Below are 125,104 nucleotides of genomic sequence, written 5' to 3' on the forward strand. Positions count from 1 at the left end.
TATCCAACTCTTGGCTGCCGCTCAGGGTCATGGGATCGAGCCCCAGGTCAGCCTGTGCGCTCAGCAGGGAGTCTGCTAAAGGTTCCCTCTCCATCTCCCTCTGCCCTTTTCTACCCTTTCACTGCTCTTTCTCTCTCTCTCTGTAAAATAAATAAATATTTTTAAAACACAAATAAAATGTTCATTATATATTATCTATTTCAATTGTTCATATGTATACCCATGCATCCAGCAATTATGGTGTGCCTCATAGATCCTGTTTCCTTCAGTCACAGCAGCCATCCAAACCTCTTGTTTATCATAATTTATATTTTAATTTGCATACTGCACTCCTCCTCTTCTAAGAAAACCAAATCTCTCATTCTCCTTACCCTCCCAAATTCTTCTACTGTGTCCTCTAGAACTCAATTATTACCAACATGAAACTTTGCTAAACCTCAGCCTCTTCCCTAAATGTTTCCTTCCCCTTGTTCTCACTGAAACCTCACACTTCCCTAAGCACGATGCTTTCCCCAAAGCCCTGTCAAGCGGAAGTTGTTTCCCTTCCACAGAAGTTACACGACTAGACATGGAGGTAAAGTGCTCTCCTTGTTGCCCATTGTCCTAGTGGCCATCTCCACTTCCTTCCTCGTTCAAAATCACCGGTTCCACGCATTGTGACTGTCTTCTAGCCCTCAGTCACGATGACTCTGCCATCAGTCTGACATCTTGGTCTCTAAAACCATTGCATCATTCTTGGTGACTTTGATATTCCCATGGATGACCACTGAATCCCTCTAGTTGATCAGTTCCTTGACCTGGTCACATCCAGTGATGTTTTTCTCCAGGCTACCTCAGCTGCCCACTTCTACCGCCATAACCTAAACCTTGTAATGACTTTAACTGAACCACCTGTCAGTGTTAACACTGGAAACTGAAACACAATAGAGCAATGCTGGGGCACTGCCTGGGTGGCTCAGTTGGTTAGGCATCTGCCTTCGGCTCAGGTCACCATCCCAGGGCCCTGGGATCAAGCCCCGAATTGGGCTCCCTGCTCAGTGGGGAGCCTGCTTCTCTCTCTTCCACTCCTGCTGCTTGTGTTCCCTCTCTCCCTATGTTTCTCTATCAAATAAATAAAATCCTAAAAAAAAAAAAAAAAGACAAAACAATAGAGCAATGCCTTCAAAATTTGAAGGAAGACTACTTCCAAACCAAAATTCTGTACATGGCCAAACCATTAATCAAGTGACAGGGTAGAGTAAAAACATTTTATTTATTTTTTTAAGATTTTTATTTATTTATTTGACAGACTGATCACAAGTAGGCAGAGAGAGAGAGGAGGAAGTAGGCTCCCCGCTGAGCAGAGAGCCCAATGCGGGGCTTGATCCCAGGACCCTGGGATCATGATCTGAGCCAAAGGTAAAGGCTTTAACCCACTGAGCCACCCAGGCGCCCTGAGTAAAAACATTTTAAACAGGCAAGATCTAAAGTAACCTCTGATGACCCGAGCAGATAAAGATTCTCATTCCCCTTCTCCCAAGGCACACACACAGAAGTGTTACCTTAGTTTTCCTTTGTTTTGTCTGCTTTTAAAGATTTTATCTCTCCATTCGACAGAGAAAGAGAGTGTGAGGGTGCACGCAAAAGCAGGATGAGGAGCGGCAGGCAGAGGGAGAGGGAGAAGCAGACTCCCCACTGAGCAGGGAGCCCAATGTGGGGCTAAATCCCAGGACCCTGGGATCATGACCTGAGCCAAAGGCAGACGCTTACCTGACTGAGCCACCCAGGTACCCTGAAGTATTACGTTTTGATCTGAAGAGCTGGAGGGTTGACCATGGTGAGCTTAAAAAAATACAGGGCAGCCTGGATGCCTGGGTGGCTCAGTCCATTAAGCATCTACCTTTGGCTCAGGTAGATAAGCCTGGGGGTCCTGGGATTTGGCCCCCTATCCTGCTCCCTGCTCAGGGATGTGTATGTGTTTTTTTTAGTATGTGTTTTTCAATACACTTCTATATGTGTATAAATATATACTGTATATATTTATATTATATTTATTTTATATTGTATATTATAATTTATATAAATTTATATCTACATAAATTTATATTTATATTATATATTGTATATTAATGTATATGCTTTTATATCTGTATGAAAGCATGATATATATTAATATTATAATATATAATAAAAATACATATTATATGTATTAAAAAGCATATCAGAAAGCATATACACATACACGTATTATATAAAAGCATGGAACATTTTGAAGGCAACTCACTAAACTCTTATAGTTACCACATGTTGGGGAATGTGACTGGAAAACAGCCAGGGGAAGACTAACAATTACAACATTTAACTTCTGTATTGTATGAATCTTCATAAGCATGTACCTGAAGATTTCTTGTACAATTATAATATAAAATGTTAATATCTGCATAGTTGGTAGTGAAATTTTTACAAAAATATATGTTTAATAATGCTTAATTTAGTATCGATTTGACTGGGACCTCTTTTTTCTTAAGATTTTATTTTCTTATTTGAGAGAGAGAGAGAGAACGAGAGAGGGGAAGAGCAGAGGGAGAGAGAGAAGCAGACTCCCCACTGAGCAGGAAAACTGATGTAGGGCTTTATCCCAGGACCCTGAGATCATGACCTGAGCTGAAGGCAGACACTTGACTGAGCCACCCTGGTACCCTAACTGGGACCTCTTTTGTTTTTTTTAATTTTTAAAAGATATTTATTTATTTATTTATTTGACAGAAGGAGAGAGACAGAAAGAGAGGGATCACAAGCAAGGGGAGTTGGGAGAAGGGGAAGCAGGCCTCTCACAGAGTGGGTAGCCAGATGTGGAGCTTGATCCCAGGACCCAGGCATCACGACCTGAGCTGAAGGCCAACACTTAATGACTGAGCCACCCAGGTGCTCCTGGACCTCTTCTAACAGTAATCCAGATTAGTTCTGTCAAAGCAGCTTATGGATAATATGAAATCACAATCACAAAATAGCATATCTCTGACTCCACTTCCTCTGCTCTGCAGAAGTTATAAATAACCCTTCTTAAGTTTTTCTCAAATATTTCTGGCAGTAAGTCCTCTGAGGCTATCTCACATATGCTCTGTAATTGAGTATGCTTTGCTGCTATGTGGTGCCTGCCATTTTTCTCCAGTAATGATGTCTCCTGTTCCTTTCATGACCAAGAGCGGCTTGTATGGTAACAATGCTCATGAAGGCCACGTGAGCTGATGTCTGAGCTGAAGCCACCGATGCTGGTTGTCAAGGACACTGAAGGTACCGGGGCGCCTGGGTGGCTCAGTTGTTAAGCGTCTGCCTTTGGCTCAGGTCACGATCCAAGGGTCCTGGGATCAGGCCCCACATCGGGCTCCCTGCTCAGCAGGAAAGTCTGCTTCTCTCTCTCCCACACCCCCTGCTTGTGTCCCATCTCTCACTGTGTCTCTCTCTGTCCTATAAATAAATAAAATTTAAAAAAACAACAAGACACTGAAGGTACCATTACTGAAAGAGTTACTGTCCTCAACAATGACACTACCAAAACTGCTGCCATCATCGCCATCATCCAAGACCCCATATCCCATTTATCGATAAGTTGTATGGATTCCGGTGCCTGGGTGGCTCAGTCGGTTAAGCGTCTGCCTTTGGCTCAGCTCATGATCTCGGTGTCCTGGGATTGCGCCCTGTGTTGGGCTCCCTGCTCAGATGGGAGTCTATTTCTCCCTCTGCGCCTCCTCACACTAGTTCTCTCAACCTCTCTCTTCCTCTCAAATAAATAAAATCTTTAAAATATATATACATATATGTACGTGTGTGTGTATATATATATACATATATATATATGCACAAAGTTGTATGAAGTCAATGTCCAAAACATATCTCAAATAGGCCAACTTTTCTCCAAGTCCACTATCATCACTCCATCCCAAGCCACTACCATATCTTATTTGTGTTCTCGTAATTACCCCAGTAAGTGTTCTCCCCATTCCCTTTCTTTCTCCAATCCAATCCATTTCCCACAACAGTAGTAGGAATGGTCCTTTAAAATATAAAGTAGGTTTTATCATTTCCTTGCTCAGAACCATTCAGTGACTCTCCATCACACTTAGATCACAATTCAGACTTCAGCAACAACAGCAAAAACCAAATTTCAGAGTTTACCATGACCTATTCGACCGTACATGATCTGGTTTGTGACTTGCGTCAGAGGCTCATCGTGCACCACTCTCTCCTCCATCAATCCAGTCCAGCCCCACAGCCTCCATTCTGTTCCTCAAGTGTGAAAGCAGCTCCTACCTTTGGGTCATTATATTTGCTATTGCCCTTGCCTACAGTGTTCTTCTCCCTGAATTTTCTACGGCTCCCTCCTTCTTGTCATTCACACATTATAATGTCCTCCCTGCAGACAGCAACCTCCTTGACCTACCAAACCAAGGAGACACTCACTCTATCATATAACTCCATTTAATATCCTGCATAGTACTTCTCTCTCTGTGATGGTTTATCAATCCTTCTGGACCAACACAACTACTACAGTCCATGATCCAAGAGAGAGGCCCTGGTCAATCCTCTTTGCCTAGTACACAGGACAGGCTCTCAAGAAAATGTTGCTAAAGGAATCACCATCACCATTACTACCGGTGTTGCTGCCAATGCCATAGCTGTTAACTCCTTATGTTCTTACTACTATCCTGCTGAGTTTTAGAGGACACCATGTTTTGGCTTTTACTCTTTTTTTTTTTAAGATTTTATTTTTAACATAATCTCGACGCCCAATATGGGGCTCAAACTCACAACCCCCAAGATCGAGAGTTGAATGCTCTACAGACTGAATCACCCAGGCACCCCAGCGCTGATGTTTTTGTAGCTTCTTAGATGTAGGTCTCAAGGACGGCAATTCAGGTGTGGCCACAGGTAGGAACCGCCACCACCCCCCACCCCACGCCCCGTGGGAGCTGAACCCAGGGGTAATTGGATTGGTAGACCCTGGCTGCACCCAGAACCACTCCTCCTCTTGCCAATATCCAATATCAGCCAAGGATATCAGCCAATATCCTTATCTCAGCCCTGCGTATTGGTATGTTCTTATCCTCTACAGCAGCCGTTTCTCAATGTTGGCTGTACAAAGAATCATCTGAGGAAGCTTAATAAATATTAATGCCTGGCCAATTAATTCTGATTAATTGGTCTGGGATGCATTGTGGGCATCAAAAAAATTTTTAAGCTCTCCAAGTGATTCTTTGTAGTTGAAAGTGATGACCACAGGAGTAGAATACATTCTTCCACGGAGGACTCCTTGATTTTTCACATAAATAGATTCCTGGTAGCTCAATTTCAAATCCTCTTGACTCTCCCAGAATTAGTGTAACTAACAACTTTTTTTAAAAGATTTTATTTATTTGACAGAGAGAGAGACAGTGAGAGAGAGAACACAAGCAGGGGAAAAGGGAGAGGGAGAAGCAGACTCCCCACCGAGCAGGGAGCTTGATGTAGGGCTCGATCCCAGGACCCTGGGATCAGGACCTGAGCTGATGACTGAGCCACCCAGGCACCTCCAAATACATCTTTCGTAGACCCTTCTTTTGCATACTAGCATCTGATGTCACCAGCCTTGCAGTTCCCCCACCCGCACCTTTGCAAGCAAAATTTCTTCACCCTACAAGGCCCTTCCTCTTCTTTTTTTTTTCCAAAGATTTTATTTATTTATTTGACAGAGAAATCACAAGTAGGCAGAGAAGCAGACAGAGAGAGAGGAGGAAGCAGGCTCCCCGCTGAGAAGAGAGCCTGATGCGGGGCTCGATCCCAGGACCCTGAGATCATGACCTGAGCTGAAGGCAGAGGCTTTAACCCACTGAGCCACCCAGGTGCCCCCCTCTTCTTTTTAACCTGGTGAAATACTCCCCCTTCAAAATTCAGCTACAGAGTGTCCTTCTCTTCCCAGGCAAAGGCCATCCCTCTGGTGCCATCTGGGCATCAGAATTTTTCACAGCTCTCCAAGTGATTCTGATGTGTGTCTAATGTTGAGAACCACTGTCACCATATATTGCCAATACTACACTGTATTTCAATCACTTTTCAGCATATTTGTCCTCTTTTCTACACTCTAAGGTCTGCGAGGAAATAAGCCAAGTCTTACTCAGTTTTGTAATCCCATGCTGAATGAATGAATGAATGAACCTTATAAGTAATAGAAAAACACAAGTTTCCATTAATATTGGTTTTTAAGTGGGCTTCACACCCAACATGGGGCTTGAACTCATAACCCTGAGATCAAGAGTTGGATGCTCTACCAACTGAGCCAGCCAGGCGCCCCTCCATTACTACTTTTGTTATAACCATGTAAAGTTCTCTTTTCTAAAAATATGAAGCAATGTTACCTTGTAAGAATGTAAGAACTGTCTTGCTCATTTAAATATTGTCACTAATAGTATAAAGAACATGATTGTCCTCACTGACAATATCTCAATATGCTCAAAGATATGGCTGTAATAATTCTAGCTTCCTGTAATAATTTATCATCAAACCATTGTAGGTAAATTAATAAATCTCTTTAGCAGCTATTTATAATTCCAGCTAGTCTTGTTTTGTGGGGATAGATTTACTATTGGCATGCAAGAACCTTCCAGGGCCCGGTATTTGACACAGAGTGCAATGAAGCCACCTAAAATTTTCTTTTTTAGACAGAACTTGATCCTGGGACCGAGGACAATTTATCCCCAGAGCAGCTTCCTTGGATGCCTTCATTACACCATCACATTCTTATCAACAGCTGCTTAGATAAAAAGTCCTGAGGACAGCTCAGCCAGCCTAGCCCAAGGATCCTGAAGATATTTCTGGGATTAGAAGAGAGATAGTTGACAGACCATGGAAATAGAGGACATCTGTTGTTGTCATTCCGCAACAAAGAAGACACCAGAAAACTGCGGCCTTTATCCTAGGTGGGAGTGCCTAACCATGATTTGGAGGTCTCTAGCCATGGGGAAATGTGAAGGCCCGACCCAGGCTGGGTCTGCGACTCTAATCTGCGCCCTGCTTTGGCAGGGGTGTCCTACTAAAGGGCCCTCTCGAATCCTTTCACCCCGTTTCCCTAGACACACACACGGTATTTGTGGACCAGGACCATTACCCCTCTCTAAAAGAACAGATCCCTGAATATTCAAGAAGGCCGTGAACTGGCAGTAAGAAAGTGCCTTGGTGCGTGTGTGGTCAGAACAAGAAAGCCAGTGTTCAGAAGGAGTTGGGGCACATATCCACAAACGCACACAGGAGCATAAACTAAAGCTACAGACAGCTGGGAGCCTAGTTGTTGGCCGCAGACATGGTCTAAGGAGGACTGTTTGGATATAAAAGCATTCTTCCTCTTTTCAGGACTTAAAGGGTGAGCATCCTGTTCTTCAAATGAAGGGTCTGTGGGGGCTGTTGATGGAATGAAATGGACCTGGAGGCATACCTGGGTGGCTCAGTCGGTTAAGTGTCTGCCTTCAGTTCAGGTCATGATCCCAGGGTCCTGGGATCAAGACCCTTATCAGGCTGCCTGCTCAGTGGGGAGCCTGCTTCTCCTCGTCCCTCTCCCTCTGCCCCTCTGCCCCTGCCCCATGCTCGGGCTCATGTGCTCTCTCTCTCTCTCTCTCTCTCTCTCTCAAATATGTTAAAAATCTTGAAAAGAAAAGAAAGAAGGAAGGAGCCTGCATACCCTCCAGCTGGGGTCCTCATTGTTGTTTCTCTACTGACCAGGTCCCTTGGTCTATTCCTGATGCAAGTAAATTTAAAGCAGTTAGAGGAAAATCCGGGTGGGGGAGGGAGCTATTTACATTTGTAGTGATGGCAAAGTACAACTCAACTCCGCATAGCCTGAGCTACTAACTAGGTCTTTCCGGTAGTCCTGCTAACATTCCTTATAGTATAAGGACTCCCCATAGTGAATAAACCCTTACCAGAAGACCAGTTTTGCTAATTAATTTTCCCTACTTGCACTTTTTCATCCCAGATTACGATATAAGCCTTTTGGTCTTTTGAGGAGCAAAGTTCTTTCTTTTTTCTTTTTCTTTTCTTTTATTTCTTTTTTTTTTTTTAAAGATTTTATTCATTTATCTGACAGACAGAGATCACAAGTAGGCAGAGAGGCAGGCAGAGAGAGAGAGGAGGAAGCAGGCTCCCTGCTGAGCAGAGAGCCCAATGCGGGGCTCGATCCCAGGACCCTGAAATCATGACCTGAGCCTAAGGCAAATGCTTTAACCCACTGAGCCACTCAGGTGCCCCTTCTTTTTTTTTTTTTTTTAAGATTTTATTTATTTATTTGACAGAGAGAGGCACAACAAGGGAGGGAACACAAGCAGGGGTAGTGGCAGAGAGAGAAGCAGGCCTCCCATGGAGGAGGAAGCCTAATCCCAGGACCCTGGGATCATGACCTGAGCCCAAGGCAGCCACTTAATGACTGAGCCATCCAGGGGCCCCAAGCAAAGTCCTTTCTTGTCTAGCCTTCAGCAGACATGGTTTTGGGCTTTGAACTGAAGCAGCACTAACTTTCTGCCCACCTCTCAACACCCAGAGGGCTAGTTTCCCTCTGGCTGCTCCCAGGATGTCCTGTTTCTATCTCTTCCTCCCTGAGGCCCTAAACCCACACTGTTCCTACCCCTGCCCCTAGGATTAGAGCATCCTGAATGGTCCGCAGTCTTTCTCTCTGTTGTCTCTCTCCCTGGCTGCTGCACCTTCCAACTTCCAACATATATTCTGTACCTAGCTTTCTAAAGCTTCTCCCTGTCCCTGACTCTGGTTGTCCTGCACATTTTCTGTCTCTTCTTTTTCAATAAACACTTTAGAATTTTGGATCTGTCTTTTATTCCCCCTAGGGAATACACTCACCTCCCCCAACATTTCCTTACCTCCCTCTAGTTCAATTTTTCCCCCCATTCAGGCTTGAATAACATTTATCTTCAGAACCATCCCACATATATATGCTAACTGCCATCAAGCATTTGCAAAGACTTAAAATACTTATATTTATATTTTAATAGTCCTGGGATGCCCGGCTGGCTCAGTTGGTGGAGCATGTGACTCCCCCACAGTGGTGTAGAGATTACTAATCTATATATATTTATTTATTACTAACATGTATGTATATATATATTTACACTAATATATACAAAAGAAGTATGTTTATAAGTACATAAGTATATTTCTATATAAATATATGTAATATATTTGTTATATATAACATACATAAATATATATTAAAGTATACATATACACTAAAATATATGTATTTTTTAATAGTCCCACTTTTAGACCCCTCCTCCCCACTGTCACAGTCACTTAGAGAAGAGAAGGCATTTCTTCTATAAACATCTCTGAGTATTTATGGCTGGGATCTTCAGTCCAATGGCCAAATGGCAATCCTTAGGTATGAAAACATAACATGAAGCTTCTTCAAATCAACCTTGTTTAAAGTGTTGCCAAAGCACCACCTGCATCACAGTAAAATGCTGATTTCAGGGGTGCGTGGCCAGCTCATTCGGTAGAGCACGTAGCTCTTGATCTCTGGGTTGTGAGTTTGAGCCCCACACTGGGTGTCGAGATCACTTAAATAACTTTTTTTAACTTTTAAAAAATAAATAAATAAAATGCTGATTTCAGGGTCTTCTCAGAGATCAGATTTGACAGGTCTAGGGTAAAGTCCCAGAATCTATATTTTAACAGGCTCCCCACATGAGTATATAGCTTGGAAAGCACTGCAGTAAGACATGCTGCTTCACGGCTTTATTTCCTTCAGGTGTCAGGACCTTGACTGTGGCCATCATGACAAACCCGTTAACAGGTGTTTGTTAGAGAGAGAGGCAGTGTGACCAGCAGAGGTGGGGGGCAGAGGGAGAGGGAGAGAGAGAATCTTAACCAGGCTCTACGCCCAGCACAGAGCCTGACTGGGGCTCCATCTCACATCTCTGAGATCATGACTGGAGCCAAAATGAAGTACTGGGCGCTTAACCGGCTGAGCCACCCAGGCGCCCTGTGGTGGTGTTTTTTCAAAGATTTTCTTTTTTTTTTTTTTTTTTTAAGATTTTATTTATTTATTTATTTGTTAGGGAGAGAGAGGGCACAAGCAGGCAGAGCAGCAGGCAGAGGCAGAGAGAGAAGCAGGCTCCCTGCTGAGCAAGGAGTCCGATGTGAGACTTGATCCCAGGACCCTGACCATAGCCGACGGTAGACACTTCACCAACTGAGTCACCCAGGCGTCCCAAGATTTTCTTTTTGAAATCAGTTTCTAACAGATTGAACCTCCATTACTTCCTAGACAGACTAGATACCCTTATACTCTTCCGGAGAGAATGGAGTCTCACTTTCTGCCCAAACAGTGCTCAAACCCCTTTCTGCAATTTTCCAGTCCAGAAAAGTAGCCTCTTCAGAACCAGCTGCTGGGTGAAGTAGTTGACACACTACCTGATCCAGGGCCTCAAACATCCTTATTTTTTCAGAGACACTGTAAAATCTGTTGATAACATCTCCGCCACCACAGCTATGTTATAGCCTGATCAAGAGAAACCCAAAGGCTGAGCTTCTGTATAGTCACTTTTACTATCTGCTGGACAGACCACGTCCATGACAATTCTCCCAGGACTGAATCCCCCTCTCCAAAGCCTTATCTTTCCGTGGAACAGAACTGAACAGAGATAATAGAGCAGCGGAGATGGCTGAAGAAATACCTGTAATACAGCGCATTTTAAAACGAGAGATGATTATGCTGAGTGAAATAAGTCAAGCAGAGAGAGTCAATTATCATATGGTTTCACTTATTTGTGGAGCATAACAAATAGCATGGAGGACAAGGGGAGTTAGAGAGGAGAAGGGAGTTGGGGGAAATTGGAAGGGGAGGTGAACCATGAGAGACTATGGACTCTGAAAAACAATCTGAGGGTTTTGAAGTGGTGGGGGGATGGGAGGTTGGGGTACCAGGTGGTGGGTATTATAGAGGGCACAGATTGCATGGAGCACTGGGTTTGGTGCAAAAATAATGAATACTGTTATGCTGAAAATAAATAAATTTTTAAAAATTGGGGGGAAAAAAACGAGAGATGAGACAGAGAGAGGACAGAGAGACTATGTCCTTTTAAAGATTTTATTTATTTGAGAGACAGAGAGCGCGCGTGATCACCCACGCCAGGTGCGGGGGTAGGGGAGGCAGAGGCAGAGGCAGAAGCAGAGAAACAATCCTAAGCAGGCTCCACGCTCAGCATGGAGCCCCCCATGCAGGGCGTGATCTCAAGACCCTGAGATCATGACCTGAACCGAAATCAAGAGTCAGAGGCTAAACCAACTGTGCCACCCAGACACCCCAGACAGTGTCCTCTTAAATGCGGGGCTGATGGTTGAGATGGTGGGAAAATAAGAGCCAATAAGAAGACATGAGCACTAATCCAGAGGAAACAAAGGAAGCTATAAAGCTGGCTTTTACCCTCCATAGTTACTGCTTCTTCAGGATCCCGGAGAGTAGTTTTAATGGGTCAATCAAGTGCAAGGGACAAAAGGAACAAATGGCCCAGGCAAGGTTACAAGCTGGATCAGGCACACAGCATCTCCCTCCTTCTCTGCTTAAAGTCACATCTCCAGGGATGATTTCCTTAATGGATGAAAAGGGGGGAGGGACCAACAACAACAACAAAACAGTACCTAGAGGCAGATGGAAAAGATATGTGCTGGTCTTGGTTTTGTCTCTGGGTAGAATAGAAAAAGGGTGGGGAGAGAAATTCCCTTTAGACATCATAACCCCAAACTTGTACTCAGACATGTTTGGGTCCAGAATTCACATTACATATGCAGTCAAAACCCCACACATCATAAATGTAGCTTAAAATAGGTTGTATTGGCAGTACAACTGATCCTTGAACAACACAGGTTTGAACAGCAAAGGTCCACTTACATGCAGATTTTTTTAAATAAACACAATATAGTACTGTAAATGTATTTTCTCTTCCTTATGATTTTTTTAAAAGATTTTATTTATTTATTTGTGAGACAGAGAGCACAAGCAGGGGGAGGGGCCTAGGGAAAGGGAGAAGCAGGCTCTCCTCTGAGCAGGGAGCCCGACGTGAGACTCGATCCTGGGACCCTGGGATCATGAACTGAGCTGAAGGCAGACTTCCAATAGACTGAGCCTCCCTAGGTGCCCCATCTTCCTTATGATTATTTTTTAAATAAGCTCTACATCCATGTGGGGCTTTGAACTCAGGACCCTGAGATCAAGAGTCGCATGTTCTATTGACTGAGCCAGCCAGGCGACCGTCCTATGATTTTCTTTCTTTCTATCTTTTTTATGATTTTTATTTATTTGACACAGAGAGAAAGAGTACACACAGGGGAAGTGGGAGAGGGAGGTTTTATTAATAGGCTTTCACGCTGAGCAGGGAGCCCGATGCAGGGCTCGATCCCAGGACCCTACGATCACAACTCGAGCTGAAGGCAGATGCCCAACCAGCTGAGCCACCAGGCACCCCTTGTGATTTTCTTAACATTTTCCTTTCTCTAACTTACTTTACTGTAAAATACAGTGTATAATACACACAACATACAAAATATGCATTAATTGGCTGTTTATGGTATCAATAAGTCTTCTGGCCAACAGCAACCTATTAGTAGTTAACTTTTTTAGGGTGGCAAAAGTTATACAGATTTTTACCACATGGGGGTTGGTACCCCTAACTCCCACATTGTTCAAGGGTCAAGTGGATTTCTAGGTGACTCGTAGGAGGAAATACAACTCTCTTCTGGAAGAATTCACTTCAAACCCAGATCTCAAAGACTCTCCGAAGAGAAGGGTCCAGTAAAGGTGTGCTCTCGAATAAATATCACATCCACGAAAGGAAAAACGTGAAGCACAGGTTAAAACATATAAAGGATCTAATGAGAAGGACCAACATGCATCTAATAGGATTTCTAGAAGGAAATATTAAAGAAAATAAGAGAGGTGGGGCACCTGGCTGGCTCAGTCAGTAAAGTATGTACCTCTTGATCTTGGGGCCATGAGTTCAAGCCCCATACTGGGTGTGAAGATTAATTTTTTGAGACTTTTTTTTTAATTAAGAGAGAGAGCAAGAGAGAGAGACAGTATCTAAAGACAATGGCTGAGGAGGTTCCGAAAGTAATGAAATGAAAAAATCCTCAGATGTAGGCCACATTTAGTTAGCAGCCTTACTCTGTCTACTAAAGTTACTAGGCTAAAGCCAACCCTTCACTTGCCCACATGAGGTAACCAGTCATGTCTCATCCCCAAAAGGAGCAAAGGACAATTAGCATAGTTGCTTGAGTAAGTCTCAGAAGGACTAGGCCGTACCATTGTCATCCTACCACATGGCACATAGTAAGCCCTTAATAAACGTCTGCTGAATGAATGAATGGATGATCAAGCCACCATGGGGAAGCCGGAGAACAATACTGAAAGGTCATAGTAACAGTAACAGTGAAACTCAACCCAGATTCTGAATGCAAGGAGGTTCATTCAAGGGTAAAAGACCACAGAAGCAGGGTCTCCTAGTCCCTAATATCACATGGGTAGCAGGATTACAAGGCTTCAGAGATTCTGCAAATGGGGTTAAATTTGGGGGTGTAGTCTGGGTGGGAATGTACATGAAGCAAGATACTTCTTTTATATTGTAAATGCATATTGGGTTATTTTTTCTAAATTCACTGTTTTTCTCTTCTGTTGCATTACACCTGAATGTTCGCTCCAGCATGAACATTCATTTCTGAGTGCGCTCAAGGACTTCAGAAAGCAAACAACATCTGTTGACCTATTACACTTGTTTTACCATGACCTACTTAGATCTGTTGTCCTTTTTTTTTTTTTAGATTTTATTTTTTAAGTAATCTCTGCACCCAATGTGGGGCTCGAATTTATAACCCAGGGATCAAGAGTTGCATGTCCTGCTCACTGAGCCTGCAAAGCACCCCTAGATCTGTCGTTCTTAACTGGCAGAGGGAGAATAGGGATATTTATCCCTGTAATTGTTTTTTGTTCTTTTTTTTAAGTAATCTCTATGCCCAACGTTTGAGCTCACGACCCTGAGATCAAGAGTCACAAGCTCTACCCACTGAGCCAGTCAGGTGGCCCTCCCTGTAATAGTTTCTATTGCTTTGTAACAAATTACCCAAAAGTTAGTGGCTTTGAAAAATACAAATTTGTTATCTTGCAGTTCTGTAAATCAGAAGTCTTGGGGACAGTGGTGGCCAGGCTCGGCTCAGGGTCTCACAAGGCTGAAATAAGGGTGTTGGCCTGGCTGCATTCTTCTAAGGAGCTTGGGGTCCCTTTCCCAGCTTGTTCAGACTGCTGGCCGAATTCAGTTCCTTGCAACCACAAGACTGAGGGCTCCAATTCCTTCCTATCAGCAAGGGGTCATTCTCAGTTGGTAGAGGCCACATTCCACACTTCATCAGCAGTTCACAGCATGTTTGCTTTCTTCCAAGCCAGCCAGAGTGCATTGCTCTGACTTCTTCTTCCCCACCAGCCAGAGAAAACTTGGCTTTTATAGGGCTCATGTGATTAGGTCAAATCTACCTGTATAATCTCCCTATCTTAAAGTCAACTGATTTAGGACTTTAATGACATATGCAAAATCCCTTCCTAGCAGCACCTAGATGAGCATTGAATTGAATAACTGGGAGGAAGAGCGAGTCTACTGGAGCTAGGAAATCTTGGGGTCTATCCCACAATTCTGCTGACCACCACACCCAATGTTGAGATGTACCCATTTAGATTAGGAATACATAAAAATAGAAGAAAGAAAGAAACATCAACTAGTTGCTTTAATCTTTTCATTGTAAGTTTATCATTTCTGACACTTCACTCGTTAACATGGCTCAGTTGCTACAGGCTAGTAAAACTACAGGAAACTCTGGGGAGATAATGAATAAAATAGAATAAAAGTGTGACCTTAGGCTCAAATCTTGACCACTAAATGCCAACTGTGGGCAAGTTACTTAATTGCTCTAAATTTGTTTCCCTAATTATAAAATAGTATATTCTTCATACATTATGTGGATTAAGTGAAATAATACATGTAAAGTACTTAATAAAGTACCTAGAACTAACTTAATGAGAGCTATTATTATTATATTATCATTGAATGATGTAAGAGATGTGAAACTATCTATATAATAAGTATAGTTATTCTAATGTAATATATTATTACTAGGTACACACAGAGAGCATACTGTTAGGCAGGTACCCTACATATGGGTAGACATGTATAGCATGTACACATATTAGCCTATACTTCTTTTTTTTTTAAAGATTTATTTATTTGACAGAGAGAGACATAGTGAGAGAGGGAGCACAAGCAGAGGGAGAGGGAACATAATAAGCAGAGGGAGAGGGAGAAGCAGCTTCCCACCGAGCAGAGTACCCGACGTGGGGCTTGATCCCAAGACCCTGGGATCATGACCTGAGCCCAAGGCAGACGCTTAACGACTGAGCCACCCAGGTGTCCCTGTCCCCTACTTCTTTAATGTACATTTGTGCATTTGAAATTCCCATTTGTCTTTGTCTCCGAACACATTTAGTGTAAACACATCAGTGCATATTCTCAAAATAAAAAATAATAGAGGACGGATAACTATGTTTAAATAGATTAAAGGTTTTATATAGACTTACTAACCAGAATTATAACCAGTAGAAGTAAATTAGAAACACAGATTGTTAACATTTATCAAAAAGTGGGTTAGGAAAAAAAGAACAAAAAACTGGATTGGGTAAGTTTGTCCTGGTGGGCTCAGTCAGTAGAGCATGTGACTCTTGATCTTTATGAGCTCAAGCCCCACATTGGGTGTACAGATTAGCTAAAAAATAAAATAGTAAAAAATAAAATAAAATAAATAAAATAAAATAAAATCAGGGGCACCTGGGTGGTTCAGTAGGTTAAGTGTCTGCCTTTGGCTCAGGTCATGATCCCCAGGTCCCAGGATGGAGCTCTGCACTGGGCTCCCTGCCCACTGGGGAGTCTGCTTCTCTCTGCCCCTCTGCCCCTCTCATTCTACCCCTCTCCATGCTTGTGCATGCTCTCTCTCTCCCTCTCTCTCTGTCTCTTTCTTGCACATAAATAAATAAATAAAATCTCTTTTAAAAAGTTAAAAAAAAAAAGTGGATTGGGTAAATAGTAAACTCCATGTCCCTGAACAACCATTTATCAGGAAGGCTTGTAAAAGGAATTCATGTTTCAGATATGAGGTCTGGACTAGTGATTTTTAAAGTCCCTTCCTGTTATAAGAGTCCATGAAATTCTAATTGTTGCTATTGAGTGTGTCTGTGTGTATGCACGCACTTGTGTGTATTAGCCTGATGACTAAGATTTCTAAATAAATGTTTGTCATCTGATTCAGTTTTAGCAATTAAAAATACATGTAGGGGAGCCTGGGTGGCTCAGTGGGTTAAGCCTCTGCCTTTGGCTCAGGTCATGATCAGGGCCCTGGGATTGAGTCCCGCATCAGGCTCTCTGCTCAGTGGGGAGCCTGCTTCCTCCTCTTTCTCTGCCTGCCTCTCTGCATACTTGTGATCTGTCTCTGTCAAATAAATAAACAAATTCTTTAAAAGAAAATACATGTAAATGTCAAGGTGAGGAAAAAAATCCTCTTCTCTAGTTTTTGACCTTAAGTAATATTTGAAGCATAAAGTTCGTATGTTTTAGTTTACCCCTGTTTAGATCAGGCCATATATATTGCTTGTTGTTCTGAAAAACAAAATTATGCTTAGTTCATATTATTAAAAGTGAACCTCTAATATTATACTTTGCCTCTAGAAGCTTCACATCAATCCATCATTTCGTAGCTGCTTTGGAAATTTCTATTATCATTCTCTGTGTGTCAGGCCTGCAGTGCAAAAAAATAGTACTTTTTACTGGTAGACTAACTATATTCCAAGATTTGCTTTATGGGTATTTTTTCCAAGTTCAGCTTTAGTGGCACTTACTGAACTGGTCTTGAAGCTAAGTGTAACACCTTCAATAGGCCCAGGACTCATAGTTGTGTATTATACAGGCAACAAATCTCAGCTCTTGATTTTGTATTTAAGTCTACCTTGGATATGGTCGGTTATTATTTCTTTTACTATTTTCCCTCATTTATTTTATTTTTTTAATTTCTTAAAAGATTATTTATTTTTTTATTTATTTGAGAGAGAGTGAGAGAGACAGAGGGAGAGAGCATGAGCAGGGAGAGGAAGAAGTAGACTCCCCTGCGGAAAAGGGATTCCAACTTAGGGCTCAAACCCAGAACCCTGGGATCACGATCTGAGCTGAAGGCAGACGTCCAACTGACTGAGCCACCCAGGCGTCCTTATTTTCCCTCATTTAAAAAGTAATATGGGGCACCTGGCTGGCTCAGTCAGTGGAACATATGACCCTTGATCTCAGGGTTGTGAATTCAAGCCCTGCTCTGGGTGCAGAGATTACTTAAAAGTAAAAATCTTAAAAACAAACAAAAAAAAGTAATATACATTCACTGTAGAAAATGCAATCATTATATGAAGATATAAATAAGGCAAATATCTCATTATTTTATTTTATTTTTTTTAAGATTTTATTTATTTATTTGACAGAGAGAGATATCACAAGTAGGCAGAGAGGCAGGCAGAGAGAGAGAGAGAAGGAAGCAGGCTTTCCACGGAGCAGAGAGCCCGATGTGGGGCTCGATCCCAGGACCCTGGGATCATGACCTGAGCTGAAGGCAGAGGCTTTAACCCACTGAGCCACCCAGTTGCCCCAATATCTCATTATTTTAATTAGGAGCCAAAGACCATCATCACCAATCATTTCTGAACACTCTTCCAAAATTCTCTATGCTTATACATGCATATACATAGATAAATGATTTTACATAAATGGGATTATTCCACATGCAGTATTTTATAACATCTGTTTTCAATTAACACATCATGAGCTTTTGTCATGTCAATGACTACAGAGACCAAGCCATTAATAACTGTGGTTAGCACATTGTTCCTGTCTGCCAGTAACCCTCTTTTGGAAAAAACAACCACTGCATATTCCATGTGGTCCTAGTGAGAAAGATACTCACAGTCGTCTCTTCCCACTTGGTGTGTAGCAGGGAATCAGCCTGCCTTAGCCTGACAAATAAGAGTTCTCTATGCCTTTATCTAGAGGAATTTCCTAAGGCCAATCAACATCATCTCTGAGACTTAATGTATGACCACTGGGCCAAAAAAAGTCTCACTTCTTTTAGGATTATTAGGACATTATAAACTCAAGCTGCCTGTAGCCCTCTTCACTGACTTCAAAAAGGAAGCTGTCTGTGATAGGAAAATTGAAGCTACATGACAAAAAGAAGCAGAGATAAGCAAAGATGAGAAATGGGTAAGAGGAGAGAGTACTCATATATTGCACCCTGGATCCCACTATATCTAAAGCTACTTCATCTGGACTACAGTCAGTGCTGCCATGTGGTGACATATGCTTTCCTAAAAATCACTCCACTATACAAAGTTGTTCAGTAAGAACCCCAGGGTTTATGTGGAAAATGCGGCTAGGAGTACACCATTCAAAAACTTCATTTATAGACAGGGTGCCTGGGTGCCTCGGTTGGTTAGGCATCTGCCTTTGGCTCAGGTCATGATCTCGGGGTCCTGGGACTAAGCCCCACATTGGGCTCCCTGCTCAGCAGGGAGTCTGCTTCTCCCTCTAATCCTCCTCCCTGCTCATTCTCTTTCTCCTTCACGCTCTCTCTCAAGTAAATAAAAAATGTTTTAAAAAAACAACTTTGTGTATAGAGATGTGAAGTCACTATATTGTACACCTGAATCTAATGTAATACTGTTAACTATACTCAAATAAAACAATTTTTAAAAATCATACCAAGAAAATATGTGTTTCTGAAAACTGAATAACACCTAACTGCTCTAAAAAAAACCCCCAAAAAACCCACACCAAAAACCTTTGTCAGTGGCACATACCCCAAAACATACAAACCTAATAAAAATGGTAGTGGCAGGATTTTACACTTCCTAAGTGGTTATGAAATAAACAGATAAATAATGAAACAAATAGGGCACTTTATTTTGAAAAAGACCCGAAGTTTGCTTGTGAAAATGGGTATCAGAGGGGCTGTAGCTTGTGAGTTATTGTGAATGGGTAGAAGGAGGGTTCTCTGAAATCAGACTCGGAAGGAAAGTTCTAGTGCTTCGATATGGATGGGTGGTGACTCAAAACACACACAATGATCTGAGGTAGGGTGGTTGTCTGAGGTAGATGGGTGTGTATTTTGTGCATTCCTATGGGACTTGATTGAGCTGGCTGTACTTTTCTGCTTTTACCTAGTGCTGACAAAAATCTGGCTGACAAAAATTACACTTAAGGAAATGCAAAGTTTGCTTTATGCTCAAATTCTTTTCTAATATATTAATCACAAAGGAACAGACAAGTGTTATCGCAGTCTATGTTTGATTATGCGAATGAATAAATTCCTTTTTTTGTTGTTTTGTTTTGTTTATGATAATCCCAGTTAGTTCGTTTCCATAGTCCTGAACAGAATACACAGCTACTTAGTACTCCACTACATAACAGTAAGACAATTTAAATCCCAAGCTGACTTCCCTGCATCTCTCTTTCTTTTTCCTGCCTCTCGTAACACATTTCTAGACATTTCTCTACTTTCAGTTCTTGTGTGTGCAGATATTGAAAATTCACTTTAATATTAATATCAAGAAAACATCATTAAGAAGGTGGTATGGACCTTAAAAAGGTATAAAGATTCCAAAGCCAAATAGAAATGATTTTTTTTTTAATATTTACCATCATAATCTGGAACACAGCTGATCTTTCCAACATAACTGGTGGTTGATGATTACAGAATTTTAGCTTGGTTGGTCCCGAGAAATTTTGGCCAGTTTCAGAATTATTTTCTTTTACGGATTCTGATACTCCAAAATCCACAAAAACTCTCACAGAGATTGCAATATTAAATCAGGTCATGTCAATATTGTATTTCAAATCCTGACCCTGTGTATAAAGTTTCTCCCTGCGTTATCACTTTAACTCCTGTTTGTAACAAAAGCCTACCCCCTGTGACAGTCTTGTCACTGATCTTCCCAGTGATTACCCTTGAGGTTAGAGCAAAGTTGGCCCCAAGTATACTTCTGGTTTGTATTATCCTTGCCAAGTGAAGACAGAGAGCATCCCACAGACAAACTGTTCGATACCTTGACTGTAACTTCTCGCTTTTTAACTCCTAAGTAGAGTTTATGCTGTGCAGATGAGACAGAAAAAGCTTCCTTAAACCCACTTTAACCTTAGACCCAGGTAGTTTTTATTTTATTTTATTTTTTATTTTTTAAAGATTTTATTTATTTGAGAGAGAGAAAATGAGAAAGAGAGAGAGCATGAGAAGTAGAGGGTCAGAGGGAGAAGCAGACTCCCTGCTGAGCGAAGCCTGACAGGGGACTTGATTACGACCTGAGCCAAAGGCAGTCACCTAACCGACTGAGCCACCCAGGTGCCCCTAGACCTGAGTAGTTTTTTTTTTTTAAAGATTTTTATTTATTTATTTGACAGATAGAGATCGCAAGTAGGCAGAGAGGCAGGCAGAGAGAGAGGAGGAAGCAGGCTCCCTGCTGAGCACAGAGCCCGATGCTGGACTCAATCCCAGAACCCTGGGATCATGACCTGAGCCAAAGGCAGAGGCTTTAACCCACTGAGCCACCCAGGTGCCCCTAGACCTGAGTAGTTTTTAAAGCTACTAGGAATGAGCCGGGGGCGGGGGGACGTTTTATCCTCATTCTTATTTGTATATATGATTTTGTGGCATTGTACAATTCTGTTTTGAAACGAATTCAAATAACCATTTAATATGCATGTACTTTCAGTTCTGGGGTACCTTAGACAGTAGCATCCTATGGACCAAAGGTGGGCAAAATGTTGTGTAAAGAGCCTGGTAGTAAATATTTTAGTCTTTGTGGTGGGCCATGGAGTCTCTGTCCCAATTACTCAACTCTGCCCTAAAAGCAGACATACGATACGTAGACAACTAGGCCTGGCTGTGTTCCAATAAAACTTTACAGTAGTCCTGCTTTATCCATGGGGAATATGTCCGAGGACCCCCTGAGAAACTGAACCCTGCAGTACTTGAAACTACATATAGGACTGAACTCCATATATACTCTGTTTTTTCCTATACACACATACCTACGATAAAGTTTAATTTATAAATTGGGCCTCAGCAGAAGATTAACAACAATAACTAATGATACAGTAGAATAATGATAACAAGATAGTGTAAGAAAAGTTATGTGAATGCGGGCTATCTCAAAATATCGTATTGCATTGTACTCACCCTTCTTGTGGTGGTATGAAATGATAAAATGTCTATGTGATGAGATAAAGGGAGGTAAACGATGGAGATGTTCTGATGTACTGTTAGGTGACACGTCAGAAGGAAGAGCATCGGCTTCTGAACCACAGTTGATCTTGGGCAACTGAAACTGCAGAAAAGCGAAACCACAGATAAGGGGGGAATTGCCCCTGCCCCTCCCCCAAAGATTTGTCCAGTGTACCATCATTTGCCAATCCCTGCTTTAGATCAGTAGCCTCTGATTTTTTTTAATGGTGCCCTGGGGCAGTCTCTGGACCCTCAGGGACCTGAACTATTTCTGCTTCAACTGGAGCAGTTTTTCTTTCTATGGTAAGTAGACTTTAGGTTTAATTAAAAAGTTTCATTTATAATAAGGAGAAAAGCTTTAAAACTACTCCCTTGGACTAAACCTAAAACCTGCTGCTTTAAAACTTTAGATGATTCAGGCAAAACATCTTTAAAAATGATGACACGGGGTGGGGGGAGGTGGCTGGCTGGCTCTGCTGGTGGGAGTGTGCGACTGTTGGTCTCAGGGCTGTGAGTTCAAGCCCCATGTTGGGTGTACAGATTACTTTAAAGTCAAATCTTAAAAACAGTTATGAGGGGCACCTGGGTGGCTCAGTGGGTTGAGCATCCAACTGTTGGTTTGGGTTCAGGTCATGATTTCAGGGTTACTGGATCAAGTCACTGGCCAAGCCCCTGCCCCTCCCCCAACTTGTGCTCTCTTTCTAAATAAACAAATAAATCTTTTTTTAAAAAATTATGACACGTAGTACACATGTGTTTTGATTTTACCAGAAACTCACTGTCTCACATAACTGATAAAAGCATTTAAACAGGCAACTTTAATAGCTCTAATATGTTTTCTGTTTATCATTTCTCCACTTTAATTTTTTCTAAGCATAATGTTTATGGTAACTGAAAAGGTCCAAGAGGAAAAGAAAGATCCAAGAAAGGTGATATGGTATAGTGAAAAAAAAGGGCACCAAATTAGGAATCCATATTTGGATCTGTTGCTAGATTGTGAGCTCCTGGAAGACAGGAACTAAAATATCTTACTCATATACTTTTTTTAAATGATCTCTACGCCCAAGGTGGGGCTCAAACTCAGGACCCCAAGATCAAAAGCCATATGCTCTACCAACTGAACCAGTCAGGCACCCCAACACCAAACTTAATTTTTAAGGCACACATAAATTCACTACTAGATGACTAGGAGGAGAATACACTCAAGTAGTTTATCTTCCCATAATCCGTAAGGAAAAAAGCATATCTTTCCTAGTGAGCAATAAAACACATAAAAGCTAATAATTACTAGATTGTGACAAAAGGACACAAGGACCCGGAAATCTGCTATTTTGAAATCCAAAAAGCTCTGGAAACTAAGAATCTTCTTTGTAGTTTTAGTAACTTATTTGACAGTCTAATTAATCTTACCTAAACTTATTCGGCAGTACTATCTGACCTGAACCGAATGAGGTTATTCACTGCTATTCATTTATTCCATATGAATTATTATATGGTTTGCTGAAAAAAATTACCATATTTGAACAAGCAGTGTTTCCCCTGAATTCCCTGGGATGTTACAGAAGTTACAGTATATGGCATTTGGTTTTACTGCAGTACACCAACAATGCCAGGTCTTTCCCTGTTTGCTTTACAAGGAGAAATTTAGAACTTCACTGTAGCCTCTCAGGCCAAGTGCCCAGACCCAATCCAGTCTTTCCTGCTGCCATCTTGAGCAGAAGTTGAGTCTGAGCAAACAGTCCTGACAGCCTTCCTGTGATGACGTCAATGGTAAACAAATGTGTTTCAGTGATCATATAGAAAGTCAATGTTATCACTTTGGCGATTAATGATCCGGTAAGAAAGTACATCTTGGTCTTTCAAAAACAATTTTTCTATTTTCATCACTGGACATTGGGCAATCAAGGGTCAGAATAAAGTTACTAGCTCTTAGCTTTGCAACGGTATCTGTTCAATGTATATTTACCATTGACTGATCCACTTCTTGGCCGGTCTAAGAATTTCTCTCCCATTAAGCATGGGCAGCAACAAATATTTGTAGAAGAGAGTAACTGGAGGCCCTATGCTGGCTCTGATCCAGCAATAAATCCATCATTACTTCATGGAATTGGCACACTCCCCACGTATCTCTCTTGGACCCCACCCTCTGGCCCGCAGAATATTATCTAGGGGTCTCAACTAGAGATTCTGTAGTAAATAGGGAGAGTTATTCCCTTAACGCTAGAGAAGGTGGACCTGCCTATGCCCTAGGGTGGGATATTCTGGGCTTGGATAAATTAGGACGACGTAAATAAATGTAAACCACAATGCCAATGCTTCCAGACACCATTTCCTCTCAAGGGAAAAAAAGCAGACTCAAAACCACCCCTCCGCAGATGCCTCTCTTTGGAACTGCAAAGTTACAGTATAAGATCATCTGCCGGACCCCACCTACGTCGGGCTCGCTCGCTCAGCTCTAAGGTACCACGCCGCTCCTGCGCAGGTTGTAGGCTCCACCCTCCTCGGCTACTTCCGGCCTTCACCGAACGCCCTCAACGCGCTTGCGCCGTTATGATAGGCCTCTCGGGTAGAAGAAATCTGAGCTCTGCCGCTTTGGAACCGCCCCCGCCTCTTCGTCGCCCCGCCCACGCTTTAACCGGCCCCTCCCGAAATCTCGCGAGGTTAGGTGCGCGTCCGTATTTTGCGGGCAACTGACTCTCAGCTGCTGTAATTGCTGCTGCGGGAGAAATTGGAGCTGCTGTCGTCGGCGCGCCCGCCCTCCCCCACAGAGAGCCACCGCCTCTTCTCTCGCTCTCCTTGTACACCTATCGCCGGGAGCGGCGACTGCAACTGTCCGTGGACCTACCGCCGCCTTCTCAGGCTGCCGCTCGGCCGGTCATTCCCGCAGCCCGGCAGCTGACGGCGGCCCCTGCCCCTCGTCGGCTCCTCACTCTAGATCGTCTCCCCGGTCCCTGTCCTCGCCCGGGACCCACCACCCCACGGTCTCGCCGGAGCGGAGGACGACGAGGAGGAGACGAAAGTCACCCTCCCTCCAGGCGGCGCCGGCCCCCTCACCCGCGGGTGTGTCCTATAAATGGCGTCGGAAAGCGACACCGAGGAATTCTTTGATGCCTCTGAAGATGTGCACCTGGGGGGCGGCTACCCTGTGGGGTAAGTAACTGGAGCTATGGCCCAGAAGCCGCGCGCTCCAGTGCCCGGGCTTCCCCGGTGCCTTCCTCCGGCACCCCTCCCAGGTCCCGCTGTGTCTGCCACCGCTGCTCCTGTGTCTCACTCGGGCACTTCAGAGGGAGTCGGGGGAGGGGGAATCGCCCACCTCGGCCAAACACCCGCCTTTCTCTGGTGAGCGGCCCCTGGGGCTAAGGATCCCCTCTCTCGTCTGGTCCAGCTTTCTTCGAGGTGGGACAGCTTACGTGCCCGAGAGCCGGCGATTTGTATTTGTGGGGTTTCTGCGCTTTACCTTCGAAACATCCGTTTTGGCCCTGGGGACCACAGATTAAAGGAGCAGTAACAGGACAAATTGCATTTCCCATAGGTTTTTTTCTTTTGCCGCTAACTTACCTGTTCGTTTCAGAGGTAGCTGTAACTATCTGCCGTCCTCTTCGTTGCACCGAAAGAAAAGGAGCGGGGGAATGGTTGGGTATTTTACTTGGGAAAGTCCTCTAGCTGATGTACTGTAGATCAACAGTGTTTAATTAAAATAGCACCTTACGGTGAGGCAAAGGAAATCAAAGACAAGGTCCTTACCATTAAGGGAGAATGCCGTCTTAAGAGTAGCTGGACTCAGTTGTACATAACCAACTACAGAGATACAAACAAGTGCTGAGTAATCTGGTGGTTGGAAGGAGAGCCACAGCTTTGTGTTATTTATCTAATTCTGCAAGATGTTTTAGTGATGATTCGAATGAGAGATTCTGCTTAAGGAAGCGCAGTAGTTGGAATGCTTCGCTTGACTGGGACTTCTACTTACCCACTCCTCCACTTTTCAAAGTTGAAACAGGATTTAAAGCTATTTTGCCGAACTCTTCTACCGACTTTTGTGGAAGTAGAGGCAGTGAAATATATTTTCATGCTGTAAGAACTTAAGAATTGGTAAAATTTGAATGTTAATGTAAGTAGACAGTAATACGGTTACAAGAGTTCCACTGCCTTCAATTCCCACACTTACCCCCTGGAAGAAATACCGTGTTTGATGCAAATAAAATTTATCTGTACTTTCTAGAAATCATTCTAAAGCCTAATATATTTTATATATAACATACACCGAAAAAGTTGGGACAGCAAAATCAGAAAGAAATGTACATTCGTGGATCGCAGATGTGTTTCCACCAACCTCCTATCACTATTATGAGATTTTTGGGTGGCAGTGACCAGTCTTGAGGTGGTACTGAGTCTCCAAGTTCAGTGTCTGAAACGAGTTCATAGCTAGATGGTATAGGATGGAAAATACTTTTGAATTTCCAAATAGATTGAATTCCCTTGAAATTAAATTTTGTTTCCCCTAAAAGTAATGAATTGTTGAACTGTCGATTTAGGTTAAATGACAGACCTAATGGTTTAATGCTTTTGAGTGTGCGTTTGTGGAGTGGGGGAAGGAAATAACATATGATCTTAATCAGTTTAGAAATTTGTGAATATTGTTCCTTTTCAATGAATGAAACATTTAATTTTGAAGGACACTTATATCAGGAGTGTATATTGTCTAGCCTAGAACCTGGCACAGAGAAAGAACCCAAATGTCCATTCCCTTCCTTCTTTCTTGGAATTAAAAAATTTAACTTCACACAATGGTTACTTTGGGAGGAAGTATGCAGAACCTGGAGCTGTTTAACTTATTTAAACTCAGTGAGTCATTTTGATAGAATTGATAGAATCACTTCTTGCTTCTTGGGATAATAGAGCTTCTCAGGCACTTTGATCCTTTGATATTAGGTGAAAAGTAAAAACGTCTCTCCCATGGGACCCAGCCTTCTAATTTTAACTCTGACCTCTCCAACCTCTCCAAATACTAATGGTGTTGAGCTCTATGGGTAAAGCTTTAGTGTCAGTCTGTGAATTTCATGGCTCCATTCTGTATTAGTTGGGGGAGGGGGTTGAAAGAGAATTAGATTCATCTAGAGAATTGCATCTGAAAGGAACTAGCAGTACTGGGAGGACTGAAAAAGTTGGCATCATTAACATTTCCTCTGTCCTTTGTGACTGCTTTTGTCTTTTGCATAAGGTACCATAAGGTACCGTGAAGAGAAAGGCAGTGAGAAATCTTAATTTGTGGAAACAGGTGGTATCACTAGATATGTGGTCATCAGAAGTATCTTCTGTCCCTTGATAATGAATTGGAGTGGCACACCATACAAACTCTGAGAGGTTAACAGACTGAGTTTGCAAACTTTAATAAATGTTCCTTGCTGTTGGGTGTGCCACAGTACACAGACCATTTCATCAAATTGTAGTAAACGGATGGGCAAGTGAGAGTTCTCATATGTTTTGTTAATCAGAATCCAAATACACAAATCCTTGTGCTTTGGTGAGTGCTGTGAAGTGTGTAAACCTGGTGATTCACAGACCTGTACCCCTGGGGATAAAAACATATGTTTATAAAAAATAAAAAATTAAAAAATCAAATACACAATCCTTTGTGTTCCCTGAAATTTATTTATTTCTTCTGTTCCCCTCCATTGGTGTCTTCACCTTTGTTGTTCTACTCTTTGAACGTTCAAAATCAGCCCAGTTTTTTAATAGAAAGACTTGATTCCAGTACAGCCTACTTTTCCACAGTGGCAGATCTCCAGTCACCCAGTTTTGCAATATTACCATGTTAATTTTTTTTTAATTTTTAAAAAGATTTTAATTTATTATTTATTTGAGAGAGAGAGCACAAGCAGGGGGGTGTGTTGTGGGGGAAGAAAGAGAGAAGCAGGCTTCCCACTGAGCTGGGAGCCTGAAGGGGACTGGATTCCAGGACCCTGGGATCATGACCTCAGCTGAAGGCAGAGGCTTAAATGGCTGAGCCACCCAGGCGCCCCTGGTACCACATTTATAATGCTTTATTTTGATTTATATTTTGGGTCGGATTTCCTTGTTTTCTCCATTTTTACCTATGAGGAGCCTTTGGCTCAGAGAGGTTAATGAATTGGCCCCAGAGACACAGTTTGTAAGTGACAGAACTGGGATTTGAAGCCAGTTCTTCAGATTCCTCGTCCGGTATTTTTTTTTCCAGTACATTATAGCTGTCCCACACTGTGTGTATGCATTTGTGTGTAGAGATTCCGGAGTAAAATGCTTTAGGACCAGTTTGCTGAATTGAACTGATAATTTCTGTATATAAATTATTGTGAAAATCGAAGCCTAGGGACTTGTCCAAGGTGCCACAGCAAATTAATGGCAATTAGAACCAGAATTCAGGTCAGTTTCAGTCTAGCATTCTTTTTGCTACTATGCTGTCTTTTGATAAAGCAGGAAAGGGAGGAGGAAGTGTGGTATAATAGAAAAAAGCCCTGCATTCTGAGTCATTTCATTTCTTCATCTTTAAATTGAGATTACACTGAGAACTCTTCTTAATTCTAAAAGTCTCTCATCATGTTGAGGTTTAATAGTGTGCTTTTACTGATAAGCTTTTGTTCTTGGGAAATCTTTCCATTTTTTTTTAATATTTTGTTTATTTGACAGAGAGAGAGACAGGGAGAGAGGGAACACAAGCAGGGGGAGTGCGAGGGGGGAGAAGCAGGCTTCCCGCTGAGCAGGGAGCCCAATGTGGGACTCAAACCCAGGACCTTGGGATCATGACCTGAGCCGAAGGCTGATGCTTAATGACTGAGCCACCCGGGCGTGCCCCTATTTTCTTAAAGTTTTTGAAAAAATATTTATTTGAGAGAGAGAGAACGCACAAGCAGTGGGAGTGGGAGCCAGAGAAGCAGGCTCTCCGCTGAGCAAGGAGCCAGATTCGGGGCTCCATACCAGGACCCCGGGATGATGACCTGAGCTGAACACAGCCATTTAGCGGACTGAGCCACTCGGGCACCCTTTTTTTAGTTTTCAGTTTAACAAATCTGATACTATTTAGTACATGATTCAGGACCCATAGACTTTATTTTTTGTTATTTTAAGATCAATAGATTTTATTTTTATTTTAAAAATTTTTAAAAAGATTTTGTTTGAGAGAGAGAGCGTGCATGTGCAAGAAGGAAGAGGAGCAGAGGGAGAGGCGAAGCCAACTTCCCGCTGAGCAGGGAGTCCCACATAGAGACCAGATCCCAGGACCCTGAGATGGTGACCTAAGCCAAAGTCAGGTGTTTAACCACTCAGGTGCCCCCAGACCCATAGATTTTTAAATTAAATGTTTACTGGGTAAATTATATATGACATGAATGCTCCTCCTAGTTTGTGTGAATTATACATACACATACTAAAGGCTGGCAGTGAGAACGTGTTATAAAAATGAATGTGACATTTTGAGCAGTCTTTATTTTTTTAGTGGCAACCAAAATATTTTTGAGGCCTTGAAAGGATGGATAGAATGGTAACATTTTTATTTTAATGGAACACAAGCAGGGGGAGTGGGAGAGGGAGAAGCAGGCTTCCCACTGAGCAGGAAGCTTGATGAGGGGCTCAGTCCCAGGAGCCTGGGATCATGACCTGAGCCAAAGATAGGCGCTTGACGACTGAGCCACCCAGGCACCCCTGATGGTAACATTTTTAGAGAGGAAAGAATCAGAGATCATTCAGTCCAACTGTCCCATTTAACTGAAAGAGAAACCTAGGCTCAGAGAGGGGAAGTCAACGCATTGCTGATTAATGGCAGACTTGAAACTGGAACCCTAGTCTCCTGATTCCTCATTTATACCATGCTGCCTTTTCTCTGGAAGGAGGGAAGTATTGATGGCTATTCCTGCTCTAGGTTATTGGCACTTAACCTGTTAGTGGGGCTCTGTTTGTTTGGTTTTTTTCTTTCTTCTTTTTTTTTTTCCTGTTAGTGGGGATCTTAAGGTGGTCTTCTATCCAACGTGATTCTGTTTTGTTGCTGTCAGAGGACATGGACTGTTCTGTCTAGGGTTCTAACTTTTGCTCACTAATTTTCTCCCAATCAGGATGGTGGCAGAATAGTTGATCTAAGAACAGTGATTATTATTTAGTTCAGTTTCAGGAGTCTATAATTAGTATGAACCCCACTCTTTTTTTTTTTTAAGTAGGCTCCATGCCCAACATGGGGGCTTGAACTCAAGACCCCGAGATCAAGAGTTGCATGCTCTCCCAACTGAGCCAGCCAGGCGCCCCACTAGTCTATCGTAATGGGTGAAATCTTGATTTTCAAGTCACGAGAACCAAGATCAGACTGTCCTGAAGAATTGTTCAATCTGAAAACAAAAAGTTGCATAGCCGCCTCTGTTGAAAACGTAGCTTCTCACTTTCTTAGGTATTAGAAAGATTTCCCTCTGAAGTGAAAATTGATACAAGTTTGAATTTAAAAAACGTTTGTGCAAATAGGTTACTTTAAGAATGTTTACTTCAAATGGCTGTTCAGGGGTTGGATTTAATCAGATTATATTTATAAATCCTGGATTATTGTTGATTGCTTTTGGCTTTGTGGATTGATAGAAATACATTTGTAAAAGCTGTTTATCACACCCACATAACATCATGTTGAAGTGAGGGGAACCTACATATAAGGTAAATTCAGGCTCTAAATTTAGTGTCCTCTAACTGTCAATTGGTGACTCATGGAGACAGGACAGTCCTTATTAGTATGGCAATTTGGGGGGTTCTCAATTTGAATCCATACAAACTCCTATAAACTAAAAATTTTACTCTGTTCTTGTGATAGCCTACTGCATAAAATAGAGTAGATAAAATTTAATTTTGGGGGGCACCGAGGTGGCTCAGTGGGTTAATGCCTCTGCCTTCAGCTCGGGTCGTTATCCCAGGGTCCTGGGATCAGCCCCGGGCTCTCTGCTCAGCGGGGAGCCTGCTTCCCCCTCTTTCTCTGCCAGCCTCTCTGCCTACTTGTGATCTCTCTGTCAAATAAATAAATAAAATCTTTAAAAAATTTTTGGTATTTGGAATGTATTTAGTTTTAGGATGTTGACAGTTCAGTGGTGGACCTACAGAACAGAAAGAAGTCTGTAATTGTTGGTATTTTAGACTTACTGTGTAACCTTTACATTACACAGCCATCCAATGTAGAGATACATTTGAAAAAGTCAGGTGAATTTGCCAGGCAAGCCCCTTAAAGACGCTGTTTGTTTCCCCCTCATAGTGGGCTGCAGTTCTGGTAATTACCTCCTGGGGTAGTGTAGGTGGAGGATGGGTTTGGTTGGTGGGGGTGTGGTGATGGAGGTAGAGGTGGTGGAGGTAGGCCCAGCAGCCTTCATGGAGACCAGGTTATAAGGCTGCTTCCTGGAGTGTAGATAACTGAGATAAAACAAAGCACACCATTTAGTATTGTTTTAGATTCACACCTACACAGTGCGAATTAAAAAATCCTTTTTGTAAGAGATTAAGAGCCCACAAGGAATAACTCAAAATTTAAAGTAACAAAAATTAATAGGTACTTTAGGATGTTCTCCTGATAACTAACTTGATAAATAACCTACATTCTGGTTTTCTACCCAGAGCTAAACTAATTTCTACAGACTTTCACAAGGCATGTTCTCTTTTAGCTGTGGCATATTAATGAGCTAAACAGCTAAACCTTTAATTGGGTGCTTTCCTTACTCTTCAGAGCAGAAGCCCATTCTCTTCTTTCAAACCGAGTGGTCTTTGTGTTAGTTTGTCATCTTGTGATTGAAAATTGAGGAAAGAAGCACATGAAACATAATGTGGGTCTCATACCTGATGGCAACCCCAGTGTTTTTCCCAAGTCAGTATACAAATTTACCTTGGTTACCCTGGCAACCAGCCTATCAGTTATTCTTCCAGCTCCTTTGCCTTGTCTCAGATACTGGGATTACCATATAATCAGGTTCTGCTAAAGCTCTTCAGTTTTTAGCGTTTTATTACCAGCTGCAGCTGTCCTGCAGTTTACAGTTTGGCATTCCATCAGGGTCAGTTAGTTTTAAGTCCACAAAACCTTTTTGTCTCCCAATATTTTAAGCATACAGAATTTAACAAGAATGCATTTAGGCAACAGTTCCTCACTCTCATGTTCCCAGTTCCATTGTTAGTCCTTGTCCTTGTCACGGACATCCAGTGGCCATCCTTTTGTAATATCAGCTAGAGTAAGTTTCAAGATCAAGAGTGGCCATGTAAGAAATAGTATTTGCAAATGTGATTTTTAGACTAAGTATCATCAGAAGCTAGCTCAAGTGATTTAAAAGCCACCTTGATTCATCAGCAGCTACCAAATAAGTAATCTGGCTTATAACAAAAATAATTTCTGTAGGTTATAGAAAGAATGGCCCTTAGATTAATTCATTCTAATTTGAGAAAATTGTTTAGATATGTAATAGGAAAGGTTATCTTTCTTTTTCAGCCTTTGAGTAAACAGGAAAGGTAAAGACTGACTGTGGGTCATTATTATGAGCCTTTCTATTTACTTGACAGGCGCATTTTTTATTTCTTAAAAACCTCGGAATTCATATAAATATATTAGTTTTGAATTATAAATGTTTACTTGTCTTGCTAAAAATAAGAATATTGAAGGGGCATCTGGATGGCTTTGTTGTTTGTAGAGTGTGTGACTCTCGATCTCAGGGTCATGAGTTCAAGCCCCACATTGTGTAGAGTTTATTTTAGGAAAAAAAAAGGATATTGAAATATTTAGGATTTATAAATGGTTGGTTTATGTATTAGTGTTTGTGTTACTGTTTGTCTTTGGTGCTAATGCTTGTTAATACTGTATGGTATAGTAGTGACTTCTAAATATGCGCAATTAATCTCTTGGGTTACCTGAATTGGACATGGTTAATCTGCTAATGATTTAGCTAATACTGGTATCTGTTTCTGTATATAAGTAATGTCGATTTAAAAATCAAAGTAGAGGGACACCTTGGTGGCTCAGTCGGCTAAGCTGCTGCCTTGGGCTCAGGTCATGATCCCTGAGTCCTGGGATCGAGGCTCCTTGCTCAGTGGGGAGCCTGCTTCTCTCTCTCTGCCTCTGCCTGCTTGTGCTCTCGCTCTCTCTCTGACAAATAAATAAAATCTTTAAAAAAAAAAAAGTAGATTGGGGCGCCTGGGTGGCTCAGTTGGTTGGACGACTGCTTTCAGCTCAGGTCATGATCCTGGAGTCCCGGGATCGAGTCCCGCATCGGGCTCCCAGCTCCATGGGGAGTCAGCTTCTCTCTCTGACCTTCTCCCCTCTCATGCTCTCTCTCACTGTCTCTCTCTCAAATAAATAAATAAAATCTTAAAAAAAAAATAAGTAGAATTTCAGTCTTAGGATTTTTTTTTTTTTTTTTTTTAGTTTTCAAAACATGTTTATCTTGTTGAACTAGAAAATTACATACTAGGATTGTATATTTGTGAAATGATTACATCTTCCTGGTTTGAATTTTTGTTGAAATCATGATTTGAATGGCTTCATCTTAGGACTGGTGTATCTTAATCAAAACTGTGGTTGAAGTCTGATAATTCTCCAAGGAGAACTTTATTTTAGTTGCACAGATAGATTTAGGGGCAGTAGAAGTTTTACTTTCTCCACAGGGCCCTAATCCTGAACATTGTTTTATAGAAAGCGGGAGGGGGGGGTGCGGGGGGGGGGGAAGATAAATAGTTGTGTTTTGTTTTGTTTTGTTTTGTTTTAGAAGCGTGAAGGGGGTGCCTGGGTGGCCCAGGTTGTGGTTGCAGGGTTCTGGGATCGAGCCCCGAATTGAATCCAGGCGAGAATAGGGCTCCCTGCTCAGCGAGAAGCCTGCTTCTCCCTCTCCCATTCCTCCTGCTTGTGTTCCCTCTCTCTGTCTCTCTGTCTCTGTCAAATAAATAAATAAAGTCTTTAAAAGTATATAAATGGGGTGCCTGGGTGGCTCAGTGGGTTAAGCCTCTGCCTTCGGCTCAGGTCATAATCTCAGGGTGGGATTGAGCCCCGCATGGGGCTCTCTGCTCAGCAGGGAGCCTGCTTCCCCCCGCCCTGCCTGCCTCTCTGCCTACTTGTGATCTCTCTCTCTCTCTGTCAAAAAAAAGTATATAAATAAAAGCATGAAGCATAAAATTTTTGGAACTTCTGACTGAAAACCTTAATATTTTCTAGTAGGCAGCCTGTATAGAGCAAGCCATTCCTGTGTAAAACCTACCTGAGCACTACTAATTGTCATAAGACTGTTCCAGTGCAAACTAATTAAACTGTGGGCATTCTTTTGAACCACAGGTCAGACTTTCTAGAGAACCAATAAATAGACTGTAGAGCTGTATTCAAACCCACTTTCTCAGAAGCAAGCATTCTGGTTACTAAGTAGGTTCATGAGAAGAGGTAGGAGTGTTTTGTTTTGTTTTTCCTGGCATTGCTCTTGAACTGGAAAAATTAGCCATGGATGAATTTAATATCAATAGTTCTCTTTTAAATTTGTTCCTGAAAGTGTGTTAAATTGGGAGACTGAGGGAATCATCTTTCTGGTTATTAGCAGTACTATTAATAATTTGTGTGTTTTTATTTTTTTTAAATTTATTTATTTATTGATAAACATATAATGTATTACTAGCCCCAGGTGTACAGATCTGTGAATTGATATTTATTTATTTTTAAAAATATATTTTTTGTTTTTTTATTATTTTTATTTTTTTTTAAAGATTTTATTTATTTATTTTACAGAGAGAAATCACAAGTAGATGGAGAGGCAGGCAGAGAGAGAGAGAGAGAGGGAAGCAGACTCCCTGCTGAGCAGAGAGCCCGATGCGGGGCTCGATCCCAGGACCCTGAGATCATGACCTGAGCCGAAGGCAGCGGCTTAACCCACTGAGCCACCCAGGCGCCCCAAAAAGATTTTTTTTAAATGTGCTTATCTACTCGTGTCAAACTGAAAATGTCAGGTTGTTTGAACATTACTCCAGCCCCAGTCTCACCCCTTTTACCCCCATCTTTCTCCTTTGCTTACCCAATGTCATTAATACAGAGATTCACTACATATAATTACTTACTGTCCCTTAGGATGGAAAAGGGGCCCTGATGGCTGAAATATAGTGGGTGGGTCTTTGGGAAGAGGTAGAGAAAGATTAATTAAATAGGGTATAGTGAATGTGTTGGTAAGTGGGATAGGTTAGCATCACAGGTTGGGTAGATTTATTGGGTTAGTGTAAGATAGGTGAACGGAGTGAATAAATAGGTAGTTTGATAAAACTAGGACATTTGTGAGTGAAAGTGAGTAGTTTGTCAATATTTTGCAATTGGTATTTTATCTTTATTGGGTTGGCTTTAGAGATTACGGCTAATGACAGAGATCAGTTTTTTTTCCCTTTAGGTGAACTTTACTATCCCTATTTTGTTTCAGGTCATAGCTCTTGGCTATTGACTTTTAACCTTTGCCTTATTTCCCAGCACAGAGAGATGTCTACAGCTGCTGTGTAGTAGCAACAAAGGGTTTAGATGGTGATAGGGATGGTGAGTAGGCATGCTCTGTGGTGTTCCACTTCTTTTCCCATTTTCTTCTACTTTTGAACTTCCTGGTTCCCTCAAATCTGCACTCCCACCCCCACCCCAGTTCCTTTAAGAGCAAAGAGGGAGGAAAAGGAGGGGGCTGAGGCAAGGACAGTGGTTTGGATTTATGGAACCTTTGTAATTTGAGGACATCCTGTACTCAGCGAATATTAAATGTTAACAGTGAAGCCGTGGGAGGTGTTGCCAGTTATCCTGTAGTCCTATCAATTTCTTGTTTTCAACTTTTTCTTCCAGTGATGAATGGGTTCATAATAAGAACCCGTAATAAGAATATAGCCCTACGTGTTGTTACATGTAAAGAATGATGGTATACCATCAACCAGTGTTGGTCATTAGTTTACAAGGTACTTCTTTAGTCTCATTATCTCTTCTGATTTCTTGCAGCTGCGTGAGACAAAAGGACAATTTTTGTGAGATAGGCAGGGCAATTACTATGCTAATTTTGCAAATAAAACTCACCTGGGGTAGATTAAGGCCAGCCAGCAGAAGTGGAACTTCACTACTTTGTGATAATTAGGTGATGGTTTTGAATGAAGTTCTAAAACATTAGATCTCACGGCTCCTGGGTGGCTCAATTGGTTAAGCATCCGCCTTCAGCTCAGGCCATGATCCCAGGGACCTGCGATTGAGAGTCTTGGCATCAAGCTCCCAGCATCGCAGGGAGCCTGCTTCTTCTGCCTCTGCCTTCCTCTCTTTCTCTCTGTCTGTCTCTCATGAATAAATACATAAAATCTAAAAAAAAAAAAAAAAAGATTAGGTCTCTCCTTATTTTGCTTTTCTAAACTATAAACATTTGTGATGTCATTTTTTTTAAGATTTCATATATTTATGTGGCAGAGAGAGATCATAAATAGGCCAAGAGGCAGGCAGAGAGAGAGGAGGAAGCAGGCTCCCTGCTGAGCAGAGGGGCTCGATCCCAGGACCCCGGAGACCATGACCCGAGCCGAAGGCAGAGGCTTTAACCCACTAAGCCACCCAAGCGCCCGTCATGTCATGTTTTAAATGTGAATTATTAGAATGATGAGACTAACTCTTCTGCCATTTGGGTATGTATAATTTATTGTTTAAAACAATAAAAAGCAGTATTTTTAAAAAAGATTTTATTAGAGAGAGAGAGAGAGAGAGAGAAAGAGAGCATACACGCACACACAAGCAGGGGGAGTGGCAGGCAGAGGGAGAGAAAGAAGCAGGCTCCAGGCTGAGCAGAGCCTAGATCTGAGCCAAAGGCAGATGTTTAACCTACCGAGCCACCCAGGCTCCCCTAAAAAGGAGTATTTTTAATGTTCTTTTCAAACTTTGACGGAATTAATTATGGTACAGTAGCTAGGTCAGAAAATGACCTTGCTACTGCAAGAGCTGGAATTCCAGATACTGCAAACTACATTTCTTAGGGTATGTTCTTTGTTCCTAAGGGAAAACCCCTCAAGATGTGAGCCACTGCTGATTGGGCTTCTGTGCCACATCAAAGAAGTCTTAATCTTAGATTTTTTTCCCCCTGTATTTGTTTTATAGCTTGTTGTCAGTTGTTTACTTAGACCACAGTTGGGGGGGGCGGGGGTTAGGTCTTTTGTTTTTTGTTTTTTAGTATAACTGATTCATATTTTTGGCTACAAGCCACTAATTGGAAACACAATGCTTCTTTTTTTCCCCTTTCCCTTCAGAGGTGTTTTCTAGCAGTCACAATGAATGCATGTGGTAGTTATTAATTTTTTCCACCTAATCAAACCCCTGTTGGCTGTCAAATTAATGGGGAAAATGCATTCCTCATAGCTAAGTAATTAGAAAAATAACATTATCAGTAATTACTATTTAAGATCTAAATAAGATTGAATAACCATTTTTATGATAAATAATAAACTTGCCACTCAATGTTATTTTTTTTTTAAGATTTTTATTTATTTGACAGAGAGAGATCACAAGTAGGCAGAGAGGCAGGCAGAGAGAGAGAGAGAGGAGGAAGCAGGCTCCCTGCTGAGTAGAGAGCCCCATGCGGGACTCGATCCTGAGACCCTGAGATCATGACCTGAGCCGAAGGCAGCGGCTTAACCCACTGAGCCACCCAGGTGCCCCCAGAATGTTATTTTAAAGATTTTATTTATTTATTTGAGAAAGAGCGAGAGAGCATGAGAGGGGGTAGAGGGAGAAGCCAACTCTCTGCAGAGCAGGAAGCTGGATGCGGGACTCGATCCCATCCCGGGACTCCAGGCAGTCGCTTAACCAACTGAACCACCCAGGTGCTCCCACTCAGAATGTTTATGTAGGTAAGCATTCTAGGTGATTCGATATTTTTCTAGAGAATTATCAAGTCTTTAATACATATTTCATTAAAGAATGCAAAAGTAGAAATTCAAATACATAAAGCATAGTAATCAAATTTATAAAATAAAATGCTTACTATTAAATGTACTGAAATCTGATAATTTTTCTATTATTCATTATATGGGTGGAGAACATGAACAATTAAAAACTATCAGTTACGGGACGCCTGGGTGGCTCAGTTGGTTAAGCAGCTGCCTTCGGCTCAGGTCATGATCCCAGCGTCCTGGGGTCGAGTCCCACATCAGGCTCCTTGCTTGGCGGGGAGCCTGCTTCTCCCTCTGCCTCTGCCTGCCATTCTGTCTGCCTGTGCTCGCTCTCTCTCCCTCTCTCTCTCTGACAAATAAATAAAAAATATCTTTAAAAAAAAAAAACTATCAGTTACACCAACGCCTCAGTTCACTCATTAGTTTACAGCCTCCTTTCCCATCAACCTTTTATCACAGATAGCAGTAAATTTTTAAAAAATTAAAAACAAAATAAATGGTTTCGTTTGATTTTTGTCCCTCTGCCCATCTTTGGTGATAAGCAGTAAACTCAGAGAAAAGTGAAGAATCTCAAAGTCTGAATAAACCTGTTCACTGATCATAGAATTGATTTATGTAAAACTTTTTAAAGGGGGGATTGTGACAGATTTTTTTTAAAGATTTTATTTATTTATTTATTTGACACAGAGATAGAGAAAGAGCACAAGTAGGCAGAGCATCAGGGGCAGAGGGAGGAGAAGCAGGCTCTCCACTGAGCAGGAAGTCCGATGCAGGGTTCATTCCCAGGATCCTGGGATCATGACCTGAGCCGAAGGCAGACTCCTAACGGACTGAGCCAGTCAGGTGCTTCATGACAGATTCTTTAAAGCTCTAATTTTTATATAGGGTGACCTTAGATGTTATAGGGATTTACTTTTTTTTTTTTTTTTTTAAAGTAAGCTCTGCCTAACATGGGACTTTTATTAGAGAGAGAGAGAAAGACCGAGGATCAAGAATCGCCTGCTCCACTGACGAAGCCAGACAGGCACCCCTGGCGTTTACATTTTAAGATTAGTACACTACTGGATGTTTTAGATAACTTGCAAAATCATATTAGCACATTAACTTGCTAAAGCTTTTGATATAACCTGTAGACCAACCTCTTGTTTACTTTTTAAAAAGTAGGTTGCAAAGTGATTTAGCATGACTGCATTAGTAATGACTTCTCTAGGCAGTCAAAAATTTAGTTACCTGTTTCTGTTATGGTTTTACTAAAAATTGCTTGAAATCATTAAGAGATGTGATTTTATCTAACCCACTCTGACAAATTGGGACATTGTGAGATAGATGCCCTCTCCTTCAATTACTGTTTTAATGTGGGTATTTATTGAAAGTCTGTAAATGTGCAAAGTAGAATGTTTTTAGTTTAGAATTCTTGAGTAGGCCCAGGGAGCGGATATATTTTTCTGTTATTTTTGTCAGTAAATAGATTATCAAGATATTCTTTCAGGAATATGGCATAAAACTACATGGATTATGTAAATTAGTTTTGAAAAATCAGGTTGTCATTTTAGAAAAAATAGATATCATTAAGGATCTACTTTAAGTTTGTAATTACTTCACATGTGACTAGATTTATATTTATGAAGTTTTCTTTTATTACAGATTATTTATAAATGTAACCACAAAAATACACTTTGGAAAAACAGAGCCATTGTGCCAAATTTTTTTCACTATCTATTCCCATTAATATCATGGATAAAATAGTTATATTAGGTATTTTAGATATATTCTACTTCTTCACTTTCATAGTATTTAAAACTTAAAATGGTCTTTCAAAGAATAATAGAAATAATAATTCACATCTCAAAGATTCAGTTAATTCCCTATTTGATAATTATAACTATATTCTTGGCTTTTGTTAATGTTAATAAATCAGTGTTGCCATGTATCTAGGGAAATATGAGTCCTATTTTCAACTGCTTAGTTAAAACATGCCATTATAGATTGTACTAGGAAAATTGACTCATTTGTGATTGCCTAACGTTTTTTTTTCTGCTATTCCTAGACTTTTCCGGTTGGGATTTTCACTTTTGGTAGCAGCCAACTTAAAATAGAGCTGTGAGAATGGGTGTGGTACTGTCACAAATTATTTTTTTTATTTTTACAAATGATTCGATTTTGAAAGGCCAGCAAATAATTTTCTCTTAGATCTCATTTCTTTAGTTCGAGTACTGTTATTAGTTGAAGGTGTTCCTTGACTTACCACTTTCTGTGGATGATTTTATTGCTTCATATTTGATTAGTAAAACTTACCATAAGAATCTGCCTGGGCAGCTGGGTGGCTCAGTAGGTTGGATGTCTGACTCTTGATTTTGGCTTGGGTCATGATCTCAGGGTTGTAGGATTGGGCCCTGCATTGGGCTCCACACTCAACGTGGAATCTGCTTGTCCCTCTTTCTCTGCTCCTCCCTAAGTGCGCTCACATGCGTGCTCCATCTCTCAAATAAATATTTTAAAAATCTTTTTAAAATGTGATTAATAAAATCAGTGTATATACCTCAAGTCCAATGAATAATACTGCACACCAAATCTCATTTATGTATTTATTTATTTATTTTTAAGATTTTATTTATTTATTTGACAGAGATCACATGTAGGTAGAGAGGCAGGCTGAGAGAAAGAGAGAGAGAGAGGAGGAAGCAGGCTCCCTCCTAAGCAGAGAACCCAATATGGGGCTTGATCCCAGGACCCTGGTATCATGACCTGAGCCAAAGGCAGAGAGGCTTAGCCGACTGAGCCACCCAGGCGCCCCTATTTATTTATTTTTTAAGATTTTATTTATTTGACAGGGTGAGAGACAGAGGGAGAGGGAACACAACCAGGGAGTAGGGGAAAGGGAGAAGCAGGCCTTCCGCTGAGCAGGGAGCCCGATGCGGGGCTTGATCCCAGGACCCTGGGATCATGACCTGAGCCCAAGGCAGATGCTTAACCAACTGAGCCACCCAGTCACCCGCCCCTCCCTTTAAGATTTTATTTATAGAGCAAGATTTTAAAGATAAAACTATATCTTATCTAAATTTGAACTGTTTTCAATTTTTGTTCAACCCTGGGTTTTTGTTTTTGTCTTTGGCTTTCTGTTTGATGTTCTTTTCCTGCCTGACCTAAGTGGGGAGAAAATCTTCATGTCAAGGTTTTCTGATCACCAGAACCCTTCTGATTCCTAATTTAGACTTAGCCACTTGGGTGTTGGTCTTAGTTTACCATCATATCTTCCTGTTTCAGCTTACTGGGTTTTAGAAAGCAAAACTCTTTAATACCTGTTTATTTGAATGACTTGGTAAGGCCTTATCTATGCTCATATCCTATTCACCTCAAGGACCTTAGAATCCCAGCACCCACTTTGTACAGGCCAGCTGTTCTTTGATCTGCTTGATTCGATTCCCTGAAAAACTGCTTAAGCTCATTTTACTTTTATATTTTCCTGATGGCAAAGGCAAAAAGAAGAGGAGGATAAAAACAAGATCAAGCTATAGGGTAATTATCTCTTAAGCCGTTGGTAGCCACCTTCTTATAAGAAAAATGTTCTTATGTCCCAGCTTTGTTCCAGTTGGTTCACTCTATATTCCTTCTTCCATGTCATTGCTGCTTTTTACCCCTTTAGGACTCTGCCAGGAATTTTGCAACCTGACAAGAGGCTTCTTCAGAGCCAACCACCTTTTTTTTTTTTTTTTCCTCAGAGCCTAGAAAAAGGTGCATCCTCTTACTGACAGAAAAAGACTTTGTACATCCATTTTTCTTTGTGTTGCAAAATTGTTTTGGTATATTCTTTTCATCTAGTATAGTATAAAGTCTGGAAATGTGAATGTTAAGTATGAGATTGCTTTTAATATTTTATTTGTGTGCTTTAGGAAGTGGATCTTTGAGTTCCTAGTCGTTTAGTTGACTATGAAGCAGGTGGCAAATGTAGGTTTAGTTTGCACTCTCCTTCCTTCCTATTGTCAGAAGGCTTACAGATTGTGTTTGTTTGCTTTTCAGATAACCCTCAGGTAAGAGGTAGAGGAACAGCAAGCCCAAAGGCATGATCTGTAACTAAAGGATGAGAAACTAGAGGTAGGGTGGTTTGTGGGATCTGGTTTTTTGAAACCACAGAAATGCAGTATTCTTTTCTAAAACAGACTTAAGCACTTGCACCATGATTTTAAGGCCTGATTACCATAAAGCCATAGCATGTGAGTGATGAAGATTTACGTTTAAAATTGGAAAAGGTGGGGCGCCTAGGTGGCTCAGTGGGTTAAAGCCTCTGCCTTCGGCTCAGGTCATAATCCCAGGGTCCTGGGATTGAGAGCCTGCATCAGGCTCTCTGCTCCTCAGGGAGCCTGCTTCCCTTCCCCTCTCTGCCTGCCTCTCTGCCTACTTGTGGTCTCTGTCTGTCAAATAAATAAAGTCTTTCAAAAAAAAATTGGAAAAGGTGATCCAGTGATTGCCTGGAGAGAAACCACTTGCTGAAGCTCTGAAAAACCAAGACTCTTATCTGTAATCACACCTGATTTCAAAACGTGGGTTTTGCAGTAAGCCAGGCAAAACAGTACATGCAACTAGCTTCTGTTTGGGGAATTTAATCTATAAAGGTTCTTAATACACACTTGTATTGATTGCCATTCAAATCTAGGAGCTATTAGTGCTTGTGGTTGTGGAAGGATTTCAAGATTATGTAATGACAGACTTGGGAAGCAAATCCTTCATATTGCAGAAGACTGCAAAAAATTTTTTTTTGGTTGACAAATAATGTATCTGAAATATTTCTAGTATCCTTTTTATAAAATGAAGAGTGTCCTGGGGTGCCTGGGTAGCTCAGTGGGTTAAAGCCTCTGCCTTCAAATTCAGCTCAGGTCATGATCCCAGGGTCCCGGGGTCAAGCCCCGCATCGGGTTCTCTGCTTGGCGGGGAGCCTGCTTTCCCCGCTCTCTCTGCCTACTTGTGATCTCTGTCTGTCAAATAAATAGGTAAAATCTTTTTTAAAAAAATGAAGAGTGTCCTGAAAAGATATTGTATATATAATAATTGAATCCCCCCCCCCTTTTTTTAAAGATTTTATTTATTTGGGAGAGAGGGAGAGAGAGAGGGCATGAACAGGAGGAAGCTGCAGAGGGAGAAGCAGATTCCCTGCTGAGTGGATCTTGACCTGAGTTAAAGGCAGATGCCTGCGGATTGAGCCACCCAGGCGCCCTGAGAGAATCTTAAGCAGTCTCCATGCCCAGCACCGAGCCCAAGCAGGGCTTAATCTCACAAACCTGAGATCACGACCTGGGCCAAAAATCAAGAGTCGGACACTTAACTAACTGAGCCATTCAGGTGCCCCTTATTTATTTATTTTTAAGGGTTTTAGTTATTTAAGTAATCTTTATACCCAATTGTGGGGCTTGAACTCAAAACCCCAAGATCAGGAGTCCAGTGCTCCACCTACTTAGCCATCTAGGTGCTTCTTGGATCCCTTTTAACCCACTGAGCCACCCAGGTGCCCCTGGATCCCTTTTAAATGACAACATAATTTTAATTGATACTGATCTAGAAAGTTGGCTGTTGATGTTTATTTGAACTATATAGGTTAACCTCACTTTGAACATGTTGACTGAGAACAGCTTCAAAATGATATAAATATCTTTAAATAATGGTTATAAGTCAATTTGCATATCTAGAGGTTTTGTCAATTTGTTACAGTAGCCATCTTGTTTTTTTATTTATTTTTTGATTTTGGGGGAAGGGGATAATCTAAGCCAAAATAATTAAGCTATTAATATGCCTTCATACTCTTTGCTGAGCACTTTTGAAAAACGTACTTAACTACATATATACAGTAGTATTTGCTTTTGGGCATATACACTGAATGCATTGTGGGAAAGCTTTAAATTCACACATGTGCAAGGTTTTTTTTTTTTTCTTTTTATCTGGTCAGTGAACACTATTGAATACTTCGATGAATATTGATGCAATGATAGTGACCATTCAATTCCTCCCACTTTTTCCCTTTACCACACACTAACAGATCATAGGATTAGTTGTCCACTTAATTAACTTGGGTGTGGAGTAGAGTCACCAAATAAAATATAGGACTGCCAGTGAAATTCCAGTTTTAGGTCAATATACCAAAAGTGTATTTGTTATTTATCTGAAATTGGAATTTAACTGGACAGCCTGTATTTGTAGTTGCTAAATCTGGCAGCCCTTGGTGGGAGAGAAGCAGAAGATGACTGGTGGTTATGGGCACAGTTGTGAGATTTAAATACAACTAGAGTATGCAATGATAAAGGTAGCCTTCACTCTAACAGGAATACTAGAATTTTTGAGTGCAGTGTTTAATTTTAAGTCCAACACTTTTTTCTTTGGAAGTGCATCAGTGAAAACAAAGCTCAGAAACAACAATGTATTGTTTAGGGATACCTTACTTTTTTTTTTTTTTTTTAAGATTTTGTTTATTTACTTGACAGAGAGAGATCACAAGCAGGCAGAGAGGCGGCAGAGAGGGAGGGGGAAGCAGGCTCCCCGCTGAGCAGAGAGCCTGATGCGGGGCTCGATCCCAGGACTCTGGGATCATGACCCGAGCCGAAGGCAGAGGCTTAACCCACTGAGCCACCCAGGCGCCCCGATACCTTACATTTTTAAATGATAAAGTAAGGGAACAATAAATCAAATCTGGGCTAGTGGTTTCCTCAGAGGGAAAGGCAGCAGATAGAATAGAGCAACACAGTAGCTGTACTGGTCTTGATGCTATTCTTGTTCTCAGGTGACATGGGGAATCATTGTTCATTGTATTTGTTATGCTTCAGAATTACATGCATATGCTACATGTACTTTTTTGTACATATCAAAAATAAAGTAAGAGTTTAGAATATGTTTCAGTGAGAAAATTAGACTATATTCAGAGTTTCACTGCCTGTACTTTCCAAAGTAAATTCCAGATCCAAAAAGTAGAGTCATTCATTTCCTTCCTTATCTTCTCCAGGTTAGCATCTTTAGTTTTATGTATCATTCTGCTTGGTTTCTAGAACATTCACTAAATTGTTTCTCTTTTTCAAATAGGTTCTGTTTCATCAGTGTTTCTCTTAAAATGTGGTATCCCAATTGTACACAATATTCTTATTTATTTATTTTACAGAGGGAGAAAGAGAGTAGAATGGGTGGGCGGAGGGAGAGGGAGAGAGAATCTCAAGCAGACTCCCTGCTGAGTGCAGAGCCTGATGCAGGGCTTGATCTCATGACCCTGAGATCATGACCTAATACCTAAATGTTTTTACCTGGTTTGCTTTTAAATCACATCTCCCCAATCATGCATTTTTCCATTATCCCTACTACACTGCAGTCTTTTAAGATTTGGTTTATTGTTCTAATGTGTTATAAAATATTTTGGGGCCTTGTCAGCTAGTATATTCCCTATCCCTCAATTTGTGTCATCTGTAAATTTGGTAGATAGGCCCTCAGTGTCCACATTCAAGACATTAATAAGAATAAATAGGATGGAGTGCCTGGCTGGCTCAGTTGGTAGAGCATGAGACTCTTGATCTCAGGGTTGTAAATTCAAGCCACACATCGGGTGTCAAGATTACTTTAAAAAAAAAAAAAAGGAAGGAAGACAGAGCACAGGAGAAATTATTTAATAGTTCCTTATGATTTTTCATTGATTCGTTAATTAGTATACCTTGAGTAATGTTTAACCAGTTACAAACCTACCTAAGTGTATTCTAGCCTACATCTCTTTGCTGTCTATAAGGATATCATGGCTGGCTCAGTCGGTCAAGCATGTGACTTTTGATCTCGGGGTTATGGGTTTGAGCCCCACATTGGATATAGAGATTACTTAAAAATAAAACATTTATTTATTTATTTATTTATTTCAAGATTTTATTTGTTTGACAGAGAGATATAGCGAGATAGGGAACACAAGCAGGGGGAGTGGGAAAGGGAGAAGCAGGCTGCCCACCAAGCAGGGAACCTGATGCAGGGCTTGATCCCAGGATTTTGGGATCATGACCTGAGCCAGAGGCAGATGCTTAAGGACTGAGCCACCCAGATGCCCTTAAAATCTCTTTTTTAAGAAAAGGGATTTAGTGCTTAAATCCAGATTTTTTTGTATGTATAGGGTATTCCTTTATATTGTAGGCCAGTAACCCTATCAGAAAAGGAAATTAGGTTAATCTCATATGATTGGCTTTCTGTGAATGCTTACTGACTCTTAATTATCTTTTACGCATACCTAGGGCCCTTAATCCATTTAATGGTATACTGAAGAATTTTGCTTAGAATTGACTCTGTTTATAGTTTTTAGCATCTACCTGCTTTCCAGTGTTGACTGTCTAGTGTTTTTCTCATTTTCTTCTTCCAGACTCTTGATTCTTTAAAGGTTTTAGATAAGGAAGTAAGCTGTGTAAATTCTTGGGGGTATGCTAGGGTATAATTTGTCTGGGACAGGAAAACTGAACTCATTTAGATTATCTAGGTACTTTTATCTCCTTGAATGCTTTGGGATTAAATTTCACATTCTGCAGTTTTGCTTTTCTTTTTCTGGTTTGACTGTCAGTAATCTTGATTGGAAAAAGAAGAAGAATTAAGGCAGCCTTTTACATTATACTATTTGTCTATACATATTAGCAGACCTGTACCTTTTCTTGTTCTTGTTCTGAATAGAAATTAAAATAAAATTTGTGTCTGTTTTTTTTTTTTTTTAAATCCTAGCACATTTTGAGCATCAGTCTTTGTGATATTGTTCTTACAGGTGTTTGCAGTTTTCTTTGGACAAGTACCCGTTTCCTCCTTCCAATTTCTTCTGCATGTTTTCCTTTATTTTTTTTTTAGATTTTTATTTTTTTTAAGATTTTATTTATTTATTTGACAGACAGAGATTACAAGTAGGCAGAGAGGCAGGCAGAGAAAGAGAGGAGGAAGCAGGCTCCCCACCCTGCAGAGAGCCCAACGTGGGGCTCGATCCCAGGACCCTGGGATCATGACAGGAGCTGAAGGCAGAGGCTTTAACCCACTGAGCCACCCAGGCGCCCTCTGCATATTTTCCTTTAAAATATTTTTTATGATATGACATTGTGGAAATGCAGTCAACAAAATTCAGACCATAAGAATTTCTACAGGATGAACAACATAGTTTCTTTTTTGTTGTTGTTTGATTGGTTGATTTGAGACCTTTTTTTAAAAAGAGCAGTTATAGGTTCACAGCAAAATAGAGAAGCAGGTACAGAGATTCCCCATTTACCTCCTCCCACTCACACAGGCATAACCTCCCACATTATCAGCATACCTTACCAGAGTGGTACACTTGTTACAATTGAGGAGTCTGCATTGACACATCATAATCACCCAAAGTCCATAGTTTACTTGAGGGTTCACCCTTGGTGTTAGACATGCTACAGGTTTGGACAAATGTATGACATGTACTCCTCATTATGGTATCATAAAGAGTAGTTTAACTGCCCTGAAAATCCTCTTCAGGATGAAAACCTATTTCTTCCAATACATGAACTGCAAGAAATAAGAGATTGAAGGGGACCCTACTGAATGAGAGAGACGTATCAACTGATTATAAAACATGGACCTTATTTGGATATTAATTGAAAGAAACCAACTGTAAAAACTAATTGAGACAATCTGGGTAATATGAATTCGTGACTGTGTATAATAGAGTATTGTTAAATTTGATAATAGTATTGTGGTTATGTTTTATTTTTTAATATGTTTTTTAAAGAATTATTTATTTATTTGACAGAGAGAGAGAGACAGAGTGAGCGCAAGCAGGCAGAGTAGCAGGTAGAGGGAGAGGGAGAAGCAGGCTCCCTGTTGAGCCAGGAGCCAGATGTGGGACTCCATCCCAGGACCAATCATGATCTGAGTCGAAGGCAGTCACCAAACCAACTGAGCCACCCAGGTGCCCCTGTGGTGTTATGTTTAAATAGAAGTCTCTTTTAGATACATAACATTTTTGTGGGTAAAAATAAAACAGTTTCTGGGATTTGCTTCAGAATAATCTGGCAGGGGTGTGGGGGAAGAGTATTGGTATCATTATTGAACATGGTCAATATATTGTACATGTGGGTTCATAATATTCTCCAATTTTGTATACGTTTGAAATGGCCATAATTGAAAGTTGGAAAAACTCCCCCAGAATATGTTTTTATGGTCAGTCACATTGTTACTAGCAGATCCAGGACTAAAAGTCCTATCTCTTGGTTCTAGCTCATGTTATAAACTTCTAGCCCTTCAACTTCCAAATTGATGTTATGTTGCCTTCTCAGTCTCTGGGCCCCCCGTGTCTTCCCCAGGCAATTTGTGGTGGCACTTTGGATTATCAAAGCTGTAATAAGTGGCCAGTTCTACTTGGTTGGCTACATACCCATGTGAAACCATGGTTTTTAGAATTATTAGGGTAAGTTCACAGGCTGCATGGGTTGTTAGAATCAGCAAAGAGGCTTGTGTCCTAGTCCTAACTAGGCCTTTGATCTTAGCTTAAGCTCTACAGTGGTTGGGATCATGTTGGCTTTGTTCATTGTTTTACACCCAGGGCTTAGCACTGTGCTGGTACATGGTAAACAGTAGGTAAATGTTAAATGAATGGGTTAATGTCTCCTTATTTAGCCTCATTTTCCTCACATATGAAATGAGATCATTAGTATAAATGGTTCTTAAACTTCCTTCAGACACTTTTAAAAAAATTATTTTTCCCATGGTACCTGAGTGGCTCGATTGGCTAAGCGTCTGATTTAGGCTCAGGTCATGATCTCAGGGTTGGGAGATTGAGCCCCGTGTTGGACTCCGTGTTTAGTGGGGAGTCTGCTCCCTCTTCCTCTGCTCTGAACCCTGCTTGCTTGCCCGCTCGCTCTCTCAAATAAATAAAATCTTCAAAAAAAATTATTCTTCCCTTTAAAAAAAAATCCTTTTAGGATTTCAGGGTTTGGTTTTGTTCTGTTTACTTTTTAGGATTTTGAAAAGAATTACTATAAATTTCTTTAACGCCAGGCAACATCAATAGATAGGTATATGCACTTCTGTGCCCTGTGACAGAAAACCCACAGTTATGTTGCATCCACATCTCTTAAAAATAGCCTGCTGCTCTGCATTTTCTATAAGACTGATTTTGTTTTTCCAAAGTAAATGAGTATGTTCTTACAGTTACTAGAGTCAGGTTTAGCGAGTTACAAAGTCAAGGTATCTAGGAGGATTAAAAAGTGTTGTTTGCTTGCATATTTGTTAAGCTTTCACTGAAATTGTATTGAATGCAGTATTATTGTGTCAGAGCTTATAAAGGATTGGACATTGTGCTTCCCATGGACACTTGGTGAGCAATTTTTAGGTAAGTTGCAGTTATTGTCCTCAGATCCAAGTCTAGTGACTGGGCACAGGAAGTGTGACCTTATTATTCTAATGAAATTGTGCTGAAGGTATGTATAGGCTATCGCTGGATCAGGTCAGAGTTTATAAAAGAAAAGTAACTCCTGTATTGTCTTGCACAATCACCAAGGCAATGTTTTGAAGCCATGTAAATTTAAAAAATAATGAATATTGTGCAGACATTAAAATGAATTGTTCTAAACACAAATGCCCTAGCTGCAAAAGGAAAACTATAATTAAAATGCTAAATGGATAGGGACTTAGAGAAACCATCTGTCACATTTATTTTATATACAAACATGAACTTTGTTAGTGTAAGCTCAACATAGTAAGTACATGAAAATAACTTTCTTATACAAAACAGAATATAATGAGGGGTGCCTGGGTGGCTCAGTACATTAAGTATCTACCTTTGGCTCAGGTCATGATCCAGGGGTCCTAGGATGAAGCCCTGTGCTGGACTCCCTGCTCAGCAGTGAGTTTGCTTCTCCCTCCTCCTCTCCCTCTGTGATCTCGTTCACTCTCACTTTCTCTCAAATAAAATCTTTTTAAAAAGGGTTTAATGACTTGAGATACTCTCTCTGTATTGAAAATTACTGAAGTTCTAGTTTGATAATTTTATTTTTATTCAAAACCCAAATGGAAGCCACAGTAAAAATAATTCTAATGTTTGATCTGTAAGCCCTGTGGGGTTTTTTTTAGTAGAATACCAGTAATTTTTTTTTTTTACAACAGCCTTTATTATAAAGCTATTTTAGAAATTGCTTGTTTTTCATGTTTAAATTTAATAGTGTCATTGGTAGATATTGTCTTCAATTTCAGAAACTTGCAAACTCAAAGATTTTCTTTCTTTGTAACTAGTATTATTAGTATGTTTGAAGTTTTACTTATGCTATTAGGTAGTCAAGGAAGTTTAGCTTTTATGTTTTTGTTCAACTTCATAAGAAACACATTTATTATTTAAATTAAACTTTGTCAATCAGATATTTAAATATGTTGAAAATATTTCATTTAAAAATACTCTGTTGGGGCACCTGAGTGGCTCAGTCAGTTAAGCATCTGCCTTTGGCTCAGGTCATGATCCCAGGGTCCCGGGATTGAGCCCTGCATCAGATTCTCTACTCAGCGGAGCCTGCTTCTCCCTCTCCCCCTGCCTGCCACTCTGCGTATTTGTGCTCTATCTCTGTGTCAAATGAATAAAAAAATCTTTGAAAAAAATAAAAATAAATAAAATTACCCTATGATAAAACTTTTCAAATGAAAAAATGAACTTTTGAAGCTCTCATTTTGGTTTGTTAGGTTTTATTTAAGTAGGGGTATACTACCAATACATAAGTATGTCTACCTATTTGGAGTTTGGTTTGGTTTGGTTTGGTTTGGTTTGGTTTGTTTTTTTTTAAGCAGGCTCCATACCCAGTGTGGGTCTTGGATTCAGGACTCAAAGACTTAAAGTCCTTGCTCTACTGACCAAGTCAGCCAGGCACCCCACTTTAGAATTTCTTTAAGATTTCACTTGTGTGGGGTGCAGTAAAAGTTATTTTTATGTAGGCATTTAGACTTTTCCTGGGGAAAAAGGTACTGACCTTAACCTGTAAAAACAATGAATCTAATTTATGATATTTAGCGTCTACAAAATTTTGAAGGAATATTTTTCTAGGTAACTAGATGTATAAAGTAATACTGGTCGTTTCTGGATGTGTGTGTTGGATTATGTCATTGTTTCCTACAGTATATCTCAAGTTTAAGGGAAATCTGAGGGTATAAGATTTAGATCATTAATCATGATATAAGTCAGCATCTTCTCTCCTAAGCTAATGAACGGTCTTAAAATTTCCTAAAATTACAGGAACTCTAAAAAAAACTCCTGCTTAAAGGTCATGCAGCTGTTTGTTGGGAATACCTAAAGTAGAACTTAATTTTCTTGACCTCTAGACACCCATTTCTCCTGTCCCCAAACTTGAACATGAATAGTTTAGGCCCATAATCGCCTTGCTATAGTATAGTGTTATTTCTGCTTTGAAGTTAGAGACTGAGAAATAGAGGCTGAGTTGAGCTATTGTCCAGAGATACTTAAGATTACGGACTCCTCCCTTACCTGGCAGCCACTTCTTTGGAAATGGATTCTCTAGTACAGCTGAAAATAAGAAGTAATAACTTAAGCAGTCTGACCAATCAAAAAAGTGCCACAAAGTCCACAGTAAAATCGTGTACAAAAATTCTCATGGGGAGACCCCCACTCAGAATTTCTGGATTCTTCCTTTAGATTTACAATTCCAGTTTTGAAAACCTGGTTTCCCCTCTCAATGAGGATTAGAAGCAAAAATTAGGAGGGGATGGGGTGCCTGGGTGGCTTAGTCAGTTAAGTATCTGCCTTTGGCGCAGCTCATCATCCCAGGACTCCTGGCGTTAAGCTCTGCTTGGGCTCCCTGCTCCCAAGGGGGAGCCTGCCTCTCCCTCTCCCACTGCCTGCCACTCCCTGTGCTTGGACTTGCTCACTTTCTCTCTCTGTCGCAAAAATAAATAAAATCTTTAAAAAAAATTAGAAGGGGATGGGGAGAGAAGCTTTTAAAGACAGGTACATGGCCAACTGTAAGAAGTGACCAATTAAAATGACCACTTAAATTGAGGAAAGAGATTCAAAACTGTAAAACAGAAATTCCAACCATAATAGCCTAGGGTCCTATAGTGTGAAGGCAAATAAAGTCCCTGCAAATAAGTGTCCCTGGAGGGCAGTACTATATTAAAATGTAGTGTGGTATTTGAGCATAATTACTCTAAGTCAGTAAGAAAGGGAAAATTTTATATCCTTTAAGAAGGTATTTTCAAGGGGAAGATTACTGAAATGGCAAGACTTAGCCCATGATGTGCTTATTTACAAACAGCTTTTGAAATGGAAATTCAAAAATAATTAAAATACTTTCAAAAAATTGGCACTGAAAGAGAACCTTCATCTCTTGAAATATTATATATGGAATGTTTCATTATTTTATTCCCTAGCAGTGCCAAATCAATTAGGTGTTAATTGTAATTGTAAAAGGCACATTAGGATTCAGAGCTTTTGACTTAATCAATCTGGTCCAACTCAAGAAGCAGCACTAATTGCTTTTACTTCGGTGTTCATTCATAGCACCAATTAGGATATTTTCATAATCATCATCTTAACACCTTACCCAGAAAGGAGGCAGTATTGCGAAGTATTTTAGAGCGTGGGCTCTCAGCATCAAACTGCCTGGGGTCTAATTCTGGCCCAACTATTTATTAGCAGTGCAATTTAAATGACCTCATCTGACCCAAGCCTCAAGTTTTGTTGTGTAAAATAGGGAAGGTAATAAAACTACCTCATAGGAAAGTTGTGAGGACGAAAGAAGCTGGAACAAGTCAAGTCTTAGCAAGGTTTGGGGCACATGCTTAATAAATGTTGGCCATTGTTTTATTATTATTACAATGCCCCATTAGGAACACTTCCTGTGGGAATACTAAGTAATGATTTACTGTTTCTTAGGTTGAAACTAATCGTCCTTTTCGAAACTTGGCACATAATACAAATCATTTTAGCTAAGATTTTATTTATTTGACAGAGATCACAAGTAGGCAGAGAGGCAGGCAGAGAGGGGAGGGAAAGCAGGCTCCCCGCAGAGCAGAGAGCACGACTCGGGGCTCGATCCCAGGACCCCGAGATCACGACCCGAGCCGAAGGCAGAGGCCCAACCTACTGAGCCACCCAGATGCCACTACTTTCACTTTTTACTAGATGCCAATGTTCTATAAATGGTTCCAAAAAATGTATCATAAAAGAATTCTGGTCTTACCTGCAGGCTACCCTGGTAAAGACCATCTTAGGCTTGATTAGCCTAGAAGAAGGTATAGTAGGCTGAAATGTTTTACTGCCTACCAAGACCATAACAACTTCATAACACTTAAAATAATGTTTCAAACATGAGTGTCTTTTGTTACTAGTTTTTTGTTTAATGGCATCACAGAATGTAAGCCAGATCCATTTTAATCACCAGCTCAGTATAATCTGATTTTTTTCATATTCCCTGTTGGTAAGTGGGCTGGAGTTTGACAGCCTTTAGGGTATCTTTTCTGTGTTCAAAAACTGTACTCAGGCTCCCCGCTGCTGACAAACTGCCAGAGTATCTTGGAGGCACTTGCTGAAGCTCATCATTTGTGAGTTTGGATGAAGCAGTTTAAAGCTGCTAAAGAAACTCCCACTTACTGTGGGTGCCCTATGGCTCTCACTTAGTCCTTACAGAAGTTCTGTGAAATAGAGTGCTTTTACCCTTTTACAGAGGAGATTGAGGTTTGGAGAAATTAAATGATTTGATCAAAATCACATGTAGAGTAAATGGTAGAAAGACTATTGAAGCAGAGTCCATATGCTTTTGAAAGCTCTTGCTCTTTTCATTATGTCCCCTTGGCTCTCAGAAGGAAGTAATAAATTACTCTTTACAGTTTGTACATCGCTATATGTAAAGTCCTGTTAGAACCAATCTGGACTATTTCCATGTGTGTCAACAATTGGCCCATAATTTAGATCCTGTGACTAAACGGCCAGAAAGCGTTCTTTATGAAATTGGTTACGTAACAGATAAATGTGGCTCCACATTCTGTGTGTATTTTTTTTCTTTGACAGCTAAAAAACCTGGTCAGATTTCTCAAAGTGAAGGCCATAGGGAAAGTAGATTTTCTTTTTCTTCCCTTTTCTACCTCATACCGGGCTTAAGTTTTTTTTTTTTTTTAAATCTTACTTCATCTTGCATCTACACCTCTGAGGCGGGTGATTTTTTTTTTTCCTAATTGGCATTCAGAATATATGCCACAGGGGCGCCTGGGTGGCTCAGTGGGTTAAGCCTCTGCCTTCGGCTCAGGTCATGATCTCAGGGTCCTGGGATCGAGCCCCGCATTGGGCTCTCTGCTCAGCGGGGAGCCTGCTTCCTCCTCTCTCTCTGCCTGCCTCTCTGCCTACTTGTGATCTCTCTCTGTCAAATAAATAAATAAAAATCTTTAATAAAAAATAAATTTTAAAAAATTAAAAATTAAAAAAAAAACAGAATATATACCACATAGAAATTCAAGCCCCTTCAAGGTTTTTGTTTTTATTTTTGTAATTTTGATTGCACTTACATTGTTCTAGACATCCTTTGTGTGGAATCTTTTTTCTTTTTTTAAGATTTATTTATTTGAGAGACCGTGTGCTTGAATGGGGGGGTAGAGGGAAAAGGAGAAAAGCAGACTCTCCATGGAGGGTAGAGCCGAATGTGGGGCTTGATCGCACCATCGTGAGATCAGATCAAGAGTCCAAGGCTTAACCTACTGAGCCACCCAAGCACCGCTCTTTTTTCCTTTTTTTAAAAATCATAATGGCCTTGGTCCTAATCACCTCTGGATAAAGAGAATTTTGTTACATAGCAGTATAGGTTTGCCCAGGAAGCCAAATAATTGGGAATATATTTTTCATTTCTGGAAATTGTCCTTTGTTAACATGGAATTATATTGTCCAGGTACTACAGTTACATGGTGCACATTATTTTATATAGCTACTGGGGTTTTTGTTTGTTTGTTTTGGGTTTTGTTTTAAGATTTACTTACTTTTAGAGAGAGAGAAAATACACATGACATGGGGAGGGGGGGTGAAGGGAGAGGGAGAGAGAGCCTCTTAAGCAGGCTCCATGCCCAATGTGGAGCCCTACTGTGGTCTTGATCTCACAAACCTGAGATCATGACCCAAGCTGAAATCAAGAGTTGGGAGCTGAACCGACTGAGCCACCCAGGCACCCATAGAAAATTTACTTTAAAGACATTTATCATGGAAGAGCACAGAATTTTATTTCCAAGGATACTTATTATAGTGTTAAACATCATAAGTACCTGGGAAGAGAAAAGGTATATACTCAAATCTTTAGATTGTAGGATTATGGGTCACTTGTATTTTCTTCTCTACTTCTTTATGTTTTCTACATTTTCTATGTGCACAGAAGACTTTTTTCAATCACAAACTATATAAATTTTTTTTATGTGGGCTTCTCTTGAATAAATGTATAGAAGTATTTCCTTTCTTGATTCCACTATTCACCTCCTTCCTTTTATTTCTGTACAGGTCTCCAGGAAAGGTTGGGATTTCAACATTAAAGGTAAGTTGTGTTTTCTGAGAGTTATATTTCTCCAAGTAGTGTACACTTCTCATTCATTTTTCTATTTTATGTAAATCTTCATTTTCTTGCTTTTGCTGTTACTTATTTTTTGGTAAACAATATTGTCCCTGTGTCTTACTAGAAATAACAAATATTGTGCTATAAGGAAGGGACTGTAAATTTTTAGATTTCCACTAATTTTGTTTTATAATTTTTAGAATAGAAGAATACTATAAAATACGTGTGTATGTTAATTGAAAAAATAATTCTTGCGTGACAGAAATGCGGAATAACCAAAACAATTGTATATTTCTTATAGGCACATGCCTTGGCATCATCAATCTATATAAAAATCAATCCCAGCTTTATTTCCAAGCAAAGGAGTTTGATATTGAGATGTTATGCAAGTGAGAGCCATTTTAGGTCCAAGAATATCACCAAATAAAACTGTTTCCATCAAACAGAATATATACTGTATGTGTATGTTTGAGTATGTCTGTGTATAATATATGTATAATTTCAAACATGCTGTATATTTTTTTAGTACCAGTGTCCCTACCTTCTATTTATACACATTGGATACTGATCTCTTTTATAAATTGTGATATGTTCATATGGCATATTCTATAGCAGCAGATATGAATGAATTGGTAATATACAGTGACATAGATTAATTTCAGCACCATAGTGTTAAGTGGGGGAAAAACAAGTCACAGTAAGATACATACAGTAAGATTCCATTTATATTAAGTTCAAAAACACGTGAAAGAATATATTCTTTGGAATGTAATGTTTAGCGATAGAAACCTGGTAAAACTGTAAAGAATGGCAAGCGATGATAAACACAAAATTCAAGGGATCCGACATCTCTGAGGGGGAAAGAATGTAATAAAAATGAAGAAGGATATGCAAGAGGTTGAAAGCTAATGATAATGTTCTTTTTCTTAAACTGAGTGTTTAAGGGTGTTCTTCATTCCTTATATTTTTTAATAAAAGTTCTCGTATTTACTCTATTTGATGAAAACAGTTTTTAAAAATAATTCCTGACATGGTTAAAATCTGCTCAGTACAAAAAGTAGATGGTTGAAAATGTAGCTTCTCTCCCATTCCTCATCCTCCACTTCCCAGTCCCCACACCCAGAGACAATTGCTGTTTATGCCTATACGTTTTAAAAGCCACTTAGCTCTAAGATATTTATAGGTTATAGGAAATAGGTTTGCGAGAAAAAAAAAAAGAAATAGGTTTGCGAGAAAAAAAAATAGGTTTGCGAAATTTACTTTGTCTCGGTAATTATAGATTGTGCTTAACTTGAATAAAATTAGATAGAAAATATACATATTTAGTAAAAAAAAAAGTTGGATGGTGTTCTTTTTTACTTTTTATTTTGAAATAATTACAGATTATAAGAAGCTGCGAACAGAGTACAGAGAACTCCTGTGTATCTGTCATGCATTTCACCCAGTGGTTATATCTTAATTATAGTACCATATCAGAATCAGAAATTTAACATTGGTACAATATGCATGTATGGTTTTGCTTCAGTTTATTACATATATATAATTGTGTAACTACCACCACAAGGTGCAGATCTATTTCATCACCATAAAGATCTCCCTTGTGCCACCCTTTTATAAAGTCACGCCCGCCCCCTCCCTCACATTATCCCTAACCCCAGGCAGCCACTAAGCTGTTTTCCATTCCGGTAATCTTGTCATTTGAGAATATCCTATAAATGTAATTATATAGTGTGTGACCTTTTGAGACTGGCTCAAAGGGTTGTGAGCCAAATTGTTGCTTGTATCAACAGTTTATTCCTTTTTATTAAATAGTAGTCTATGGTATGAATGTACTCAGACTATTGAGTGCATATCATGTATAACAGTGTATCTATTGATATTAAGCAGTCCAAAGACAGATTTGGTATAGTCCTGATTTTTTTCTGATTTTACAGTCTCACAGAAGAGGGATGTATATGAGGTATTGGTATTTGTAGAATAGAGTACACTTTAAGTACTCCAAGCAGTTTGGAAGAGGAAGGGGGTGATAGAACAACAGGAGAGAGCATGGGTACCTGGAATTGCAAAGAAAAGTTTTCAGGAAGGAGGAAGAACTTGGGCTGGCTTTGAAAATTGGGAAAGAACTGCGTAGGCAGATAGAGAAAAATTGGGAAAGCATTATATGTTAGGCAATAGCATAAGCTCATTAATATGCAAAAGTATAGAATTTGCTGGGAGCATTGAAAAGCTGGTGTGACCTATATAAATGTTTCATCAGTGAAATGATGGAAAAGTAAAGTGGGGGCAGATTTGATGAACCTCAAATGTCAGTTTAAGAACTCTGGGCTTTGGAACACCTGGGTGGCTCAGTCGGTTAAGCTTCCAACATTTGGTTTCTGTTCAGGTCATGATTGAGCCAGGTCTCTGTATGGAGTCAACTTGTCCCTTTCTCCCCTACCCCCCACTTTCCGATAAATAAAATCCTTAAAAAAAAACTCTTGGCTTTAAAATTTTGAAGCAAGACATTTTAAAAGTCAATTTTTATATGTCTTAACAGTTGTGCTCTTCAGAGTTTTTTGGCTGGGGGAAAGGTGGAAGGGTGGGAGATAGTTTGGAGGAAAGAAACTAAGTGCAGGGAGAGCTGTTAAGAGGCATTTAGAATGTCACGACTTGAGACTTGGACAAAGGATCTGTGTTGATAGGAATTGATGGATGGACATGACCACTATTTTAAGAATTATTCTTGGGACGCCTGGGTGGCTCAGTTGGTTAAGCAGCTGCCTTCGGCTCAGGTCATGATCCCAGCGTCCTGGGATCGAGTCCCGCATCGGGCTCCTTGCTCCGCAGGGAGCCTGCTTCTCCCTCTGACTCTGCCTTCCACTCTGTCTGCCTATGCTCGCTCTCGCTCGCTCTCTCTCTCTGACAAATAAATAAATAAAATCTTTAAAAAAATAAAAAAAATTAAAAAAAAAGAATTATTCTTGGTTGTTTTTCTTTTTTCCTCTTTGCAGCAAAAGAGAGTAGAGGTCATGTCTCTAAATAAAATGTTTTTTATTTATTTTTTATTTTTTTTTAAAGATTTTATTTATCTGACAGACAGGGACACAGCCAGAGAGGGACACAAGCAGGGGGAGTGGGAGAAGGAGAAGCAGGCTTCCTGCTGAGCAGAGAGCCCGATATGGGGCTCGAACCCAGGACCCTGGGATTATGACCTGAGCCGAAGGCAGAGGCTTAATGACTGAGCCACCCAGGCGCCCCTAAAATATTTTTTTAAATTTCACTTTTGGGGCATGTAACTGCTTCAGTCGGAAGAGCATGCGACTCTTGGCTTGATCTGAGAGTCATGAGTTGGAGCCCCACACTGGGGGTAAAGGTTAACAAAAAATAAAAACAATAAATAAACTTTTAAAAAGTTAAGTAAATACATAAAATTTTACTTCAGTTACTGTTAATAGCTTCCCCTTCCTCACTAGTAAGAATTAGAAGTGACCTGAATTTTTTAATAACTGACATTTTGAGCTTACTGTTCTTTAGTAGATAATAATGAAAATCTCCTAGAGTGTAGATTACTTTTTTTAAAAGATCTTATTTATTTGGGGCACCTGGGTGGCTCAGTCGGTTAAAGCCTCTGCCTTCGGCTCGGGTCATGATCTCAGGGTCCTGGGATCAAGTTCCGCATCGGGCTCTCTGCTGGGCGGGGAGCCTGCTTCCCTGCCCCCACCCCCCCCACCCCCGCCTGCCTCTCTGCCTACTTGTGATCTCTGCCTGCCAAATAAATAAATAAAATCTTTCTTAAAAAGATTTTATTTATTTGACAGAGCACAAGGAGGGGGAGCAGCGGAGGAAGAGAGAGAAGCAGGCTCTCTGCTGAGCTGGGAGTCAGATGCAGGACTTGATCCCTGGACCCTGGGATCATGACCTGAGCCCAAGCAGACACTTAACAGACTGAGCCACCCAGGCACCCAAGGTATAGATTACTCTTGTACAAATTATTTGTTAAAATGATTAGTCTCTTATTGGATGTGCTCATTAAAATTAAAAAGCTCAAACTGTAGAACTGAGTACTGTGAGGAGGGTACAAGTGGCTTTCTAATATCCAACAGAGATGGAGGGAAACCATGGACTGAATTGCTAGACACTGAATGATCCTACCATACCTCTTTTTTTTTTTTTAGGTTTTATTTATTTATTTGAGAAGAGAGCATGATCAGGGTGGGAGGGTGGATGCGGGGAAGGGACAAAGTATGAGGGAGAAGCAGACTCCCCACTGAGCATGGAGCAGGATGCAGGACTCAGTCCCAAGGCCTTGAGATTATGACCTGAGCTGAAGGCAGATGTTTAACCAGCTGAGCCACCACCCATGCACCACCCCTCCCCCAACTATACCTCTTAAGGAAATCTATTCCTGGGGTTGTGATAGGCATGGGTTAAAGCAATGGCCTGATGGTGGGAAGCTGGGATTTGGTAGGCCTTGTGCTTTGATAATGCAGCAGCCCATCTTCTGAAGGAAGCAATAACTGAGGCGTGTCTGAACTTCTAGTTGGTGTTGGTTGTCTGCAGACACACTCTTGGCTTCCATTGCTTTACCTCCACAGCCTGATCAGGGTGCTAGGGGAAAGACCTGAACCTTAGACATACCTGAGAGAGAATCACAGATGACTATATATGTGCTGGATCAGGTTTTACTAAGAAACCTTCTGATGAACTTCTCTAGAGATTAGATCCTCTGGTAGGTGCCATATCACTCCATTAAACTTGTGACTTAACCGCAGTTTACCTTATAGAGGTTGATACCTTTCAAAGGTTCAAAGTCCAGGAGAGTTTTGTTAAAGCTAGATAAAATAGAAGTCTCACCACTGCTTGGCAGTTTTGATCAGTGTGACAATGTTACTCTGTGATGGTTGTAAGTACTTAATTCAAACAAATTAAATTGAGGCACAGGAATTATTAGTGTGTATGTTTGCTAGGTTTAATTTAGGGAACATACCCATGGAATTAATGTTGTATAGTGCTTCTGATTTTCCTACTAATGAACAGTTATTGGAGGATAATTGTATAAATGTACTTAATTCGTAAGATAGTTGAAGCTGGTTCTCTAATATGCATTAACTGTACTTGATGACCATCAGCCTTTCAAGTATTCTCTGTCCTTCATCTTATCAATATTATCTTACCTAATTGGTTTTGATCAGTTCTTTTTCTTTTAGTTTAAAACCAGAATTTGATTAAAGATACATAAACTTAAGGTATGTGTATTTACTAAAGAAATGCCAGAGCCACGCATTATTCAGCATTCATTTAGCAAATGCTTACCTTTCCTGGCACTGCTTTAGGTGCTGGGTACATAGTGGTAGACAGAGCACAGCCCCTGCTCTCATGGAGCTTACATTCTAGCGGGGCAGGGAAGAGATAAAAAAAAAAAATAAGCAAGTTAACAGGGTCGTTTCAGATGGAGATAAGTACGATGAAGAAATGGAAAATATAGATAATGTGATAGAAAGTTAAGCAGGTAAGGATATTTTAAGGTGGTCAGGGAAGGTTTTTGTCACCCTAAGGTGGTAAAAAACCATCCAGTTGGCCATAGTGTGATTATAGGGTTATGGTGGCCAAGGGAGATGAGAAATACAGAAGGTGTCAAAGATGTAGGCCTTCATGGGTTGTGGTAGAGTTAGGATTTTTTTAACCTGACACTTTAAACTCCATGAAACAACTTTTCAGCTTGAAGATATCGGAAATCCTAAGGAAATGTCTCTAACACATTAAATCTTCAGCATTATGTTGATCTGGAGTAATTTTATCACATCACTTATCATGATCATATCCTAATACTTGTAGAAGTGCTACCTTCATATGTACATCGTTATGTGCCTTGGGTTGCTTATCTGTCAAAAATGGTTATTGTGACCTTCTCTGACTCAATCATGTGTACCAAGAATTATGAAAAGTTTTTTTTTCTCAGTATCATTAATAGCATTCAAATTGCTATACTTCTGTAAACATAATGACATTTTAGAATGGAGACAAATACTATGTTTACATTTGCAAATGTGTAATTGTCTTATTTTACCAGAATTTTTTTCCCAGCAGAAAAGCCATACCCATTTCTACGTTGTCTAACCTCCCAAATATATATATATATGTACGTATGTGTATATGAATGTATACGTAGATATATATGTATTTTTGGTGGGTTTAATTTTCATCTGTTACTGTTTGGAGGACTTTATTTAACTTCTGTTGTCTTGATTCCTTTCATCTAAAGCATGTAGCATTTTTAAGAAAACTGTTCTCTGAATGTGGTTTTTTACATAATGTACTTTTATATTTATGCATATTTATGGAGCAATACTCTGGGAAAAATAGGAATTCTGATTCTTGCTTTAAATCCTTCATCCTATTTTTAAAAAATCCTTCATCTTTTTAAACTACAGAGGTACTCAGTAGTTTTTACCTTCCTGTATGGTTCTTAATGTTAAAAAGATGGGCACAGTTATAGGAAAATAACTTATTGCCATAGAAATCCGAAAATTGGGTGCCTAGGTGGCTCAGTGGGTTAAGCCTCAGGTCATGATCTCGGGGTCCTGGGATGGAATCCTGCATCGGGCTCTTCGCTCAGTGGGGAGCCTGCTTCCTTCTCTCTCTCTCTGCCAGCCTCTCTGCCTGCTTGTGATCTCTCTCTGTCAAATAAATAAATAAAAATCTTAAAAAAAAAAAAAGAAATACCAAAAATTGCTGACCAGTAGTAACCTTATACAAATCACATTTTCCTGCTTAGCATAAAATACCTGGGCATCTTCCTCAGACAAACATCTAAGCCCTTTATGGGCCTTTGCTTTATTAATGCTGTGTTTTCTAATTTGTACCCATCTTAAGCAGAATTTTAAAGAAGTCATCATTTGATCTGTTTTTCTTTTCTTTTTAATATAGGAAACTGAGAACACTGCACACCAAGTTGGAAATGAGTCTCCTGTGCAAGAACTCAAACAAGATGTGTCTAAAAAGGTTGGTAAGATATAATGCCAGTATTAGTTTAACAAATGTCATATGTATATGTTGTATTTAAAGTGGAAAACTTTCTATATCATTTTAGTACAGTGCTGTGTACTTGGCAGATGTTCAGTAAATGTTCCTTGAATTTTGAGTTTGAGATTAAAGACACATCAGACTTTTTAGAGGTCATTTCAGAAGCAAACTAGTCTATCATTGTTCCTTTAAACAATATTTTGAAAAATGTTTTGCAATGTATTTTTATTTTTTATGCTCTGTTTTTATAGAATAAGCTGTGGCTATTCTTGAAGTTACTACCCAGAGTTAAAAAGGTTTTGAAAAGCTCAGTGCAGCAAATTCTGATGTCTTTAGGAGCTAGAGGTTACAAGAAGTCATTACTCTGATAATGCCTTTGATACCTTTTAAAGAATTAATGCTTTAAAGCTTTAGAGTTCAGTTTACTAGAAGAGACTGAGCACAAGATAAAAATTTTGACAATGGGTAGTTCATAGAATCAGGAGAAAACCCGAGGAGAAAGGATGCCTTGTGTTCATTCAGTTATACTTCTTGTGAGTACTTTCTGGGCCTCTGGCCCCGTGTTAGTGGGTTTCTGGAGACAAGGAACATGACACATTCTCTGTCCCAGGGTTTCTCAATAGTAACACTTTGGGCTGAATTATTTTTTATTGCGGAGGGAAGGAGACACTTTTCTGTGCATCATAGGATATTTAGCAGCGTCCCTGGCTTCTACCCACTAGACATCAGTAGATTCCTCCCTACCTGCACCCTACCGTGACAACTAAAAATGTCCTACAGACATCATCGGAATTCTGGGAAGGAGTACTAGGCCAGATCACCCTCGATGAAGATCCATTGTTCTTCCCTTATGGAATTTATAAATTTAATGAACTCCATATTTTAAGTGTTATTTTATTTTATTTATTAGGGAGGGAGAAAGAGTGGGGAGGAGCAGAGAGAGAGCGAATCTTAAGCAGACTCCATGCCCAGCATGGAGCCCAATTCCACAACCCTGAGATCATGATCTGGGCCAAAATCAAGAGTCAGATGCTGAGGAATGCCTGAGTGGCTCAGTCAGTTGAGCGTCTGCCTTCAGGTCAGGGTCATGATGCCAGGGTCCTGGGATCAAGTCCCACAGTGGGCGCCTTGCTTGCCAGGGGGCCTGCTTCTCCTGTCTGCCATTCCTCTTGCTGTCCTCTCTCTGTCTTCCTCTCTGACAAATAAATAAATAAAGTTTAAAAAAAAAAAGAGTCTGATGCTGAACCAACTGAGATACCCAGGTGCCCCATTGGACTCTATATTTTAATATTGATCAGCTTTTTTCCTTTAAAAGGAATTTTGGGGGGAGAAATGGTATTGTGTATCAGCATAAATAAGACAACAAAACTAATACCATTTTTTTCCTTTTTAGATCAGAAGTTGCCCACAGTTCTACACTGTAACAGTGGTCTTAATTTTTCAGCATTCCTTTCAGCATTCCTCTCATGCATTTGCATGCATTTTTGTTTTTTTGGTTTTCTTTGCTTAATAATAGTGTAGAAAGAATTCTGTGTTTTACTTTTTCCTCTTACCATTATTAGTTTTCATCATATTTCTACACAATTTCAATATTTAATTTTCATTTGATAATGTCAGTTTCTGTCTAATGTATTATAAGGCATCTAGCCATTTTTATTGTTGAAAACTTGAAATGTTTCTATTTTTTCCACTAGAGTTCTTCTTTTCCTTCTTGAGAATTTTTTTTTAGGATAAATAATAGTGTCCAAAAAAGGTGATTTTTAAGGAGACTTTAGAAACTGAAAAAATAGTAAACATTATGGAACAGTTGAGTGAAGCTTAAGGCTAAGTCTCACTTTAAGTTCTAGTCTTTTCAGTTGATTTAAGTATCACATCTGAATGATAAAGGCTGTGGGAATATACACTGCTCCAGGCAGGACATAGTCCCTGTCTCCAGGAGCTTATTATGTTTTAGTAGAGGCAATTAGTTAAACACAAAACTGAATGTAAAGTGTTTATATAAACTTACAAAACTGCAATAAGAACAGAAAGGGAGACTTAACTTCCTACTTGAGGATAGGAATGGGGAAGACCTCATGGAGGAAGTAAGGTCTGAGCTGGTTCTTGATGAATGGATAAGATTTACACAGGCAGGGGTGAGATTTGAAAGGCATAACCAAAGGCATGGAGAAGAGAAAATGAGCAGAATGGTTGCAGATGAGACTAGAGCCCCAGCTTAGGGCCAAACTATGGGAATGCCTCTTATATCATTCTAAAACATCTGGTTTTATAGTCACTGGAAAATCAGTTTTTTGAAGCAGGGGGGTTGTTGTGGAGCTAACAGTTGCTTTAACATGTTTATCTCTATGTTGGTCTCTTTTTTAAAATTTCATTTGTCATTATGTTCATTATGCCTTTATTAAATATAAACAACAAAACAATTTGGGGACTGACTCAAGCACCATTTGCCATAGAGATCCTTTTAGTTTAAAGAAAGTACATTTTGGAAGTATGTCCAGGGGAGAATATGATAATTCTTTTGTAATACAAAGGGTGAAGTGATGGAGTTCGTATCACAGAAGATGAGAAGGGAAGATAAGAGGGTGTGTCCCCTGTTAGTGTGTCTTTTTTCCTCTTCTATTTTTTTAAATTAACATATAATGTATTATTTGTTTCAGGGGTACAGGTGTGTGATTTATCAGTCTTACACAATACACAGAGCTCACCACTACACAAACGCTCCCCAATGTCCATCATCCAGCCACCCCATCCCCCTCCACCCCCTTCTGCTCCAGCAATCCTCAGTTTGTTTCCTGAGATTAAGGTTTGTCTCCCTCTCTGGTTTGGTCTTGCTTCATTTTCCCTTCCCCTCCTCTATGATCCTTTGTCTTATTTCTCAAATTCTTCATATCAGTGAGATCGTATGATAGTTATCTTTCTCTGATTGACTTATTTCACTTAGCATAATAACCTCTAGTTCCATCCACATCTTGCAAATGGCAAAAGTTCATTTCTTTTTTGATGGCTGCATAATATTTGTGTGTGTGTGTGTGTGTGTGTGTGTGTGTGTGTGTGATAAATTTTCTTTATCCATTGATCTGTCGATAGAATTCTAGGTTCTTTCCAGTTTGGCTATTGTGGACATGCTGTTAGAAACCTTGGGGTGCACATGCCCCTTCGCATCACTATGTTTGTATCTTTGGAGTAAATACTCAGTAGTGCAATTGCTGGGTCATAGAGTAGCTCTATTTTCAGCTTTCTGAGGAAGCTCCATGCTGTTATCCAGAGTGGCTTCACCAGCTGGGATTCCCACCAACAGTGTTGCATCCTCACCAACATCTGTCATTTCCTGGCTTGTTAATTTTAGCCATTCTGACTGGTGTGAGGTGGCATCTCATTGAGGTTTTGATTTGGATTTCCCTGATACTGAGTGATGCTGAGCACTTTTTCATGTGTCTGTTGGCCATTTGGATATCTTCTTCACAGAAATGTCTGTTCATGCCTTCTACCCATTTATGGCTGGGATTATTTGTTCTTTGGGTGTTGAGTTTGATAAGTTCTTTATAGATTTTGGATACTTGCCCTTTTTATCCAATATGTCGCTTGCAGATACCTTCTCCCATTCTGTCAGTTGTCGTTAGGTTTTGTTGACTATTTCCTTTGCTGTGCAAAAACTTTTGATCTTGAAGTCCCAATCTATGTTGGTCTTGATTCTCACTGTTCTTTTGGTCTTTCCCTGCTTGCTACCTCCTGAAGCCCAGAAAATAAAAATTACAGGGTTAGGTACCACACGTACGTGCCATGAGGGCTTGTGGAGAGGGGGAAAATATGGGCCTTGTGTTTCAAAAGCTAATATCTGCTATGGAGAATATATAGAAAGAGCTAGCTCATATACTACTTTGTGTTTATATTATAGTTCATACTGTAGTGAATGGTAAGACTGATACAAGTTTAGTGAAGGGATAAGGGATTGGGGAAGACTTATGGTTTTTGACCTCATTTTAACCCCTCTTCTGGCATTAGCCTTTCCATTATGCATTTCAGACCTTCATGCTCACTGCGCCCACATGTATCCTGTTCACTTTCAGCAGATAACCTTGTTTCTGACTGTAGGAAGACATTAGAGACTAAGAAGCCTGAATTTATACCGTTTCTGCTCTCACTTCCCTTGTCTGCAAATTCATTTTTATCTTTTGCCTCTTTTTCAAGTCTGAGAATATAGTATTTTTTTTCTGTCCAAAGTAGCATGGTATAATATAAAAAACACTGGATTTTTGGGAAAAACCTGGATTTCAGATTCGACTTTGTAGTTTACTAGCTGTAGGACCTTGGACAAAATATTTTTTCTTGGACAAAATTCTTAATGCCTTTACCTCAGATTCTTGTTTCTATAGAAGGGAGATAATCTAGCTATCTCAAGGCCTGTGTGATGATTAAATAGAAAATATGTGTGCAGGCCTAATACACAATAGACCCTCTTTCTTTTGTTCTCCAGAACTTTGTTATCTTACTTTACATTGGCTCCTTCCCCTCAGCTTGTGAAAATGCTGGGTCACTTTCTTGCAGCCTCTTCCATTTATAGTCAAGCCTTTTGAAAACATGGGTTGTGCTGGCTATCTCTATGTTGTCACCTCTTACTCATTCTTAAACCCACTGGCTTCTGTTATCACTGAGGTACTCAGTGCTCAGTAACCACCTAATTGACAAAGTAGGTGGATCCTAGTTAATATTCCTGTGTTAAAAGTGTGATCAAAACTAAGATAAGGGGGCCTGGGGGGCTCAGTTGGTTAAGTAACTGCTTTCCACTCAGGTGGCCCTGGGATCCAGCCCCATGTTGGGCTCCTTGCTCAGTGGGGAGCCTGCTTCTCCCCCTCCCTCTCTCTCTGCCTGCCACTCTACCTCCCTCCCTCCCCCCCCCAGCTTATGTTCTCTCTCTCTCTCGGATAAATCTTTTTTTTTTTAAAAAAGACTAAGGTAAAAATTTGAAGGTTGAGAAAAATTATGTAGACTATGCTGGGAAATCAGAGAGGAATATTATTGAGCAGCAGTTATGTTGGGTTCAAGTCAGCAAGAATTTGTGGTAAGCGAGATCAGGATGGCTCTGTGATACGTTCTGTTAACTTTCTGGAGCCAAGGAATTGAGAAAGCAGAAGTCATCCGTAGTTGGGCATGGTGGAAATATAAGTGGACTGAGAGATTTTATGTGGTAATAATGACAGTACTGGGTAGAAAATACCTTTTCTTTTAAATGTTGGTAGAACATATAGAAACCCCATCTGTAAGTTTCAGCTACAGAGAAGAAATAAAAAGGGAAAGGCCAAGGTGAGCTGAGGGTTTGAACTCTTTTCGTGGTCCTGCCATTTCTCTGAATGGTGCAATATTACGTGTAGTTTGTTTAAGAATGTTAATCTCCCTGCATCTGCTGGCTTTTTCTGTCTTAGGCTTGAGTTCAGAAGTAAACAATTCTTTGTGCTAGGTGGTTTTGAGTCTTATGGTTTTGTTAACTAGGCTCAAAGCAGTAGGTTGTTACTGAAACTAACTTGGCATAAATATGTAAATGAAGAATGACATGAAGAGTCTGAATGTAAATTTAGGTCTGAACTTTATTTTACAAGGTTGGTTGAACTTTGTGATTATACATGCTAACAGATTCCCTTTTATAATGGCTAAAAGTTCAGATTCTGGAACCAGACTCCCAGGATTTTTGCCAACTTCATCGCTTACAAGCTCTGTGTCCTGGGACAAATCACTTGATCCCTCTATGCCTTTGTTCCTTCATTTGTGTAATGATGATATTAAGAATGCAATCGCATATGGTTATTTGTGAAGATTAAAAATGTAGGGAGGGGCGCCTGGGTGGCTCAGTGGGTTAAGCCTCTGCCTTTGGCTCAGGTCAGCATCTCAGGGTCCCAGGATCAAGCCCCACATCAGGCTCTCTGCTCAGCAGGGAGCCAGCTTCCTCTTCTCTCTCTGCCTGCCTCTCTGCCCACTTGTGACCTCTCTCTCTCTCTCTGTCAAATAAATAAAATCTTTAAAAAAAAAAGATTAAAAATGTAAAGTGTTAAGAACATTCCCTGGCACATAGTAAGTACTATGTAAATGGTTAGCTGTTGTGTTCTTGTAAATAGCCTCATTTTTTAAAGCTGGTTTTTTTTAACCTTTCATCAGATTATTGAAAGTATTATAGAGGAGACTCAGAAAGTACTACACCTGGAAGATGACTCCTCAGATTCTAAAGGAAAAGGGCACTCTGACCAGGCTACTGCCAGTTCTGTCGTGGCTGGAACAGATCTTAGCAATATACCTGGACTATTAGCCATAGATCAAGTACTACAGGAAGATTCCAAAAAGGCAGAGAGTCAGAATGCAACAGAAGAAACTGAATTAAAATCAAAAAGACGTTTTCCTTCTGATGACTCCTATGAGAAGTCAGTAGATGAAATCACTAAGTTAACTGAAGTTAGTTCAACTGAGCCACATCATGTGCCTGAAACGGAAACAGAAGTATTGAACAAGGAAGCCATGGAAGTCAAAGGAAGTGAGGTTCTAGAACCTGTGTCCTCAGACTCTTCATCTGCTAAAGATTTTGCTGCCATGGAAGAAGTGGCTCCCGCCAAACCCCCTAGACAGCTCACTCCAGAGCCTGACATTGTGGCTAGCACAAAGAAGCCTGTTCCAGCGCGCCCTCCCCCTCCAGCTAACTTCCCGCCTCCGAGACCCCCACCTCCGTCTCGGCCTGCTCCGCCACCAAGAAAAAAGAAAAGTGAATTGGAGTTTGAGGCCCTTAAAACGCCTGATCTAGATGGCAAGTATTTAACTGAGAAATAACTTTTTGTGGAGAGATTCTGGAGTTGAAACTCTGACTTCCTGGTTTTGTTTCAGTTTATGCTATATACAACCACATCATGACCATGCCCAAGTTTTAAAACTTATTTTAGTGATGAAAAGTGAGAATGTTTACATTGGTAGTAACCATGTTCTAACATTTTAGTAGACTTCAAACTTTCAAATCTGTTACTATGGGAGACTCAAGAGGAATTGAAATGACTTGTTTGAACCCTGGTTTCTCCATATATAAAATGAGAGTAATAAAACCACTTTCCTCATGGGATTGTTGGTAAGAATCAGACAAAGGTTAAAACACTTTTTAAGCTCTATATAAGGTCCTGTATAGATACTAGTTATTGCCATTATCCTCCTCCTCATTATTATTATCATCGTCGTCATTGCAGTTCCCAAAGAGAATATCGCATCTGATACTCTCCTAAGTTCGAACATGCCTTCAGAGAATACAGTCAAGGATTCCCAGCCCTCTCTTGACTTGGCAAGTGCTACCAGTGGAGATAAAGTAGTTACTGCCCAGGTTGGTGAATTCATGTTATATTTGATAGAGGCTTTAACTTTCTGTAGCTGTCCAGTTTGTTGCTTGTTGAACCTTCTTCTCCAGGCAGAATATTTCCTTGTCCTTAAAATCTGGCCTTCTTAAACCCCTTTTTTAGCTCTGCTACTGCATAGCTAGGTGATTCTAACAAACTATTTTTTAATATCTGAGTTTCAGATGTCCCATTGATAAAATGAGGGGAAAACCTTCCTTGGAAGGTGTCTTGCAAGGACGAAATGAGCTGAAGTATACCAAGTACTTGGCATGCAGTAGGCAATCAAAAAAATGAAAGATGCTGCTATTTGTAATATTATTATATTGTTAATAAACATCAACTATAGTCTTCATTTACCTTACCTGTGATGGTCAAAATTGAGGACTTTTATTTATAATATCCTCTACCTAATCATGAAACAAAACCTTCATATATAGGCTATATCTATATATGAAGCAATAGAAAGCACCTGATAGCATGAATTTTTACCATAGCCCAATTTCTGGGACTGAAAGCTTACTTGTGTGGTAGCTGTGGTAGGGACAGGTTAGCAAACGGGGAGATATGGCACTTCAGTCTTGTCATAGCCTTAGCACAGAGACTGGCAGTAGTGTGTTTTTGTAGAGTCCCTGAACTAAGAATAGGCTTTACATTTTTAAAGAATTATAAGGGGAAAAAAAAGGAATATGTGAAGCAGAAAGCCTAAAACATTTACTATCTGGCTCTTTATAGAAAAGGTTTGCCAATCCCTGCCTTCGAGATAAGCACAAGTATAACCCTGATTAATGGCACTCTTAGTGCTGGCATTCTGCTAATAGAGAACTGCTTTCGGGTCAGGTTCAAATGGAACGTCTATTTGCTTTCAAGACGAAGACATTATTTCTTGGGCAGCAGTGTTTTTCAGCATGTTGGGAATAATAAAGGACCGAAATGGAGTATTTCATTTAAATTTTCAGTAGGCTCCATTATGTGAATTATGGAATTCTTTAGAGCTATGTGTGGTAATGAATAATTGAGTGTTTATAGAAATTGACTCCATCTACTTTCTGTTTATAACATTATAATTTTAGGAAAATGGAAAAGCACCTGATGGGCAGACCATAGCAGGGGAAGTGATGGGCCCTCAGAGACCTAGGTCCAACTCCGGGAGAGAGCTTACTGATGAGGTATAATTAGATTTGTTTTGTTCTTAACGTAAAATATAAAAACCATAATGAGAAGATGAAGAAGTTCTTAAGATGAATGGTGGTGATGTTTGCACAGCATTGTGAATGTGTTTAATACTGCTGAACTATATACAACCTAAAAATATTTTACCATGATTAAAATTTTTTTTAAGTTTATTGCTGTTAAGCAAAAAAATATAAAGTAGAGCAAAAGATAAAAATTGATGATTTTCTTAGTTTTTAAACATTTATTTATTTATTTATTTATTTGCTTATTTATAAGCACTACATCCAGTGTGGGGCTCAAACTCACAACCCTGAAATCAAGAGTTACGTGGTCTACTGACTGAGCCAGCCAGGCATCCCAGTTTGGGGGTTGTTTTTTTGGTTTTGTTTCTTTGTTTTTAAAGATTTTAGTTATTTATTTATTTGAGAGAGAGAGAGACAGAGATAGCAAATGGAGAGAGAGGAGCAGGCTCCCCACTGAGCAGGGAGCCTGACTCAAGGCTTAATCCCAGGACCCTGGGATCATGACCTGAATCAAAGGCAGACGCTTAACTGACTAAGCCACCCAGATACCCCAGTTTTTGTTTTTTTAATATTTTGGAACTTGTAACTCTAACTTAAAACTACCTTTTTTATACTATTATGGGGTAGAAAAAATGTATTGAGAACAAAGACCAAATTTAATAGAGAGTGAGCTTAAAAAGAACTTGATGTTATAATTACATGTTTTTATACTTGCTGGGTGATAATACAGTGTTATACAGACTCAGTACTTACTTACCATTAAAATTTAGTATATATTGATTGGCCAATTCTGAATAAAGTTTTTGAAGCAAAATCTTAGTTTTGTTTTGTTTTTTTTTTTTTAAGATTTTTTTAAAGTAATCTCTACACGCAATGTAGTGCTCAGACTCAACCCCAATATTGAAGCTGCGTGCTCCACCGACTAAACCAGTCATGCGCCCCAGTTTTCATTTCTTTTAAATGATACATTTAAAAAAATTATTGTACTTTGGAAAACAGTATGGCAGTTCCTCAAAACCTTAGACATTGAGTTACCATGATCCAGCAGCTTTACTCCTATGTGTACACCAATAGAAATGAAAATATATGTCTACCCAAAAAACGTACACAAGTGGGGTGCCTGGGTGGCTCAGTCAAGTGTCTGCCTTAGGCTCAGGTCATGGTCCCAAGAGTCCTGCATAGGGCTCCCTGCTCAGCGGGGAGTTTCCCTCTCCTTCTGCCCTTCTTTCACCCCTTGCCTGTGCTTGTGTGCTCTCTCTCCTCCCCTCTCTGTTAGATAAATAAAATCTTTTTTAAAAAAGTACAAAAGTGGGGCACCTGGGTGGCTCAGTGGGTTAAGCCGCTGCCTTCGGCTCAGGTCATGATCTCAAGAGTCCTGGGATCGAGCCCCGCATCGGGCTCTCTGCTCAGCAGGGAGCCTGCTTCCTCCTCTCTCTCTGCCTGCCTCTCTGCCTGCTTGTGATCTCCGTCTGTCAAATAAATAAATAAAATCTTTTTAAAAAACTAAAAATAAATAAAAAATAAAAAAGTACAAAAGTATTCATAATAGCCAAGTGTGGAAACCACACAAGTGTTCATCGCCCATGAATGGACAAATAAAATGTGGTATATCCAGTCCACATGGACTGTTTTTTGGCAATTTAAAGGAATGAAGGGGCGCCTGGATGGCTCAGTTGTTAAGCATCTGCCTTTGGTTCAGGTCTTGGGATCAAGCCCCGCATCAGGCTCCCAGCTCAGCAGGGAGCCTGCTTTTCCATCTCCCACTCCCCCTGCTTATGTTCCCTCTTTCGCTGTGTCTCTCTCTGTCAAATTAATAAATAAAATCTTTTAAAAAAATTAAAAGGAATGAAGTTCTGACACATGCTGCAGTATGGACAAACCTTGAAAACATGGTGCTGAGTGAAAGAAGCCAATCACAAAAGACCACATACAGGATGACTTGACTTATATGAAATGTCTGGAATAGGCAAACCATAGAAACAAAGAGTAAAATAGTCATTGCCAGGGGCGGGGAGGAGAGGGGAATGAGGTATGACATTTAATGAGTATGGGGTTTCTTTTCGACATAGTGGAAATACTCTTAAATAAAGTTGATTGTTGCACAACTTTGAATTTACTCAAAATCATTGAATTACACACTTTAAATGAGTACATTTTGCAGTGTATGGATTGTGTATCATGAAAAAAGTTAAAAATTACTATACACAATACTGAATGTATCTAGAAAGTCCTTAGCTTAAATGTTTGAGGATTTTGAAGACTCAAAAAGATAATTAAATTATAGGTCCTCTTGGTGTTATTTTTTACCTCAGGAAATTTTAGCCAGTGTCATGATTAAGAACCTGGATACTGGAGAAGAAATACCTTTGAGTCTCGCGGAAGAGAAACTGCCAACGGGTATTAATCCTCTCACTCTACACATCATGAGAAGGACTAAGGAATATGTAAGGTATGGCCTATTGTTACTATTTATCATTCGTAGTATTTCAGAGTGTTGAAGATTTCTCTGTTAATGAACTACAACAGTTCCTAATTTGGTTTCACTCAGTCTTCTTTTTTTAAATTTGGGATTAAAATAGAGTTAGTTAATTTATGTATTCAACATTGTTCTCTCTTAAGAGCATACAGTTACTTGGGGGAGAACAGTATATATCCGAAATCTCTTAGTATTTCGTTTCTCTTTTAAAATGACATTATTGAAGCATTTTGAGGGTAAAAAACCATGTGAAATGAAGACCTGGTTTCTGAAACCTAATTGTATTACAATTTTGTAATTGTATTATCTGTGTAGGTCAGAAAATGGCTTTAGAGTGAGGTGATTGACTTCACTGTAAGATCTATGTAGATCGAAGAAATGATTATTGTGAAAGGAAATCTTAATAAAGTGTAATACATGATGTACCTGAAGAGCAAAGAGGAAGCTAATTTGTCATTTTTGTGCAGCACATTTTATCCAGCAAAAAGCCTTGTTGGTAGTAGGTTTTCCATAAGTTCCTAAATTGTTTTCACTTGCATTTGTACATTACATCATGCTTAACGATTCTGTTCTTTGATCTCTCAAGTCTTACATTCTCAGGATCATCATTAAAATTAAACTTAAAGTGTGTTAATGTAGTTTTATTCTGAGTACCTAAGTATATCGTATACATGGATTGTTGGGAGGTGTAGGGGAAATGGCTTCTTTTAAAATGACTTCTTCCCCTTCTTGTAGTAATGATGCAGCGCAGTCAGATGATGAAGAGAAGTTACAGTCTCAGACAACAGATACTGATGGTGGAAGGTTAAAACAGAAAACGTAAGTTACAATACATTCCTTTTCTTTATTTCACACATGAGTTATGGTACAACTCTTTATTTCAAGCATTTATTTAAAAAATATGTGACTTGACATACTATTTTAAATCTGTGTTTTATCTAGTTTATATGTCCATCTGCCATCAGCGTTTCCTGTCCCCAGCCAAGGCATTAAGAGTTGTTCAAGGCTGTGTTGGTGTCCATTTCTATAATATCTGACAAATAGTAATAGATCAATACATTTTGCATCATGCCTGCATTATTTTTCTGATGGTAGGTCCCAGAAGTGTTAGTAGAACATGATTATTCTTGAAATTGCTTTCAAATCCTATTTGTTTTTCTAAACTCCACAATTTTTCCCAACTACTCTGTGTCCTAGTAAATTTCTTTCTCAATTTTAGTGACATCTGCAGTCTGCATAACTTACACTTAAATTTTACCTTTATTTTATGTTATCTTAAAGTGTTTTCTGAGTTTTTTAAATTTTTAAAAATATTTTATTATTTATTTATTTATCTATCTACCAGAGAGAGAGAGAGAGAGAGACAGCAAGAGAGGGAATATAAGCAGGGGGAGTGGGAGAGGGAGAAGCAAGCTTCCCACTGAACTGGGAGCCAGATGTGGGGCTCAATCCCAGGACCCTGGGATCATGACCAGAGGTGAGGGCAGACGCTTGACTAAGCTACCCAGGCGCCCCTCCTGAGTTTTTTTTTTAAAGATTTTATTTATTTATTTGAGAGAAACAAACAGAGCATGAGTAGGGGGAGGGCAGAGGGAGAGGAAGAAGCAGACTCCCCGCATGAGCAGAGCGCAGGACTCAGTCCCAGGACCCCAGGGTCATGACCTGAGCCAAAGGCCAACCCTTAACCAACTGAGCCGTCAGGCACACTGTTTTCTGACTTTTTTTTTTTTTTAAGATTTTATTTATTTGTCAGAGAGAGAGAGTAAAGCAGGGGGAGAAGCAGGCTACCCGCTGAGCAGGGAGCCCGATGTAGGACTCGATCCCAGAACCCTAAGTTCATGACCCAAGGTGAAGGCACATGCTTAACCGACTGAGCCACCCAGGCGTTCCTGTTTCCTGACTTTGAAAAACAAGATAAATGGGTGCTAAATAACTAAATTATATGTTGCAAAAGGATTGTAATCATGACATCCTTCTGATTTCCTTACAAACATCCAGCAGAAATGGTGGGCATATAGATTTTGCTTGACTATACACTGGTCATTTATTTGACAGTAATTCCCCAAAGCAAATTCTCCACTATACTGATCTTTGCCTAGTGTGGGAAGTGTATCAATGAAACCACTGGGAATTCTTATAAAAGATCTACCCACAATACAGGTGTATAGATGAAACCTCAGAGATCTGGAGCTCTGCTGTCCAGCAGTGGCAACTATCAGAAATCAGAATTATGAATGATTAAAGAGATAGGTAAACACCTAGGAGAACTGTTACTTATTCCATGCATTAAAGCTCATTCTTTTTCTTCTTTTTTTTATTTTAAGTCCTGCATGAGGCTTGAACTCAAAACCCTGAGACCAAGACCTAAGTTGAGAGCATGAATTCGTTAACCCATTGAGCCACCCCGGCACCCTGGCTTATTATTTTTCTAAAAGAAAAGCTCTTTAGGTTTATTTAAAGCCATTATACTTACTTTTTACATAATTTTTTAAAAATCTGGTCATCTGGTATCTGAGGTCAAAGCAAAATAGAAGTAGCAAACTGTGACAACATGTAAGTCGACACATAAGAATGTCAGGTAATATTTTGATCACACGAAGGGAATCCAGAAAATGATAAAAGGACTCATTACATAGCATAGCAATTCCATATGTTACTGCTTTCAACTTTTTCTCAACACACACAAAACACGGTAATAGTTCCACTGAACACTGGGCAAGCTAATGAATCTGCTAATGGCCAGAGGAGTCTGCCCAGGGTTCTGGCTTCCCTGGATCCTGCTCTGTCACCTTGAAGGCTGAGGGGGAGCTAATATTATGGCCCACTTACAATCCATATGAAAGGCCCTGGATATATTAAAAGTGAAGGTGGTATCTGGCTGTTTTTAATAAGGAAAGCAATTTATCGAACATTGAGTGCCATTGAAGAAGTCACAAAAACACACATTTTAGAAGTGTTCTCATCCAAAATGATTAAAATATGCTTTCTTGCCTAAATAATAGTAAATCTATTATTATCCAGAAAATATAACTTCTGAGTTATAGGTAGCAGAGAACTTATAATGATTTTTTTTTAAAAAAAGATTTTATTTATTCATTTGAGAGAATGCATGAGAGAGCGAGCGAGTGAGAGAAGGTGAGAGAACACAAGCAGCGAGAGGGGCAGAGGGAGAAGCAAGCTCCCTGCTAAGCAGGGAGCCTGATGTGGGGCTCGATCCCAGGACTCCGGGATCACGACGTGAGCTGAAGGCAGATGCTTAACTGACCGACCAAGCCACCCAGGAGCCCTATGATTTTTTTTTAAGATTTTATTTTTAAATAATCTCTACACCCAACATGGGGCTCTAAACCACAATCCTGGGATCAAGAGTTACATACTCCACCAAGCCAACCAGACACCCCAAGACCTTATAGTGATTTTTTTTTTTTTTTGAGCAAGAGAGATTGAGAGCACACATGCAAGTGGCGGGGTGGGGGTTGTTAGGGGAGGGCAGAGGGAGAGAGAGGGCATGGAGCCTGATGTGGGGTTGGATCTCATGATTCTGAGATAAAATCAAGAGTTGGACACTTAACCCGCTGTGCTACCCAGGCACCCCCTTATAGTAGTTTTAAAAATGGTTTATCATCTGTGTTTTCTTATTATCAAAACTAAAACAGAGACACCTGGCCGGGCTGGCTCAGTCAGTGGAGCTGCAACTCTTGATCTCAGGTTTGTGAGTATAAGCCCCATGCCAGGTGTAGAGATTACTTTAACAACAAGAACAGAAAAACTAATACAGAAATACGGAAAATGAGGGTCTCATACTCTCACCCCCAGAAATAACCAGTATTAATTAAATAATTACATGTATTCTCCACAGAATTTTTTTTTTTCCTCACAAAAGTAGAATTAATACTGTGCCTGTAGTTTGTTGGCTCACTTTTTTTTTTGCAACCCCCACCCCCTGCTTTACTTTAAAGTAAACTCCATGACCAACGTGGTGCTTGAACTCACAACCCTGAGATCAAGAGCCACATGCTCTGCTGACTGAGCCAGCCAGGTGCCCCGTCAGCTTGGTTTTGTTTTTGTTTTTTAATTTTTATTATTTTATTTATTTATTTTAAAAGAGTGATTTTACTTATTTGACAGAGAATGAGAGAGCACAAGCAGGGGTAGCAGCAGAGGGAGCAGGAGAAGCAGGCTCCCTGCTGAGCAGGGAGCCTGATGGGAGGCTTGATCCCAGGATTCCAGGATCATGACCTGAGCCAAAGGCAATCACTTAACCATCAGAGCCATCCACATGCCCCAAGCTTGCTTTTTTAAGAATATGTGATACATAATGTACATCTTTTCATACCAGTATCAACAGTAAATATATTATAGCCTTTCTGTCAGGCAGACATGGGAGTTCAGTGCTGTAAATATAATAGTTAAGACAGTTGTAGTCTCTGCCCTCCTAGAGCTTCCAGTTAAATAGGAGAAATACATAATTGCAATAAAAGAAATACATGGGGTACTCTTGGCATACAAAACAGGAAAACCTGCTCTGAAGAGTCAAGGAGGGCTTTTCTGAGAAATAATGTTTGGTCTGAGTCCTAATAGATGAGTAGAAATTAGCCAGGGGAGGAATGTTCCAGGCAGAAATAACATGTGCATTGGCCCTGAGGTGACTTGAGAGCTCAGTACTACGGAAGAACTGAGGTTTGCCTAATTTATTTTATTGCATTCCATTTTGAGAATATACTGGCGTTTACTTACACATTGCTCTGTTAATGAAAAATCAGTTTGTCTCTACTTTTTATGCTTTTTTTCCCTACTCTTTACACTTTGTAAATAATGCTGCAGTGAACATCTTTGTATATATAGCTTAGCAGCTTAATCAGGTAGAATCCTTTAATATCATGAACCCCCATGAATTGGTAAAAATTTCCTCCTATAAATTCTGTTTTGGTTTTAGAGATCATGTATATACTGTGTTTTTTATGATCTTAATATATGAAATTGGAGACTGAGATTATTAGAAAAGCAATAAGTAAGTCCTATTTATAGAAGCTTGAGATGCATCCTTGCATTACCTTGTGTTTGGGAATACTTCCCGGGAAAGCTCAACCTAACTGTATTGCATGCAAATACCCAAACTGAAAGAGAAGAAACAGACGGCCATCATAGGGTACCAAACATTTTATTCTGTAAGCAAATACCTCTTTATAGTTTCTTTCTTTCTGTCTTTTTTTTAAGATTTTATTTTTAAGTATTCCCTATACCCAAGATGGGGCTCAGACTCAGAACCCCAAGATCAAGAGTCACGTGCTCTTCTGACTGAGCCAGCCAGGCATCCCTATAGTTTTTTTATGGGTAGAAATGTGTTTTTAAGGATTACTCCTTTTTTTTTTTTTTAAGATTTATTTACTTATTTTAGGAGGAAAAAGAGCTGGCACTCACAGTGGGCCGGGGAGGGGCCAAGGGAGAGGAGAAGCATCTCAAGGAGACTTGATGCTGAGCTCAGAGGCCAAAGTGGGACTCAGTATCATGACCGGAGATCATGACCTAAGCTGAAACCAAGATTCAGACATTCAACTAACTGAGCCACCCAGGCACCCCAAGGATTATTCCTCTTTAAAGCAGTCTTCTCAAAGACATTCTCATTGCAGATTAATGGCCTGACCTGAGACACTCTAAATCATAGGATCTGCAGATGGGTCTCAGGTTCCTATGCTTTAAACACTCCCCTCCCACCCCATCCCCACCAATTTTTTATTCACCGTTGAAAGCCAGTGCTTGAGGAGTGCCTGGGTGGTTCGGTCAGTTAAACGTTAGACTCCTGATTTCAGCTCATGTCATGATCTCAAGGTTGTGAGATCAAGCCCCTTGCTGGGGAAGGAACCTGCTTGGGATTCTCTCTCTCCCCCTCTTCTTGTGACCCCTAACCTTTGCTTGAGCTCTTTCTCTCCCAAAGAAAGAAAGAAAGAAAGAGGGGGGAAAAGGGAAGGAAGAAGGGAAGAAAAGAAAAGAAGGAAAACCAGTGCTTTAGAGTATATGATGCTGTACATCCAGAAGTGTCTGTATTTTCTTTGTAGCCATATTGACTTGAATGTATTTATTCCATAGAACAAAGGATACAGGAACTCAAAGACCTATTTTTTATGTTAAAAAGGAGTTATTTCAAAATAATACACTATTCTTGTGGCCGTTATGAAATTATCTGTGAATTATTGAGCTTTTACAGTTAGTTAATAATTTTGTTTTGGGGGATCACCTGGGTGGCTCAGTTGGGTAGGTGTTCATGATCTCTGGATCCTGAGATGAAGCCCTGGGTCAGGCTTCTTGCCAGCAGGGAGTCTGCTTGTCCCTCCCCAGTGCCCCTCTCTCTGCTCATGAGCTTGCTCTCTCTCAAATAAATAGGTAAAATCTTTTTAAAAAAATAATTTTGGTTTTTTGTATTTTTGGTAAGGACTCAACTAAAGAAGTTCTTAGGAAAATCAGTAAAGAGAGCAAAGCACCTTGCAGAGGAATATGGTGAACGTGCTGTGAATAAAGTTAAAAGTGTTAGAGATGAAGGTAAGTGAAATAGAACATTGCAAGTGAATATTTAATTGATTTGTAATCATCCAAAGTTAGTCTATAATTTATAAGAGGCATTCTTCTTACTGAAATTAAGAAACCTTGGTAGCAGACATCTTAGCATTTCAGTAAATATGTTATTCTAGGTATCACTTATCTTTATGAGCAGGAAGAAAAATAAATTTGTTCGTCTTGAACATGAATTTGTACATACTTTGTAAGTATGGCAACCTGGAAGAGATGAGTGTTCATTATTCAGTTGTAAATTAGTTTTGTAAGGTTAGTTTTTATAAATATTTTCCAAAATTTGGAAAATTTTCTAAATTTGTACAGATCTTCACTTTCTGTGTCATTTGTTGTAATTGTACTCATTTATTTTATTTAATAAACACTAATACAGTAATTATTTTGTGCTAGACACTGTTCTAAGCACTTGGTACTATATTCATTCATTTACCCTTCATAAAAACCCTGTGAGGTAAGTACTATTATTATCTCCATTTTACAGATGAGAAAACCAAGGCACAAAAAAGTCCAGTGCTTTGGCTATGGTCACACAGATAATAAATGACAGAGCTGGATTTGGACCCAGACAGTCTGGCATGAGATCCTGTGCTCTTAACTAATAAGCTATTTAGTAATAGACTGATACTGTTTTTCCATTTAATAAATTTTCTTGGTTAACAGTAGAATGAAAATCTTGATAGTAACTTTATCTACATTAGCCAGTGATGATTTCTGTATTGCCTTTCTATTCAGTGTTTCATACTGATCAAGATGATCCTTCATCAAGTGATGATGAGGGAATGCCATATACAAGACCAGTCAAATTCAAAGCAGCACATGGTTTCAAAGGACCTTATGATTTTGATCAGATCAAAGTGGTGCAAGATCTTAGTGGTGAACATATGGTAAGCAGTCTTTATATTTTTCAGGATTGATTCTGTTTTCATTGAGAGAAGTACTTTGGCTTCTATAAAGCCAATCTCTTATGTACATAATTTTGCTAACCTGATTCAAGGAAAGTAAATTAATATTAATAATGATTTAATGCCTAGGTAATGCAGAGTCTGTCTCTGGATTATTGTTTAAGAACTGAAAGGTTTTTAAAATTATTTTTAAAGATTTTATTATTTATTTATTTGAGAGAGAGAGAGAGAGAGGATGAGAGGGAGAAGGTCAGAGGGAGAAGCAGACTCCTCTTGGAGCTGGGAGCCCGATGCGGGACTCAATCCTGGGACTCCAGGATCATGACCTGAGCTGAAGGCAGCAGCTCAACCAACTGAGCCACCCAGGTGCCCCAGGTTTTTTTAATTTTTATTTAAATCTTAGTTCATTAACATGCAGTGCAGTACTGGTTTCAGGAGTAGAATTCAGTAATTCATTACTTATATACAATACCCAGTGCTCATCAAAGCAAGTGCCCTCCTTAATACTCATCTAGCCCATCTCCCCTCCACCTCCCTCTGTCAATCTTCAATTTGTTCTCTATTGTGAGGAGTCTCTTACGGTTTGGGGCACCTGGGTGGCTAAGTCAGTAGAGCGTCTGACTCTTGTTTGCAGCTCAGGTCATGATCTCGGGTTTTGGGATTGAGTCCCTTGCTGAGCTTTGTGTTCAGCAGGGAGTCTGCTTGAGATTCCCTCTGTTTCCTTCTCTCTCAGCCCCTCTCTCCACTTGTGCGCACATGCGCTCGCGCTCTCTCTCTCTCTCTCTCTCTCTCTTTCTTGCTCTCGCGCTCTGTCTCTAAAATGAATGGATAAATCCTTAAAAAGAAGAGTCTCTTATGGTTTGTGTCCCCCCACCCCCGCAACTTCCCTACTCTTCATCTGGTTTTTTGTTTTTTTTTTTTTAAGATTTTATTTATTTATTTGACAGATAGAGATCACAAGTAGGCAGAGAGGCAGCCAGAGAGAGAGAGAGGAGGAAGCAGGCTCCCTGCTGAGCAGAGAGCCCGATGCGGGACTCGATCCCAGGACCCTGAGATCATGACCTGAGCCGAAGGCAGCGGCTTAACCCACTGAGCCACCCAGGCGCCCCATCTGTTTTGTTTTTTTAAATTCCACTATGGGGGCATCTGGGTGGCTCAGTCGTTTCAGTGGCTGTGTTGGGCTCAGGTCATGATCCTAGAGTCCTGGGATTGGACCCCACATCAGACTCCTTGTTCAGTGGGGACTCTGCTTCTCCCTCCCCCTTCTCTTGTGCTCGCACCTGTTCTCTCTCTCTCTCTCTCCCCCCCCTCAAATAAATAAAAAGAAAATCTTAAAAAATTAAATTCCACATATGAGTGTGAAATCATATGGTATTTGTCTTTCTCAGATTGACTTACTTTTACTTAGGATAATACATTTTGGCTCCATCCACGTCATTACAAATGGCAAGATATCATTTTTTCTGATGACTGAGTAGTATCCCATTGTATATATGTATATACCACATCTTTTTTTTTTTTTTTTTTTTTTTTTTTTTTTTTTAAAGTTTTTATTTTTTTTTTTGAACGAGATTACAAGTAGACAGAGAGGCAGGCAGAGAGAGAGGAGGAAGCAGGCTCCCCGCTGAGCAGAGAGCCCGATGCGGGACTCGATCCCAGGACCCTGGGATCATGACCTGAGCCGAAGGCAGCGGCTTAACCCACTGAGCCACCCAGGCGCCCTATACCACATCTTCTTTTATCATTCATCAGTCAGGGGACATTTCGGCTCTCTCCATAGGCTGTTGTTGATAATGCTGCTGTAAACATCGGGGTGTAAAAACCCTTCGAATCTCTATTTTTGTTTCCTTTGGATAAATACTTAGTAGTATACTTGCTGGATTATAGGGTAGTTTTATTTTTAGTTTTTTGAGGAACCTCCATATTGCTCTCTGGAGTGGCTCCACCAGTTTGCATTCCCACCAACAGTGCAAGAGGGCTGCCCTTTCTCCACATCCTTGCCAACACCTGTTGTTTCTTGTGTTAATTTTGGCCATTCTGACAGGTGTGAGATGGTATGTCAACATGGTTTTGATTTATATTTCCCTGATGATGAGCGACGTTGAACTTCTTTTTATGGGTCTGTTAGCCATCTGGATATCTTTTATGGAAAAATGTCTATTCCTGTCTTTTGCCCATTTCTTAACTGTGTTATTTGTTTATTGGGTGTTGAGTTTGATAAGTTCTTTATTTTGGATACTAACGCTTTATCAGATATGTTGCTTGCGGGGTGCCTGGCTGGCTCAGTCGTTAAGCCTCTGCCTTCGGCTCAGGTCATGATCCCAGGGTCCTGGGGTCAAGCCTCACATGGGGCTCCCTGCTTCACAGGAAGCCTGTTCTCCCTCTCCAACTCTCCCTGCTTGTGTTCCCTCTCTGGCTGTGTCTCTCTGTCAAATAAATAAAATCTTTAAAAAAATTTAAAAGATATGTTGCTTGCAACTATCAAGAAGTGAAAGTTTTTGTTTTTAAAGATTTTACTTATTTGAGAGAGAGAGAGCATGAGTAGGGGGAGGGGGCAGAGAGAGAGGGACAAGGAGACTGTGCTGAGCATGGAGCCCAATGCTGGGCTTGATCCCAGGACCCTGAGATGGTGATCAGAGCCGAAGTCAGACACATAACCAACTGAGCCACCCAGGCGCCCCTTAAGAAGTGAAATTTTTTGAATAAGTAAACTCTAGTCCCATATCATGAAGAAAGCTATGTAAAGGTACCAGACTTTTTAAAGGAGTTAAATTTGCAGGGTGGTCTGTATCTTTGGAAACCATTTAAAATGTTCCCAGGGTATATTTTTAAAAGATTTTATTTATCGAGAGAGAGAGAGAGAACGAGTGAGCAGGGGGAGGAGCAGAGTGAGAGGAACGAGCAGATGCCATACTGAGCCCAGGGACCGATATGGGGCTCGATCTCACGACCAGAAGATCATGACCTGAGCCGAAATTGAGTTGGATGCTTAACTGACTGAGGCACCCAGACGCCCCTTCCTGGGTGTATTTTAAATAATGAACACAAATACTGCAGTAGGTTCGTGTATTTTGTAAAATGGCAGCTAAAACCAGGAGACATAGGTGTAAGTTTTCTGCCAGAGTTAAAATGTACCAAAGTGGGGATAAAGTGCACAAGTGTTATTGTAGTTATACCCCTTAAAAATGCCAGGGACACAGGGAAGCTGGTAATAAACTGCTGGACAGGACGATGATGCTGTCAGTCTTTGATCAGGGAATCTATTTTTCTATTCAGATTTTAAATCCAAGATGTGATTTAACTGGAAGGAAGCAACCATAAACACATCAGATGGCAGCCAGATTGGAATTTAAACTTCAGTGCTTATGATCTCCACATAAAATATTTGATTTGATTATAGTAACTTCCTTAAGGAACTGATGAACTTCCTTGTACTGTTTTGATTCATTATTTCCAGTTTTAAGTAAAGTCTCATTGTAGTAGGTTCCCAATAACAAATTTCTTAATATGCTTGCATTTTATGGAAATGAATGTTATTTCATTATATGAACTATTGCCTCTAACTTGGATAATCTTTTTTTTTCAAGTTTATATTTATTTTTAAGTAATCTCTACACCCAACATAGGGCTCAAACTCATGACCTAGAGACCAAGAGTTGCATGGTCTCCCAACCAAGCAGGCACCCCTAAGTTAGATAATCTTTTTGATCTGCATACATATGTGTTGTAATAGGAGTTCAAACAACATTTGTTGTAATAGCATTTGGCTTTTCCAAGTTAAGGGTTCATGTTCTTAAATCATGCCACCTCCACCTCCCAACACATACCCACACACTTCCCTATTGCTAGCAGTTTCTGGGAATTCTAACCGTACACTGTAAAATCTTGTTTCTGGGGGAAAAACAGGTTGAGATCACACCATTCTAACACTTGGAAATGCCCAGTGCCACAAGGGTCACTGCTAACATGGGCCCGTTTTTCCCTCAGCCTTGGTCAAGGGTATTAGTTGCATCTTGAGGGCTCTGCCTCCTCCAGTGCCACTCCCTCTTCTGTTCAGCTAGGAGACTGAAATCCCCAACTAGGATTTCTGTTTTTACAATTATTTATGGCCTCCTCGGAACTCAGTTTCCATTAATTTGTAGACAAAGCTTGGGGCTTTGAACTTGTTCGTTTAGATTACAGTAAACTGCTGCTATCTTATCCTACTTTTCTCTTAGAAGTTGCTCTTTGTGCTGTTGTGTCATCATTGAATTGTTGGCCTTAAGTGGTATTAGTAATATGAGGATTATCTTAGTATCATTTGGAATAATTCTTTACTTTGGCTTTAAAATAATGTTTCAACTCTTAGGGGTGCCTGCTTGCTCAGTCGGTAGAGTATGCAACTCTTGATCTTGGATTTGTAAGTTCAGGCCCCACATTGGGTGTAGAGATTACTTAAAAATAAAATCTTAAATGTTTCAACTTCTAAAGAAATAACTCTGAACCTTTCTTTGTTTTTATAGGGAGCTGTTTGGACCATGAAATTTTCTCACTGTGGCCGATTACTTGCCTCAGCTGGACAAGACAATGTAGTGAGAATATGGGCTTTAAAAAATGCTTTTGACTATTTCAACAATATGCGAATGAAATACAATACTGAAGGTATTTTTTATTTACTGTGGGCCTTAAAACTCTAGAGATATCTGGTATTTTTACATTTTAGGTATAATAATGCCCTCTTCTCTGACAACTGTTTGCAGCAACCACTATTTTTAATAGTGGCCACAAACCTAAAAGAACAGAAGTCAACACTGAAAAAGTGTCTAAATCCCATGGAAAACGCTACCATAGAGCTTTTGACTTTATCCCATTTGACGTATTGTGCAGAGTTTAATTCATCAGCTATTGAGAACAAAGTTGCTTGGTTTCTCCTGACAACTTTTAGTTCTCTCCTGGGTTTAAAAATGAAATAACCTGATTAATTTAGAAAAGGAATGAGAATAATAATATCTATCCAGTAAGGAAAGAAAAAAGGAGACCCAGCCTTGAAAAGGAAATATGATTTGTCAGTACATCAGAGGTATATGAAAAAAGGTTACATGGCAGAGAGAAACTTCAGAATGTGATGTGTGTACACCATGAGCACAACTATATAAAATATTTCTGTATATTGGTAACTTACCAGGAAAGCATGTAGAACTGATGTAGGTACGAGCTTTATGTTTATGGGATTTTTTTTTCTTATAATTATTTAACTACAATAAATTTTCTCCACAAACCCCTCCCTTCCACTCCCATCCTCGCCCTAGCCCACTAAGACTGAAACCAAGAAGATAAGGGATGGGAGAAAGAATAGGTGGCCATGGGCTGGAGGATAGGGCATATTTAAAGCACCGACTGAGGAACATAGAAATCTGGGGAGATCCACTAAACTGGCAAATGATCCGTGTATACTTTAGTGGCCCTATGGGTATTGCTTGCATTATAATACATAATTGAAGATGAAATTGGGTTGGCAAAAAGTTAAACTATGTTTACAATACATTTTTTTTATTGCCCTGCCTGGAGCAGACAGACTGTTCCAGCGGCCCTTGCGACTTCTACCACCCCAGACCCTTTGTGTCCCTTTATTGTTCATCTTGTTTGTATTCACTATGAATAATGAAGATTTAATAATATTTTATTAAATAGATGATATGGTTATTCTAGATTTTATGATAAAAATGATAAAACCTATTATTTTGGTGCCCAGAGAATTAATACTTCACCTATTTAGAAAATGTGTTTTTTCAGAATGTTACATTCTATGACTATTAATTAGGTGTTCATGTGTCATTATTTCTGATTGATGTGTGTGTGTGTGTGTGTGTGTGTGTGTATGTACATGCCTGTTTATAATTATTATTTTGTTTTTAGGACGTGTATCCCCGTCACCTTCTCAGGAAAGTCTGAATTCATCAAAGTCTGATACAGATACAGGGGTATGTTCTGTATTTTATGGTTACTTTTGTTAAGTACTATAATTTGATTTATTTACCATGAAATACCTTGTTGTCTGTCAGAAATTACAGTTACATGAAAACAGCTAATTAAGTTAAGTTATAGACAAGAGTTTCTTCTGTTAGAAGTGGTAAATGAAAAATTGTGTCGTACAGTGCATGATACTACTCCAGCGACCAAACTACTAATACAGACTTAATAAACAAAATCCCCTCCCCTCAAATCCATGTTACAATTTTAAAAAATATTGGATACTGAATAAGGAGTGATGGAGGAAAGAGAAAAAGTACAGAAATATTTTAATTTTTCCATCTTCTTGGTTTAATTTTTCCATCTTCTTTAACACAGTTTCAGGTAGTTTAAAATATTTGGTGGTTTTCATTTGGTCTGATAGCTGGAAGGTTAAATATAACCAATATTACACCTAAAAAGCAAACTGGAGAATATTATTCTAAGCTGTCCCTTGTGCTTCTTGTGTATTGACCTAGACAAGGGTGATGTAAAACGAAGAACCTAAAATGTCTACCTGCTCAACAGTATTTTCCTGAAATTTCACTGTCTTTATAGTATTTGACACTAATGTTTCCCTACTCTAAACATATTCCTCTCAGCTTTCGAAGGTTCTATTTTTCCTTGTTCTCTTCCTACACCCTTGCTGTCTCTCCTCTTTCTCTCACTCAAATGATGCTGTTTTTCAGAGTTTTGTCCTTGGCCATCCTTGTCTGACATACTCATTTGTTGCCTCCAGACCTGAATTGGCTTTTACCTTCATAATTCTTGTTGCCTTTGAGAATAGCTGGTTTCTAAACAAGCAGAAGATCTTACTGGGCATGCTACCCTTTTCATGTAACAGTGTGTGTAGGATCTCTCCATCGGTGTAGTCACCGTGCACACTGGCTGAAAGGTCTAAAACTAAACTCCCTCAACAAATGTTTTTTGAGTGCCTGTTAATGTGCCAGATACTGCTAGATTGTGCAAAGTCAAATGAGACATAGTCTCTGCCTGGGGACTGTGGTGACTGGTGAAGTCAGTGTATCCACAATTCTAGTATTGGATGGGAATATTCTACAGAAGGTACTACACAAGTACAGGAGTTTTAGTTATCCCAACACATCAGAGCGTGAGGAAAGTCTTCCTGGAGGCGTTGTGTGCGAGCCAGGAGTTCGCTGTGTGAGAGAAGGCAGCAGCGCGTGGGAGTGATCAGCTAGTGCAGAGGCCTGGAGGCAGAGACGGCCCAGCAGGGTAAGGGTGCTGCCAGAAGTTCCAGGTGGCTGGAGCCAAGCGGGCGCGTGTGAGAGTTGGAGGAGAGGGAGACAGGATTAGGATTTTCAGTGGTCCTTTGTGTTAAACCAGGAAGTTCGGACTTTGTCCTGTAAACTGCGGGGGGAGTGGGAAGGGTCTTTCAGGGGCTTCAATCAGGAGCTTAATTAAAATATTAAGATTTTTGTTTCCGGGAGCGCTTTCTGGTAAATACTGTAAAGGATCAGCTAGAATGGGGGCTCCAGGCTAGAGACAAGGGAGACTGCTTCAGAGGGTATTAACCCAGGAGAGAAACAGTACTTTGATTATGAAGCAGTGAGTCTAGAAACCATAATGATGAGCTGAATTTGAGAGACTGTGGAAGAGATAGAATCTCTGGCACTTGGTGACCGGCTCGCTGGGTTGGCAGGTGAATAGTTTAGGAAGATTCCCAGCTGTCTGGCTTGAGTAACTGGCTAGATGTTAACGTTCACTCATGGAAATACTTTTATTACCTACCCAGAACCCTGCTTCCCTCTTTGAGTCTTTAATGGCATCACCATCCATAAGTTACTTTTTTAACGTTGTCAGAAGATACTCCATTACGTTCTTCCTTACCCAGATACCAAATGAGTTACAAATTTCTGTCCACTCTGCCTCCATTTACAAATGCCTGTGGAATCTGTTCGCTCATTCTCTGTTGTCACTCACATTATCTAGGCCTTCATCATTCATTGAGATGTTTGCTGTAGCTTCCTAATTGCTTTTTCTGTCTCCGGTCTCTACGCAATTAAATTTTCTGTACTGCCACCAGCTTTTTTTCAAAATCCCAATCTGATGCCATTTTGTGGTTTAAAATCTTTTGATGGCTCCTTGTCACCTGCAGAATAAGGCCCTTCCTGATACTGCCTCATCTTACCCTTTTAAAAAAATTTATGATAGCAAGTGCAATTTTTAAAAAAAGATTTTACCTATTTGAGAGTGAGAAAGAAAGAGCATGATCGGGGGAGGGGCAGAGGGAGAGGCAGACTCCCCGCTGAGCAGGGAGCCTAATGTGGGGCTCGATCCCGGGACCCCAGGATTATGACCTGAGCTGAAGTCAGAGGCTTAACTGACTGAGCCACCCAGGAGTCCCCTCATGTTACCTTTTTAACTCTGTTCTAATTCCCTGCTGCCTGTGCCCCGTACTCACCATGCTGGACATGGGTCTATACCCTAGCCATTCTTTTACTTTGCTGCCTTTGTCCGTGCTATTTGCTTTGCCCTGAGTGCCCTCCTTTTCTCACTGCCCTCCCTTTTCTCACTGGTCAGAGCCCTATTCATCCTTCAAGATTCAGTTCAAAAAAAAGAAAAAGGATATAGTTCAAATATCTTATCGTCTCTTAATATTTTCCCTGAATCAGGCAGGGAGAATTGTTCCTCATTTTTATTCCGACAGAACGTTATGGGTATTTTGACACTGATATTACTTACCATGTCTTCTTTGGCAATTTGTCTCACTGGCTAGCCTCTGGGCTGATTTAAGGCAAAAAACTATACTTCACAGATCTTAGTGTCCTTGGAACCTAACCCCATGCCTGACTGTAGTGGGCCTGAATCAGCGTGGAACTCCTCCTTCTGTGCCTTTGTTCCTATCTCCTTATCTGGAGGCCTGTAATCTCCTTTCTGTGTGTTCGAAGCTTGCTGTTCTTCAAGGCCCACTTCCTCCATAAAGCCTTCATTGACTAATGTAGCAGTAAAAATTTTAACCACTTTGCTTTGGGGGAAAGGTTTTGCTTTTATTAGTTTAATTCACCGTAAAGCTTCCAGGCATTGATGATTATTAAAAACCGGAACTATTTGTCCCAACATGTATTAAGCTTATTTCAGCAATCCTACTAACAGGTCATTTTATGTATTTTTTTGCAAAGATTTTATTTATTTATTTGACAGAGAGAGAAGGAGATCACAAGTACACAGAGAGGCAGGCAGAGAGAAGAGGAAGCAGGCTCTCCCCGCTGAGCAGAGAGCCCAATGTGGGACTCGATCCCAGGACCCTGAGATCATGACCTGAGCCGAAGACAGAGGCTTAACCCACTGAGCCACCCAGGCGCCCCGATCATTTTATGTATTTTTAATTTTTTTTAAAGCTTTTACTTATTTATTTGACAGAGATCACAAGTAGGCAGAGACGCAGACAGAGAGAGAGCGGTGGGGGGGCGGGAAGCAAGTTCCCTGCTGAGCAGAGAGCCCAATGCGGGGCTCGATCCCGGGACCCCGGGATCATACCCCGAGCCGAAGGCAGAGGCTTTAACCCACTAAGCCACCCAGGCGCCCCCATTTTATGTATTTTTAAAGATTTTATTTATTACTTATTTTAGAGAGAGAGCACAAGTTGGGGGTAGGAGCGGAGGAACAGGGAGAAAGAGAATACTAAACCAGCTCTGAGTTGAGCTCCGAGGCCTCAATCCCAGGACCCTGAGATCATGACCTGAGGTGAAATCAAGAGTTGGAAGTTCAACTGACTAAGCCAGCCAGGCTCCCTCCTACTGAACAGATCCTTAACTATGTCTATCTACCCCACTTCATCCCTGCAAAAAGCCTAAGTAACTTCCCATCTTGTTTGAATACAGGCCTTTTATTATTTTTTTAAAGATTCATCTATTTGAGAAAGCGAGAGTGCTAGCCTGTGGGGTGTGGTGGGGCAGAGGGAGAGGGAGAAAGAAACTCCAGCAGATTGCATGCTGAGCACAGAGCCCGATGCGGGGTTTGATCTCATGACCCTGAGACCACAACCGGAGCCAAAAATAAGAATCGGACGCTCAGCCACCTGTGTCAACTGGGCACCCCAAATACAGGCCTTTTAAATGAGGAGCATAACAGTTCTTTGGCACAAAAAGTAGTGACCCCCTTGTATTACTGGGCTTTTTTCTTGTAGTAGTTGAGAATCATTTATATCTGTTGTTTCCAAGAGTAGATTTATTTCTTTCGCTTCTGTCATTTTGATTGGGGATGGTTAGAAGAGGCCTGTATTTCATATGCCTTTGGATTATGGTACCTGCTGTGTTATCTGGGAACCTAGTGCTAGCTATAATGAGGGGTGGTATGTGCAGTGTAGTTTATTCATTTATTAATTTTCCTGATGTGTGTGTGCTTTTTTTCTTTTCTCATGATAGTGATGTATTTATCTCTTTTTAACTATATCCTCACTCTTGTTAGCACTCATGTAAAATAGAGTACCTGAAAGTGTACCTATAGTACTGTAGAGTGGCACACCCAAGATCCCTAACTTATTCATTGGTCACGCCAAGCCTAGAATTCTGCCTGCTGTGCTCTCTATTCCTACTGATTTCCAAAAGTAGCTCAGTGCATGTATGCAAGAAAGGAAGAGGGCCTGCCTAGCTTGCTCCATTATGGTAGATTTGTAAAATTTCTGCTGGAAACTAGAAGTTGTAACTATGCTGTTAACCTAGGAATTGGCACTTTGCTCGGGTTCGATCTGTGTTGGGTGTGCTTGACTAGTGGAAACATCAGTATGGGTGCCTCAGCATTTCACTGCTGCTCGGAATTCTTGAGAGAAGATTGTAGGGAGGGAAAAAATTTGCTCTACTCTCTTGGGTTCCACAGCAATGATTTTGCAGCTGAGATCCATGAATAACCTGACAAAAGACAGATTCACAGGAGAAACAGTTTACTATGTATGTGTGTATATAGACACACACCCACACCCACCCACACACACACACACACACACACACACACACACTATATGGAGGCCTTCATAGAAAACTTCTGAATGCCAAAAAAAAAAAAAAGAAGAAGAAAGAAAGAAAAATATTGAATGCCTAAAGAGGCAGTTAGACCCAGGGGTTTATATATAATTTTAATGAAGAATGATAAGTTTGTTGAGAAGTGACAAGAAAAAGAGGGGCGGTAGGCATTAAGGGCAGTATATTGTGACCAGGTAAAAATATTGGGGGAAACTAATGGAGGATAATAATTACTTAGTACTATCTCCAGAGGTAAGATTATTTTCCCCTTCCTGGCAAGGAAGAGGTAAAGGGGACACACCTTCACAAAGAGAATTTCATGCCCTGCTTTCAGGTAGAAGTAGGGAGGGCAAGGACTTTTTCTTGTGTCTGCTTATTCTCAGTTGCCTTCAGCCCAAAATGATCTTTATGCAAAGGGAATATTTTGGGGTGACATAGTCTGGTCTCCTTCAGGATTATTAGGATCTAAAACTTGGATGAAAGGAGTTAACTATAAGGGGGTGAGGTAATTTTTGTGAAATTGTACATGTGCAACATTTTATTTAAAAAATATGTATTGATGGGGCACCTGGGTGGCTCGGGGTCGTTAAGTGGCTGCTTTCAGCTCAGGTCCTGATCCCAGTGTCCTGGGATCCTTGCTCAGCGGGAGGCCTGCTTCTCCCTTTCCCACTCCCCCGCTTGTGTTCCCTCTCTCGTTGTGTCTCTGTCAAATAAATATAAAATCTTAAAAAAAAAAAAATATATATATATATATATATATATATGTATCGCTGGGCACCTGGGTAGCTCAGTTGGTTAAGCCTCCCACTCTTGATTTTTGGTTCAGGTCATGATCTCAGGGTCATAAGATCAAGCCCCTCATCAGGCTCTGCACTCAGTGCAGAATTTACTTAAAAATTATCTCTCTCGGGGCGCCTGGGTGGCTCAGTGGGTTAAAGCCTCTGCCTTCGGCTCAGGTCATGATCCCAGAGTCCTGGGATCGAGCCCTGCATCGGGCTCTCTGCTCAGCAGGGAGCTTGCTTCCTCCTCTCTCTCTGCCTGTCTCTCTGCCTCCTTGTGATCTCTGTCTGTCAAATAAATGAATGAAATCTTAAAAAAAAATTATCTCTCTCTTCATCTGCCCACTCCCCACTTTCTCTTTAAAAAAAAAAAAAATTGGGGACGCCTGGGTGGCTCAGTTGGTTAAGCAGCTGCCTTCGGCTCAGGTCATGATCCCAGCGTCCTGGAATCGAGTCCCGCATCGGGCTCCTTGCTCAGCGGGGAGCCTGCTTCTCCCTCTGCCTGCCATTCTGTCTGCCTGTGCTTGCTCTCTCCCCTTCTCTCTCTCTGATAAATAAATAAAATTTAAAAAAAAAATTGGCTGCTCCCGTATTGGGGGCATAGATATTTACAATTGTTAGATCATCTTTGTGGATAGTCCCTTTAAGAATTATGTAGTGTCCTTCTGTACCTCTGACTACAGTCTTTAGTTTAAAATCCAATTTATCTGATAAGAGAATCGCTACCTACCCCTGCCTTATTTTGAGGCCCATTGGCATGAAAGATGCTTCTCCATCCCTTCACTTTCAGCCTGGGTGTATCCTTAGGTTAGAAATGGGTCTCTTGTAGACAACATATGGATGGGTCCTGTCATTTTATCCAGTCTGCAACCCTGTGTCGTTTTATGGGCGCTTTTAGGCCATTCACATTGAGAGTGACTATTAATAGATACATTTTTATTGACATCATATTACCTTTGAAGTCTTTACTGCCTAGAGCCATATATACTTTTAATGCCATTCTGATCAAAATTCCACCGGTATTTTTCAAAGAGCTGGAGCAAATAATCCTAAAATTTGTATGGAATTAGAAGAGACCCCAAATTGCTAAGGAAATGTTGAAAAACAAAACTGGGGGCATCACATTAACCTGATTTCAAGCTTTACTACAAATCTGTGATCACCAAGACAGCATGGTACTGGCATAAAAACAGACACACAGACCAGTGGAACAGAGTAGAGAGCCCAGATATGGACACTCAACTCTATGGTCAAATAATCTTCGACAAAGCAGGAAAAAATGTACAGTGGATAAAAGACAGTCTCTTCAATAAATGATGCTGGGAAAATTGGACAGCTATATGTAGAAGAATGAAACTCGACCATTCTCTTACACCGTACACAAAGATAAACTCAAAATGGATAAAAGACCTCAACGTGAGACAAGAATCCATCAGAATCCTAGAGGAGAACATAGGCAGTAACCTCTTCGATATCAGCCACAGCAACTTCTTTCAAGATACGTCTCCAAAGGCAAAGAAAACAAAAGCGAAGATGAACTTTTGGGACTTCATCAAAATCAAAAGCTTCTGCACAGCAAAGGAAACAGTCAAGAAAACAAAGAGGCAACCCACAGAATGGGAGAAGATATTTGCAAATGACAGTACAGACAAAAGGTTGATATCCAAGATCTATAAAGAACTTCTCAAACTCAACACACACAAAATAGATAATCATGTCAAAAAATGGGCAGAAGACATGAACAGACACTTCTCTAATGAAGACATACAAATGGCTATCAGACACGTGAAAAAATGTTCATCATCACTAGCCATCAGGGAGATTCAAATTAAAACCACATTGAGATACCACCTTATACCTGTTTGAATGGCCAAAATTAGCAAGACAGGAAACAACATGTGTTGGAGAGGATGCAGAGAAAGGGGAACCTTCTTACACTATTGGTGGGAATGCAAGTTGGTGCAGCCACTTTGGAAAACAGAGTGGAGATTCCTCAAGAAATTAAAAATAGAGCTTCCCTATGACCCTGCATTTGCACTCCTGGGTATTTACCCCAAAGATACAGCTGTAGAGAAAAGAAGGGCCATCTGTACCCCAGTGTTTATAGCAGCAATGGCCACGGTCGCCAAACTGTGGAAAGAACCAAGATGCCCTTCAACGGACGAATGGATAAGGAAGATGTGGTCCATATACACTATGGAGTATTATGCCTCCATCAGAAAGGATGAATACCTAACTTTTGTAGCAACATGGACGGGACTGGAAGAAATTATGCTGAGTGAAATAAGTCAAGCAGAGAGAGTCAATTATCATATGGTTTCACTTATTTGTGGAGCATAACAAATAACACGGAGGACATAGGGAGATGGGGAGGAGAGGGGAGTTGAGGGAAATTGGAGGGGGAGATGAACCATGAGAGACTATGGACTCTGAAAAACAATCTGAGTGTTTTGCAGGGGTGGGGGGTGGGAGGTTGGGGGAGCCAGGTGGTAGGTATTGTGGAGGGCACGGATTGCATGGAGCACTGGGTGTGGTGCGTAAACAATGAATTCTGTTATGCTGAAAATAAATTTAAAAAAAGAAGAAGAAGAAGAAGAAAGTCACGGAGGTGTAGATGGGGAAACAATGTGTAAGCCATTACAGGGATTGTGGCTTTTACTCTGAGAGAGATGGAAGCCAGTGGAGGGTCTTTGAACAGAGAATGACAAAATTTAACATATTTTAAATAGTGAGAATAGATAATTAGAAACTAAGAAATGTCTTATTTATTTTTTTATCTCAAATAACTAACACAGTATCTGGTATATAGTCAGTGTTAATAAATATCAAAAGGCTTAAAAGTTTTCATAGCAGTCCATCTTTAAAATGACGTTTTTAGATAACCAGGATACTTTAATATGGATTAGATATTAGATGATATAAATGGTATTTTTTAGGTGTGATACTAGTATAGTAGTTATATTTGAAAGAGGGCTTATTAGTTAGAAATACATAAAGAATATTTACTGATAAAATCAATAGTGTTTAGATCTTGCTTTCAGTGTTCCAGCAAAAATAAGCAAATATGTAAAAGTGGGAGAACTGATAAAACAAGATGAGTAAAATACTGATAACCATTAAAGCAGGTAACGGATGTATGGGATTCGTTCTACTATTTATTACATCATTCTACTTCTGTGTGTATTTGAAATGGCCATAATAAAGTTGTATATATGTTTATATAGAGACATAAACATATATTTATCTTTCTAGATACAGATACCTGTTTATAGAGATGTATATGTATAGATAAAACACATAACAATTTACTTGGTGATTATACCTTTAATAATTCTACCTTTAAAAATCTATCATAAAGAAATAATCAGATGGGGGTACCTGACTGGCTCAGTCAGTAGAGCAAGGGACACTTGACCTCAGGATCCTGAATTGAAGCCCCACCTTAGGTGTAGAACTTCCTTTTAAAAGAAAAAAGGAGGGGTGCCCAGGTGCCTCAGTTGGTTAAGTGGCTGCCTTTAGCTCAGGTGGTGATCCCAGGGTCCTGGGATCCAGCCTCCCCACCACTTCCTTCCTCAGCGGGTAGTCTTGTTCTCCCTCTCTCACTGCCCCTCCCCCCACTCGTGGGCATGCTGTCTCTCAAATAAATAAATAAAATCTTTTAGAAAAAAAACCATCAGATAGGCTCGGATGTAAATAAAAAGATTTTCATCTTAGTGTTCTAAAAATAGCTAAAATTTAGAGGGACGCCTGGGTGGCTCAGTGGGCTAAAAATAGCTAAAATTTAAACAACTACATTTTTAACAGCTGGAAAATAAAAACTGGTGTTTTTGTTAAAGTAGAATACTCTGCAGTCCTTAGGTTGTTTTCAAAGACTAATGACTTTAAAAATATTCAAAATAAAATGTTAAGTGAAAAAAACAGAATGAAAAAGTGAAAAAAGCAGAATGAAAAATTGAATTATCCCAGTTTTTATTAAGCATATCTAAATACTTTGTAGATTAAAATTTCAAAGAAATACACTAAATTTGGGGCATCTGGCTGGCTCAGTCAGTAGTACATGTGACTCTGGATCTCAGGGTTGTGAGTTTAAGCCCCACATTGGGTGTAGAGAGTACTAAAAAACAATCTTTGGGAAAGAAAAGAAATATACTAAATTATTACTAGTATCAACTCTAGGTGGTCAAATTACTAGTATCAAATCTAGGTGGATTTTAGGTCTTCTTTTTTTCTTTTACTCTTTATACTTCTCTGTACTTCTAAGATTTTCGTTATTTTTAAGATTTTACTTATTTATATGACAGAGAAAGAGATAGAGGGAAGGCACAAGCAGTGGGAGCTGCAGGCCTAGATCCCAGGACTCTGGGATCATGACCTGAGCCAAAGGCAGATGCCTACTGACTGAGCCACCCAGGCACCCCTAAAATTTTCTTTAGTAAACATACCTGCTTTTATTAAAACAGATAACAGAAGATACTGTCAAAGTCTCAAGCTCAAAACCTTTTGACCATAATACCCTTTATATTAAGATAAATAAATAATAAAATAGACATAAAGATTCATGTTCCAGGATGTTCAGTGCATTGCTATTTATGCTAGCAAGAAACTTGGAAACATCTAAATGACTAGCCAGTTGGAGAATGGTTAAATTATGGCACTTTGATGTGCAGCTAGTAAATGTTTTCAGAGAGTGAAGTACTGAAAATACTTATGGAAGATACTGAATCGTGTGTGATTTAAATTAATGTTTTTTAAAAAATGAAAGATGAAGGCGGTCATCATGTTAGCAAAATGTTGTTTTAATTTTTGTTTTATTACTTCCTGTGCTTTCTGAATTATCTACACTGGCCATATATTTATAATCAAAAATGTAATTAAGTATTTTGAAACAAAATACAGAGTACAAGGAGAAGAACATGGATGTTTGAGGAGAAAAATAAGATCTGGAATCACTGCTAGAGGAATAATGCTGAGGACTTAATGAAATGTAAATGATTATTAAACAAAAGGTTGGACTTTATGTAATGGGTCAAGCCTGTTTAGTTTTATGTGTTCCAGCTGTGCTCACCAGGCTAGCAGCACAAGGAGAGGCCGGAGCCTAGTCCTCTAGGATTAGGAGTGCTTGGCAAAAGGTCAGGGCACCATTGTAGCTGCTGTACCTCCACAGTGGTATGAAGATGCTTTTCTACACTGTCAAGTTCTAGGCAAACAGTAATGGTAGTTCTCGTGTGTCCCTCGGCTCCAGGCCTAGTTGCAGCCCTCCTTATTCTTACTCACACTTTCTGACCGCTCTTTCTGCCTCCACGCTTCCTCCCTACCATCTCTTACCTTCCTGCTTAGCTTTCTCTTTCTAAAGCACCAGTCACGTCGTGTTATTCTCTTTTCAGAAGCCTGTGCTGGCTCTCCATCTCCTTAGAATATCTGAACTTTTAAGCCACAAATGCGAGGCTCATTAGGATCTGGTCCCAAAGTACCTTTCCCGCCTGATCTCTGCTGTATATCTCCGTACACCTTTTTCCTGGGCCGCACCATCCTACCTGTCCTTCCCTAAGTAAGCAAGGCTTGTTAGCTGACAACTCCGTATTTTTGCTCTTGCTACATCCTCTGGAACATTTGAGGGACAGTCTTTGAACTTACAGTTGTTATTTCTGCTTTGGTTCTGCCGTTTACAGATGGCTGTGTGAGCTTTAATATGTTATTTTGATCTCTTTGAGTATCAGGTGTTTCTCTTAATTTCTTCATCTTCATAATGTTACTACCTACCTGACCGAGTTGTTAGGAATTCACTCAGGTAATGAATACAAACGCATGTTGTAAGCTAAATGCACACACATATGGCATTATTTTCTACCTACTTCTGTCAGGATGCTTTTGACTTCAAATAACAAAAATCCAACTGAAAATGGCTTAAACAATGAGGAAGCAAGTCTGGAGGTAAGGCAGTTCCAAGGTTGGTTCATGCAGCAGCTCAGTAGTGTCATCAGGGACACAGGGTCCTGCCATCGTCCCGCTCTGCTCTTCTTTGTTATTCTTAGGTTTGTTCCCCTCATGGTAGTAAGATGGCAGCTACAGTGTTAGGTGTCACACAGATGGCTATGTTCAGAGGAAGGAGAGAACATCCCTTTAGTATGCCCCTTAGGAAATCTTTCTGGAAGCTTCTCCCCTGTCTCCACCCACCCTTTTCCCCCTATAAACTTTCCATCGTGTCTGATTGAAAAAAACTGCCGCACATGCCCATGCCTAAACCAGTCATCGCTGGGAAAGGGAATGAGCTCATCCTAATTAGCTCAGACCAATCATGACTCACCCCCTGGTGCTGGCTCCCATCTCTCCAAAAGGAACCAATGCTCAGAAAAGGACAAAGTAGGGGCTGTGTTAGGGAGGGAAAGATTGCGATAGTACAGGCTTCAGGGATGATCCTGATTTGTTGGAACAGGGAGGTAAATGAGTGATAAGTAGTAGATTCATCGTAAAGGGGAGTTTGTTTTTGGTAGATCAAGATTTTGGCCAGGCAGCAAATGATGAGAGGACAGACAGGGTGGGAAGAGTGTGAAGTTTTTGCTTTTCTAGTTTTAACATTTGTCTTTATATCTAAATAGGTGTGCAGTGGAGCTGATGAAGACCCTGACGATAAAAACGCACCGTTTCGGCAGCGGCCATTTTGCAAATATAAAGGACATACCGCTGATCTCCTTGATCTTTCATGGTCTAAAGTAAGAAATTCTTACTTGGAGAGTGTATTAATTCTACATAACTGTGACTTCAGGATAAAAACAGATGTTTTGTTTTTCAAGTGTTTTGTTATGTATACTACATGGGAGTTACCTACAAAGTAATCGGTTAAAAGAGGGGAAACATTCAATTAGGCTAATACAGTGTTTATATTAAGAGTTTCTGTCTGGATCTGTCTTTATACCTGTATTTTTGGCTTCTTTATAAACTAATTTTGTTTGCAAAGCTGCTGTTCTTACAAAATGAATATATGATTTCAGCTACAGTGCTGAAGTCAGATCTATCTAATCAAGACTGCTTTGGTTAATCTATATTTATTAAATCATGAAGTTTAACAATATATGACTCTTTGATAAGTCATCACTTTATGTGTTTTTTCCCTTAGAGCAAAATTATTTCAGAAGTAGAGGGCCTGTTTTGCCACTGAACAAATATCTTAGCAGTTTTGCAAAAATTTAAAGAGATACTTTAAATTTTATTTAAGGCATTTGAAGCATGAAGCAGTGTTTGGAATTCCATCTCCTACCCAGCTCCCCTCCAGCATCCCTCAGTTAGTTTCCTAGAGTTAAGATGTCTCTCTTTCTCAGACTGATGTAGTTCACTTAGCATAATACCTTCTAGTTCCATTCACATCGCTGCAAGTGGTAAGGTTTCATTCTTTTTAATGGCTGAGTAATATTGTACCAGAATTCTTTTTTTTTTTAAGATTTTATTTATTTATTTGACAGACAGAGATCACAAGTAGGCAGAGAGGCAGGCAGAGAGAGAGGAGGAAGCAGGCTCCCTGATGCGGGGCTTGATCCCAGGACCCTGGGATCATGACCTGAGCTGAAGGCAGAGGCTTTAACCCACTGAGCCACCCAGGCGCCCCTTGTACCAGAATTCTATTTTTTGGTTGTATAATACACTATCTATTTATTTTTATTTTTTTAAAGATTTTATTTGACAGATCACAAGTAAGCAGGGCGGGGTGGGGGGGAGCAGGCTCCCTGCTGAGCAGAGCCCAATGCAGGGCTTGATCTCAGAACCCTGAGATCATCACCTGAGCTTAAGGCAGAAGCTTAACCTGAGCCACCCAGGCACCCTTACACTATCTATTTAAAAACAAGTAGGGGCGTACCTGTGTCACTCAGTTAAACATCAGACTCTTGATTTCTGAAAGTCTGCTTAAAGATTCTTTCTGTCTTCCTCTGCTCCTCCCCTCCATGTACACAGGCAGCACATGTGCGCATGCTCTCTCTCTCATTAATTAATTAAATAAAAACAGGTATACCACATAAAACATACACTTTTACAGCTAGCCCCAAATATCATATATTTATCAGTGCAGTAACATATCCAAATTGATATTTGCGCTTAGTATTTAACATCTCTGTGCCTCAATGTTCTCATTTGGGAAGGAGGATAATGATATACCTAGTTCATAGTATAGTGTTAACAATTTTTAGTACATTACAGGTACTCAATAAATGTCATCATTGCTTTGATTTGTTTAGCACCTTTCGGAATACCAGAAAATACTAGGGTCTCTTTGTGTTGCCTCATTCAGTATAACACATAGGTCTTAAATTATGCCAAAAAGTTAAAGAACTTCTACCAACTGGAAACTTTTGACAGATGGATGTTTGGTTCCTGGGTGATGGGCCATCAGCATGCCTAAAGCAGTTACACTCCCCTCTTGTAGCTTCTAGAAAATTCTATGATCTATTCTGAGATGTTTGACGATTTCTCTTCTCTCATTTTCTTGCCTTGGGTGTGACAGGTGCACAATAACTTTTCATTTCCATTATGCATTATAGGGTAATCTTTTTGAAGGCATTTTAAGTGGCAGTTAGGGAATTCTTGTGAGTTAAAATTCACCAGTGTTGCCAATGTCAGAATAGCTAAAGTGACAATCATGTGAATGGATGTCTTATATTCATAGCCTGGTTTCACTATATGGGGATTATAAAAACTAAGGCACACCTTAGTCGTCTTGGTGCTTAGCAGATTTGTTTTAACATAGATCATTAGGATAATCCTAATTTTAGAACAGGTCATATAAAAAAAGTCTTAGAACCAAAGGAGTATGGCATGTAATGGGGAGAAAAATGGGATCTTCCAAGTGAATTGGATAATCTTTTGTTCTTTCTAATGCTAGGTATAACAGTAATAATAACAAAACTGTTGAGATACATAGAACTGAAAGTTTGCTTTTATTGTGCATGTCGTGTTTTCTTAGGGTGATAAAATGATCAATGTCAATTTCTCACTAGAACTACTTCCTGCTTTCTTCTTCGATGGATAAAACGGTCAGGTTATGGCACATTTCCAGAAGAGAATGCCTTTGCTGTTTCCAACATATAGATTTTGTCACTGCCATAGCTTTCCATCCAAGAGTAAGTAATTTTTAAAAAATTTTATTTATTTATTTGACAGAGAGAGAGATCACAAGTAGGCAGAGGCAGGCAGAGAGAGGGGGAAGCAGGCTCCCCACTGAGCAGAGAGCCCAATGTGGGGCTCGATCCCAGGACCCTGAGATCATGACCTGAGCTGAAGGCAGAGGCTTTAATCCACTGAGCCACCCAGGTGCCCCAGAATTGTTTTTTTTTTTTTTTTTTTAGACCATAAGGAAGGTGAGGGAACCTGGTTTCTCTGGAGGGCTGTTGAACTATAGGAAAAAAATTATTAACAGCCACATAGTTAAGAATAACTTAATTTAGTCTTTCTCTTTCTTTCCTTCTTTCCTCCCACCTGCCTTCCTCCCTTCCTCATTTTTTTATTTTAGAGTAGGTTCCACACCCAGCATGGAGCCCAGTATGGGGCTTTAGCTCAAAACCCAGAGATGAAGACCTGAGCTGAGATCAAGAGTTGGACTCTTATCTGAGCCACCCAGGCAGCCTCTTTTTTTTTTTTTTTTTCCGGTTAAGATTTATTTATTTTGAGAGAGAGAGAGAGAGACACCAGCATATGAGGTGGGGTGGGGAGGGAGGGGAGGGAAAGAGGGAGGAAGATTCTCCAGCAGACTCCCTTCTGAGCGCAGAGCCCGACAATATGCGGCTCAGTCTCACAACCCTGAGACTGCGACCTGAGCCAAAACCAGGAGTCAGATTGATGCTCAACCACCTGAGACCCCAGGCGCCCATTAAGCATCTGACTCTTGATCTCAGCCCAGGTCTTGAACTCCAGGTTGTGAGTTTAAGCCCCACCTTGGGTTACAAGCATGTAGCCTATTTAAAGAAAAGAGAAGAAAGGAAATATTCTGCTAATCTGTATTAGAACTAGAAATGTTACAGTCTAACTATAATAATGAAAAGCCATCCCAAATCTTTAATAACATATGCAGGGTGTAAATAACGTATCCTGTTAAAGATGAGAGAGATTGGAGGTGGAGGAAGAAGAGACAGCAGGTGGGTAAATAAGCGAGGGAAGCTTGTAGGGGAGAATAGTGGGGGTGGGGTGAGAAGAGACAAAGAAGAAAAGGTTGAAAGAGGTAAAGACGAAAATTCACTATAAGGTATACCGAATTCCTGTTTAATGTCTGGAAATACTGTTTTGGTTTTTTGGTTGGGTGTTGTGGGTTTTGTTTTGTTTTGTTTTGTTTTAGTGAGCTCTGCACCCAGCATGGGGCTTGAACTCAACGACCCCGAGATCAAGAGTCTCATGCTCTACCGACTGAACCAGCCAGGCGCCCCTGGAAATACTATTAATCATGAGATCCATGTTAATTCATTTTCAGTGTAGAAAATCCCTCACAGTCTTTCCTCTGAAAAGGAAGTCTTTCATATGATTTCAACCAAAGGAGGAAAATTCATCTTGGGATTGCTGACTTTATTATGTTCTTATAGGATAAAACCACCAAATGAGTAAGGCTAAATTAATTTTCACTCTTTACAACTAGAAGCACAAGGGAAGGCTGGTGCCGGTGCTGCTCCACTAGCTGGGCTGAGATAAGTGGAGGACTTGAGCTGACCTGACTTACCCTCCCCCATGTTGATGTATAAATCCTATTTCTGTTCACATCCCCATCTCTGTATGTTTAACACCCAATGTCATGTTAATGCAGCATTTTATTTACACTCACATTTCTTCTTCTTTTTCCCCAAATTAAGAGAGAAGAATGACTTTTTTTCCCCCTTCAATATCATTTCCCTCCCAGGGCAGGCTTATAATATAGACCCTTAGAAGACTTTGGTTTAGAAGTTGGCAAATTAAAAATGCTTAATCTTTGCGGATACCTTATCAGTTTGGACCGTCAAGCTTTTTGAGGCTTCTTTCTGAATAACACCCCCATCCTGTCAGCCAAGGATGCAGCAAAAGAATGGCTTTACTCCTGTCAGCAACTGTGAACAAAAACCTTCCCTCACCTCTATTTTAACTAATATGTCAGGGTGGAAAGGGAGAGGTATTAGTTGTGATAGTTACCTATGTAGTACTTTATTATTAAGGTTCCTGTTTAGTCAGTACTTTTTCTATACTTACATTTGGTTTCATTTTTGGAAACCGAAAAGCCCTAATTCTAAAATTCCGTAGATCTGAAGGGTTTTTAAGAGGGGCTGGGGTAGGATGGTATGGTGTTAACATTTTCTTAGGAAACGTGACTCTATTAAAATAATGTTATCTAGAAAGAAGGAAGCAAAATTATAAAAGAAATAGCAAAATGAAGATAATATATGCACGCACATATACACACACATATGCATGTATGTAAATAAAATTCTGGTTTTAAGACCAACATGAAGTCTTTTTACTTGTTCTGCTCTTCTACTGGTAGTCATCAAGTAGAACCTACTATACCACAGCTAAAAAATGTCCTTTCTCTATAAACTGTCTTTGATAAGCCTCGGAGGTGAGTAAAAATGATAGTCTTAAGCAGAAGGGAATACTTCTTGTTTTGGCATTCCAATTATTTTACTCTTAATTCTTACGTTACCAACAGACCAGTTGAGGTGATCATTTTTGCAACATATACAAATCTTGAATCATTGTGTTATACTTCGAAACTAATATAACATTGTCTGCCAATGATCTCTCATTAGACCAGCTTAGTAGGCCTGGTTTAGTGTATAGCAGGGTTTCTCATTCTTGGCGCTTGACATTTTCAGCTGGATCATTCTTTGTTGTAAAGGGAATAAATTCTGTCCTGTGCATTGCAGAGTGTTTAACAGGATTCCTGTCCTCTCCCCACTAAATGCCCAGAACATGCCATCCCCAGGTGTGACAGTCAAAAATGTCTCCAGGCATTTCTAGATGTCCTCTGTGGGGCCAACTTGCCCCCTGTTGAGAAGCCCTGCTTTGGGATTGAGAATTTAAATACTGAAGCAATTTCCTACTGACGTGGTGTCAAAATTAACCACAAAACAACTGGTTCTCTGGGCTAATCAGCTTTAGTCTTTTATCCAAGTACTACGTGGATCCCAGAGGAAGATCCGGACAAACATATCATTACAGGACAGTTTCTCCCAAAGCGTGTTCCTTGAGGGTGCTAACCCTGCTAGGTATTCCTACCAACGCTCTCCCAACCGCAACACCCACCCACCCCGTAAAAAAAGGTCCCTGGTTATATAAGTTGGAAAATGCTACCTACCTTATTCCTCTTTTGGAGACCGAGAATGCATATTAACTGAGAATCCTCTCTAACTTTCTGTAACCCAGAATCTCTCAAACTTAAGTGAACTATTGTCCCACACAACCGTTCTCCAGCACATTATCCATTAACATCCATAATTTGGGAAAAGCAGTTTAAGGATATGATAAAGTAAATAGAAAGTCATTTTTCTTTTTTGTTAAGATTTTATTTATTTATATAACAGAGATCACAAGTAGGCAGAGAGTCAGGCAGAGAGAGAGAGAGAAGCAGGCTCCCTGCTGAGCAGAGAGCCCAATGAGGGGCTCGATCCCAGGACCCTGAGCTCAGGACCTGAGCCGAAGGCAGAGGCTTTAACCCACTGAGCCACCCAGGCGCCCCTAGAAAGTCATTTTTCCAAAGCGAATACTGAAGTTTCTAATAGTTGTTTTTAGTGAATAAAATAATGCTTGCTTGGGGGTGCCTGGCTAGCTCAATCCATAGAGCATGTGACTCTTGATCTCCTTGGGGTTGTGAGTTCAGGCCCCACATTGGGTATAGAGATTACTTAAAAATAAAATCTGGAAAAAAATACTTAAAGATTAGTATTTTATAAATGGGATCTAAATATTTTTGAAGCATTAATTCTAACAGGCTTTATGTTTTGACTTGCTAATGAATTTTTCTTGATCTGGTAAAATGAGAGCCTTTCTCTTTTGCAACATTTTTAGGATGACAGGTATTTTCTAAGTGGATCATTGGATGGAAAGCTCCGCCTTTGGAACATACCTGACAAAAAAGTCGCTTTGTGGAATGAAGTAGATGGTCAAACAAAATTGATCACAGCTGCAAATTTCTGTCAGAATGGCAAATACGCGGTGATTGGGACATATGATGGCAGATGTATTTTCTATGATACAGAGGTAAAGGATTATGTTGTGTAAATTGCATGATGGAATACTTTGCAGTTTCGTATAAGTTGGTATATCCTCTCTGGGCATATAAATTGGGGTGAACAATACTCGGCCTCTCTGTAGGTTGTATCAGATGATCTTTGAGGTTCCTTCTAATCCTCGTATTTTAAATTTGTGTTTTCTTTTCAGCATTTGAAATACCACACACAAATACATGTCCGGTCTACCAGAGGACGCAACAAAGTTGGAAGAAAAATTACTGGCATTGAACCTCTACCTGGAGAAAATAAGGTACTAAGTATTCAAAACCATCTCTCCTCACACTGTATATAGACTCCTGAAAATTCTTACTGTCTTGGCTTAAGAATGTATTTTCTGTCATGTGGAATATAGGCTTTTCTAGTTTTGAGGTATATTCTCTCTGTATATGTGTATGTAATATCCTTTTTGGTTATACCTTAACTTAGATTAAAAGATGGCATTTTTAATTTTTCCTTTGATTTATTTTTAGATACTGGTAACCTCAAATGATTCCAGAATCAGACTATATGATCTTAGAGATTTGTCACTGTCCATGAAGTATAAGGGTTATGTCAACAGTAGCAGCCAGATCAAAGCAAGTTTCAGGTAAACTGGCAATGAGAAATTCCAAAAGAGATATTTCTATTCTACTCCCATATTTTCTTTGATCTATGCCTTACACGTTTCTATGGTGTTTTTCCTTTCTTTGCACTTTTAAAACTGGCCGCTCACCTTGTCACCCTGCAGTCCTAACCGTGTCCACCTGTTCAGTCGACAGAGTTGAGTTGCCCCTACTCTGCAGACAAAGAAACCGAGACTCAGAAAATGAAGTGATTTGTCTGAAGTCACTGGTAGTTGCAGAGCTGGGATTAGAAGACTCACTCCCAGCTCTGGAATTTGTGGTTTTGTACTTTTATGTCAGCTTTTCTAAGAGGAAGCTTACCTGCCACCCACCCATGGTCTTGATCCTTTTAGGTACTGAAGCTGATAAAGCATTTTAACACCCTGAAGTACGGCATCCTGTATTTATACCTTTACATCACGTTATTATTTGAACTCTTAATTGGGGGTCTGGAGGCGCTCCTGAAATTACTGCGTCTTCTTCCTCATAGCCCTCTTTCATTCAGCCCTTTCCTTAACAGTTTCCTTTCTTCTTGAATTACCCAGTAATTACCAAGAAATTTAGTTGGTGAAGTGTTCTGCTTCTCTCTTTCATCTCTTAAGTAGGCGTTTCTCCCGGTGTGGGCTAACAGGCAGCACAGTTATCTAGAGCTTTCGTGAAAATCCTTGTGCCTCTGGGCTCCATGTTAGACCTGCATGTTCAGAACCTCTCGAGTAAGACTAGGAGTCTGTATGTCAACAAGCTCTCCTGGGTGTTCGCTTGGGATTCTTAAAGTAGGAAGGGCTGATAGAAGGAAACCTAAAACGTCCAAAACTGACTTCTTTTTCTTTCCCAAATTTAGCCATGATTTTAGCTACCTCGTCAGTGGCTCAGAAGATAAGTATGTTTATATCTGGAGTACTTACCATGACCTCAGCAAGTTTACTTCAGTCAGGAGAGACCGGAATGATTTTTGGGAAGGTATTAAGGGTAAGTAAATGCCCGCTCCTGTGTGTCCTCCAAATGAGTAAAGTTAAGATGGAGATGTATTAGGGGCACCTGGGTGGCTCAGTGGGTTAAAGCCTCTGCCTTCGGCTCCGGTCATGATCCCAGGATCCTGGGATTGAGCCCTGCATCGGGCTCTCTGCTCTGCAGGGAACCTGCTTCCTCCTCTCTGCCTGCCTCTCTACCTACTTGTGATCTCTCTCTGTCAAATAAAGAAATAGGGCGCCTGGGTGGCTCAGTTGGTTGAGCAACTGCCTTCGGCTCAGGTCACGGTCCTGGAGTCCAGGGATCAAGTCCCACATCGGGCTCCCAGCTCCATGCGGAGTCTGCTTCTCCCTCTGACCTTCTCGCCTCTCATGTTCTCTCTCACTGTCTCTCTCAAATAAATAAATAAAATCTTTTTTAAAAAATAAAGAAATAAAAATATTTTTTTTTTTAAAAAAAAGATGGAGATGTCTTACAAGTAAGTGTGAATAGGCATTACTTCAGAGACAGTCTGGCAGCCATAACTGCTTTTGCTTTGTATTTGGCTTTGTTGACTTTTCTATACCAAGGCCAAACTTATACAGGCGCACCTCATTTTAATTAAGCTGGGTACGTTGTTTTTGTACCTAATTCTGTTGCACATTAATTGACTGCAGCACAGGATAGATACAATTTTTATATATGCACTGGCAAACAGAAAAATTAGTTTGACTTGCTTAACTGCAATGTCCGCTTTTTTACAATGATCTGAAACAAAACCTGCAATATCTCTGAGGTATGCCTGTATGTGCTTTTTTTTTAAGCACATATATTTGGGTTTTAAATAGTTCTTAATTACTTATGTGCTAATTTTAAAGGATACTAGCTAATAACATATACTGTTTAAAAAACTACACTATTGTATTTTTTGCATATGATGCTTTCTGTCTGGATGTTTAAGATCAAGTTTATTAGTTATGCTGAAGTACATTTTTTTTCCCCAGCACATAATGCAGTTGTTACATCAGCCATCTTTGCTCCAAACCCAAGTTTGATGTTGTCTTTGGATATGCAATCCGAAAAAGCAGAAGGGAATGAAAAAGGTGAAGATGCTGAAGTTTTAGATACCATGCCCTCTGGTAGGTACTCATATTTTATTTGACCTACATTTTTTCTAGTCAGCACTTCCAGCTTCATTGACCTACGTTGGGTATTGTGAGGGTTTTGTGTGTATGAAGAAATATTTCTTGTTTATGACATAAGTGTGAGTTTCCCCTTCCAAACATTTCAGTAACCTTTTTGTTGCAAGTTTTACTTCATTTAGATTTACCTTTGAATTAAAAATGAAAATTTTGGAATTTCTTTTTTTTTTTTTAAGGTTTTTTTTTTTTTTAAGATTTTATTTATTTATTTGACAGAGAGATCACAAGTAAGCAGAGAGGCAGGCAGAGAGAGAGAGAGAGGGGAGGAAGCAGGCCCCCTGCTGAGCAGAGCGCCTGATGTGGGACTCGATCCCAGGACCCTGAGATCATGACCTGAGCCGAAGGTAGAGGCTTAACCCACTGAGCCACCCAGGCGCCCTATTTTTTTTTTTTTTTTAATTTGAAAGAGAGCACAAGCCAAGTGCTTGATCTCAGGACCCTAGGATCATGACCAGCCGAAGGTAGAACCACCCAGCTGCCCCCATCATTAATTATTTTTTTTAAAGATTTTATTTATTTGAGAGAGTGAGATCATGAGCAGGGGGGGAAGGATAGAGGGAGAAGCAGACTCCCCGCTGAGCAGGGAGCCCAGCGCAGGACTCAGTCCCATCATGACCTGAGCTGAAGGCAGATACTTAATTGACTGTGCCACCCAGACTCCCCAAAAGTTCATTATTTTTTTCTTATGGGCAGTTGTTCCCTTTGGAGAAGTACAAACAAGACGTACAATACAAAATTTCTTTGTTGTCTGTCTCTTCTAGCAGACTCTCATTCTGAGGACAGAGACTTATATATGTCCTATATATTATTCTAATGCCATTGCCTACATATAGTTGGTCCTAATAAGTATGTGTTGAGCAAATGAATTAAACCAAATAAAAGTAGCGTCCTTTTCTACTTGCCACAAACTGATAGCTTTATAACTTGCCAGGTAGCTATTTACAAGCCTGTGATTTCTTGTGATTTGCAGCATATGTTTAGGGAAATAAGGAGTAATTCCAGTTATATAAAATGGTCAGATTAGGAAGTAAAAAAAAAACACCAAAAAGTTGTACCGAGTGTCAATTATATAAAAATGGTTCCCGTTAGGGGTGCCGGGGTGACTCAGTCGGTTGAGCGTCTGACTCTTGATTTTGGCTCAGGTCCATGATCTCAGGGTCGTGAGATCAGCAGAGAGTCTGCTGGAGAGCCTCTCCCTCTCCTTCCCACCCAGCTCTCTCCCAAATTAAAAAAAAGAAGAAGAAGAAGAAGTCCCCTTAAGAGTGTGGTGAGACCATATAAATTTGGAAAACAAATGTATTGTTGAAATGAATTTCAGAATAGTTTATTAAATGTTCTTTTTCTTTCTAGAGACTATAGCTAGACTTTTTAGAGAGTTTTAAAACCACAACAAAAGTTACAGTATACAAACGGCTCTTCTAAAAGTATTTGAATACTTTAGAGTTCACAAGTATTTTATTTCATTTAATCTCAAGTAATTTCCCTTGCGGTATGATTTATACTATGCACTACACTAAATACACTATTTCTTCTGTCTGTGATAGCAAAGATGAACTTCAGTCTAGCACTTCCTTCAGTTACAAGATTTAGAAATATACCAGGTCAGCATTATTAAACCTTTACTAAATGCCTGTTTGGCAATTTTTCTTTTTCTTTTTCTTTTTTTCTCAGAACCTTTTAATACTCTGTGCATCTCCCCTCCACATTTCACTGAAAATTCTAGCCTTTTTAAGGATTTTTTTTTAAAGATTTTATTTATTCATTTGACATAGATCACAAGTAGGCAGAGAGGCAGGCGGGGGGGGGCGGGGAGCAGGCCTCCTGCTGAGCAGAGAGCCTGATGTGGGACTCAATCCCAGGACCCTGGGACCATGACCTGAGCCGAAGGCAGAGGCTTTAACCCACTAAGCCACCCAGGCGCCCCTTAAGGATTTATTTTTTTAGAGAGAGTGTGAACTGGAGGGGAGAACCGGAGGGAGAGAGAGAATCCCAAGGAGTCTCCATACCCGAGAGCAGAGCTCTCACAGAAGTCTCACAGCCCTGATATCATGATCTGAACTGAAATCAAGAGTTGGACGCTTAACTGACTGAGCCATCCAGTTACCTCTGAAAATTCTCATGTTTAAAACAACTTGAAAGATGAAAAAGTCCTTTTTAAACATTTTTTTCAGAACTCCACCATATTAACAAGGTTCAGTTGACTTGCTGAGTCCTTTTTACAGAGGCACAACTTTTAATGAATTATACTCAGATTTGTGTTTGTGGTTTTGTACCCATCGAGGTAAAATGTAAAAAGAAAACTCTGAAAACTGGTATGAGATCATAAAATATATCTGATTGCCCTCTGTCTGACATAGTTGGCAATTTATGCTTCAGTTTTTCTTATGTATAAAGTCATGATAATCCCTAGTTTATAAGTTTGTGATAAGAATTAAAGAGAATATATAAAGTGTCTAGCAAAATGCCTGCTGTGTAGGAGACGTCTTTATTGTTGTTGTATCTTACAGAGCATTTATCTGTACACTAGGAATTATATTCTTCTCCAGCCTTTCTCATCATCTCTTATCTCAAGTCCTTTGCTGCCTCCTGCTGCCTAGCACAAGGTTGATATAGGCCAGAGAGTGGGAAGGAATGTTCACAGGCTTAGGATATGTTTTTAGCAGATCTAAATGAAGCCATTTTGTCTTAACCCATTCTGTACCCAAATTTCCAGTTAAAGTTTGGACTATTTTCTTCCTTACTAATCAGTCCTTCATAAATCTGTAGTTTTTACCCATGCATAATGGAATTGTAAATTTTGTTAAATGCTTTTTACTGGTAAATGTCAGAGGTAGGCATTTCGCCCTTCAGCATAGCTACATGGCTCTTCATACAAACCATGGAAGCAAGTTGCTGTCAGCATTCACAGAGGCATCATGTGTACTTCATTTCCTGGCAATTTCAGTATGTCTGCTGGACCGTGAACCCTACTGTCCACCTCACTAGAGACCCCTGATAACAGCACACTTGGCCCAGCTGATCCCATTCTGCCTGCATTCCAGTCCTGGAGCTGAACGACATGCTATCCTCTTGCCGTGAAGTGAAGCATTGGACAGTTTAGAGGCCTAGGCTGCCTGGGAGTAAATCTAGGCATCCAGGCCCCAAGGGACTGTAATCTCCCCAAGCCAGGGAAAGACTGGCTAAGGCACCGGAAGTGGAAGTGAGCCTCAGAGAGGAGGAGAGTACAGGAGAATGAAAGGATTACTGGAGCGAGCTGGAAAAGAGACTGGCACCTGGCTGGCTCGGTCAGGGGAATGTATGACTCTTGATCTTGGGGTTGTGAGTTTGAGCCCCACTTTGGGTGTAGAGATTACTACAAAAAAAAAATCTTGGGGCACCTGGGTGGCTCAGTGGGTTAATAAGCCTCTGCCTTCGGCTCAGGTCATGATCCCAGGGTCCTGGGATCAAGCCCCATGTCGGGCTCTCTGCTCGGGGAGCCTGCTTCCTTCTCTCTCTGTCTCTGCCTGCCTCTCTGCCTACTTGTGATCTCTGTCTGTGAAATAAATAGAATCTTTAAAAAAAAATCTTGGGAGGAAAGTCTGAAAACATGGGGAAAATGTGTGGGGTCACGGGCACGTGACACTTCAAACAGCAGACTTTATATTCAACTAATAACTTTTTTTTATGCTTTTAAGGTATCATGAAGACAGATAATACAGAAGTTCTTCTTTCTGCTGACTTCACTGGAGCAATCAAAGTGTTTATTAACAAAAGGAAAAATGTATCTTAATTTGAAATGACATTTAAAATAAACATATCAGTAAGTTTCTGTATGTATCAGAACTGAAAAAAGTATATTCTAGTGTTTCAGGCTAACATCCTTTTTTTTGTTGTTTAATTTTTATTGGAAGTTGTTCAAATATAATATATTTTTTGAGCGGCAGTGTTAATGACCTATAAACCCTGGACTGATAGACTAGACAGAAATGTGGCTAGAATAACATTGCCAAACATTAGGCTTTATGTTTTGTTATATTTGTGTTTTTGTTACATAATTGTGAACATGCGCAGGTTTCTGCATGAAAATATATTAATATATTAATCACATGTGTGTGCCTTTTGGTTACATGCACTAAATCTAACAGAGTTAAATTATTTCAGTGGCCCTTTTGGCCTCTTATGGTGGGAGGGGAGGAGTCTTGTTTCTAGCTTATAAAGTTTCTTTTGCACAAAACTTCATTTTTCAGAAAAGTGGTATTGACTGAGTTACTGTTTTGAAAATGTTATACAGGTTTTCAATAGGTCAACAACCATGTGTAAATGGTTTTTATAAACTTCTCAATTTGGGGACAAGATTTTTTTTGTGTGTGGTCTAAATTGTGGACTTAAGATTCTTTTCTATGTATGTATATATATAATTTTTCTTCCTTTCTCTTTTCTTTATCTTCTTTTGTTTTTCTTTTTCTCATTCTTTTTTTTTTTTTTTTTTTTTTTTTTTGCTACACTGGAGCACAATGTTTCTATGTAAAAAATTCTTTTCATTCATTATCCATGAGCACCAGGCTTTGCTCACTTAAAAAAATTAAGCCGCATTAAGGAGTGAGTCTTCTTTTTTACAATAATGTAAAAATGAACTGTTTACATTTTTTTAAAGCATTGTAGTTTTAAAAATTAAGCTGTTTTGTTTTGTGTTGTTGAATTTGAAAGCCTTTGTAAATATTGATATAATGTACCAATGAAATAACATCTGGGGCAATGGAACCCTTATCATGTTGTTGATGGTTAGCATATGTTTCTGAAAATTAAATATGTATTATTAAAAGTTGGTCACCAAACACTTGTTAAATATGTGACTTTATTTTCAGATGACCTTGGGAAACTGAGGAATGTAAGAAAAGCAAAGTCTTACTTTATACTTTGATTTTTAACAAGCAGAAGACCAGATTTTGGACCCCTGACTTACAGTGCATTAACCACATACCTTACAAAAAAATATTTTTCTAGTTCTAAACTGATAAGAGTTTACCCGTATGCATATGTGTTCTTTATTGCATTTGTTTTTGGTATCTGCGTGAGAAGCTGGAAAGCCATGATCATATCCTTATTAATCAGCATGGTCTTGGAGTGTTCTGGATATTCTGTTTCATTTCATGTTGTTTGCCTTGATTTCACCCCTGTGCTGCTTTTTTTTTTTTTCCTTCACTATTGCCAGTGCTGTGCTCTCCCGCTTCTCTGCTCACTCTTCTGTACTCTGCCTGACACATGGAGTTGTTAGGCCATTGGCTCTGTAACCGGTCCGTTGCTTTAGTCTCAAGATCTGGCTGGTAGTTGGATTGATCTAGTGTTTCAGAGAATTTGATGTCTTCAACTCCTAGAGGCAGCTTGGCTTTCACTGACTTCTGCCCAAAGACTTGTAGTACTGTTGTGGCGCTAATCATTTCAATTGCAGATAATTGGGGCCTTGCCGTATGAATATTTCCTGATAGGTTTCATGTGGTTTCTGGAAAGAAAAGGCCAAAAATAGTTGGCATGCAAGTTTGAGAGACTAATACTAACCTTTCTAGGTTTAGTTTTTTAAATGTTTGCTGACACTACATAAATAACATGCAGATTTACAAGTCAGAAGGTGAATTTGAAAACAGAGACTCAAGATGTATACTAAGAAAAACTGATTAATATTTCTCTGTAAAATGAGTATTAGAAACTCACTATAATAAGTGGTGCGGAAGAAAGAGCACAGAGTGTAGAATCAGATAAACTTAGTTTTGGCTCCCTCCATTAGCACATTCCTTGGGTAAGTTATTTATCCTATATTAATTTCCATTTCCTTGTCTATAATAGGAGAATACCTAACTGAAATTATGAATTTTTACTGAGAAATAATGTATGTCTGAGGCTTGGTGCCTAGTAAGTAGGTGTTCTCGACAAATGTACATTTCTCACTACCTTTCCCAAATCCCTTCATGCCCTCTAAACCCTCTTCCCCCGTAAAAAATATTCAGAAGTGCTTTCTAGACATCTGAGATTTCTTGGGTGAATACTCTTTTAGGGGTTGACATAAGGCACCAACTTTTTTTTTCCAACTTGATGCTTTAATCTTAAACCATCTACCATCACCTCTTCAGAAGAGAGAACATTTTAATAGTTAAAAAAAGTTAGCTATAATCTTACCATCTTAGAGCAGTGAAGAATCTATTAAAGTGAATAAACCTAGCTTGTGAAAAAAAGAAAAAAGTAACCACACTCTCCTTTTTTCCAATTTCTCCTTCTGCGTATTAAAAGCTCTTTGAAAAAGTCATTTTGAGCTTTTTCTTCTCTCTCTCTCCATTTACCTTAATTGGAATTAAAATATTAATGACTCAACATAATTTAGCATGCCATTTTCTATGATCTTCAAATGGTACAGCTGGTCAGAGACTTTTTATTCTTGAAATAACATGTTTAACAATGTATTCTCCCTCAAATCCCGATTTCAGTTGTGTAACTTTGAGAATCAGAGGCCAGATATCCCTACTCATGAAAAAAAGAATATTTTTCTTAAGGATTTCAGTTATTTTTAGTTAAAGAAAAGCAGCCTTTTCCAAGGGTTAGAATATTTTTAAATAACCTCAGTTACTATGAGGATTCAAGGTAAAGACCTGTTTGGGATTTAATGTTTCCCCATCAGTTTTCAAAAGAAAAACATTAACAGTTTTACTGGTTTCTAGCTCTCTGACTTACTTATTCATGAAGCAGGTGTTTATTGAATACCTACCACACACACAGCACTGCTGGGACTATAGCAGAATAAGACAGCATTCCTGTGCCGGGAGAACTCACAGTCTGGCAGAGAAGATGCCCACAGAAACAAGAGGCTTGGAACCATCTTGTGGCTATGGCCCCAGAAATGCCCCTTCTCGTCCTCACCCCTGTCTGTTGCACCCTTCCTGGTTACTGGTGGCAGCCACTTGATCTCAGGCCAATCTTTGTTCATCTGATATTACCAGCAGCAAGGATAGTATGGGTAACAGAGTTTATAAGTAAGGCAGAGAAAACCGAGTACCCTCCGTAGTGACATTTTCCCTGGTCTCTGGTCCTCTCCTCCCGGCCTGAAACTTTTGCTTATTTCCCCCCAGAATCTTAACGGTCTTCTGCTTTGAGCTAACTGCAGCTTAATAGACCCCTGCGGGGGCACCTGGGTGGCTCAGTGGGTTAAAGCCTCTGCCTTCAGCTCAGGTCATGATCCCAGGGTCCTGGGATCGAGCCCCAAGTCGGGCTCTCTGCTCAGTAGGGAGCCTGCTTTCTCTTCTCTCTCCCTGCCTGCCTCTCTGCCTACTGTGATCTCTATCAAATAAATAAAATCTTTAACAAAAACAATAGACCCTGCGCTCAGCTGCTCTCCGGCTCCCTTCAGTTCGGAAGCTTTGCCTGTTCCATTTTGTTCTGTTTTGTTCTCTAGATTGGAGTCATCCATGCTCCTGGAGAAACCAGGCTTCCCCTCCTAACCACGGGCACTGCTCTGGTGTAGATTCACACACGTGAAAGCCATTCAGGTGGACGCAGCGAGGTGGAGGGCGGTGGCAGTGTAGACCGCAAGGAAAGATCTGTCGCAGAGTCCCAAACAAACCAAATGCCGTCATGGAAGTTAGCTAGGTCCAAGCAGATAGTTTGCTCATACATCCAGCTACCCTGCATTACATTTTTTTTAAATAAAATTTTTACTTTGGAATAACTTTAGATTTACAAAAAAGTTGCAGAAAATACGGAATTCCCATATACTCAGTTGCCCGTCATGTTGACAACTACATTACTATGGGGCGTTAGTCAACATGAAGAAACCAACCTGGTACACTACTGTTAAGTAAAGTCCAGACTCTTCAAACTGCACCAGTTTTTTTTTCTTTAGTGTCCTTTTTCAGTTCTAAGATCCAATACAGAATACCATATTGCATTAGTCATATGTTGTTTTCTTAATTTAAATAAACATTTTATTTGAGAATATTAAGGGGCGCCTGGGTGGCTCGGTTGGTTAAGCACCTGACTTGATTTTGGCTCAGGTCTTGATCCTTGGGGTCGTGGGATCGAGCCCTGCACTTGGCTTCACTGCACTCAGAGTGGAGTCTGCTGGAGATGCTCCCTCTGCCCCTTCTCCCCACCTTCAAATAAATAAATCTTTTTTAAAAGAGAAATAGCATCGGGTTAAAGCATAGCAGCGGGTTAAAGCCTCTGCCTTCGGCTCAGGTCATGGTCCCAGGGTTCTGGGATGGAGCCCCGCATTGGGCTCCCTGCTCAGCAGGAAGCCTGCTTCCTCCTCTCTCTCTCTCCCTGCCTGCCTCTCGGCTGACTTGTCATCTCTGCTGACTTGTCATCTCTGTCAAATAAATAAATGAAATCTTAAAAAAAATAGTTCATAAGATTTTCAGGAAAGTTTGCAAAGAGTTCCTGTATCTCCCATACCACTTTCTCTGTTGTTAATGTCTTACGTTACTGTGGTACATTTTTCACATCAAAAAACCAACAACTGGTACATTACTACTAAACTGTGTGCTTTATTCAGATTTCAGTAGCTTTTAAGCTAATGTCCTTTTTCTGTTCTGGGATCTCTTCCAGGATATGATATTACTATGGTTGTCAGGTCTCCTCAGGCTCCTCTTAGCCATAATGGTTTTTCAGATTTTTCATGCTTTTGATAACCTCAACAGTTTCGAGAAGTACTGGTCAAGTATGTTATTGAATGTCCCTGGATTTGGGTTTGTCTTTAGTTTTTCTCCTCATCTGACTGCGTTTACGGACTGGGAGGAGAACAGAGGTAAATCGCGCTTTGCATTGCATCACGTTAAGGACACGTACTATGAACATGACTTAGCGCCTGGCTGACATTGTGTTTGTCAGGCTTCTCCACTACAGAGTTAATGTTTTCTTTCTTCTATAAATCTGCTCTTTGGAAATGAATCACTACGCACAACCCAAACTCAAAGCGTGGAGAGGAGTTACGGCCCGTCTCCTCGAGGGGCAGGTAGCTCTGCAACTTATTTGGCATTGTCCTGTGCGGGAGATAGGTCTCTTCTGTCTCATTTATACATGTATTAACTCAACCCTTTCTTGGTGTTAGCATGGGCTCGTGGGTATTTATTTTACGCTTTGAGTTGTAAACCAATACTGTATTATTTTGTTGTTTAACTTGGTCCAGCCCTTAACAATTAAGAATTATTTCAAGGTAGCTTCTGTGTCCAGTTGACAAAGCCCCTCCCCCCCTTTTTGAGCATTTCTTTGCTTTCTGTCACTCCAGGATGCTCCAGGCTCCTCTTCTCTGTTTCCTGCCCCAGCCATTTAATCAAGGAGCCCTGGTTACTTTTATGGGAGAAGGGTATCAGAAACCACCATCTGGGTGGGAGATGTGCTCATCGCCACCAGGTGTCCTTTCTCTTGGGCCTTCTCAGCTGGCAGAGCAAGGACATATGTGTATACACTAATATCTGTATATACAAATTACAAATATTTCTATGTAACTGTCAGTATTTAATTAAATATGAGTTCTTACTGATGTCTCTAACTAATCCATTAATACATTGATCTTTCTGGGGCGCCTGGGTGGCTCAGTGGTTTGGGCTGCTGCCTTCGGCTCGGGTCATGATCTCAGGGTCCTGGGATCGAGCCCCGCATCGGGCTCCCTGCTCCGCAGGGAGCCTGCTTCCCCCCCCCCACTCTCTCTCTCTCTCTCTCTCTCTGCCTGCCTCTCTGCCTACTTGTGATCTCTGTCTGTCAAATAAATAAATAAAATCTTTAAAAAAAAATACATAGATCTTTCTAGTTTCTTCTGCTTGCTTATCAGTAACCTCCTCCAACAGTGAGAAACCTGGCTCCCACCATTTACTATCCATTTACTTCTTTATTCAATACCAGCACAGCACATTCAGCAGTTTCAGAATTGGTAACCCATACCCCATACGAAACAACTTTACCAACAGGAGTGCAGTTTTTACGTATAGTCCTTTATCTTTGGTGTCATGGTTCTGATCACAACACTGTCTTCTAAAGTTACATAGGTGAGCACCGTTCTCTCCACCCACATTATCTTTTTAGTATTAGATTAAATTATCTGTCCCTTTATAAAAATCATTTGGGATTTGATGATGTACATAGCCCTCCTTATGTAATAAGTAAGCTGTGGCATTTTTTTGTAGACCACTTCCTGCCTTGCTTAGCATTTTCTTCCTGCCAGATGCTTAGCATTTTCCTAAAGTAGTTGGTGTTCTGTCCTGTTACTGCACTGAGGTTCCACTCATTCAGCAAACATCAAGGGCTTAGTCTGTGTCAAGATCTTTAGGGAGTCTAAAAGGAGAAACAAACAAGAATGTAATTCTGTTAAGACTGTGTTTACATGATTAAAGTGGTCATCTCTGATTTTCTTGCCTCAGTGTCAGCCCATTTATTGAGGGAGAGGGGAATATATATATATATATATTTGTGTATATAAATAACTTACATGAAGAAAAGAATTTATGGGGCACCTGGGTGGCTCAGTGGGTTAAGCCTCTGCCTTTAGCTCAGGTCATGATCTCAGGGTCCTGGGATCGAGCCCCATATTGGGCTCTCTGCTCAGTGGGAAGTCTGCTTCCCCACCCCCACCGCCTGCCTCTGCCTACTTGTGATCTCTCTCTCTGTCAAATAAAAAAATAAAATCTTTTAAAAAATGTATAAGGAATACATAAGTCTCTACATATGAATGTCCGTTTCCTAGAAACCCACTTCTCGAATTCAACATGCAAACAGGTGTTCATTACACTTGGCTTATATATAAGCAGGATTCTGAGTTGTCAAAAAGCAAACATTTGAGAACACATGATTTAGTGACATGAAGAATTAGTAATTCTTTAGAAGATAAGAAAGGCATTCTTTCCAAGAAAGTCATTTCTGACTTGGTTATGCATAACTTAATCCTCTCTCTCGATGAAAAGCCACTGAAGTACCGCCATTCTAAGGGATACTGTAGAAGTTGAGGGCATTGGTGGTTGGGATTCATACTGTGGATCTTCCTGGAGGCGAGCCTGACAGCCCATAACTCAGTTGCAGATGAGTCTGCCTGCATTCATTTGCTTGTTCTGTCATAACAAAATACCACAGCCTGAGTGACTTCAACAACACAAACTTGTTTTCTCACAGTTCTGGAGGTTAGAAGTCTAAGATCAAGATGCTGGCAGCTTCGGTTTCTTCGGAGGCCCCTCTTTGGCTGGCAGATGGCCGCCCTCAGGCTACTCTTCCCAGGTCATCCCTAGGAGCACACGTGCCCCTCATGCCTCCCTTCCTGTCCTGATCTCCACTTCCTAAAAGGACACCAGTTCAAATTGGGTGAAGCCTCACCTGAAGGCCTGACTGTATCACCTCTTTAAAGGCCCTATCCTTATCATAGAGTCACATTCCAAGGTCTTAGGGATTAGGGCTTCAACATAGGAACTTGGGGGCAACATAAATCCATTCAGGACACTGCCCTGACGGTCATTTTATTTAAAATGAACCTAAAAATTGACAAAACTGTACTAAGAAGAGGAAACCGGGAAATTAAAAATACTAATGACTGGGCATCTGGGTGGCTAAGTTGGTTAAGCGGCTGCCTTCGGCTCAGGTCATGATCCTGGGGTCCCGGGATCGAGTCCCACATCGGGCACCCAGCCAGGGAAGCCTGCTTCTCCCTCTGACCTTCTCCCCTCTCATGCTCTCACTCTTTCTCTAAAATAAATAAGTAAAATATTTTTAAAAAACTACTAATGACTCAGCCTCTGAGCTCAGAGTTATACATGAAATCCCTCTAAAACAGAAATCTCAAATATGAAAGTGACTGTAAAATAGAATGTCAAGGCTTATAAATTTATATATACACATGTACATTATTATCTATACACACATACATAATACACATTTTGTATATATACACACACATACAGTTGGCCCTTGAACAACATGGGAACACAAGTTTGTGTAGGTCCACTTATAAGCAGATTTTTTCCTTGAAAGGTTTTTTGTTTTGTTTTTTTTTTTATGTCAATCTCTACACCCTGTGTAGGGCTTAAACTCACAACCCTGAGTTCGGGAGTCACATACTCTACCCACCAAGCCAGCCAGGCGCCCCTATAAGCAGATTTTTTTCCCAGTGAATACAGTTCTGTAAATGTAACTTCTTTATGATTTTCTTAATTTTTTTTCCTCATTTACTTCATTGTAACAATACGGTATATAATACATGTAACACAGAAAATATGTGTTAATCAACTATTTATGTTATTAGTAAGCTTCCAGCCAAGAGTAAGCTATTAGTAGTGAAGTTCTTAGGAAGTCAAAAGTTATAAGTGGATTTTGGGGCGCTTGGGTGCTCAGTGGGTTGGGCCACTGCCTTCAGCTCAGGTCATGACCTCAGAGTCCTGGGATCGGGTCCTGCATTGGGCTCTCTGCTCAGCAGGGAGCCTGCTTCTCTCTCTCTCTCTCTCTCTCTGCCTGCCTCTCCATCTACTTGTGATCTCTCTCTGTCAAATAAATAAAGATCACAAGTAGATGGAGAGGCAGGCAGAGAGAGAGAGGGAAGCAGGCTCCCTGATGAGCAGAGAGCCCGATGCGGGACTCAATCCCAGGACCCTGAGATCATGACCTGAGCCGAAGGCAGTGGCTTAACCCACTGAGCCACTCAGGTGCCCCTCAAATAAATAAAATCTTTAAAAAAAAAGTTATAAGTGGATTTTTGACTGCATGGGGGTGCAGCCCCCAACCCCTGCATCTTTGAAGGGTGTGTGTGTGTGTGTGTGTGTGTGTGTGTGTATAGTGTTTACACATACACAGATACTAAAACAAATGTCTTAAAATTCAAAGTCATTCCTTCTCGTGCACTTTTAAACATCTTTATTGATATAAAATTCACATGCCATAAAATTCACCCATGTAGTGATGTGCAAACATCACCACCAAGTTTATAATATTTTCATCACCCCAAGAAGAAATCTTGTACCCACAGCAATCACTTCCCACTTCCCAGTTCCGTGCACCCAGTCCCAGCCCCACTAGTCTACTGTCTCCGTGGATTTGCTTATTGTGGACATTTCGTACAAATGGAATCATTAAATATGTGTTCTTTTGTCTCTGGCTTTTTTTAGTTAATATTTTCATCCATGTCGTATCATATATCTGTATTCCATTTCATGTCTAAATAATACCCCATTGTACCTTTGTCTTATTTCCCGTCTTTGGCTACTATGAGTAATAATGTTTTGAACTTTGGTGTACATCTTTTTGTGTGGACATTTGTTTTCTTTTTCTTTTTTTTTAAAGGTTTTATTTATTTATTTGGCAGAGAGAGACATAGCAAGAGAGGGAACACAAGCAGGGGGAGTGGGAGAAGGAAAAGCAGGCTTCCTGCTGAGCAGAAAGCCAGATGCGGCTCGATCCCAGGGTCCTGGGATCAGGACCTGAGTCGAAGGAGTCAAAGGCGCCCCCTGGGCACTTGTTTTCAATTCTCTTAGGTATAAACCTAGGAATAGAATTGCTGGGTAACGTGGTAACTTTTTATTTAGTTTCTGAGGAACTGCCAAGCTGTTTTCTGCAGTGGCTGCACCGTTTTGCCCTCCCACTAGCAGTGTGTCAGGGGGTCCAGTTTCCTCACATTCTCATCAACAACTGGTTATAGTCCATTTTTTAAATTACAGCTATCCTTGTGGAAGTGAAATCTATTTTCATTACGGTCTTGATCTGCATTTCTTTTTTTTTTTTTGAAAGATTTTATTTATTTAACAGAGAGAGAGATCACAAGTAGGCAGAGAGGCAGGCAGAGAGAGAGAGAGAGGGAAACAGGCTCCCCGCTGAGCAGAGAGCCTGATGCGGGTCTCCATCCCAGGACCCTGAGATCATGACCCGATCTTAACCCGCTGAGCCACCCAAGTGCATCTTTTCGTGTGCTTGCTCAGCATTTGTATGTCTTTAGGAAAATGTCTATTTAAATCTTTTGCCCATTTTTAAACTGAGTTATTTTTCTTTTTGTTACTGACTTGTAAGAGTACTTTATGTATTCTGGGTACAAATCCCTTATCAGCTATATGATTTGAAAATATATTGACCATGATGTGCCCTTCAAAGCACAAGTCTTTCTAATTTTCATATATTGATTTTTTCTTTTGTCATTTTTGCTTTTGATGTCGTATCTAGGAAACCACTGCCAAATTCAATTAGAATTTGTTCCTAAGTTGTTTTGTTTTTTAATAAAAGTCTTACGGTTTTATTTCTTACATTTAGGTCTATGATCTGTTTTGAGTTTTATTTTTTTTATTTTAGCTTTTATTTCTGGAGTCGCAATTCTGTTCCATTGATCTATATGCCCATCCATCTTCCAGTGCCAAATTGTCTTGATTACTCCACCTGGGTAATAACTTTTGAAATTGGGAACTATGAGTCTTCCATCTTTGTTTCTCCTTTTCAAAATTGTTTTAGCTGGGGCACCTGGGTGGCTCAGTAGGTTAAAGCCTCTGCCTTAGGCTCAGGTCATGATCTCAGGGTCCTGGGATCAAGCCCAGAATCGGGCTCTCTGCTCAGCAGGGAGCCTGCTTCCCTTCCTCTCTCTCTGCCTGCCTCTCTGCCTGCTTGTGATCTCTGTCTGTCAAATAAATAAATAAAATCTTTTTTAAAAAATTGTTTTAGCTGTTCTGGGTCACTCGCATTTCCACGTGAATTTGAAGATCCACTTAGCAATTTCTGCAAAAACTTTTGGTATTTAATGGGAAAAGTAACCCTAATTTCTCTGACAAAATATATTTTTGATATACTTCTGAAGAGCTCATCAGAATTTCAAAACTCCGTGTGAACCAAGTTTGAAGCAGCTAGTCGAGGCTTAAAACAAAACAAGAAAAATTTCAAAACAAAAAATTTTCAGATAATCACCTAGGTTGCTTTGAACCATGTGTAATATGAATGCTTTGGATCTTAGATACTCATGAAAGAGTTACAATATATGATTTCAGTCATTTTATTGCATGTTTTCTGAGTTCCTACTATATTAAGTACTGTAAAGGGCAGAAAGATAATAAGGTACGGCCCTTTCCCTCCAAAGTCACAGTCAGAACACCCTTCATTAATAGAAAGCTTTCCTGGGGCGCCTGGGTGGCTCAGTGGGTTAAGCCTCTGCCTTCAGCTCAGGTCATGATCTCAGGATCGTGGGATCGAGCCCCATATCAGGCTCTCTGCTCAGCAGGGAGCCTGCTTCCTCTTCTCTCTCTGCCTGCCTCTCTGCCTACTTGTGATCTCTGTCTGTCAGATAAATAAATAAAATCTTTAAAAAAAAATAGAAAGGTTCCCCACTATTAGAATTGGTAATAAAGCCTTTTCAGATTAATGCAAGGACATAAACAACGTGAAGACCCGTGACATGTATACTCAAGTTTCAGTTTCATGAGAAACCTAAATCTTAAGAAGATTTGGTGAAAATCTATGATTTTTAAGTCATAGATTTTTTTTAATTTTTTAAAATTTTTTTATTTTTAAAATTTTTAAAATTTAAAATTTTTAATTTTTTTTAAAAAGCCATGATTTAAGGATTATGCACATGCAAAATATTACCCTTGGGGCAGCATTTGTGGGACCAGAGTTGAATTCTATATGCTGATTGCTGATTAGGACTAGTAGCAAGGCTTAAACATTAGAGATGATTTGGTTGCTGGCATAACAGATGCATAAGCTGACACAAATTCATAAGAAATCTTTTTTAACTTAAGATTTTATTTATTTCACTTTAATACTTGCTCATCACAGAAAACCTGGCATATGCCAAACAGTATAAATAAATAATTACCCAGAATATTGTAATTCAGAGATAACCAGTACTAATATTTTAGTATATTTAATCTAATGCATATATATTTTTAAGAGCTTATACAATTATACAAGGTAACTTGAATAATATGCTACATATGGGCAGTTTCCCTATTTTTTACGGCGTATAAATATTCTATCATATGGACACGGTTTAAGCATCTATTAAACATTCAGGATGTACCTGTATTTTATTACTATGAGTAACAATGAGAGATATAGACATAAATATCTTTGTCAGAATTTCTAATTAGAAAGATAGGGCATTGAAAAAATGTTGGAAGAAAGGGAAGCAGAGGGGGTTGTCTGTGTGGCTCAGTCAGTTAAGCATCTGTCTTCAGCTCTGAACATGATCCCAGGGTTCCGGGATCAAGCCCCACATCAGGCTCCCTGCTCAGCTCAGCGGGGAGCCTGCTTCTCCCTCTCCCTCTGCCATTCCCCCTGCTTGTGCTCTCTTGATCTCTCTCTCTCTCTTCCTGTCAAATAAATAAAAATCTTTTTAAAAAGATGAAAGAAAGGGAAACAGATAGGGGAAATAGGAATTGTTTCTGGGGCTGGCTGTGCTAGACCCAGAGCAACTAGGAACCCCAACTGGACCAGCCCCATCACCCCATCTCACCCAGCTGTCAGGACAGGTCAGGCTTTGTGCTAGTAACGTCTTTTTTTTTTTTTTTTAATACAGTTGACACACAACGTTACATTAGTTTCAGGAGTACAACTTAGTGATTTGACAAGTTTATAGCTTATGCTCCGCTCCCCACAAGCGTAGCTCCCATCTGTCCCATTGCTCACTATGACAGCATCACGGACTTTACTCCTTATGCTGTGCCTTTTATTCCTGCGACTTGTTCATTTGGTAACTGGAAACGTGACTCTCCCGCTCCCTCTCACCCACCTTACCCAGCGCTCCCCTCAGCCAGCCATCAGGGTCTGGTTCTGCTTTTTGTTTATTCAGTTGTTTTTGTTCTTAATGTCTTTAATGTTCTTCTGATCTGTGGCACCAGACTGACATAATCAGTGACCTGGGTTCTAGCCCTTGAATTTCCTTTTTTTTTTTAACAATTTTTTTTTTTTTAAAGATTTTTTATTTATTCATTTGACACAGAGAGATCACAAGTAGGCAGAGAGGCAGGCAGAGAGAGAGAGAGGAGGAAGCAGGCTCCTCGCGGAGCAGAGAACCCGATGCGGGACTCGATCCCAGGACCCTGAGATCATGACCTGAGCCGAAGGCAGCGGCTTAACCCACTGAGCCACCCAGGCGCCCTTAACAATTTTTTAAAAGATTTTATTTATTCATTTGACAGAGATTACAAGCAGGCGGAG

At 40.1% G+C, this 125,104-nt stretch overlaps 1 protein-coding gene and 1 long non-coding RNA gene across 5 annotated transcripts; both read left to right on the forward strand.

Moving 5' to 3' along the window:
- The first annotated feature begins 24,012 nt into the window (after positions 1–24,012).
- WDR44 (WD repeat domain 44) lies at positions 24,013–112,808 on the forward strand. Of its 4 annotated transcripts, XM_032330170.1 has the most exons (22): positions 24,013–24,510; positions 54,707–54,740; positions 61,665–61,739; positions 64,292–64,342; positions 67,908–68,544; positions 68,972–69,102; positions 70,186–70,281; positions 72,624–72,760; positions 73,523–73,606; positions 79,218–79,324; positions 80,087–80,238; positions 84,759–84,897; positions 86,152–86,216; positions 98,599–98,712; positions 100,987–101,109; positions 105,008–105,199; positions 105,380–105,481; positions 105,702–105,817; positions 106,675–106,802; positions 107,786–107,920; positions 109,528–109,584; positions 111,658–112,808. In XM_032330170.1, exons 1-22 carry the CDS (start codon positions 24,434–24,436, stop codon positions 111,750–111,752), a joined length of 2,847 nt encoding a protein of 948 aa, XP_032186061.1. In that variant the 5' UTR covers positions 24,013–24,433; the 3' UTR covers positions 111,753–112,808. The 4 variants fall into 4 exon arrangements, with proteins under 4 accessions (XP_032186061.1, XP_032186063.1, XP_032186062.1 ...); XM_032330172.1 differs by lacking the exon at positions 109,528–109,584; XM_032330171.1 differs by lacking the exon at positions 64,292–64,342.
- Positions 101,902–104,795, forward strand: LOC116582598. The gene is made up of 3 exons (XR_004282470.1): positions 101,902–101,935; positions 102,450–103,173; positions 104,712–104,795. It is a non-coding gene; the product is annotated as an uncharacterized LOC116582598 (long non-coding RNA).
- Positions 112,809–125,104: the final 12,296 nt, after the last annotated feature.

Source organism: Mustela erminea, chromosome X (assembly GCF_009829155.1).
Source record: "Mustela erminea isolate mMusErm1 chromosome X, mMusErm1.Pri, whole genome shotgun sequence".
NCBI classification, from domain to species: domain Eukaryota; kingdom Metazoa; phylum Chordata; class Mammalia; order Carnivora; family Mustelidae; genus Mustela; species Mustela erminea.

Coding starts and splice junctions, on each gene's coding strand:
- WDR44 (XM_032330170.1), top strand. CDS start 24,434: ATGGCGTCGGAAAGCGACACCGAGGAATTCTTTGATGCCTCTGAAGAT. Junction 105,200..105,379: donor GTATTTTCTATGATACAGAG/GTAAAGGATTAT, acceptor TTTTCTTTTCAG/CATTTGAAATACCACACACA. Junction 107,921..109,527: donor TTTAGATACCATGCCCTCTG/GTAGGTACTCAT, acceptor TGTCTGTGATAG/CAAAGATGAACTTCAGTCTA.